The 120,003-nt window shown below is 34.3% G+C and overlaps 5 protein-coding genes and 1 pseudogene across 6 annotated transcripts; 4 read left to right on the top strand and 2 right to left on the bottom strand.

Moving 5' to 3' along the window:
- The first annotated feature begins 20,927 nt into the window (after positions 1 to 20,927).
- LOC140804705 (uncharacterized) lies at positions 20,928 to 22,686 on the top strand. 2 transcript variants are annotated; one of them, XM_073160799.1, is made up of 3 exons: positions 20,928 to 21,132; positions 21,568 to 21,862; positions 22,213 to 22,686. In XM_073160799.1, the coding sequence occupies exons 1-3, from the start codon at positions 21,006 to 21,008 to the stop codon at positions 22,535 to 22,537; spliced, it is 747 nt and encodes a 248-aa protein (XP_073016900.1). In that variant the 5' UTR covers positions 20,928 to 21,005; the 3' UTR covers positions 22,538 to 22,686. The 2 variants fall into 2 exon arrangements, with proteins under 2 accessions (XP_073016900.1, XP_073016899.1); XM_073160798.1 differs by having other exon boundaries at positions 21,550 to 21,862.
- Positions 22,687 to 28,008: 5,322 nt separating this feature from the next.
- LOC140805343 (HVA22-like protein f) lies at positions 28,009 to 29,937 on the top strand. Its single transcript, XM_073161620.1, has 5 exons — positions 28,009 to 28,070; positions 28,205 to 28,231; positions 28,362 to 28,487; positions 28,595 to 28,717; positions 29,820 to 29,937. The coding sequence occupies exons 1-5, from the start codon at positions 28,009 to 28,011 to the stop codon at positions 29,935 to 29,937; spliced, it is 456 nt and encodes a 151-aa protein (XP_073017721.1).
- Positions 29,938 to 55,653: 25,716 nt separating this feature from the next.
- On the top strand, positions 55,654 to 63,860 carry LOC140804347 (probable sugar phosphate/phosphate translocator At1g06470). Its single transcript, XM_073160302.1, is given in 14 exon segments — positions 55,654 to 55,855; positions 56,067 to 56,520; positions 56,523 to 56,883; positions 56,970 to 57,136; positions 58,791 to 58,876; positions 59,523 to 59,572; positions 60,160 to 60,227; positions 60,601 to 60,701; positions 60,860 to 60,872; positions 61,161 to 61,345; positions 61,975 to 62,061; positions 62,233 to 62,327; positions 62,937 to 63,071; positions 63,528 to 63,860. Coding segments are annotated over 12 exon segments (1,473 nt in total). The 5' UTR covers positions 55,654 to 55,855; positions 56,067 to 56,363; the 3' UTR covers positions 63,040 to 63,071; positions 63,528 to 63,860.
- Positions 63,861 to 79,949: 16,089 nt separating this feature from the next.
- Positions 79,950 to 83,440, top strand: LOC140805866 (cytochrome P450 CYP72A219-like; annotated as a pseudogene).
- Positions 83,441 to 86,399: 2,959 nt separating this feature from the next.
- On the bottom strand, positions 86,400 to 89,135 carry LOC140805682 (nifU-like protein 3, chloroplastic). Its single transcript, XM_073161939.1, has 4 exons — positions 88,859 to 89,135; positions 88,648 to 88,765; positions 87,162 to 87,460; positions 86,400 to 86,674 (listed from the first exon to the last, which is right to left on the bottom strand). The coding sequence occupies exons 1-4, from the start codon at positions 88,919 to 88,921 to the stop codon at positions 86,483 to 86,485; spliced, it is 672 nt and encodes a 223-aa protein (XP_073018040.1). The 5' UTR covers positions 88,922 to 89,135; the 3' UTR covers positions 86,400 to 86,482.
- Positions 89,136 to 94,953: 5,818 nt separating this feature from the next.
- On the bottom strand, positions 94,954 to 100,468 carry LOC140806046 (probable alpha,alpha-trehalose-phosphate synthase [UDP-forming] 7). The gene is made up of 4 exons (XM_073162486.1): positions 100,161 to 100,468; positions 97,794 to 99,887; positions 96,727 to 97,000; positions 94,954 to 96,083 (listed from the first exon to the last, which is right to left on the bottom strand). Exons 2-4 carry the CDS (start codon positions 99,779 to 99,781, stop codon positions 95,745 to 95,747), a joined length of 2,601 nt encoding a protein of 866 aa, XP_073018587.1. The 5' UTR covers positions 99,782 to 99,887; positions 100,161 to 100,468; the 3' UTR covers positions 94,954 to 95,744.
- Positions 100,469 to 120,003: the final 19,535 nt, after the last annotated feature.

Genomic DNA, 120,003 nt, shown 5'->3' with positions numbered 1-120,003 from the left:
TCAGGCTCAGGACAATTTCGAAACTTGCGTCTAGACTAGTGACACTTGTTGGAATCAAACCCTAAATTTCATGTGAGTATTACCAGGTTTTCCAAAGAATACTTTATAATGTATTGAAAAATGAATACCGATATTGTACCGAAATCTCGGTATACCGACCGTTGATATACCGAAATTTTAGGTCAGACACAAATTTTATACCGTTCTTACAAAAAAAAATCAGTCGGTACGATATCAGTATAATATCGTCTATAACAAAGTTTAAAACAATGGTATTATTCACATTGAAATATCTCGATATTGAAATTGATATTATATTATAATTTTTAAAATATATGCATTTTTTCAGTGTTTCGGTTTATACCGAAAGTTTGGAAATGTTACACCGATATCGAAAAGTTCGGTACGAAATCATACAGTATCAAAATTTACGATATACCGTCAAATTCGATATGTGCGATATTTTGTGATATGACCTTACACTGAAATATCGTTATTTTTTCCCACCCCTATTTATTACATATCAAGACAACATTTTGATGTTGTCAAAGAACAATTCTACATCATAAGTTGCCGTATAAAAACATAGCAATGTCAAGAAATGAGCACAATCTATCAACCATCACCACAGTGGGCTAGTATCTAATTTTTTATTTTTCGATTATTATCCTTACTAAAGATGGGCTTTGAATTCAGACATTTTATTTATTTCATTGGCACATATATTTACTTGGTCAAATTGGACCGATCTTATGGGAAAGACATCTTTGTTTGTTAAAATATATATATATATATATATATATATATATATATACTTCTATACTTCTATACTATTATATTAAGTTTGAGCACATGATAGTAACTACCTAAGAGGACACCAATTTTTCCTTCCTATTTTACCCTTATATAATACTAATATTATATTTTTGTTTTTTGTTGTTTTGTTTTGTTTTTTAAATTTCAACACACATTTTTATTTTATTTTTTTATTTTAAAAATTCAAATATCAATTTAGTCACTCCATAAATTGTCAAATTACACTTTAGTTCATCGATAATGATAAAAAAATTGTACACACGCATCGCGTGTGCATAGTAACTAGTATATATTATACTTAGAGGACATTATTTTTATTTCTAAAATTGTCCTTTCTTCGATATTTTTTTGCAAAATTGTCAATGCAACTTATTTTCAATATTATCCTTCTCAAATTACATTATGACTCCTCACTAATTTGTATAAATTATTATTATTATTATTATTATTATTATTATTATATATAACTATATTACTTGCCAGGTGTCATCCAGAAGAAATTTCAATTTTTTTAGTAACAAAGCTCTATATAAAATATAACTTTTCTAATTTCAAAAAATCTATTTTATATATAATATTCCCAAAATTTCTCTTATATTATATAGATATGTAAACCTGATTTTATGTATTTTAGTAATTCTAAGCATTTTTTATCAATAATTTTTGTATAATTTTTCAACTAACTATATAGACAAAATATAATAAATAACTTTTTAATTTATTTTTATATCATTTTATATGTAAAAATTTAATTAAATCAAAAATTTTAGAAAAAATTTATGTATATGTTAAAAAATTATAAATAAAATGATTATTTGGAAAAATAAAAAAAAAGTATATTATTATATATAACACACATAATGTATTATCTTATACACGCACCACATCGTATATGCGGTGATGCTATAATATATAAATTTTCTCCTGAACTCTTTATATTGAGTTGAATTGAAAGGAATTTGCAATTGGTCACTTCTTTTATATATAAAAGAAAACTTGCTCTCACAAAAAAGTTCATTCTAATCTAAAATTTGGTGAAAATGTTTTCAGAAGGAACATATTACAAATTAATAATTTGAAGTGTATTTTTTTTTTGACACTTGATTTATGCATAAAATTTAAATTTTATTTGAAGTGTAATTTTATTGGTAAATCTTTTTTTTAATAATATTTTGTTTTTGAGTAAATAAAAAATCAATTTACTTAAGCAATTGAGATCATTAGACCCGTACATTATCTGAACCATGTGGTGTGAGGGTACTACCCTTATGCTAGCATGAAATAATCCCATGTGAGGCCATCGCTTCATACACATTTCCAAAATCACAAATATTTATGCGATATTGTTTCATGAGTTAATTTTGTGAGATAGATATCTGACTCGACATAACACGTGAAAAAATATTACTTTTTGTGTCAAAAAAATTATTTTCCACTATAAATATAGATGCGTCAACTAATTTCACGTTTCGCATTGTTTATCAAGAGACTCGAGAATCGAGCCTGATATAAAATTCAAGGGGAAAATAAGGTTCAATATACGCATAAACTAACCCTTAGCTTCCCCTTTACATTTCGAACATTTTTCAATCATTATCTTACTTGAAACAATCTTAATTTTCTGCTTGTTGAATTTTAATCAATTTTATTTCCTTGTTAACTTGACAAGATAAAAGGTTTGTTTTCTTTTTCTCCAGCTTCATCGAAATTGCTAGTGCAGTGCAACTTTTGGTTGAATATACAGCACAAAATTAAAATTTAGGTTTTACAATAATATCTTACTTAAAGCGTGAATTTTAAGGAAGATGTCAAATTATCAATTAGAGGAAACTATGTGATGATTATCCGAGTGAATCGGTTGAGCTGGGTTGGGGCAATTCACCAGATGATAATATAAGTGTTGTGTTTATGAAAGTGAGCAAGGAAATACTTCTAACCAAGTTATTTTTTTGTAATATAGCTTCAACTGTAACCTGGAGACAATGAAATGAACTCGTAAATGAGCGTCGGAGGAGTGACCAACGTAGCCACTTCGATGCTTAAGTCACCAGGTGAAGAAGAGTAAAATGGCTGTATATGTGGTGATACACGTGAGTGCTCGAGAGTTCAAAATTCTGACAGTACCCACATGCTAAGTATGGTTAGGTGGCTGCCCATACCCTGCTTCTGATGACTTTTCTGACACGCCAAAGCCATGTAATTCTGACAGTATTGATTGTCAAGCACAAATTAGCTTTTACTGACACACTCGAGTATAGTGTGCTTCTCGAGGTAGCCCCGGTAGGAAGCTCCCGGAGCTTGCATGAGAGCCCGGGCTCCTGAATGTCCGAGGAGAATGTCCCGGACATATATCTCTCTGCCCGACTGCTGAAAAAAGCACTTTGCATATTGACTCTGATTTAAATGACTAATCCAATATCTGCAATTCCTGGTCTAAAAGCTAGTCTGATCCTCAAAATGTATGCTGCATGCAAACTTTGTACCTTACATCAAATTGAAATCCAATGATTTAACCTTAAAAATTAATAAGAATGGAGACAACAAGATTTTTTGAATTTTCACATGAAGTTCTGAACATAATCTCTTCAACTTTCTGACACATTGAATGTAATTTAATAATTTTACAGCTCACGAAAACGACTCACAGCTTGTATTATTTCAATTTGACAGCTCAATCCAATAAAAGGGATCAGAATTGTTTGACGAATCTTTAATTTTCATTCAAAAGCATATCAGTGAAGTTGATCTAAAATTAAATGAAATTAATGGATAAGAACGGATCTAAATAATCGTGCGAAATTAAATTAAATTAAATGCTTCCATATTTTTATATTTATTAAATGTCATTTGAGTATTATCAGTTAGTTATCTGGCCTAAATTTGATCTTAGGATAGAGAAATATTATAGCTTCAAATAGTATTTTAAATTTTCATTTTGTCTCTTCAACTATAATGGGATGCACACTTGGTAATTTTTGTATTAGGAGAAAAAAATAATTAGAAACAAAGGTCACCTATTAAAGTAATAAACTATAGAAGTTTTATTTTAAATGTAAACTCTCGAAATATCAAACAAAATATAATTTGAACACAAGTTCGACTAAAATGTTTTCCGACATGTTTAAACTCGAGTTCAACCATTAATGGTGGATGAAGATCGGCGACCCTCGAGTTCAACCATTAATGGTGGATGAAGATGGTGCGGTCGCCGAGACCTCTTGGCTAAAAACCTTCTTGTTACAGGTAGAACTCATGCCATTTACAATATGAAGTGGTTTAATTCGGCTTTTCATAAAATTTAAAATCTTTTAATATTTAATTCCACATATTTTTTTATGTTTCTTTTTTAATTTTAAATCATTTAATATCTAATTTTTTGCTTTCATTCTATTTTTTTATTCGCTATTATTAAGATTGAGACTTTGAAATAACTCAACCCCAAAAGTTAGCTCAAAGGGAGAGGATTGCTCAAATCCATATATCCAACTCTCAGAGATTTTGTTCAACCAATGTGAGGCAATGAACACACCCTCTCACGCCCATAAATGAACATCTAGATGGTGAAGTTTACAAATGACCTAACAATAGGCAGAACGAGTTATATAACTTTAGGCAGTCCAACACGTAACTGTAGAACTTGAGCTCTAATATTATGTTAAAATTAAAACTTGGACTTAACTCATCCCAAAAAACTAGCTCAAAGTGGGAAGATTGTCCAAGTCCATATACGTAACTTCCAGAAATTTTATTCAACCAGTGTGAACTATCCTACCATAATTATTTCATCTTCAAATCAATATTATTTAAGAAGATAAAAAAAAACCCTTCATCCCATTTAAATCGTTTGCATTAATTTCTATAAAATATTGCAAGTTTTAGTTAAAAGTTTTCACATTTATGAATGGTTTGGGTCCAACTGTAGTGGTGGCTAGCTAGCTGCCTGTCTCCTAATAGCACAAGAAAGTGCAAGTGTGAGCCGATAATAATTAAAGAGAGGGGAGAGATGAAAGATGAGAAATCCAAATTATAAAAAATAATTTTGGCCAATAATTATTTTCAGTTGCATGCATTCTCTCATTTACTGCTACATTTAATGTGCCCTTATAATTTGCGTGTGCTTTCAACTACTTCTCCGCCATGCCAACAAGTTAAAATTATGCCCATTTTATTTTTATTTTTGCTTTATATGCATCATAAAGACTAAACCCCAATTGTATTTTAAGAGGTGAAAAATGCTCTCAATTTTGTTAAAATTATGTATAAAAATCGCTGGCATTTAATTTGCAGTTGAGCGTGTACAATGCCAACTCTCGTGAACGTCTACGTCTACGTGCTCGAGTGGATGGAAATTGAAACTTTTGTTTATCATATACGTGTTTTTTTGATTTTGGTAATTTATGTTTCAGTTTTTATATTTTCCTAATTTTTAATCTATATTTTGACATGACATTGATGTGTGCACATATTAGTATTCCGAACGGAAAAAGGACTAAAAAATTTTCCAGAATTGAAAGACAAAAACTTGTGTGAGATGGTTTCACGGGTCGTATTTTGTGAGACAGATCTCTTATTTGGGTCATCTATGAAAAAATATTATTTTGTTATGTTAAGAGTATTACTTTTTAAACAAAAACTTGTGTGAGACGGTCTTACGGATCGTATTTATGAGACGGATATTTTATATGGGTCATCCGTGAAAAAATATTATTTTTTATGCTAAGAGTATTACATTTTAGTTTGGATATGGGTAAGATTGACCTGTCTCACAAATTAAGATCCGTGACACGGTCTCACATGAGACTCCCTCTACTTTTTATTGTGAATAACGGTATATAATAAAAATATAGAAGACTAAAACAGAAATTTAATAAAATATATAATAAAAATAATGAAGTAACAAACATATAACCCCAAATTTGCAATGTTCTTTTTATCCCTCGACACCCGAAACATTGCTGCATGAGATGCGCTAACGCTATTACAAACACGAATATTTTATTATTTATAATTTAATTTAATTAACTATTTAATAAATTAATTATTTAATAATTAATTAATTTTGAAATATTTAATAAAGTTATTAATAGGTATTTGATTGTGGTAAATAAGAAAGAACGTGACATTTTGAGAATATTCATTTTTAAAGTTGAAATTCGTGTTAGTACAAAAATTGCAATTTTTTGGGTACATTGGTGGACGGTCCCAAACCAAACTATGTTTGGTCCTAACTCACTGGAGAGAAAAAATCAATTTTAAAACCCAAAAATACCCTTATTACTATTTAAATTTTAATTTTATCCTCGCGCTTCACAAAATGGTATCAGAGCTTATAAAGAACCCTGAGCCTCTGTCGTGTGATCTGACACGAAGCACGAATCTCCGTAGGGGACAACCTTTGCTCTGATAAAGAGTTTGAGGTTAGCAAACTGATAGGTACCATTTGTGGTGTCACCATGTAATGATCACTTGATCCCTCATCTCCTTATCCGAAAACCGGAGCTCTGAGTTGGGGTACTGACACAAAATGGTATCAGAGCCTTAGGTTGATTTATTTCAAACATAAATTTTATTATTACTAGTAACTAATTGTATGAGAAGGAGAATTTTGAAAAAATTATGAATCCGAACTTCGTTTCGAGAAAACTAATTTACAAGGAATATTCTAATATTTTGGAATATAAACAAGTGCATCTAACTATTGTTAGATATCAGAAACAGAAAGGGAAGCTACTGCACCCTCATGTAAAATCTCAGGTAAACTTATGATTCAAAACAATAAGTTTCTGGAGATAGTTCCAGATTCCTCTAAGCTCTCTTTAGATCTTAGAGAATTTCAGAAGACAGTACAAAATTATGGCAATATTCTATATTTTGTACCGCAACGAGTTGAGAAAATCCTTGAAGCCCAAGAAGAAATTCTTAAAATGTTAAAGGATATTCAAACAAGAATTCAGAAACTGGAACAACAACCCAGTTCTAGTAGACGAAATTCAGGAGGTTGGTTACCACCATCCTTTGGTACTGAACCTTTGTTACATCAACAAGGGAAGGCCAGAGTAGTGTCAAATCCTTTGACTGAAGAAGAAAAGATGATTAATCTAATCAAGTCTGTCTCAGAAAATAAATTGATCTGATGACAACTTTAGAAAGGATTGGTTTAGAGGATCTACAAGAGCTTGCGGAATCTTTCGCAAATCTCAAAGTAGTAGATCTAAAGATAAACACAGCAGTAGGTGAAACACCACCTGCTATAACCTGGTCATCTTCTCAAGAACCACCAAGAGAAAGTGTGGGATCTCAGAATGTAAACATGAGAGAATCTCAATCTGATTTCCATACTGGTGGAGGATCAGACCCAGAAGGGATAAGGGCAAAGAGAAATCAAATTCCTTTGCACCAAACACCCTATGAGAAAACTGTGTTGGATCCTATACATCCTTACGGGGTTATGCTTAACCTCGATGTATTAGACTTCAAAACAGAGAAGATCTCATAGATGATTGGACATCTGCTATGAGAATTGCAGCAGGAACACTCGATCTCAACAAAGAAGGATTCATTAAACTTTTGGAAATGAATTTTATGGGATCAGTGAAAATTGCTTGGGACATGACTTCATTAGACATGAAGGAGTCAGTCCTAGCTGGTGAATCTCTTAGTGAGATCGCTGGAAAAATGGCTACCCTATTTAAAGCACATTTTATAGGGGTAGATTATTTCAACAGTCAAGATACAGAGAAGAAGAAGAAATACACTCAAGCTCTGCATAGTCTTGAATTACATGACATATGTTTGGTGGATGAATACATCATGTTATTCACTAAATATAGATGAAATTCACGAGTCGAAGAAGATATAACTATGCAGCTTTTCTTCACAAAAATGCCAAGCCCTTGGAGAGAAATGCTAATCAGGAAATACGTACCTGGTAATCCAGATACGTTGGCAAGAAGAGCCTCTTTCCTTAAAGGAAAATTGGCAGAATGGTGTCATATGGCAGCATTACAAAAGAATTACAAACGACTAAGGGGTATCAACAAAAGAACTCCTTTATGTTGTAAGGAAAATGATCTTCCAACAATTATCGGAAGTAAACCACATAAGCATAAGAGGAAAAGTTTTAGGACTCATCCTTATGTACGAAGTGGAAGAAGTTCTTGGAAACCAAGATCTGTATGGACTAGACAGAAAGCCAGATCTTATAAATCTGGACAAAGAAGCGGACCATCGAGGAGTAGGATATCATCCCAAGCATCGAGTACATCTCGAAGCACAGGAAGAACACCTACAAAGAAAACTTTCAGAAGAGCTCATACTCGAGCCAATGAAAGTTTCAAGGACTGTAATTGCTGGATATGTGGAGAAAGGGGTCATATCTCGACCAACTGTCCAGAAAATGAAAAACGAGGTATCAAACGCTTTGATCCTACCCCGGATATTGAAGAAGCAGTTTATTACCAAGATCTTATTCAAGTATACAGGTTTGAGGATATTGCCTCAGATGAAAGTATATATGAAGAAAAAGAAGAAGTCTTAAATCAGGAAGAATCTGATGGAACAGAATCGGAATCTGACTGAAGACGAGGTGTTTCGACACGAAACACATGAAGATCTGTCTGGATTTTTCAGCCAGACTACAATATCTCATAACATGTTTCAAAGAATTATGAGAGAAAATCCGAGTCTACAGAGATATCAAGGTTTCTCTGCAGGACAGGTAGAAAAATTCTTAGGAAGTCTTGGCCTAAGAAACAGAAAGCATCATCCAATCTATAAAGTTTCTAGAAGGGAAATGTCAATCCCGATGGAACTTACAGGAAATTGAATGGAGATGCAGTTAATTCCTTCCGAAGAAATTAAGGAGGAATTACAAAAACTCAAGATAGAAGTAGCAAGGACCATTTCTTGCATTCATATCGAAGCAATCCAGATTTTGATAAAGGCTACTTTCAAAGAAGGGATAGATTCGCCTATTGATATTGCTATTTGCGATAAAAGAATGGAGAATCTACAAAATTCAGTACTGGGAACAATATCAGGAAACCTCTGTGCGGGAAAGATTGTAGGGGTAATCTATCCAAGGATAGCCTACAACCTGACAGATCGAGATTTCAGCCGAGCCTTGACATTGCATCAGAACTTCAAGGAAAAAAGGTTGATGAAAGAAGGTAATAGACCATATTCTATTACCTATCAAATTTCATATTCTCTATCTAATACACATCATTCTAAACTGTTTATTAGAAATGAGTTTATTGAAATCCCTGAAATATTTGGAAAAGTTGCTCAGGCAATTTATCCAGAACGAGTAGAGTTTTCGTTAATACAGGAAACAGATATCCAAATACAAGACAAACCGATTATACAAAGGAATCAAAGTTTTATGTTGGAATCAAGAAGACTATCTTTTCAGGGAGATAGAATAACAAGTTACAGGTGGGAAAAAACGCCTGTCATAGAAACCCAACAGGAGCCAAAAAAGTTTTTCTATAATGGGAAAACTTAGATGCCCAGAAGGTTGGAAGGAAGTATAAATAGTATTTGATATTACAATACAAAGGAATCAATTTCCTTGTAATTCAATATACTATTTGGAAGAACTGATGATAGGAACTTACCAAGGACTGATTAATATTGGAGAATTGGAGGTTTACATTCAAGGAATTCCAGGGAAAGAATCAGATCGACTGATTCTTGGACTAGAGTTTCTCGAGGAACACAAACCTTGGAAACGTCTAAAGTATGGAATGAAGTTTATGGCAGAAGACAAAATGTGGAAAATCCAATGACCACAAGTCCATTCTCCATATATATTCCAGTAGGGATGTTATATGAACAATATAAGGCAGAATATTTTGCTGCCTATATTGATTCAGGAGCTGGAATCTGTACAGTAAAACGAGGAGTTTTTCCAAACAATTTGGAAGAAGAACTACCAAAGACTGCTGGAAGAGATTTTTCCAGAAGAATCTTAATTCTATGTAAAGAGATTAAGATGACTGAAATCATGATTGGCGGTGCGGGACAAACACCTTGGTATAAGGTAAAGACACCACCAATTTATTTTCATGATACATGAGCTGACATATTAGGAAATAATTTCCTACAAATGTTAAAGTCCTATACACAAGAAAATGAGAATAGAAGATTAGTGTTCACCACACCATGTGATCACGGAATCATAGTTCAGAGACTTAGAGAGGCATTTTATAGAAAATTGCCAATCCAGTTTCGCAGCAAGCGTGGTGATTCAGGACAACTTCTGAACCCAAAAATGAAGGATTCTAGACGGTTTGGAGAAATAATGCTCCAGTTAAGAGCAGATCAAATACTCCAACCAGAAGATATAGAATGCCTTAAGATAACTCTACAAACAAATGAAGTAGAGTTCAAATCTAAGGTATCATTGGAAGATGTCAAGAAGAGGATCAAAGAAAATTACAATGAAGATCCCTTGGCATGGTGATACAGAAATCAACTCAGAGCTTGTCTTAAGATCAAGGAAGGCAAAGAGTATGAATTTGTCCGTTGTAAACCCATCCCAATGAACATCATTGATCAAAGGGATATGCAGATTATAATCAAGGAACATTTAGACCTTGGTTTAATCAAAGCAGGTATATCACCATATAGCAGTCCAGGTTTTCTGGTAAGAAATCATGGTGAGATTAAACGAGGTAAACCCAGATTAGTTATTAATTATCAAGAAATTAATAAAATTCTGGAGTTTGATGGGTATCTTATAGCGAGTAGAGAACACTTGATAAGTTGTATACGCAATGCCAAGATATTCTCTAAATTCGATTGTAAGTCTGGATTTTACCAAATTCGGATGCAGGAAGAAAGCAAGAAATTCACAGCTTTCTCCACACCTCAAGGACATTATATCTGGGATGTATTATCAATGGGATTGACTAATTCACCACAGATATTTCAAAGAAAGATGGATAATCTTTTTAAAGATTATTTTAAGTTTATATTTGTTTAGATTGATGATGTTTTAATAGCATCTAAAGATATGAATGAACCTGTTAAACATTTGGAGATTTTCTCTAATGTTTGCAAGAAAGAAGGACTGGTTTTATCTGAAAAGAAAGCTGTCATTGCCACAAGGAAGATTGAATTCCTCGGAATTGAAATCGATGAGTCAGTAATAATTCTGCAAGAACACATAGTGGAAAAAGTGCATTGCTGGGATGTTTATCAAAAACCTAGCAAAACACAGGAAGGTGTTCAGTCCATTATTGAAAAAGATTGCAAGATTTATATGGACAAAAGAACACACAGAAGGACTTATCCATTTAAAGAAGATTTGTAAAAATCTTCCAAAAATGGCTATTCCTCAAGATGAAGATGATCTGGTATTATATACCGATGCCAGTGATCATTGGTGGGAAGCAGTTATTACTAAGCTCAGACCAGATGGACAACCATGTAGATATTTTAGTGGGTTATTCTCAGATGCAGAAGCCATCAGATGGCATATCAACGAAAAAGAATTTTATGCATTAAAAAGGGCTTTTGAAAAATGACCATTATTTTTACTTGCAAAGAAATTCACTTTGAAAGTTGATAACACACAGGTGAAAACTTTCTTAAGGAATAGAATTGAATCTAAACCCGAGAAAGCCAGATTATTAAGATGGCAAGCATTATGTCAGAATTATATTTTTGATATTGTGATAATAAAATCTCATGAAATTATTTTTGCAGATTTTTTGACAAGAGATGACATCATTGACATTGATGCTATTATCAAGATGCAGATGCATTTGAGAGAACACCTTGAAATGCTTCAAACCGAGTTCAACAAGCTGGATGTTAACGCAGAAGTTGCGGGAAGGCTACAACAAGCTGATGAGAGAATTGTCTCTAATCGAATTACAGGTTGTTTACAGACATATACTCAGTTATGGTCTGTAATGCAAAGACCTATCCTCCGAGGCATTGAGAAGCCATTGGTTTCCCAGATGGAGAGTTTTCGAGTACAGGACTCTATACCTATAGCGGGGGATTCAAATACCCCTTGCACAAGTGTTAAGTCGGGATTATCACCAGATGAGTCGACTGAAACAAAAATTGAGACTCCTGATCCTTATCTTGAGTCTTCAAGTCAACCCTTCACCTCGGGGATTGAAGAGGGAGAGATCAACCTTAGGCCTCGTATTGACAAAGGCAAATCTAAGGTTGGTACTAACGAAGCAACAATTTCTCCATTCAGGTTTATCAGCAGAATTGGGAGAAATTGAAAACAAGAATTGGAATTAACCCAGCTACTAACAGGGTTGATGTTTCAGAAAAATATCCAAGGGTATGGATGAAATCAAATTCATATCCAAAGGAGGTCAAAGCATGGTATGAATTTGGGGCTCTTGCCTCAGTTTATACTATATCACCCAGCTTTCCAGAAATCTCAGGTCTACCAAAGTGAATCCAGGAAGCTGTTCACGAGACTTGGGCAAATAATGATTATTTGTCCAGAGGATATGTTCTGGAGCTATACTTCTTTAGTGCAGCACCAGAACCAGCAGGAAAAGGCTCCCATGAAGCCTTTCATTTCATTAAGTTAAGGAGGCCGGATACAAATGTTCAAAAATTTATCAAGGATCCTCCAACAGAAGAAACACCCCTAGTTGCTTCAATTTCTGAAGATGACATGTCTACACGAAGAGCATGAGGTTTATGGGTCTGTCTCTCTGATATGGAAAAAGTCAAGTTCCCGTTCAAATTTTATAATCATTCAGTGAACGGATCATTCCTGTTAAACACCATGACAGGAAAAACCACAAGTTTCGCAGAAGATTTATTCGAGAAAAAGAGAAATCTTTTGTGGAACAGCAAGCTGCCGGCCAATAAAGAAACTCGCCGAAAATTCTGTAACATGGCACATATAGGAAGATGGTCAGAAAACATCTGCTTGGATTGCCAAAACCAGAAGGAACCTGAATTCGGTAAATGATTCAAACCGAGATCTGATCGGAAACACTTTACCGACACAAGCACAAGTGGGGATGGACCACATTCACGTTTTCCTCGAGGACACCGAAAGCCAAAAATTCCTCGACAAAGTTAAAAGGAACATGTGAGCATTCCATCAAGAAAAGAAGGACCACCATGTGAAAAAAAAAAAATCATATGAGTGGAATTCAAGGACCACCAATAATCGGTGGAAAAGGAAAAAAGACCACCAATAATAGGTGGAAAATGACAAAAGACATTGGATTTATTATCTTTAAATATAATGAAAATCTAATAAACAGACAAGAAACTGGACCCAAATAAATCTATAAATAAGACTAAATGGGAACCAGTAACCAGAATTAAACTAAAACTAGAAACAAAATTTATTTTTCATATCTCAGAGTTTCCAGGAAAAGGATTAAGACAACAAGAAAAGAGCTGAAAAATTTCAAAGAATTTCAAAAGAAGCTCGAAGAAACAGGAAGAGAAATACAAGCTGATCTGATTCAGGTGCATATAAACTATTTATGCCGACAGATAAAATTAAAAGAAATGATTGTTTCTAGATTAATAATCTAGAAGAAGACAAATCAAGAAAGATGGAGGGACCATCTTAAAAGGACCACTCAAACACTACATGGTCCATATGCAAGCTGTAAAGGCTTATCAAGATTTGAAGTCCGAGTTTCAAATCCGAAGAAGCCTTCTATAAATAAGGAAGCAGAAGGAAGATGAAGGCATCGATCAACCTCTTCATTTTTCTTAAAATATTTGTAATATTTTCTCTTTCAAGTTTATGTGTGTAGTAAGTTCAGCTACTGTGAGTAGCTAAACAAGTGTATCCTCCTCTACAGGAGGTTACTATGTATTAATAAATGTTTTGTGTTTGAATAAAAGAGATCTTTGCTCTAATCCCGCTCATGTATTATTTTCAAAATTTTATCTTTTACTGTACACTCTAAGGTAGGAAACTAATTAGAGTTGTGCCAAGTACTACTGAAGGAATCTGCGTCTGTAACCATCGGTTGCGATCGTGTGGTTGGACTGTGAGGAGCAGTTCGTAAAATACGGTGGATATAACCCGGCGGTACTCCTGGTCAAAGGGGTAAAAGATCTAATTTATTTTACGGAAGCATGATGGACCATTAATTTTGTAATGCCCGAGAATTTGATTATCGTAATTTGCTATGAGATTAGTGAATTTGAATAGATATAAGTATAAACGGGCCATTACGAGACCAGACTGGGCAAAGTATATAAATTACACAAGTTTTGGGCAGAACCATTGGCGCCCGAGCGGTAGAAAATGACCGCCCGAGCGCCAATGTAGCATGTTCGGGCAGAAGATGTGGCGCCCGGGCGGTAGATTGTGACCGCCCGAGCGCCAAGGTGCATTACGGAAATGCTGGGACAGAAAGTGCCGCGCTCGAGCGCTACTTTCTTACCGCTCGAGCGCCGACCGGAAGTCATGAAAAATAGACACGTTGCTCTTGCATGCATGAAGGATATATATAAACGAATAATGATTCATTCCTTCATAATTTAAGAAGAAAGAAACGAGAAAAGTTTCTGAAAATTTGTAAAAAAAATCCTTACGCCTTTATATTGCAATCTGTCCGTCAGATTTTGAATCCGACTTCAGTACTGTGTTCCTAGCGTTACAGGCTACGAGTGGACGTAAGTTTTACTATGTTTTGATATATCTTGAAATTATGATGTTGAAAGAATCAGATATGATTCATATATGGTGTTTCTGACATATTAGACATCGTATAATTGAAATCGGATTGAAGAACGGACACCGTATAGAATTGTTAGGAATTTCAGAGTTAAATTAACTGGGACGTGGTATCAGATTTGTACAGTTATTGATTAGGAATTGGGAGAATTGATATGTGTTGTTTAGTGTTGCTAGATATATTGAGATTAAGTCGTCGAATAATATTAAGATTGATTTCAGAATTAGATATAGGTTGATTGAGATTAGAGATTGATAGAATATGTATCAACATTTCCATTTCAGATTTGATATTGACAGATTCGTCTTAGAGACTTCGACTACGACACAGATTGGGCGACGAGAAAGGTATAATACATGTTTTTGTTTGGGGAGATACAACTCAAATGAGATCACATTTGAGTTTCCCAACCAAAATCACATACTAGATTTATTGTTTATTTTGAATCATTATTGTGATTTGTTTATAGAATTGTAGTCAAATCTTTTGAGATGTTTATGCATTGGTTACAGATTGTTATGCATTGCATTTAAGATAGGGAGTCTTGACAGAAACAGTCAAACTTCTAAATGTTCGGTGATATCACAGCTTAGGAGAAGACTCGTCTCCTATTGTAGATGTGGATACAGATTAGGCCGAAATCTAGGAATAAGACGTGCCGTCACCCCGATTGGGAGGGTAGGTGATAGATCGTCTTATTCACACCGAGATCCCTAGAGTTCTAGTCGAGTCGAGTTCAGACATGGTTTGATTCGCATTGCATTGCATGTTTATATGGATGACATTCATAATAGCATGTTGCATGTTTTAGATTGATTATATGCATGTATACATGTTTATACTGGGATTTGTTCTCACCGGAGTTTCCGGCTGTTGTTATGTCTGTATGTGTGCATAACAACAGGTGGGGCAGGATCTGTGTCGAGACAGAGACGAGATTGATATAGCGTGGAGACTACGGGCGCAGCAGAGGACTAGTGGTTTTTAGTAGACTTGGACTATTTGTATTTGGTATTGTATTAAACACTAGTTGGATTTATGTATTAGTACACGACATGTTTGTATGATTGTAAATTAAATAAAGACTTGACGTTTGTTTATATAACATTAGAATGAATGTTGAAAAGCGAAAATTTGACTCACTTTTTATATTAATGATCCATTTAATCCCAAAGAACAGAGTTAGAGCCCGGGCCCCCACAAATTTAAAAAAAAAATCAATTATTTAAATATAAGGAATGAGGGGTAATTTAGGTAATTGATATTTAGGAGGGAGTGGAAAGTAAGAAAAAGGTCAAAGGGGTACTGAACACCAACTTCCCCCAATTTTTTTGGTACAAAGCCTGTGTAAAATAAATTAAATTGTTGGTTGGAGCTTGTGTGTTGGTACATACATGCATGCAAGCATAAAGTAAAATCAAATTTGTCACCCATTATTTTGCTTTTGATTGAATTAAATAATACTTGGGTATATTGAGGCTGTAATTGAAATGTCTATAACTCGTTTTTTTTTTAAATATATTAGAATTTTTTTCTTCATTGTAAACCGTGAAACCAAATCTAAGACTAGTATTTTTTTCAAATATGCATAAACTATTAAATCCTCTCAAACCCTCTTAAAAGCATAAAAAGTCATAAAATCTTTAAAGTACTCTTAAATCATACTAATGCAGAAAAATAGCAATGGTCCTCGGGTTATATATATGCACCATCAGTCCAGCCTAGTTCAATCATCAAGTCCTCATATATAATCATAAACATCATCACTGCATCATTCACACTTAATGAGTCTAACAACTCAGCAAACCTTAACCATAAAAGCAACTAATATATATACATCCACCAACAATAGTGAAAAATACTTTTAATATAATAGTTTTAGTATTAACATGCATAAATTTAAACATTTTTCCTTTCATCATATACGTATATGTTTCCATTGTATTGAATTCAAATCATTAATTGTGACTTTTGTTTAAGTTGTTGGTCGATTGATCAATCTTACGTATAACCATGGTACCAGGCGGCAGGGACATCAGTGATACTCTCACCCATCAATTGAGTCTTGGCCTTACATATCATCATATCCTTTCATATTTGTATTTTTATTAGTCACAATCAAGTCACTTCCTTCAAATCTTTTTATCGTATCCATCACTTGTAAAAATTTGTTGGAACTTTTCAAGTTCGCAATCTTGATTTTGATGTTAACAAAACTTGTTACTTTTTGTTACTAATAATCTACCTTAGTGTGTAGAAGTTAGGATCAGTCACGAGCTGTTTACATCGCAAACTAAAGACTCAACTTATAACGGTCATGGGCCATGGCATAGCATGGGCCTCGGCCCATACCCACGCACCAATACGCATAGGACTTCTCCAGCCCAGGCACTGGAGTTTTTACCTTCCCAGGATTAGAACCCAAGACCTTCTGGACTTATATAGATATTGGCTGCAATCCTGGTACCAGTTGAGCTGTTTTAAATCAAACTCGATTTAATTCATCGGTGTTAACATTCTTAGAACACGAGCTATTGCAGCTCATTGAAAAATATAGTGTTCGAAATGCCTTCAAAAGCACTAGCACACTCAATCCTTCAAAATTCATGCATATAACATTTTTCTTTTAAACAAAACATGCAACACGTCTTTTAGCATTATCATTTTTCATCATAAAATCAAGTAATCTTTCAAAATAAACATTTTAACATTCATTACAGCATTCAGGGCACTGCCAAGACGTCTAACATTTTTCAGGTGTAAAATGCCCGTTTTGCCTCTGAAACCCTAGCTTTCTCAATTTAACTTTAAACCTTAAAACGACGACTTGAATCCATCCAAACTTACCATAACACTTTAAAATACACCCATAAACATTTTTTATATGTAAAATTAAGCTCATCGGCTAATTTCTCAATTCGTTTTAAAACTTGAACTTAAGTCCCGTTTTTAACCCGAATCGACTTGTAACTTAACGAAACTTGAACCATAGCTTATTAACACCCAACCATACCCTATGCAACCCAGATCAAGCCGTTTAAAACCCTCAGAATAGCCTAGAACTCTGTTGGAAATTCCTGCCCATATTTCGAAAACCCTAACCTAAACCAGATTCCTTCGACTCGAGCTGTTTACCAACCCATCCAGACCCTAGCTAACCCTACTAGACCCTAACCAAACCCTAAGACCCTTCCTAGACCATCTCTACAGCCCATACACGTGAACGTTCACCATCCGCTCCTAACTCTCACGTGCATGGCTAGATTGGATACTAGCCGAGCGCCTTCCCTTCCTGGATCATCCAGCCGTCCTTGGACCACCATGACTCATGGCTAGGACCCTCACGAGCCCAGCCCCTCGCTTGGCCAGCCCTTGAATGACCTCCTTCCTATTTTCTTACCAAAAAGTCGAGCCCTAGCCCTCATGCCCTCACTTTTCTTTCAGCCTTATTTCCCTCACGTCCAACCCTTATGCAACCTCCTCAAAGGCTCATAAACCCTCTGAAATTCATCTCTTCTAATGACCCTACCATGACAGCCCTTTTGTGGATAAAAAAACTTGAATTTAAAAGTATAAAAACTCAAGTTTTGATCATGTATTGCCATAAAAACGAAAATATAAGAAAGTGTGTCATGTTTTTCATGAAAACATGTATTAACACGAATATGGCATGAACGATGAGTGAAGGAAGATTAAGGCGTGCCTTTGCGTATTTCATGCACGAAAAACAATTTGAGATGCGAAGAATGTTGGCGGAGAGGGACGAGAATTTTTGGCGTTTATTTGCCCTGAATTTTCACGTGAATACGCTTCAAAACGTGAGGAGTGTGCATGTGATCGGCTGCCCTTGGAGTCCTAGTGTGGTGTGTGTGTGTGTTTTGAATTGTTTTAGGGTTTGAAACTCTAAATTTTTATATAAATAATGGTGTAGTAAGCTAGACCCAATAAACTTAGTACAATAGGCATTAGGCCCATTAGATAGTAGGTAAAATATTTCGTTTAGAATAATTTTCGAAAATATTAGGCGAGCCTCCAAAAAGTCCATATTTTCGTCAAAAATCGATTATCGGTTTAAAATACGACTCGGCGCGTAAAAACACCTCAAAAGTTATCCTTTTCGAAATTATCATTTAAAATATATCATATATTAAATAATTAAAAATAATATTTAATAAAAATATTTTACCTTGATGGCCCCCTGTTTCCGTTCCTTGATCGCGTCTCGAATAACCTTTAAAAATAGAGTTTTATGCATCATAGTAGAAAACTTATTTTAAACATATAAACATGTTTACCATATTCAATTCATGTAATTAAAATAGTTTAATTAGTTATTTTCTATTTTTCCTAGATTTGCATGCAGTTGGATTACGTTATTGTATTTTGGACCCTACAGTATTTGGATAGATGAATTTAAAATTATTGTAATTATAATTTTAGTGTTAATAATGAAACAATAAATCAAATCTTAAATATGTAACCATTACACATTAATTACACAAAGTAGAATGAATTTCAAATGATATCATTATTGGACGAATTTGAAATTCATCATAAAAAATATGAAATGCTGTATACATATGCAAGAAGTACATTTGAAGTTTTTTATTCTGATTCTCAAAAAAAATAAAAATACATTTGAATATATTTGAAATATATAAATATGAAATACAACAATCCAAATATAACTGAACTTTACATGTGAGGATTTAATGAATTAGGTCTACTACAGAAAATTTGTGGCGATGTCATTCACTCACACTCCCCTTCAATTTTGGGATATGTTGTCGACAAAATGCAGCCATAAGTTTGAATATAAAATCTTGTGAACTAGAAAAAGAGTACCATATAAATAAAATAAAATATTTGAAAATAGAAAGAAATCAACAAAAACTGATATTTTTTTTATTTTTGCAGCCATAAGTTTGAATTTAAAATCTCGTGAACTAGAAAAACAATACTATAAATAAAATAAAATAATTAAAAATAGAAATAAATCAACAAACACTGATTTTTTTTTTAAAAAAAAACATATTATTATCAGCAGACTGTTAGCCTAATATTTGTTTTTAGCCGGCAAATTAATTATATCTTTGATGTCAAATTAATTCGCAATTAAATTATTTTGATTATCTCGGCCTATATATCTACCTATGTGTGTGTGTGTGTCTATACACACACACACACACACACACACACACACACACACACACATACTTACTCTAAAATAATAATTATTGGCAGCCCATAAACATTGCATGTGACTTTGCCCCCACGAGAAAATTATTGTCATTCAAAGATGCATGCGATCGACATAATTTTGTACTAAATGTAGACATTAACTATAACTTAGATTGTAAGCTATAATTATTTTAAATACAAATCCCATATATCTAATTTTGTTTGTTAAGATTTCCGATTCGGAAGGTCCCGCAAAATTAAAATCATATTAAGTTCTACATCCATGTTTCACTAATACTATACGTTCTTAGTAACTTTGTGCACGTGTTACATTTCTGTGGATTGATTTTTTGTTTTTTTTATTTTTCGTTTTAAGTAATATTTATGTGAAGTTCAAAAATTATATTAAAGTAGAAAATATAGAGATAATTTGTAAATTTCTTTAAATAGTTAATTGTAATGATCATTTAAGTTATTTTTTCGTTTCTTTTAAAATTTAATAATGTCTCACGCAAATTTTTAAACGTGTAAATGGGGTGGTATGATTATTAATTCTCTAGCCATAATATATAGCAAAGTGCCACATTTGATTAATTAACGTGTTCAGTTTTAGGTTTCGGTGTACTAAATTTTCAAATTTTTGTTTCGGTGCTTTAATTTAAATTTTAGGCTATTTTGTTCAATTGCAAACATGTGGTAAGATACCTTAGCAGTTTTCGATGTCATATCAGCAATTTGAAATAAGAACGAAATCCAAAATTCAAAGTTAGTTCACAAAAACCAAAATTTAAAAACTTAGTGGACCAAAAACCAAAATTGGCAAAATCGGTGACCAGAAAAAGTTATTTTCTCTATATTTCTATATGTTAACAATAAAATTTTAATTTGACAGTAAGTTGAGTGGCCAGTATTTATATGCAATTTGAGATACTGATCTCTCACCTAGTTTGAAATCTTCTGATATATAGGCTTAATTAAATCCCAACATCAAGTAAGAACATTGCACAATATTGCCTAAAAAATTCGATTAATTGATGGGATTTTTAATTCTAACCATGCATATTTGATCATCATCTGTGAAATTAAAGAGAAATATACATACAGAAATTGGAGGGTTTACATTATTAATGCACCTGTAACACATACAACCAACTCACACTTTCTTCAACCGTATATATTTATGTCAATGTCTCATAAAATCTTTATATAAACATTCCTCATCAGCATTAAGTAATCTCACCTCTTTCTCCGTGTATCTCAAATTTCATTATTATTTTAGGGTTTTGATCTCTTAGGGAGACAAGAAGAATGGAGAAGAAAACAAGTGTGCAGGCATCTGTGCTGATTCTGATCAGTGTGATGCTTTCACAAAGCTTGGTCCTGTCTTCAGCCACCTTTGAGGAGCAGAAGAGCTTCTTCAATTTCCCTCCCTCAGGTCACTACATTATTTGAAATTTGCTTCCGCAATATATATGAAATTCCGAGACGGGTATAATCTATATATATCAGCTTGCAGCATGCATGCAAGGATGAACAGGAATTTTCTTAGCTAATTTATGATTATCATGCATGACAGACATTTTTTTCTATAATTTCTGTAAATATTCAATGGATTGAAGTTATAGTTTGAGGATATGTACGTACTTTTGGAGCCTTATGGACGTGAACATTAACTGCATAACCAAGAAGGATGTGAAATTAATGATGAAATAATTGAATTCAAGACTATAAACTTAGTGTGTTGATTTAAGGGTCCTAAATATAATTGACATAAAATTCGAATTAAAAATTATGATCTTGGGTTAAAAGAAAAATTAACATTGAAAGCTAAAGTCTTGTTAATTTTGTGCAGTTTACACTCTTCCTACAGTTTACACACCTCCATCACAAAGTTCAGGATCAGGCAGCTACCCATGCCCAACACCTTCGAAAGGCGGCAGCTACACATCCCCAACACCCTCAAAAGGCAGCAGCTACACCCCAACACCTTCGAAAGGCGGCAGCTACAAATCCCCGACACCCTCCAAAGGCGGCAGCTATGGCGGCAAACCTCCGAGCAAAGGGTCTTCGAGTAGCCCTGCGTACCAGTCTCCCTCAGTTTCCACTCCAACTCCAGTATACCACACTCCACCATCTTCTCCCCAGACTCCGCCTTACAGTTGCATGTAAGGACAATTTTTTTATAACTTATTATCCTATATATACAGCTAGTTGGATTTAATATTCTTTCCAAAAACATTTAAATAGAAGACGAAGGAATAATTGTTATATGTAAATATAATATATGAAAGTAGGCAAAAAAAAACTTTTTGAAAGCTTTTCATATAATTTCTAGATGTACGTTCACGTTTTTTCCTGCCCAAATTTCTAGATGTTCACTTTTTGTCTTGTTAATTTAATGTTTATCGATGCTCACGGCACACTTATTCTGTTCATTTTAATGTCACGTATAATGCTTGAGCAACCATTGATTTGACAACTTTTTACTCATTTAATTGTCGTAAACTGCATGCAGATACTGGAAGAGTAATCCAGGATTGATATTCGCCGTGTTTGGCTGGTGGGGCACTGTCTGCTCAGCATTCAACACACCCACCATACCTGGATTTTCCCCAAGAACCAGCTTGCTACAAGCTCTTTCCAACACGCGAACGGATGGCTATGGAGACCTTTACAGGGAAGGAACGGCGGCGCTGCTCAACTCCATGGCGCACTCAGCTTCTTACCCTTACTCGACTGCTCAAGTCAGAAATGGTTTCACGGCGGCGCTTAGCTCGAAAGGGGCCGCGGCAGCGCAGGCAAAGCTGTACAAGATGGCGAATGAGGGTAGAGTCAACTGATAGTGAATGATCAGCACTGAGATTTATTTCTTTCTGTCATTGAATATTTTAGTCTGTTTGGTTTGTGGTTTATTTTCTTTTTGATGATTAGGGGTCACCATTTTATGTTCATCTTGATTTCAGTGTAACTCTAAAAATATTATTTTAAATCGAATCCGCTTTTAAATTTTTTTCATACATACATACATATATATATATATATATATATATATATAAACTTTTACATTATATTATTAAGTTTAAGTAGTGATCCAGAATAACAAACTTTATTATCATGATAAATTTAAATTATAAAAAAAATTATCTCTTTGGATTTATTAGAAGTGCTACTGCTTCATTTTTATTTATATAACATAATTAAGTTGATATCTATATATCTCGAAAGAAAAATCTTATATGTACAATGAACGTTATAAATTGGATTATAAAATTTGTTTGAAATTACAAATTATCCCTAAACTATATATATTTGGAAAAACTATTTTAAAAGTGCAATTATGATAATTTTGTAACTTCATATGAATTTTGTAACCCAACGTGTAACCCTCGTTGTACATATAGCATAATTAATCTCGGAAATCATCTTTACTAGCGTCTCGTGACATTCAATGCGTTCATACACATTATAAACTTTTATGTTAAACAACATTTGTGTGAAATATTAGTCATGAAATATTTTTATAATAGTTTTTTTTTTTTAAATCTTAGAGGTGATATAATTATTTAAAAATTTAAAAGCATAGATGAAAAACAAATTGTTGACAAGATTAAGGGTGTTTTTGAAAATCTAAAACTATTCAGCGACTCTATACGATTAGTATATGGTGCTCTCGTATAATAATAATAAAAATAATAAGAATAATAATAACAACAACTAGTGTGCGGAGCGCATATAATACAAACATCATTTAAAATTAAAAGTTAATTTTGTAAATTTGAATCTAATTATAACTAGGGATGTAAATGAGCCGAGCCGAGCCGAACAGTAGCTGGCTCGGGCTCGGCTCGTTTAACTATATTTTCGGCTCGGGCTCGGCTCGAGCTCGTTACGAGCCTTAGGTTTGAAGCTCGGGCTAGGCTCGTTCGAAAATTATGACGCTCGGGCTCGGCTCGAGCTCGGCTCGTTAATGACGGTTCGCTAATAGCGACGGATTTTGAGTAAAAGCGTCGTTAATAGCGACGGGTATTGACAAAAACGTCGCCGATATAGATCGGCGACGTTTCACCGTCGCTATTTTAGCGACGGTATATTAAACCTGTCGCCATTAGCGACGGGTTTTATAAAACGTCGCTAATATCGCGACGGTTTGAACAAAAAACCGTCGCTAATTGTTTTTTTTTAAATGTTATAATTATTTAAATCTGAAATAAAAATATATTGTACTGTATAATCGAAAAAAAATTAACAAAATTTGAAAAATGTAATCATATTATTAATCTGCAAATAATAATACAAGTGTTTCATACAAAATGAATCAGCCATGTAGCGCTCCATCTCCTCATGTGATGTTGATTTAAAATGAATCAAATTGAATTTTCTTAATGTAACTGTTGAGGATCGAAGTTGAGTTTAGAGGGGGGGTGAATAAACTCTACTCGTTTTTCGTTCTGATGAGGTACTAAAATCCTGTTAAGGATAGTAGTTGATCTTGTGCGAATACTTTCACCTGATTACAATAAAACGTGCAGAAACAATCTGATGAAGTAGTTGAAAAACAATAAAACAGTAGGCAGCATTTGTTTATGGAAGTTCGGAGATAAACTCTTCTACGTCTCCCCTTCTTCTGTTTCCAGAAGGTATAACTAAAAGACTTTGGATATTACAGTACAACACTTGTACACACCCACTTCAGAAGGACTTACATCTCAGCCTACTGAAACACTTAGTTTCTCAACTCACAAAAATGCGAAACACAAAGTTCTGAAAAGACTCTTTTCAGATTACAGACTCTTCTGATAAAGTATAAGTGCAGTAAAGATCGTGAAGAGTGTAAGAATTAGTAGCACAAGATGATCTACAAAAGATCAGATATAAGCTATGAAGCGTGTGCTACTTTTCTTTGTGTTGAACTTTTAAAATGCTCAGGAATTCTGATATTCGTCTGATAAGAGAGTAGCTTTGTTTCTTGAAAATGATATTATGCGAAGTGTCGTGTCGAACAAGGATTTGATCCAAGTATATATAATCGACTGAGTTCAACGTTCACAATCAGAGAAGTCTTCAGATAACTGATACAATCAGCTTTATTACCGAAACAAGTTCCTGTAGAAAAGCTATAAAACAATCAGTCTTGTTTTATACTTAATTGGGTAATATGCATTAAATGACTCCGTATAGTATTTAATGCTGCAATTAATACTAGTACTAGGAACTCTTTAACGGTAACAATTAAGATAGCAACGTTAGAAAACGTTCTCTACTGGTTTTGAATTGTTATCCCTTTTCTACTGGTTTAGTTTTACTAGAACAGCAGCTACTGATAAGTTATTCTGTTGTTCTGGTCTGCTGGTCTACTTGTTTTAGTTATCATCGCCACAATAAAATTCAAGTCTAACAGTAACGTTGATGATAATAACGAAATTTAATAAACTTACGTGGAGCAGGAGGGATCGCGTGTCAACGAAAGATCCATCTGCATGTCGATGTGTGTGAACGTATAGCTCCCATGACGTTGGATCTCTGCCATGTCGTGCTCGCTAAAATAAATTCAATAATTGTAAAACATTAACATTTATAATTAATGAAATATATTTTTTTTCCAAAGTACAATTCAATAAATGTCACGAACATCGTCGCTCGAATATTGAATTTCTTCTGTTTCACTTTCAGTTCAAATCAATTTCGTTGTCGTACATAACATTAATATCGACTAGATTTTGAGACGATAAAAGAAATTGAGTTGAGATGTCATGAGGTCCACTTTCGTTGTTTTGAAATGCATCGTTCGCATCAATTTGATTATGCTCAGTATTTTGCTCGACATCAGTGACATAAGCTCGCCTACGTAGAGTACTCACATGCATCCAATCTGATTCTGCTCTCTTCGTTGTTGGATAAGTCAAATACACAACTTGCGAGGCTTGCGTAGGAAACACAAATGGTTCGTAGTATCCAAGACTCTTTTTTCGATTGACATCAACAATTTTGTACTTTTTATTAGGAAACACAAATGGTTTGTAATTTCGTCTAAATATGGTTTGTTCTGACATTTTTTTCGATTGTAAGGACAACAGATATATCTATTTAATAAACACTCAGGATGACTAAGTGCAAATGTTACAAACGACTCTAAACACGACAATTTATAGACAGTTTGCTAAAACCCTAAACCCTAAACCCCAAAACCGTTGCCATCAGCGACGGTTTGCTAAAACCGTCTCTTATATTAATCGACGACGGTTTATTCATAACAGTCGCTATTATAGCGACGGTTTGATGTAAACAGTCGCTATAATAGCGACGGGTTTTAATAAACCGTCGCTAAATTTAATATGCGACGGTTTTAATGCAGACCGTCGCTGATATTTCCGTTTTTTTCGCCCATCAACCACTTAAACGAGCCGAGCTCGAGCTCGAGCTCACGAGCCAGCTAAACGAGCCGAGCTCGAACTCGAGCTCACGAGCCAACTAAACGAGCAGAGCTCAATTTTGAGCTCACGAACCTATTATCGAACATGTTCACGAGCTAACGAGCCGAACATCATTAATCTCAAGCTCGGCTCAACAAAATTGTCGAGCCCAAAATAAGGCTCGGGCTCGGCTCGATAAGCTTAACGAACGAGCCCGAACGAGCTTTTTAACGAGCCGAGATCCGAAAAAATCGCGAACAGCTCGGCTCATTTACATCCCTAATTATAACATATTTGAGTTGGTCTCTTGGAGACGATCTCACGAATCTTTATCGATGAGACGAGTCAACCCTACTGATATTCACAATAAAAAATAATTCTTGGCATAAAAAATAATACTTTTTCATGGATGGCCTCAATAAGATATCTGTCTCACACAATACGACCCGTGAGACTATCTCATAAAATAAGACCCATGAGACCGTCTCACACAAGTTTTTACCAATATATTTTATTTAATCTTAAAATAATGATATAATGGTTAGGATAATGGGATAGTGAGAGAGAATTTGGGAAGTTTTTGAATGAGTTATTTACTTTTTGGCACTTTAATTATTAAATATTTTGGAAGAATGATAGGTATGAATTTGGACATCCCTTAAAATGACCAAATTATAGTTTCTCTAAGCGTTTAGATATTATAATATAGATAATATAAATGTAGAAATAAATTAAATAAATATTTATATTATTATAAAATATTTTCATATATACCCAAAAAGCAAATGTTCATATCTGAAAAAACTTTGCTATTTTCTAGTCACGCTCGCTAAATATTGCAAGTTCCTGTCAAAATTGCTCAATTTGAACCATTACAGGAGAAACAAATATGATAAATCAAAAAATAGCTACTACGTTAAAAATTGATATTCAATTCTTTATGTTATGAATTCACGATAAACCAACATCAATAAATTAATGATTAAAATCATGTAGTTAAAGAAATTTATATACAATCTCTTAATTTTATTTCACAATTAATGTATGAAAAACATCGATTTTATCAATCATTCTCATCCAATTATCGAAATAGAGAATTGATTGGTGGAACATAGGTACCATACTAATCACATTGATGATCGTACATATAAGAATAAAAAAAATTAATATTGTCCAAGTTTGAGAAAAACTACCCCATTAGAGTATCCAAGTTGATAAAATAGGTGAACGCTTGATCAATAGTCACGAGTTCGATTTTTCCTATCAATATTTTTTTGGGAGAGTCTCTTGCACATGGTTTGCCCCATGCAGTTTCCCTAGCTAGTTTCGTTTGCAGGAAACTGCGTTAGTCCTGGACTTTACTCAGTGCACACCCACCACAGCACTCATGGTCATAAAAAAAGAAAGTTAGAGAAAAGCTAAATAAAAAAATGAACCAACTTTGCAACATCCTCAAGTCAAATTCTCTCTTCCTTGCCATCCCACTTTCTTTCACACTTCTTTTACTTCTGTTAGAGGAAAGGAAGCCGTCGAATCTATCAAAAAGTTATGCTTAGCTTCTTCAATATGATCATATACAATGCCAATCAGTGATAGGCTATTAAAAGCATAGAATATATACCTGAAGATTTCAAATTCTAACCCCTCAGCAAAATTCTTTTACCAAAAAAAGTATGATATTAATAAGAACAACAAAAAGTAAAGACAAAAACTTGTGTGAGACGGTATCACGGATCGTATTTGTGAGACGAATCTCTTATTTGGGTCACCCATGAATAAGTATTATTTTTTATGCTAAGAGTATTACTTTTTATTGTGAATAGTAGGGTTGACCCGTCTCACAGATTATGATCCGTGAGACGGTCTCACATGAGACCAACTCAAAAGTAAAAGAGGCTAGCATGGGTATTCTTGGAGCCATTGCAAGGCATTTGGATGCAGTTGTGGGTATTTTTCTTACAATGTTTACCACATTATTCTTTAATTATGCCACCCTTTTTTAAAAATTTCGTTTATTAATTATTATTATTATTATTATTATTTCAATATGATTGCCTGAATATTATTTTTGTTTCTTTTGATTAATTTGTCTTGCAGACCTGGAGTGATGCTTCTATTTCCCCTGTATGATTAAATAAATTCTACTCCCTGCTGATCAAAGAAACTAAATAAAATGAAGCTATATGTATATATAACATTAACTTTCAATGATTTGTGTGTATTTTAAATTTGTTAATACTGAATTCAATAACAGGTATGGATCGATGAGAGCAATAGAGAGCCCTTCCATAGCAGACGATGACCAGAAATGGTTGACATATTGGGTTCTTTACTCCTTCGTAACTCTATTCGAGCTTTCTTTTTGGAAAATTCTTCAGTGGTATACACGTAATATATACACTCGATCATTCGATATTCTATCATACGTCGACACCAAAATACTCGAATTTAATTAATTCAATCATGTACAAATTAAATGCATTGCAGGCTTCCATTCTGGCCATATATGAAGCTTATGTTGTGTGTATGGCTGGTGTTGCCAATGTTCAATGGAGCAGCTTACATATATGAAAACTTTGTGAGGAAATATGTAAACATTAGCAATTATATGTGTTAGGATTATTTTGTCCGACAGATATTGAAAATAATGAAAATATCAGAATATGATGTAAAACAATAAATTAGTGTTTTATCAGAATTAAATGTTGTGCCAGATGTTACAACATCTCAGACAACATCTACACGCGGCGGAAAATTAACTTTTATAACACAAATTGACTTGAAATAAATAGATGGACAAGATTAAATATGCACAAGTATAAATACTTGTGCAGTGCCTTATGGCAAAAATTAATCACTAGAAAACCACAATGTTTACACAAAAACCTAACACTAGTGATTATGACAAAAATCAATTTCCTCAACAAGTTGAGAAAAAAAATGTTTTCTAAAAACAAACAACCAGAATAAAACTAAAACAAGAAAGCAAAAACGTGTTGCCAAACAGTAGATCCAAGAGAAGCAATCTTCGGCCAACTTCTTCCTAGATGTTGTCTGGAGATGTTCCCAACATTCACGGCAACACTCTATCACAACTCTTCAAACACAGCACGTCTCTTGAATAAGGTTTTCTCTGAAATTCTGAACGTGCAAAAGTGCATAAGTTATGCATTCATGAAAACCTCCGAGCGAAAAGTGAAAACGATATAAATCGAAAAAGCTCTCTCTTAAAAGTATGCGTGAATCCTCAATCCAAGAGCTCTCTCCAAAGTGCATGTATGAATAATCGAGAAGGCTTGTGCACAAGAGAGAGAGAAGAGAGAGAGAGAGAGAGCGCTTCAACAACGTCTTTTATCTCTTATTTATAGATGTAGACTTTTATTCTTCAAGGAAACCTATTTCACAAGGAAAGTGAGAGTCTAATTAGAAATAAACTCTTTTCAAATATTGATATCATATCTCATTAAATCATTATCATAAATATAATATCTAAAAGATATTTATCACAAAGATAATATCTAGAAAAGTAAAACAAAATATTCCACATGATATTATATCACAATAAAATCTTAACATAATTATCTAGAAAGACAAAACCACAATTAAATATTATACTCAATCAAATCAACAAAGAAAAGATAATATTAAGGAAATAAATTTAATATGGAAATTATATTTCCCTTCAATATGGATTCCAACAATCAATATCCTGATCAAGGCCAAAAAAAGTCCTTCAAATGATGAGTCTTGATGCAAGAAAATCAGTTGAAAGATACATTGATAGACATGGCCCTGAAGCTTTTGATAGAATAGTCGAAGTGGTAACCTAATTCCAATGTTCTACTCCATATTACACTGATTTTCCTGTTTTTTCGTATAAAATTATGTTTTACAGAACCTATATATCTCGTATTTCGGACTACGTATGTCTTTATGTAGCTTGTGTTGGTACTTTAAATTTCATAACCACAATAAGATCTTTAAACATTCATGTCATATTATCATAAATAAATACTTTATAACATACCGGAATCCATGATAAATAATTTGTCTTGGATTAAGCCTTCCACAGCCAAATCTCGTTAATTCTTCAATGGATCAACAAGTTTCTCACTTTTGATTCCTACTAGAAGTTCCTTAATCCTCTCTTGAATGGGGAAGGAAGAATAACAACATGTTTATATATAGATTTGGTTTGGGGACTACAACCATTCAACATGTCCCTTCAATGTGGACTTAGCAAAGCAATGTGTCCCTTGCCAAACACCACATTAAATGGCACCCTTTCATTAGAATCTCATCAATCCTAATACTATATGATTTCTACACATTAAATTCCATACTTTAAATATATAATTGAGTAGACTTTATAAATCACTTATTAGACTTAAAATTAATTAATGAAGACAAGACGCCCAGATTCGACGACTGTCCTCACTGTACCAAGACGGGTCTTTCCAGCGTTCTTATGTCCTCACTCACACGCACACGAAGAAACTTCCCAGGGGGTCACCCATCCCAGGAGATTCGACGACTGTCCTCATTGTACCAAGATGGGTCTTTCCAGCGTGCTTATGTCCTCACTCACACGTACCCTGAGAAACTTCCTAGGCGGTCACCCATCCCAGAATTACCCCAAGTCAAGCACGCTTAACTTTGGAGTTTTATGTGATGAACTATCGAAAAGAAGATGCACCTTCTTGATATTTTTGGGGACCCGGACGCTAGTTCAATTTTTAATCATTCTTGGGAATAAGTTAATCAATTAAGATAAACAGGGTCTAAATTTTTTTAAAATGTGGAACGTAATGGAATCTGTCTTATACAAATATCAACAAAAAGTACAATTCTTGTACAATGATAACATAACCAAACTAGGGTTCAACAACTATATCTCAAGTGATGAATCCTAATCTACTTCTGCTCCGGATCTCCACGCTGACTTGTCCTCTCTCATCCTCTTCCTGACCCTGATCATGTTCCACCTTTTGACAATAGCCGGATAACTCCGGTGAGAATATAATCTCAGTATAAACAATGAAGACATGCAATCATATAAAAACATATATAAAAGCATAAACAGTCATCAATAACATGTATCAAATCTGAAAACATGAATTGATATAAAACTGTAAATAAACTTGTAACTCGTCATCTCAGACTCGATTCATTTCTAATCTAGGGATCCCGGTTTCTCGACATTGTCTCATATATCGAATCTCAGCGGTAGGAGTCGATCGGCTCCTAAGCAAACATCGATATAAACCAAATATCCAGTGTCTTGGCATATTCGCCAATGACTTGGCATATTCTGCCAATGACTAGGCATCTCCGCCCATGACTCAATATTTGTTTTGCTATAACTCAATAGACTAAGCATATCAATATCATGAATTGCAAACATCAATGCAATAATTAAAGTATGTGGTTTTTGAGAAACTCGAGTCCAATCTGACTTAAGTCGATCTCCCGGTTAACATTGATTTATACCTTTCTTTCAGTCGATCTGCTGAAGTCACAGTCTCTAATTCAAGGCCTGTCAATACTCAATCTGGCAATGACAATACCGAGGAATACAATATCAGTACCCCACTCAATCAATACTTGATATAATCAGAACTAATTCAAATTATGTTTCAATGGCATAACTGCACAATCTCAATATACCCAGCAATACATATCGATTCCTGCAACTCATAATCGATAACAACACAAATCTAATACCAAATCTCAGTCAATTCTATTCTGAAAATCATAACAATTTCATATGGTATCCGTTCTTCAATCCGGTTTCAATTATACGCTATCTACTATATCAAGAACACCATATATGAATCATATCTGATTCTGGCAATACCATAATTTCAAATCATATAAAAAAACATAAGAAACTTACGTCCAGTTGAAGCTCTCATAAATAGAAACACGGTACTGAAGTCGAATTGAAAATATAATGGGCGGATCTTGCGCAAATCACAAATCTACAAGATAAAAGGCGTGAGGATTTCTACGGACTTTTCTCTAAAGCTTTCTATGTTTTCTCTTTGCTAATCTGAAGGAATGAAGTTTATATACATCCACTTGCATGCTAAAGATACGTGTCTTATTCTTCAACCATTTCAGGCGGCGCTCGGGCGGTGATAAATCACCGCTCGGGCGTGGAACGTTCTGTCCGAGAATTTTTTTTATTGCACACTGGCGCTCGGGCGGTCACAAACTACCGCTCGGGCGCCGAACCTTCTGTCCAAGTGTTCAGCTTGTTCAATATTAGCGCTCGGGCGGTCACAGACTACCGTTCGGGCGTCGAACTTTCTGCCCGAAACATAATCCTATTGAACACTAGAGCTCGGGCGGTCAAAAACTACCGCTCGGGCGCCAGACGTTTTGTCCAAAACTTACACAATTCACATGTTTCGCTCAATCTGGTCTCGAGTGATCCGTCTATAATCATATCAGTTCAAAATCAATAATCTCAGCTTAACATAATCAGAATCTCGGGCATTAAAATATGAGTAGTACATATAAAATCTTTTAAGCCCCCCTCAGCTATACAGTCTCATACCTGAACAGTTTTGGAATCCCTCTCCTTCCAGTGTAAGACCGGTTCATTAATGTTCCCTCCACTTAAAAGCCTGCCAGGAGCCGCTCATTGTCCATCCAACCTCATGGCACCGGCGACCACCCCCCGCCCTCTTCGACCCCGGGACTCACATGCCCACCAGCTTACGCTTGGTTCGTCTCCAAACCACACAGTACTAGGAGAGGTCGTCTCTGATACCAACTGTAACGCCCCAGATTCGACGACTGTCCTCACTGTACCAAAACGGGTCTTTCCAGCATGCTTAAGTCCTCACTCACACGCACCCTAAGAAACATTCCAAGGGGTCACTCATCCCAGAATTAACTCAAGTCAAGCACGCTTAACTTTGGAGTTCTTATGTGATGAGCTACCGAAAAGAAGATGCACTTTTTGATATGAGTAATACATATCAGATCTTTTAAGCCCCCTCAACTGCACAGTCTCATACCTGAACAGTTTTGGAATACATCTCCTTCTGGTGTAAGATCGGTTCATTCATATTCCCTCCGCTTAGAAGCCTGCCAGGAGCCGATCATTGTCCATGCAACCTAATGGCACTGACGATCACCCCTCGCCCTCTTCGGTCACTGGACTCACATAATTAGGGTAAACCTGAATAAGAATAAATGTTATTCTTAATCACATGGAGATCTGAACCCACGGTTAGCTATATCCCTGAACCATTGAGGTTCACATAAGCATCAGATTATGTGTTCTCGTTAAGAAAGTCAAAGTCCAAAAGTTGAATTTGACGACTATAATTTGATGGAGATCAAACAAGTTACTTATAAAGAAGTTTATAAGCTTTCAATATGATGTAAGAAATGAAAGTTAGCTTAATTGCTAATTGAGGAACGATAGTGGATCTGCTTATTTTGGTGAAGAAGTTCACTAAACTGGCAGCTGCCCAATATGATGAGCTAAAATGTCGATCTTCAAAATTTTCGATTTTCGTTATATGAACAAAACTTTTATCCCTGACGCACCGGCGGTTTCAGATCGTCAATTAGGGTTATAACGAGTTTGAAATCATTTATTTAGTGAATTTATAATTTATTGATTAAATGATCGAACTAATAGTTGTGATTATTAACATGTACAAATTCTCGTAAAATGTTCTAAAGAGATCTAAAATTAATTAACTAATGAATTAATTATATTATTTAAATAATAATTATTTAATTTAATTAATATGTCTATGAATGTATTAAATGTATATGCGTAGATATATTAGTGTTTGTATATAGATTTTACATGGAACTATTAAATATTTGTTATATAATATAATATATCATGTATTTTCAAGGAGGACTTGTGATTCAGTCCCTAAATTTCCCCAACTTTCTTTTCACTCCCTCACTACCCAAAATACCCTTCACTCTCCTTTTTTAAATAATTGATTTTCTTTTAAATTATGGTCCGTCATGCTTCCGTAAAATAAATTAAATCTTATACCTTTTTGACCGGAGTACCACCGGGTTATATCCACCGTATTTACAGACTGCTCCTCACAGCCCAACCACGCGATCGCAACTGATGGTTACTGAAGCAGATTCTTTCAGCAGCACTTGGCACAACTCTAATTCGTTTCCTACCTTAGAGTGTACAGTAAAAGATAAAATTTTGAAAATAATACATGAGAGGGGCTAGAGCAAAGATCTCCTTTATTCAAACACAGAACCTTTATTAATACATAGTAACCTCCTGTAGAGAAGGAGAAACTTGTTTAGCTACTAATAGTAGCTGAACTTACAACACACATAAACATGAAAGAGAAAATATTACAAATGGTTTGAAGAAAAATGAAGAGGTTGATCGATGTCTTCATCTTCCTTATGCTTCTTTATTTACAGAAGGCTTTCTTCGGATTTGAAACTCGGACTTCAAATCTTGATAAGCCTTTACAGCTTGCATATGGACCATGTAGTGGTTGAGTGGTCCTTTTAAGATGGTCCCTCCATCTTTCTTGATTTGTCTTCTTCTAGATTATTAATCTAGAAACAGTCATTTCTTGCAATTTTATCTGTCTGCATAAATAGTTTATATGCACCTGGATCAGATCAGCTTGTATTTCTTTTCCTGTTTCTTCGAGCTTCTTTTGAAATTCTTTGAAATTTTTCAGCTCTTTTCTTGTTCCCTTAATCCTTTTCCTGGAAACTCTGAGATATGCAAAATACTTTTTGTTTCCAAGTTTGGTTTAAGTCTGGTGTGAGTTACTGGTTCCCATTTGGTCTTATTTATAGATTTATTTGGGTCCAGTTTCTCGTCTTTCTTTATTGGATTCCTTTTTCAAATAAAGTATCCAAAGTTCTTTCGTCTTTTACCACTCATTAGTGGTTTTCTGTGTCATCTACCACCTATTATTGGTGGTCTTTTTCTTGGTGGGATGCTCACATGTTCCTTTTAACTTTGTCGAGGAATCTTTGGCTTTCGGTTTCCTCGAGGAAAACGTGAATGTGGTTCATCCCCGCTTGTACTTGTATCGGTAAAGTGTTTCCGATCAGATCTCGGTTTGAATCCTTTACCGAATTCCGGTTCCTTATGATTTTGGCATTCTGGACAGATGTTTTCAGACCATCTTCCCACATGTGCCATGTTACAGAATTTCCGACGAGTTTCTTTACTGGCCGGCAGCTTGCTGTTCCACAAAAGATTTCTCTTTTTCTCGAATAAATCTTCTGCAAAACTTGTTGTTTTTCCTGTCATGGTATTTAACATGAATGATCCGTTCACTGAATTATTATAAAATTTGAACGGAAATTTGACTTTGTCCATCTCAGTGAGACAGACCCAAAAACCCCAAGCTCTTCTGGTAGAAATATCATCTTCAGTAATTGAAGCGACCAGGGGTGTTTCTTCTGTTGGAGGATCCTTGATAAATTTTTGGACATTTGTATCAGGCCTCCTTCGCTTGATGAAATGAAAGGCTTCATGAGAACCTTTTCCTGCTGGTTCTGGTGCTGCACTGAAAAAGTATAGCTCCAAAACATCTCCTCTGAACAAATAATCATTGTTTGCCCAAGTCTCGTGAACAGCTTCCTGGATCCATTTTGGTAGACCTGATATTTCCGGAAAGCTGGGTGACGTAGTATAAACTGAGGCAAGAGCCCCGAATTCATACCATGCTTTAACCTCCTTTGGATATGAATTTTGTTTCATCCATACCCTTGGATATTTTCCTGAAACATCAACCTTGTTGGTAGCTGGGTTAATGCCAATTCTTGTTTTTAATTTCTCCCAATTCTGCTGATAGACCTGAAATGGAGAAATTTTTGATTCGTTAATACCAACCTTAGATTTGCCTTTGTCAATACGAGGCCTAAGGTTGATCTCTCCCTCTTCAATCCCCGAGGTGAAGGGTTGACTTGATGACTCAAGATAAGGATCGGGAGTCTCAATTTTTGTTTCAGCCGACTCATCTGGTGATGATCCCGACTTAACACTTGTGCAAGGGGTATTTGAATCCCCCGCTACAGGTATAGAGTCTTGTACTCGAAAACTCTCCATTTGGGAAACCAATAGCTTTTCAATGCCCTGGAGGATAGGCTTTTGTGTTACAGACCATAACTGAGTATATGCCTGTAAGCATCTTGTAATGCGATCAGAGACAACTCTCTTATATGCTTGTTGTAGTCTTCCCGCAACTTCTGCGTTTAAGACCAACCTGTTGAACTCGTTTTGAAGCATTTCAAGGTGTTCCCTCAAATGCCTTTGCATCTTGATAATAGCATCAATGTCAATGCTGTCCATCTCTTGTTAAAAAATCTGCAAGAATATTTTCATGAGATTTAATTATCACAATATCAAAAATATAATTCTGACATAGTGCTTGCCATCGTAATAATCTAGCCTTCTCAGGTTTAGACTCAATTCTATTCCTTAAAAAAGCTTTAACTTGTGTGTTATCAACTTTCAAAGTGAATTTCTTTGCAAGTAGAAATAATGGCCATTTTTCAAAAGCCCTCTTTACTGCATAAAATTCTTTTTCGTTGATATGCTATCCTATGGCTTCTGCATCTGAGAATAACCCACTACAATATCTGCATGGTTGTTCTCCATCTGGGGTGAGCTTAGTAAGAACTGCTGCCCACCAATGATCACTGGCATCAGTATATAATACCAGATCATCTTCATCTTGAGGAATGGCCATTTTCGGAAGATTCTTGCAAACCTCCTTTAAATGGATAAGTTCTTTTGTGTGTTCGTCTGTCCATATAAATCTAGCATCTTTTTTCAACAATGGACTGAACACCTTCCTGTGTTTTGCTAGGTTTTTGATAAACATCCCAGCAAAATTAACAACTCCTAAGAAACTTTGAAGTTGCTTTTTGTCCTTGAGATTTTTTGGAAAATTCTGCACTTTCTCCACTATGTGTTCTTGCAGAATTATTCCTGACTCATCGATTTCAATTCCGAGGAATTCAATCTTCCTTGTAGCAATGACTTCTTTCTTTTCAGATAAAACCAGTCCTTCTTTCTTGCAAACATTAGAGAAAATTTCCAAATGCTTAATGTGTTCATTTATATCTTTAGATGCTATCAAAACATCGTCGATGTAATCAAACATAAACTTAAAATAATCTTTAAAAAGATTATCCATTTTTCTTTGAAATATCTGGGGTGAATTAGCCAATCCCATTGGTAATACTTCCCAAATATAATGTCCTTGAGGTGTGGAGAAAGCTGTGAATTTCTTGTTTTCTTCCTGCATCCGAATCTGATAGAATCCGGACTTGCAATCGAATTTAGAGAATATCTTGGCATTGCGAATGCAACTTATCAAGTGTTCTCTACTAGGTATAAAATACCCATCAAACTCCAGAATTTTATTAATTTCTTGATAATTAATAACTAATCTGGGTTTACCTCGTTTAATCTCACCATGATTTCTTACCAGAAAACCTGGACTGCTATATGGTGATATACCTGCTTTGATTAAACCAAGGTCTAAATGTTCCTTGATTATAATCTGCATATCCTTTTGATCAATGATGTTCGTTGGGATGGGTTTACAACGGACAAATTCATACTCTTTGCCTTCCTTGATCTTAAGACAAGCTCTGAGTTGATTTCTGTCCCACCATGCCAAGGGATCTTCATTGTAATTTTCTTTGATCCTCTTCTTGACATCTTCCAATGATACCTTAGATTCGAACTCTACTTCATTTGTTTGTAGAGTTATCTTAAGGCATTCTATATCTTCTGGTTGGAGTATTTGATCTGCTCTTAACTGGAGCATTATTTCTCCAAACCGTCTAGAATCCTTCATTTTTGGGTTCAGAAGTTGTCCTGAATCACCACGCTTGCTGCGAAACTGGATCGGCAATTTTCTGTAAAATGCCTCTCGTAGTCGCTGGACTATGATTTTGTGATCACAGGGTGTTGTGAACACTAATCTTCTAGTCTTATTTTCTTGTGTATAGGACTTGAACATTTGTAGGAAACTATTTCCTAACAATATATCAGCTCCTGTATCATGAAAATAAATTGGTGGTGTCTTTACCTTATACCAAGGTGTTTGTCCCGCACCTCCAATCATAATTTCAGTCATCTTAATCCCTTTACATAAGATTAAGATTCTTCTGGAAAAATCTCTGCCAGCAATCTTTGGTAACTCTTCTTCCAAATTATTTGGAAAGATTCCTCTTTTTGATGTGCAGATTCCAGCCCCTGAATCAATATAAGCGGCAAAATATTCTGCCTTATATTGTTCATATAACATTCCTATCGGAATGTATATAGAGAATGGACTTGTGGTCATTGGATTTTCCACATTTTATCATCTGCCATAAACTTCATTCCATGCTCTAGACGTTTCCAAGGTTTGTGTTCCTCGAGAAACTCTAATCCAAGAATCAGTCGATCTGATTCTTTACCTGGAATCCCTTGGATATGGACTTCCAATTCTCCGATATTAATCAGTCCTTGGTAAGTTCCTATCATAGGTTGTTCCAAATAGTATATTGAATTACAAGGAAATTGATTCCTTTGTTTTGTAATATCAAATACTATTTCTACCTCCTTCCAACCTTCTGGGCATCTGAGCTTTCCTATTGTCGAAAAACTTTTCAACTCCTGTTGGGTTTCTATGATAGGCTTTTTATCCCATCTATAGCTTGTAATTCTATCTCCTTGGAAAGATAGTCTTCTTGATTCCAATCTAAGACTTTGATTTCTTTGTAGAATTGGTTTGTCTTGGATCTGGATATCTGTTTCCTGTATTAAGGGAAACTCGACTCTTTCTGGATAAATTGTCTGAGCAACTTTTCCGAATATCTCAGGGATTTCAATAAACTCATTTCTAATAAACAATTCAGAATGATGTGTATTAGATAGAGCATATGAAATTTGATAAGTAATAGAATATGGTCTATTACCTTCTTTCATCAGCCTTTTTTCCTTGAAGTTCTGATGCAATGTCAAGGCTCGGCTGAAATCTCGATCTGCCAGGTTATAGGCTATCCTTGGATAGATTACTCCTACAATCTTTCCCGCACAGAGATTCCCTGAGATTGTTCCCAGTACTGAATCTTGTAGATTCCCCATTCTTTTATCGCAAATAGCAATATCAATAGGTGAATCTGTCCCTTCTTTGAAAGTAGCTTTTATCATAATTTGGATTGCTCCAATATGAATCCAGGACATAGTCCTTGCTACTTCTATCTTGAGTTTTTGTAATTCCTCCTTGATTTCTTCGGAAGGAATTAACTGCATCTCCATTCTATTTCCTATAAGTTCCATCGGGATTGCCATTTCCCTTCTAGAAAATTTATAGATTAGATGATGCTTTCTGTTTCTTAGGCCAAGACTTCCTAAGAAATTTTCTACCTGTCCTGCAGAGAAACCTAGATATCTCTGTAGACTTGGATTTTCTCTCATAATTCTTTGAACCATGTTATGAGATATTGTTGTCTGGCTGAAAAACCCAGACAGATCTTCATGTGTTTCGTGTCGAAACACCTCTTCTTCAGTCAGATTTCGATTCTGTTCCATCAGATTCTTCCTGACTTAATACTTCTTCTTCTTCATATATACTTTCATCTGAGGCCATGTCCTCAAATCGGTATACTTGAATAAGATCTTGGTAATAAACTGCTTCTTCAATATCCGGAGTAGGATCGAAACGTTTAATACCTCTTTTTTCATTTTCTGGGCAGTTGGTCGAGATATGACCTCTTGCTCCACATGTCCAGCAATTACAATCTTTGAAACTTTCATTAGCTCGAGTATAAGCTCTTCTGAAAGTTTTCTTCGTAGGTGTTCTTCCTGTGCTTCGAGATGTACTCGATGCTTGGGATGATATCCTACTTCTTGATGGTCCGCTTCTTTGTCCAGATTTATAAGATCTGGCTTTCTATCTAGACCATACAGTTCTTGGTTTCCAAGAACTTCTTCCACTTCGTGCATAAGGATGAGTTCTAAAACTATTCCTTTTATGCTTCTGTGGTTTACTTCCAATAATTGTTGGAAGATCATTTTCTTTACAACACAAAGGAGTTCTTTTGTTGATACCCCTTAAGCGTTTGTAATTCTTTTGTAATGCTGCCATATGACACCATTCTGCCAATTTTCCTTTAAGGAAAGAGGCTCTTCGTGCCAGTGTATCTGGATTTCCAGGTACATATTCCCTTATGAGCATTTCTCTCCAAGGGCTTGGCATTTTTGCGAAGAAAAGCTGCATATTTATATCTTCTTCGACTCCTGAATTCCATCTATATTTAGTGAATAACATAATGTATTCATCCACCAAACATATGTCATGTAATTCAAGACTATACAGAGCTTGAGTATATTTCTTCTTCTTCTCTGTATCTTGACTGTTGAAATATTCTACCCTTATAAAATGTGCTTTAAATAGGGTAGCCATTTTTCCGGCGATCTCACTAAGAGATTCACCAGCTAGGACTGACTCTTTCATGTCCAATGAAGTCATGTCCCAAGCAATTTTTACTGATCCCATAAGACTCATTTCCAAAGTTTAATAAATCCTTCTTTGTTGAGATCGAGTGTTCCTGCTGCAATTCTCATAGCAGATGTCCAATCATCTATGAGATCTTCTCTGTTTTGAAGTCTAATACATCAAGGTTAAGCATAACCCCGTAAGGACGTATATGATCTAAAACAGTTTTCCCATAGGGTGTTTGGTGCAGAGGGATTTGATTTCTGCTTGCCCTTGTCCCGGCTGGGTGTGATCCTCCACCAGTATGGAAATCAGATTGAGCTTCTCTCATGTTTACATTCTGAGAACCCACACTTTCCCTAGGTGGCTCTTGAGAAGATGACTAGGTTATAGCAGGTGGTGTTTCACCTACTGCTGTATTCATCTTTAGATCTACTACTTTGAGATTTGCAAAAGATTCTGCAAGCTCTTGTAGATCCTCTAAACCAATCCTTTCTAAGGTTGTCATCAGATGAATTTCTTTTCTGAGACCGACTTGATTAGATTGATCATCTTTTCTTCTTCAGTCAAGGGTTTTGATACCACTATGGCCTTCCCTTGTTGATGTAACAAAGGTTCAGTACCAAAGGATGGTGGTAACCAACCTCCTGAAGTTCGTCTACTGGAACTAGGTTGTTGTTCCAGTTTCTGAATTCTTGTTTGAATATCCTTTAATATTCCAAGAATTTCTTCTTGGGTTTCAAAGATTTTCTTAATTCGTTGCGGTACAAAATATAGCATATTGCCATAATTTTGTACTGTCTTCTGAATTTCCCTAAGATCTGAAGAGAGCTTAGAAGAATCTGGAACTATCTCCAGAAACTTATTATTTTGAATCATAAGTTTACCTGAGATTTTACCTGAGGATACAGTAGCTTCCCTTTCTGTTTCTGATATCTAACAATAGTTAGATGTACTTGTTTATATTCCAAAATATTGGAATATTCCTTGTAAATTATTTTTCTCGAACCGAAGTTCGGATTCATAATTTTTCAAAATTCTCCTTCTCATACAGTTATTTACTTGTAATAATAAATTTGTGTTTGAAATGAATTAACCTTTAGCTCTGATACCATTTTCGGAAAGCGCGGGATCAATTAAAATTCAAATAGGAATGAAGGTAGTATAAGGGCAAATTTGGTATATATTAACCATTCTTCTCTCTCCAGGGAGTTGAAGGAAAAATAGGTTTGGTTTAGGTACTGATTCCCAATTTTCCCTATTTTCAAATGTTGATAAATAAATGATATAAAAATAATATGAGAATTTATTTAATGAAAATTAAGAGTACAGGTGAGAGAAGGATTACAAATCCTGATGGCAGAGGGAATCCTCATGAGATGAGGAATCGCAATCTATAAATATATGATTATGGGACATATAATACGATAGAGTTTTTGTGCTCAAAAGTTCACCGAAATTCCATCCTTCCCCAAAGCACCTATCGCCCATCTCCAAGAATTTGGTGAAATATTTTGGCCACTATTGTCTTCCACGACCGCGTCCTGCGATGCTGCATGGAGTCCAGATTTTGAAAATTCGGAAAATCCAGTCTCAACGCACAAATCATTTGACTTCTCTAGTGCGATCCAAGTGAAAAACACAGTCTCTGATCGTAGACCGGATTTGACGATAAAAAAGAGATCAAGATTTGAAGATGGTAGGTCTATATCCTCAAAAGGAGTTTTGAAGATCAAAGACATGTAAAATATTGGGAGCTTATGTAGTATTGTATTTGTATCCTTGGATTTACCTAGGTTCTGGACGTGGATCTGTATATGACTCATATGGATCAATTAATTCTCGGTTATCGATCATCCTTTATTATTTATGATGTATGTTATATATTGTAAATAATCAGTATATGCGTTATTATTAATTTAAAAACAAGAGTTGCATAAATCCGACAAGCATACAAACAAACATGACACAAATTTTAAAAATTAATGACGAGAAAAATTTTAAAAATGAAATCTCTCATTTTTCATAAGATCCAAAATTTAAATCAAGCTCATTAAAAGAAAGATTAATATTTCATTTTCTTCCATCAACGGTGGTAACATGATCAATTAGCTCTTGATGTCATGTTTTACTCATATAAATCATGCTACACATATTAATCACTGTTATAAAAATTTCATGTGAGTTAAATTTTTAATTCAATTAGATTCATACAACTTAGTGTTGTAATTATTGAATTATGTATATTCTTAATCCCATGGGTAAATTAAGAAAATAATCCAATATCATATCATAGTTAATTGTATTTAACATGATTAAATTTCATATGGGATAAATTTCACTATTCGAATATAATTAATTATAATTTATATACATCATGACAAAATGTGATTTTGAATCATTTGTGTATAATTTTAATTCAATCGAAAATATTGTTGTTATTCTTCGATTAATTAGAATAATATGAATCATTGAGATATTGAATTATTTATGCATAAAATATTTATTCTCCATAATTATTCATCTCCAAATCTTACCAAAACGACAAATGATTTTATATATTTATGTCTGTTACAACTAAGTGTGATTCAAAAATTAATTTATAATATTAATTTAATTAAATAATGTTGCGACTATTCTTTAATATATTAAAATCATTTGAATCAGTAAGACATTAAATCACAAATGTATAATATTTATGCTCTTAATAATTTACCATAATAAATGTCATTCATGTTATCATCAACTCACTTAATGTATAATTTCAAATAACTAAAGCTAACATGACTAAACATTAATTATTTAAAATTATATGTGTCCACTGGACAATTTTTAGTTTTACTTAATATTCCTTATAATAATTATTTGATAACACAATCAACATTTTTCAAGAGTGGTCACATGAAAAATAAATAGGGATATGCCTATTTAAAAACCTAACTCCTTAGAAGAGCAACGTTCCTCAATAAGATCAGCACCAAATCAATGCAATTTAAATTGGTCTATGAAGAACTCTCTTAAATCATGTTTTCATACATGAACTCATAATTATTATCCAAATAAAATAATTATCCATGATGTGTATCTTTATAAGTCATTTTTTTATTAATTAATAATTCACATTTTAACTTTATTTTTTCATATAAAATTATAGAAAATAAAATTAATAATTAAATATGACAAGATGTGAATCTCAATATGACAATTTTTAAATTTTATTTGCTGTATGATTATGAAAATAAATATAATCTTAATATTAAAAATTATATAATAACAAAAAATTAATAATTTTGGGGTAATATATTTCATGCAAATAAATTAAAGGTGTCAATTCGGGTGGGTCGGGTCGGGTTGAGCAATAGTACTATTCAAAATTTGCTCAACCCGAACCCAACCCGAACACTCTCAACCCGAATCCGAACCCGATCAACCCGATTTTGAATTTTTTAAAATTTTTTAAATAAATTAAATAAAATTCAAAATAATAATAATAATATTTTAAATTTAAACACATACTAACAAAATCTCTTCATATATATGATTTAAATTTGAAAGTCTAATTGTAGAAAAATAAAATATATTTACTGAATCAAATAAATAATTGTTTAAAAACAAAAAAATGTTCAATAAATATTAAAATATGAAAATTTATTATATAAATATACAATTAATATTTTTTCAGACATACAATATATAAAAATGTAGGAAACATTTATTAATTATATTTTTGTGAAAAAAATTTAAAATTTTCGGGTCAGCCCGGACCCAATCCAAATCAACTCAACTCAACCCAATCATTTTTTTTGGGTCAGCTATCGGGTCCAACCCGATCTGACCGAACCTGAAAACCTCAAACCTGATTTTTTTGGGTTGAACTGTGTCGGGTTGGTGGGTCGTGTCTGATTTTGACATCCCTAAAATAAATTTTAAATAGGTTTATAATCATAATTTCGAAGTGCCATTATTTCTAAAATCAACTTTTAAAATTTTCATAATTTCCATAAATTATCAATGCAAACATGTTTATAAATCAAAATTTCAAAAATTTGAAAATTCTTAATTTGGAAATAGCATAGAGTGAAAATTGAGAATTAAATTCTCAAATTAATAATTTTGACTATCAAAATTAATTTTCAAAGGGAAATCAAAATCCCAAAACTGAAGTCAATATTTTGAAATTATTAAATTTATTAATCAAATCTTGAAAGTCAAACAAGCCTTAAATTGAAAAAAAGCTCAAATTTTTAAAATAACCCTAGTCTCAAATTAAATTGTTCACGCTGCCACCAACTCCGCCCATCACGCATCCGACCAACGTCGTCCCATTGTCCCAAGACCTCGACCAACCCTGCCTCACCATCGTCGATCATAATTCGGCCATCTATTGTTTTTTTTTTGTTTAAAAACTCGTCGCACAACTTCACTTATAAATCCGATGAAACAATGTCCTAATGTTTTTGGTTAACACCACCCACACGACAGTCCATACTTTAATCGACGATAAATGTCCAGAGCTACATCAAATGGTCAGAAAATAAGCAAAATCGAGCAAAATATTTTGGCCAAATTTTTTATTTTATATTCCAGCCAGTGGCATACCATGGTCGCCCTGACATGGACTTTGACCAGTAAATTTAGTCGTCGGATTTAGGTTTCGTACAATGACAAATTTAACCAAATACAAAACTAAGGTTTCTTGTCCGATTTCAAAATTTATGAGAATTTTTTAATTATGGAGATTTTTTAATTTTAAAAATGAACTAACATGGTGATCCAAATTAGAAAATTATACCCATTTAATTTTTCATAATTTTTCTAGGATCGAAAATCTCAAATAATGAAGGAGGAGACATAAGTCGTCTTGATATCAAATGTCACGCCCCGGGCCGGGGGTTGGTTGACAACGGCATTCCTTGTTCTTATCTGAGATGGGTTTGGTGGGTGAGTGATATGATTGTCACTCAGTAAGCATGGGCGGGAATAACTCCTAGTTTTCGAAATCGGTTTCAACAGAAACAGTAATACAATAATATATAGAAAACTCATATTTTCATAACAGAAATCGGAATTCAGAAATCACTGGTTTCAGGACAGAAATCAGAATTAGTAAGCACTGAGCACGTTAGTGAATTTCATGGCTAAATTGATATCAGTCCCGTCTATGTTCTCTCTCTAAAGGGTGAGGCCCGAATCAGAAATCAGAATTCAGGTTCAGAATATATATTCCTACCATTAGTTCACTAGGGAGTTTTAGTGCTTCAAAAATCAGATATCAGAAATCAAATATACAGAAACTTTGCTTTAAAACAGAATTATCAAACTGATTTCAAGATATTTATATATAAGCTCATTTACCGTAATTTGCTAAAAAGTGTTTCGGTTGAAGTCTGGAAATCTACTTGTCTCGCTACTGGATTTTACAGCTCAAAAATAGGCACTCTCTTAGCTCTAATTTCAAGTGATAACTCAAGACTTGTGTAACCAAAATTTCATATATCTGAGGGTGATATTTATAAGCCAAATTCCGACTGTTAGACTCCCTATTAATTGCCATAATTTACCATGATGTGACATTAACAGCCTTTACTCCATGTTAAATGTTTCAGTTACAAGTCATAAGCAGAATCAGTAGTTATCTGTTGAAATCTCGCTACTGAATTCTTTTGCTGCTGGATTCTGTTTGCTGGAAACTATCATCTTCTGAAATATTAGCTGTTGCTGGAATTGTTAGCTTCTGCTGAAATTTTCCTTTGCTACTGAATATTGCTAGCTGCTGAAAAACGCTAGCTGCTGCTGGAAATTCATGTTCTCAGATCCCTCCCTCCTTATGAAAAGTTTCGTCCTCGAAACTTGGCTATGCATGATCCTCAAAGAGATAAGGGTATTGTGTTCGCATCTTTTCTTCCAACTCCCAAGTAGCTTCTCTTTCGGTGTGGTTGGACCATTGTACTTTGACATATGGAATAGTTCGTCGCCTCCGTACTTGGTCTTTGCTATCCACAATCCGAATCGGAATTTCTTCGTACTTCAGTTCTTCATTTAAATTGTTCTCAACCAACAGTGGTCCAGCTTCAAGAATATGACCAGGATCGGAAATATATCTCTTTAGCTGCGAAACGTGGAATACATTGTGAATTCTTGACATGTCGGGTGATAGTGCTAATCTATAAGCAAGTGTTCCCACTTTATCAAGAATTTCAAATGGTCCGACGTATCTGGGATTCAGTTTCCCAGCCTTATTGAATCGGATTACACCCTTCATGGGTGACACTTTCACATATGCCTTCTCTCCAACTTCAAATTCAACGGGTCTTCTTTTCATGTCAGCCAAGCTTTTCTGTCGATCTTGTGCAGCTTTTAGTCGCTCTTTGATCATAGCAACATTATCCAATGTTTCTTGGATCAGTTCGGGTCCAACGATGGCTTTTTCCCCTACTTCATCCCAATATAGTGATGATCGACATTTTCGTCCATACAGAGCTTCGTATGGTGTCATTCCAATACAATTGTGGTAACTATTATTGTATGCGAACTCGATTAAGGGTAGATGTTCATTCCAATTACCACTGAAGTCTAGAGCACATGCTCTCAGCATATTTTCTAGAGTTTGAATTGTCCTCTCAGTTTGGCCATCAGTTTGAGGGTGATATGATGTACTAAGAGTAACTTTTGTACCCATAGCTTGTTGAAAGCTCTTCCAAAATCGAGATGTAAACCTAGGATTTCTGTCTAATAGTATGCTAGCTGGAACTCCATGCAATCGTACGATCTCATTCATGTACAATGTGGCTAGCTTGTCAAAATTATAGTTCATGCGGACAAGTAAGAAATGTGCAGATTTTGTGAGTCTATCTACGATTACCCAGATGTCGTCATGACTTTGTCTAGACTTTGGTAACCCGATAACAAAGTCCATGGAGATATGTTCTGTAGTGACCCGTTCCAGAATCACCTACTAGGCAAGAACTAAGCATGCAATTAACCTAATTAACAATAATCAGAGATAACAGCGGAAAAGTCAACAAAAATAATGGTTATACAACCCAATCGAAGTCTAGAATAACTCAAAATAAAATATCCAATACAACCATATCGAATCAAAACAATACCGATAAACTAAACCAACCAGCTACTCAACGTCCTCCTCCTGCTCCTCCTGAGCTGTCCAACCTGAGGCCTGCCCCGTGGGAATGGGGTGTCCAAGAATAAACAAAACCGAGGACGTGAGCGATAAGAACGCCCAGTACAAAAGTATGAGTATACAAACCTATATGAAATGCACATGCTATGATATGATACCAGGGTAGTCAAGAAACAGGAATCACAAAGGATCTCAAAATGCTCAGTCTAGAGGCGCCAAGTGGATAGTGCCGCGCGGTACACCTCTGGGTCACTGCATCCACTACAAGACAGACGTGGACCTAAAATGTCCCGGACCACCGAAGCCCTCCCGACCCGTCGGCCACTGTGTACTCTCGGTGTCCATGCGTCCACAAGACAGGGCTGAGCGGCCCCAAGATATAGCTTATCTCGAAAGAGATACAGCTCAACAGTAAAGGCTATCTCAAAGGAGATACGGCTCAACATGATATGCAATATGCATCATAACTCGTGACATAATAGCATGCATCATATGACATATAACAATGCAGCAAATACTCATGCAACACATATATGAATGTATACTCAACCAGGATATCTCGGATAGTACTTTCGTACCTCTATCACAGCAAGCCTAGCCTTACGCAACACCGCTAATCAGGTCTAGCACAAGCCTACGCATCAAAAGCATACTCAATCAATACTACCATTCTCGACTAGCAAAACCAGTACTCCCTAGTACTACCAAAGGTTTAGGGTTTACCTTCGTCCGTCGACAGCCCTTTGATGTCGATTGCCTTGAAACTCAGGCGCCGCTACGCTACTACTCCTGGCAGCTCTTGGCTATCGCTCGACCAACAACTAACCCTAGAAACCTTCCCAAATCCTCTCAACTATGAGGCAAAATCATGAATTGGCAAGTCACAAATGAGAAATCCGAGCACTATTTATAGGCCATGTTCGGATCCTCCGAACAACACTTCGGAACGTCCGAACGCTACGTGTCCATTGGCTCTTGACAGCTCATGATCGGATCCTCCGATCATACACTTCGGACCGTCCGAACATGCACGTGTCCAGCTGCTCTTGACACCTCATGATCGGATCCACCGAACCCACTTCGGACCTTCCGAACTCTTCGGTGCTTCCGAACCCTCTTCGGTCCGTCCGATCATGACTCGGTCAAAATTACACATTAAACCTTCTTAATCACCATTAATCCGTTAATTACCCAATTTGGAATTCGGGCTACTACATGTTCCCATTTCCATTCTGGAATTTCTAGAGATTGCAGAAGTCCTCCAGGTCTTTGGTGCTCTGCTTTGACTTGCTGGCACACGTGACACTTGGAAACAAACATTGCCACGTCTCTCTTCATTCCACTCCACCAAAAATTTTTCTTCAAATCTCTGTACATCTTTGTACTACCAGGATGGACTGAGAATCTTGATTTATGTGATTGAGACATTACTTCTTGTCGAAGGCTATTGATGTCTGGGATGCACAATCGTCCTTTCATCCACAAGATTCCTTTGTTATCCATTTCGAAATATGGTGATTTTCTTTTTTTGGCTTGCTCTTTCAGTTTCACCAAAGAGGAATCTTTATCTTGACTTATCTTGATTGTCTCTCGAAGACAAGATTGTGCTGAAAGTGATGCCAGGATTACCTTACTTGTATTCTTTCGACTTAAAGCATCTGCTACCTTGTTGGCTTTGCATGGATGGTAGCTTATCGTCAAGTCGTAATCTTTCATGAGTTCAATCCACCGCCTTTGTCTCATATTTAGTTCTTTTTGAGTGAACAAATATTTGAGACTTTGGTGAACAGTGAAAATCTCGCACTTGGCTCCATAAAGATAATGTCTCCAAATTTTTAGTGCGAATACCACTGCAGCTAGTTCGAGGTCTTGTGTTGGGTAATTCTGTTCATACGGCTTCAACTGCCTTGACGCGTATGCAATCACCCTTCCCTCTTGCATGAGTATACATCCTAAACCTCCTTTAAATGCATCACTGTACACGGTGTAGTCCTTAACTTCCATAGGTAATACCAGCACTGGTGTGGATGTAAGCTTCTTCTTCAAAGTGTCAAAGCTTTGCTCACATTCTTCACTCCATTGAAACTTACAGTTTTTCTGTGTGAGCTTGGTGAGGGGTATGGCTATTGAAGAGAATCCTTCAACAAATTTTCGATAATAGCCTGATAGTCGCAAGAAGCTTCGAATTTCTGTCAAATTCTTTGGTCTAGGCCAATCTGAGATTGCCTCTACCTTCTTAGGGTTCACAGATACTCCTGCTGATGATATTATGTGTCCCAAGAATGTGACGCTCTCTAGCCAGAATTCACATTTCTTGAACTTGGCGTACAGTTCTTTTTCTTTCAGTGTCTCGAGCCTGAGACGAAGGTGTTCTTTGTTGTCTTCCCCACTTGACGAATTTACTAGAATATCTTCGATGAATACCACAACAAACTTGTCAAGAAATGGCTTGAACACTCTGTTCATGAGATCCATGAATACTGCCGGAGCGTTTATTAACCCGAACGACATCACCATGAACTCATAGTGTCCATACCTTGTTCTGAAGGCTGTCTTAGAAATATCGTCTGTTTTGACCTTAAGTTGGTGGTAGCCTGACCTTAAATCGAGCTTGGAAAAGACTGTAGCTCCCTTGAGTTGGTCAAACAATTCATCTATCCTTGGAAGTGGGTATTTATTCTTGATAGTGATCTTATTCAGTTCTCTGTAGTCGATACACAATCTCATGCTTCTGTCCTTCTTTTTAACAAATAGGACATGAGCTCCCCATAGAGATGTGTTTGGTCGGATCTGCTTCTTATCCAACAACTCTTGAAGTTGCTCTTTGAGTTATTTCAACTCTGCTAGAGCCACTCGGTACGGTGCTTTTGAGATTGGTGTAGCATTTAATCTCAAATTCCACTTTGAGATCGGGAAGTTCGCAGGGAGTTCTTCAGGAAAAACATCCGGAAATTCTTGTACTACCGGAATCTCTTCTAGTGTAAGTGTGGTTTCTTTCTTTACCTCGCTTAACATAGTTAGGTAAACTTCTTCTCCAATTTTTATGGATTTCTAAGTTTGAGAAGTAGAAAGAAGAGTCTTTCGTTCTTTTGTCTTACCATGAAATAAAAGTTTCTCTTGATGTGGAGCTTGGATGGTTACCGTCTTTCCATGACAGCCTACTAATTCATGATTCTTGGCTAACCAATCCATTCCAAGAATTATATCGAATTCCACCATATTTAGTTGAATCAGGTTTGCCTTGAAATTCTTATCTTCTATGAGAACACTAATATCCCGATATAGAGTGTGAGTTTCTAAAATTCGATTTGCAGGAGTTGCTACTCTAAATGGTTGTTCTAAGTTATCAGGTTTAGCTCCTAACTTCTTGGCAAATCTCTTAGACATGAATGAATGCGTAGCACCACAATCAAATAACACATAAGCAGGTATATTATTGATTAGCATGGTACCAGCTACGACATCATTTGAGTTGTCGGCCTCTTCTTGAGTGATAGCATAAACTAGAGCATTTGGCTTGTTTTCCTTAGGCTTGTATGGAGTTGTTCCTCCTACTGGTCCATTCCTTGGATCTGGAAGAGGACATTGAGCAATGCGATGGTCCATCTTTCCACAGGAAACAAGCTCCAGAATTCCTACGACATTCACCTAGTGTGTGTGAATCCGCAAGTTTGGCACTTGATTCCTTCTTTGCTTGATTGAGAAGAAGTGGTTCCTTTGGATGGAGCACTGGTAAATTGGTTGCTTGAAAACCTAGGCCTCTTGCATTGCTGGCCCAGTTGGTACTGGCTTGACTGAGGATGTTTGAGTTTGTTCTTACCTTCACGCCTCTTAATGTCATTCTCAGCCCTGATGGCGGCTCTCATCAATTCATCAAAACTGTTGGGCTCGATAACTGCAAGGGCAGATTGAATGCAACTATTCAATCCCTTCTTGAAGTGATGTATCTTCAAGGCTTCGTCTCCCATAATAGTTGGGAAGTAAGTTCCCTATGAGTGGAACTTGAATGAATACTCCTGTCATGTTTGGTTCTTGAATCAAGCTTTCAAATTCTGACAGCTTTTGCACTCGAACTGCTGCCGGGAAGTACTGCTTCAGAAATGTCTCTCGGAACCTTTGCCAAGTGATAGGTCCCGCCCTTACCATAGCTGTTGAGACTCATTCCCACCATTTGGCTGCTTTATCCACAAGAAAAGGTGTAATCACATCTACCTTGATCTCTTGTGAAACCTCAAGTAGTCGAAGATGGTTCTCCACCTCCTTCATCCAATTCTATCTGACCTCAGGATCGGAGCTTCGTCGAAATTTGGGACTCTTGCTCTTCGGAGAGCCTCATAGTGCTGCTTAGTCCCATTCTGAGCAGGAGGCGGTGGTGGTGGTTGATTAGCATTAGGGTTGACAAACCCTTGCAGCGTGGTTTCCACAATCGTGGCTATAGCCATCAAGTCCACCTGACTGAGACCAACTGCTGGTGGTTGTTGTGGGGGTTGTTGTGCATCTTCATCATTGCGGTTGTTATTGTGGTTTCCATATCGAGGATTGCGATTGTTTCTAACTGATCGTCTTATGAAAGTTCTAAGGTTGATGGCAGAATAGAGACTAAACAAAGGAAGCAAAATGATTAAGTAATTGCTCAAAATTAAATATGAAACCAAGTGATAGAAATAAATTTTTATTGATTTCTCAAGAAATTTCAATTACAAATAACCTTTGAAAATGCTAACAAAATGCAAATAGAACAAATGCTATTACAAAAAGCTACTACTGAATGTTTAATCTATCACTTCTCCTAATCCCAAATCCATAGGATCCTCTTCGACTTCTTTATCTTCTTCGGGATCCTCCTCGGGTTCGTCTTGAGGGTTGGCTATCACTGTTTCCAGATGTTCAATATGACCATGCAGAACTACATTCTGGTCGCTAAGAACTTCAACAGTGTCCTGCAGCTCTTGAATCTGAGCATCGTTCTGTTCACTATACTGACTATGCTGGTGCACGAGTTGGTGATTTAGATCCTTAAGTACTTGGATCTTCTCTACCAAGGTATCACGTAACCCGATGAACTCTGCAACAGTCTCTTGGGAGATCTCAAAATATTCTTGCGTCTTCATATTCCTCTCTTCTGCTTCATGCAAATAGTGAGCATAACGTTGAACATCACTTCTCAAGTGTTCTGCTCTACGTTGTAGCTCATCTTTGTCTAACTCCAAGCAGTAGTTATGCTCATTAAGTTTCTCTAGCTTCTTCTCTAAGCTCTTAAGTAGCTACTCTGGTCAGCTATATCGTACATCCAAAACATGAGGGTAAAGGTTCAGAAATGATCTTCAAGAATAAAAATCGAGTTATAGACAATTACTGGAATGAACAGAATCAGTAAGCCTATAACAATTAGTAGAAGAAAATAGTTCAAAAATTTTCGGTCTTAGAATTGCGTTAAAATTTTAATAAAAATCATTCACATCATGAACATGAAGCGTACCAAATTTGGTGCAAAAATACTGAGCCGTTTGGAAATGAAAATTATTCAAAATTTTGAAAAATTTTACGGAAATGATGATATCACTAATGAAACGAAAGATTTTGGGATTTGTCGGTGGTTCTAAAACTAGAGATAGGTTGTAGGTTAGGTTCTCTCCGTCGAGGGCTTTCCAACGCATACTTTTAATAGTAAAAATTCTTCCTGGATCAAAAGTTATGGCCATTTGAAGTTTGCGCGAAAAACACCTCAACTTCCATGTCATTTGCAAGGTCTACTGCATGCGCTTGCTATAATTCGCGGTCTACTGCAATTCTGATGCTACTGCAATCAGTCTGCTGCTTTTCCAGCACTGTCTGCTGCTTTCCAGCACTGTTAGAACCAGTCTGCTGCATTCCGAATCTACTGACCTATTTTTCTTCATTCAAATCTACTGGTTCTGGTTTCAGACTACTGATCTAATACTACTGTTTTTTGGTCTACTGGTTATGGTTACTGGTTTTTTTTGTCTACTGTTTTCAGACATGTGTACTGACTTCCATTTGTACGTCTATCGTTTCAGTAGTATATTACAGTAGTTTATTTTCAGTAGTCTATTTCAGTAATTTTCAGAACTTATTTTTAGAAGTCTATTAGAACTTATTATTTCTAGTTCCTCCTCTCTAGATTATGAAACATGGTTTGCTCTGATACCACTTCAATGTCACGCCCCAGGATTGGGGTTGATTGACACCGGCGTTGCTCTCAAATTTACATTCGAAACAACAAGCCTCAGAAGTACAGAATTCAGAAACCAATTTTTTAATTCATAAATACTGGATATTTCAATGTCTGATACAAAATCAATGCCAAATTTTTTACAGCGGAAATGTAAAACCAAATATAACGTCTTAACAAATGCAGCGGAATAAACATAAACTAGAACTGATAAACAACGGTCTTCTTCACCAGCCCCAGAATTGAATCTGCTCTTCTTCTTCTAACTTTTCTTCCTCGTTCTTATCTGAGACGGGTTTGGTGGGTGACTTATATGATTGTCACTCAGTAAGCAGGGGCGAGAATAACTCCTAGTTTTCGAAATCGTTTTCAACAGAAACAGTAATACAATAATATACAGAAAACTCTTATTTTCAGAACAAAAATCGGAATTCAGAAATCAGAATTAGTAAGCACTGAGCACGTTAGTGAATTTCATGGCTAAACTGATATCAGTCCCTTCTATGTTCTCACCTCTAAGGGGTGAGGCCAGAATCAGAAATCAGAATTCAGAGATGTTCAGAGTATATATTCCTACTATTATTTCACTAGGGAGTTTCAGTGCTTCAAAAATCAGATATCAGAAATCAAATATACAGAAACTGTGCTTTAAAACAGAATTATCAAACTGATTTCAAGATATTTATATATAAGCTCACTTACCGTAATTTGCTAAAAAGTGTTTCGGTCGAAGTCTGGAAATCTGCTTGTCTCGCTACTGGATTTTACAGCTCGAAAATAGGCACTCTCTTAGCTTTAATTTCAAGTGATAACTCAAGACTTGTGTAACCACAATTTCATATATCTGAGGGTGATATTTATAAGCCAAATCCGCCTGTTAGACTCACTATTAATGGCCATAATCTGCCATGATGTGTCATTAACAGCCTTTACTCCATGTTAAATGTTTCAATTGCATGTCATAAGCAGAATCAGTAGCTATCTGTTGAAATCTCGCTACTGAATTCTTCTGCTGCTGGATTCTGTCTGTTGGATTCCGTATGCTGGAAAATATCATCTTCTGAAATATTAGTTGTTGCTGAAATTATTAGCTTCTGCTGAAATTTTCTTTTGCTATTGAATATTGCTAGCTGCTGCTGGAAATTCATGTTCTCACATCAAATGTTAAAAATATAACATAATACTGAATTAAATCCGATCTACATACGTATAAACACAACATGTAAAGATCAATATGTGGAAAATTAAAGCATAAACGAAATCTAACCTCTAGTCATTGATATTGAATTTAAGATAAAATCTAGCGAGATCTCACGAACACTGAAAGTCTTTACCATATTAATCCTGAAAATTTGATTTATCTTCTATTAAATATAAGATGTCTCTCATCTTTATCATAATAAAATATGTTGACCATAATTATTTTACGAACTTAATAAAATAATCTAACAGTCCTCGCCTTTAGTTTTACATTTGTATTATTGGGTTAGGTGGATGGTAAAATTTATTATTACATCTTTTTAATATATGCAACTTTGAATTTTTTAGATTTTGGTTTTTACTTTTAGTATTAAAACCCAAACTTCTTTTTCTTTTTATATACAAAATATAATATTTTTTAGAGGATCAAAATATAATATTTTCGAATCAAAAAGAGAGAATTTTTATTTTATTTTCTTAAAAAGAAGAAGTAAATTCTACATTTGAGCTCTTTGGTTTCGTAGATTGTAGTCAAAAGTCGCAACAGAAAAACAATCGACAGTTTAACTTACCGATGGGAATCCACCCCAATACCAAACGCTACCTCCACTTTGAATATAAATATAAAATAGGAAGGAAAAAGAATACAGATCCAGTTAACATAGGAAAATACACATGTTTTTCCTCTTGATGAGATTCATAAGTGACATAAAGGAAAGACAAATTAAAACGTGGTGAGTTTTGATTTCCATTTCTCTATTATAAATCTTTGTTAATTATTCTTTTCCAATCCCTTTATATGCTCTGCATTCTTGATCTCATTTCTATTGTGTCACCGGTCTGAATATCTTTCTTGTTTTTTTTTTTTTTGTTTTTATTTGTCTTGGATTTGATTTGTTTTTTTGTTCCATAGCAAGTACGTTAACTATTTTTTGTGTTGTACAGGTGTTGACTGATGATTAAAGGTGGGATTTTTTATCATATTTTTTCGAAAGATATCTGATTTTTTGGTCGGTTGCTTCATGTTGGCAAAATTTTCGGCGGCGGCACTGTAGATTCTGGGATAAGGGGTTTTTCAGCTAATTCAGAATAAGATTATTTTTTCCTTTGTTTCTTTTTTTCCTTTCTTATCTTGCTTGATTCTTGATTTGAGGCTCTATATTACAATTCTAGCTAACTCGGATGTAAGAATATTTTATTACCCTGGTTGTTATGTGATTTTAATGGTTGGTAGTGAAAGAAATGGTAGAGAGTGATGAAAGAACTCGAAGGGTTGAGGAATGTGGAAATGACAGTTTAAGGAGTGAAGAAAAGGGATTGGGATTTGGAAGGGATCCTTCGTTTTCGGGCTGGTGCGATGAGGATGATGTCACACATACTTCTCAGTTAGAAAATAATAATTTAATGAGCTAGCGTTGGATTTTGATCTGCCTTTAGTTCAGAAGAATATGCCAGAAAATGGTTTTTTAAATGGGAAGAGTTCCCATTTCAGTAACATTCAACGAAGGATGGAGCATGGTAGTGACATTGATGATAACTCCACTAATGGTGTGGAGAATAAGAATGAGAGTTATTTGTCTTTTGACGTTGAAAATGGTGATGCAATTGATAGAAGATATGAAAATGGTACAAGCGACAGTACTCGGATGGATTACAATAGCACATCTAGGCCGAGTACAAAGAACCCTATTTCTGTTGTTGATGTGCTGAAAACATTGTTTTTCATACTGGTTTGGTACACATTCAGTACAATCCTAACGCTGTGAGTCCTTCCTTTTTTTATCATTAGTAATTTGGGATGTTGCTTCTTTAAGAGTATGTTTCTCACTTATCATTTACTTCAAACAGGTATAATAAAACTTTATTAGGGGATAACATGGGGAAATTCCCTGCCCCACTGTTGATGAACACTGTCCACTTTGTCATGCAAGCTGTTTTGTCAAATGCCATTACTTGGTTTTGGTCGGACAGATTTCATTCCTCTGGCATGTCATGGAGGGATTACTTTGTGAGAGGTAGTAAAAAGATCGTTTACTGTTATATTTATTATTTATTTTAAGTGTTGCAGCTTTCATGCAGGTCTCGTCCAGTGTTAGCTTGATTATTTGTTATTTAATGTCCATCGTTTTCATCTCTGAACACGTGGACAAAGTTAATGACACACTTATGCATTGTTTCGTTTTTACTTTTTCTTCTTTTTCTAATTATGGAAATTTAACTTGCAACTAGGTTGGTATTGAATATTTAGCAACTGCGCGTGAAAATGCGAAAGTTACTTTTGGATAATGGTAACGAGATTACTTGGTCCTTAGTCCTTACTTCAATCGATGTAGCATGGACGCAATAATTTTTGGGCTACTTTTGTTTGAGAGAAGCTACACGATTCTTTTACTTTCGCTCTTTGTGGGGGTGGGATCATGCATAGTTGTCAAGGGTACACCGAGGCACACAAGGGCCATTAAGCCTGAGGCGCGAGGCGAGGTGTGCGCCTTGCCGAAGCAAGACACACATTTTTAAATTTTTTAAAAATATATTTATCTTAGATAAATATATTAAATATGAAATAATTTAAGAATGATTAATAATTTCATGGTAATCAGTAACATGATTAAAATTCCCCAATCATCAAAATCAAGTTCATCTTCTTCCATCGAAACATCAGAGTCCCCAGAACTTTCAGACTTGTATTCTTCTTGGTTTTCATCATTTTCTTAATCAACATCAATTTTACTTCCTTTCTTAATCCAAAAGACGTGAAATTGGTCTTTCGAGTTGTTTTAGATGTAGATGTCCTCACCTCGCTCTTCTGTTCAGGGCTCTCTTCTTCTAATTTCGGCATTGGGCGTTGGATTGCTAGGGTTTGAGTTTGAGCTTTTTGTTTTAAACAAGTAATTAAAAAAATTCCACTCAGGCGCACTTGTTTCCAAGGCTAGTCCAGGCAAGCGCCTGGGCTCTCCTTAATGAATCGATGCGCCTAGGACTTCAAGCGCAGGGTCCTTGCCTGGTGGCGCCTCTCGCGTTGTCACTTTCGCATTTGACAACGCGAGAGGTGCTTGACTACGCAAGAGGCGCTCACCTTTGACAACTATGGGATCATGGGAATTTAATTTGCACGACATTGTTTATCAAAATACGTTCTCATTTATTTTGGGGATGTAGTTTCAGAATTTTTGTCCCGTGGATGGTCATGTGAAACTTTGTCTGTAATAAGTATGTAGGATGATGTCCTGACAGAATTGTTTCTACCCATTTCTGTCGATAGTATTTGTTTGTGTACTGGGATACCAACTTATGATATTTATCTTGTTTCTTTCGGGGTCAACCATACTACTTCACAATATTCGTGCTAGTACAATGTCGCGATCAAACGATATTAAACATAATTAAACAATGTGGTTTAGTTCAAAGGTTTGACCATAAGCATAATACAAGTATTAATATTTATAGAATTATCGGAGTCCTAAAACTACAAAACCTCATGATTCATCGAGTTATCTTTTACTACACCGTGCTCTTGACTTTTGGCCCTTTGCTATGAACTAAAGCTACTCGCTAATTAACATATTACTGTTTGTTTTTACTCCTTTCTTAAAGAAACTTGCTTCTGGCTGCAAGTATCATTAACTTCTCTAACAAACTAATGCTACAGAGGGCCTTTGCCTTTCTCAGTTGTACCAACGGCTCTCAGCACTGCATTGGATGTTAATCTAAGCAATGAATCCCTGGTGTTCATCTCAGTCACATTTGCCACAATGGTTGGTCTTTTCTCTTCCATCATATTGTATGAAGATTGATTTAAGAGTTGGATACTTCAATTAAAATTTTCAAAACTTCAGTTTCTTGGATTTTGTGTAAGATAGTTGAGAAATGCCACTGGCCTCTCTTGGAAATTATATCCAATGGATAAATCTATTAGTGGCTGTTGACGTGTTGTGGCTGACTGTAGTAATCCACACCTTTAAGTTATGAATAGACCGCTGAATCCTTAGATAATACAGAATTGACATGCTTCACGATGAGGCATAAAAATAAACAAAAATTGAAAAATACTACACAAGAAAATTGAAGTGCTAAAAAAAACTTATGATTGTGATCTTGATGAGGCCTTCCAGACTTACATACCTTTTTAGATGGGGCGGGAGTGTCATCTTGTTTCCTCGTGTTTATTACTTGGTTTATGCACTTGGCTGATGCATACACTTGCTTCACTAAGACTTTCCTGGTTATTTATTTCTAATTTAGTTTGGTTTTCCTGTAATTTGATGATGCATTCAGGAATTTCAAATAGAATCATCAGGCTTGATCCATACCTTTTATTTTTTAAATCAACTCTTGATCAGTTAGTTAATCCTTCAGTTAGACGACACAAAGTCCTTAGCTAAATCCATTACTTTTTTGCAGTGTAAATCGGCGGCGCCTATATTTCTCCTTCTGTTTGCCTTTGCTTTCAGGTATTTTCCATGAACTGCCCCCGTTTTTAACACAAAAACAATTTAGCATTATTTCGAAACATATATTGGAAACTCAATTTGTTCTCGCATTAAACAATGAAAAAGGCAATCCAAACTATTTTAAACCTGAAATGAAACTGCAAGTAGGTTGTATATTCGATATCATTAGGATGAAGGGAGTCAGACAAACATACGCATGGATTGGTGAGGACCTTTGATTACGATTGGATGGAGGGAATTGATTTGGGTGGATCAATTTGATTTGGCAAAAGGATTTTAAGCTTGAATTTCGAATGACATCAATTTGGATGTATTATTAATAAATAAGTTTAAAATGTGATGAGATGGATTTTAAATTTGCTGAAATTCAAGATTATGATTCAAAGAGCTAAAATGGATTTAAAATCCTTAATTTCAAGGATGCTAGAATTTAAGTTTTTTTGGGCAAGTTTGTTTAAATGAAGTACCATAATTGATCAATATATTTGATACAATTCTTCGTGTGAAGGCTGTAATCATATGCTGCACTCTGTTGAAATTTAGTCATTCATCATTTTAACCTGTCTTTTGTCGCAAAATTTATGAAGATTGGAGTCACCAAGTGTGCAGCTGCTAGGCATCATTTTTATCATCTCTGTCGGCGTATTATTAACTGGTAAGAATATTCTTTAATTATACACTTCTAGTTCATTTATGTCTTCTAGTTCATTTATGTCGGTATATTAATGTGACTATTGTTTTGTGATATGTTGAAGCAAAGTATACTTTTTTGCAACATTCTTCCTCCATTCTGGGTAAAGGCTGACCTTCACTTGATCGGAGGGCTTTTTGACAAATAAATTATCAGAACTGCACTTTCAAATAATGACTAATGCAGCACCTCTTGAACTCTGGAGCACTGTCAAAGCAGTAGTTATTAACTGAAACAAAATATAATGTTCGTAGGATCAGAAAATCAGGATAAATTTTGCATGCATCAGTTTTTGTATTACTTTGTTTCACCACCGACATTTTTGTTATTAATGCAGTTGCAAAGGAAACTGAATTTGAGTTTTGGGGCTTTATATTTGTTATGCTTGCTGCTGTTATGTCTGGATTTCGATGGACGATGACACAGATTCTCCTCCAAGTATGAGTAATATTTATTTGCTAGTTTAATTGTTAAATTTCTGGTTTTGATCTGATCTCGTTTCCTTGTTTCCATTTTGTTTCTATTGTTCTCACATGTCTTCTTCTCTGCTTTTCTGTTATATTACTCGGTTTGTGCTGATCAAATCTGACGTGAAGAAAGAAGTCTACGGTAAGTGCATTTAATCCCTCAGTCTGGCCTTAAATTTTTTCTCGCCTTGTAACTATGAGACTAAGCGATGAGTAGATATTATTGTGAATCAATTACCATGTTTTGGTCCCAAATCACTTGGCGGTTTTCATGTTGATCATGATAAAATAGTTGCTTTCCACCACAAAACCAGACAAAATATGTCATTTATACAATTCACAGTTGCCACAATTAGATGAATTAGATCAAATTCCACAACATTCGTTTGGCTTTCCAACTAATTGGTTGTTTTCCTTCCTATGTGTCAAGGCCTTAAAAATCCACTCACTTTGATGAGCTATCTGACTCCAATTATGGCAATTGCAACTGCTCTACTTTCTTTGATGTTGGATCCGTGGCGCGAATTCAAAATGACTAGCTATTTTGACAGCTCGTGGCACACTACTAGAAGTTGTTTTCTATTGTTGTTTGGTGGAACACTTGCTTTCTTCATGGTAAATATTTTTTGTATCATTCTTTTACTCTACTTTTTCTAAAGATGGAGTACTATTTATCTGAGCAGTCTCAATAACTCGATAAAGCACAGGCAGTCTTTGTTTTATGTTTTTTAAAAATATTTTCAGTTGTCGAAAAAACCAAACATATCCGGAAAATGTATTTTTCATCTCATTTTATATCTCCTGATATAATTATAGTTTTTAATACAACTTTTTATCATTTCCTCTAAGTACCATATTGATATGTTATATTTTAACCCAATAATTTCAAATTTTAAAACACCTCACACCATGAAAATAACTAAAACTATGCGATTTGGCATCACTAGTCCAACAAAATTGTTGCATGACATGACATTTTCAATTAAAGAAAATAAAAAAAATGTGGATATATCGAAATTCCAAGAAGATATCCCAAAACAGTTTCATAAAATAGCCAAGAACAGTATCAAGAGTCGCCACTGTGTCTTATATGTATTTTGTGTCCACCACTTATGGTTTTCCTTGATTTTCGATAACGTCATTAAAGTCAAATTGATTATTGCTTTCAACAGTTTATGTTTTGTTTGTCTTCAAAATATGAATTCCTTGTTCTATGAAAAGCTAGAGTTAATGTCTTATTGCAGGTATTGACGGAGTTTATTCTCGTGTCAGTTACTAGTGCTGTAACTGTGACAATAGCAGGAGTGGTGAAGGAGGCTGTGACTATATTGGTATAAATTTGCATGCTCCATTTTGCCGTAAATCTTAGTTTTTACTTTTGTTTTCCCACTACAATTTTGGATTTGTGAGGAAGATTAATGTTTAGTTAGTTTAATTTTATTCAGTTTCGTGTAGAAACAATATATTAAAGCCATTCTGTGAATCTTCGAAATTTTGATCAGGTCGCAGTCTTCTATTTCCATGACCAGTTCACATGGTTAAAAGGTCTTGGCCTCATAACAATAATGGCTGGTGTTGGTTTGTTTAACTGGTACAAGTAAGTGATCAAACTCCATCTAGATACTATGTGTTAAATTACGAGAGTGTGTGTGAATAAAAAAAGTAAGACAGTAATCAAAACACATACCATTGACCTATTGTTTACTTGTGATGAACCATATTAATCTAGCAGCGAAGATTTTGGTGTTCAATGATTTTAGTATTGGGTTCTTTGTTCACATTCAGTGTGTAATGTTAATGTTCTACTTTTGAAAAAAAAAAAAAAAAAAAATTTGTTTGCCTTGTGAGGTAGTATGTTCCATATGTTCACCCTGAAAATGTAAAAGAAGGAAAATCTAAAGTGTGCCTTAGTGAATCGCTATTTTCTATATTTTCAAGCTGAATTTGTAAAAGATTAGCCGTGTAATTTGACAATCAATATCTATGGTCTGACTTCTCCTGTCAATTAACATCTAACTGGGAAGCATGATATTTTTCATGATTTTAATGTTATATTGAATGCTTTTATTGCAAATATACAATAAAATCATAAATGACCGCAGTTTCACCACTCTTTAAAAATGTGGACGACTTCACGTCTTGATGGAAATCTTCAGCGCTGCTGCAAAATTCTACATTGTTGATTTTGGTCTCTTTTGTATATCAGGTATCATAAATTGCAGAATGGAGCGAAAAACAATCACTCAACAACAGAGGATGGTCCTTCGAAGTACGTTATCCTTGATGAACAGGATGAGGACACTCCTTAAGAACAACTTTGTGTAAATGCTACTAAATTTGGGTAAGTTTCTTACTAATTTTCCAGCCATGAACCTTGGTTTTGGTATAATCTTACTTAAAGCAGCAAAAATTCTCCCGGTTTTTTTTCTCTCATGTTATCTCTTGGATTTGAACTAATGAATTGTGTCACAATTAGATGTTACTTTGTCGGACTTCTCTGGGAACCATCCATCTGTTGGAGGGGTTGATATGGACTTGTACTAGATTTTAAGTAGTCTAAACCATCGTATTGAGTTTGTTCACTTGGCGGTACGATCCGATCCTGTGAGCAGTATCGTGTGACGCCAGCTTTTTTTATTTTATTAACGGGTATAAACACAAGGATTGGTTTACCAAACCAATGCAAGATTATCTTTCTCATGCATTGGCGTATCTCTTGTTTTACACTTTAAGCCATTTTGAGCTACAAGGATAGTGTTGAGTCTGATTAATTGATTTAGCCTCTTGGTTGTTGCAGGCGCTACTTGAGCTTCCCCCAGCTGTGTGACGTACTCACGACGAACCTGGACTCGTCGAGGGCATGGTTCTTTTTCGTATGGTGTTTGAGGTTTCACAACATACTGAAGGAGAAAATTGTATGGATGGAGCCTTCAGCTTATTTTTTAGTTCTCTACTGGACAGTTTCATTATCTCTCTCTCCTGTTTCTCCACACGCGTCTTTGATATCTAAGATTTGTTGTGATTTTCAATTATTTCATTCATTAATTTTTTTTTGTAATATATTCGATTATCAAATGTCTGAATATTCGTTCCAGGATTATAATAATTATGCATTATATTTTTTTTGGTTGGTTTGTTTATGAAGTGGAATATATACTTTTTCTTTTAGATCGATGGATAGGTTTAGAAATAAATGCATTTCATAATTTATTTAACAATAAAGGGAGGAGGCCATTATTTCGAAGTCCATAATTCCTCCATTGAATCAATAAATAAATCGTGGCACTAAGTCAAATCCTCCTTTCATTCTTATCAAAATATTTTGATGTAAAAACCACATAAAATATTATTATTAATTTAAATAAGTAAATGAAATACCAATGGAGCTTCTGGAACATTAATCATCCGTAATAGTTTTTTTTTTTTAGCTTACTAGGCATTCAATTCTTGGTAATAATTTAAGTATCTTGTGAGACGTTCTCACGAATCTTTATCTGTAAAACAGGTCAACACCACCGATATTCACAATTAAAATTAATACTCTTAGCATAAAAAGTAATATTTTTTCATGGATGACTCAAATAAGAGATCTGTCTCACAAAACGATCCGTGAGAACATCTCACACAAGTTTTTGTCTTCGTCAATTATATATATAAGATTTAGCAGAAGACCATCAATAAAGGATTATTTTCTTAAAAAAAATCCTCAGCAAGTGATATTACATCATTAAAGCTATGAATATCGAGATGTTAGACAAGAAAATTTATTGGATGGTAACTGAAAAGGTAGTGTGCACTAATATAATCCTTCTTCCAGTTCAGACATATAAACTTATTTGTTTTTTACAAAGATTGAAAAAATTATTCAGCTGGAAAAAGTCGAGACCAGATTACAGAAAGTGGAAATGGAGGCAGATGAGTTCAGGGAAAAGCAATGTTTATAAAACAAATTTCATAATTTGTCCTTGTTTAATTCATTTAAAACATAATTGCATTTTTTTTTTCTATTAATTAGTTAATAATAAAGATATATTAGTAAAAACTGAAAAAACAAGAATGCTAACTTGACTTTATATTTGAGACAGGAAACAAGCATAGATAGTCGGGGAAAGTTGAAAAAAAATGCAAGCCTGTATAACGAAGAAAGAAAATCTTGTACAGACTGTAATATTTATGTATATCACGATGGAAAATTTGAGAGAGAGTGTATGGTTTCTAGAAACTCTGGTGCGACGAGCATTTTGTTATTGTTGGCTTCACGTCAACAGTAACACCACTTGGCCAGTCATCACACCACTGCCTCGATTTGATGATCGACACTCGGCGTTCACTTGCTTGCCAAAATTTTTGGATATTTCTGTTGGCCCTTTATTGTATTTTGAAAAGAAACGTGTGATGTTTTGTGATACACAAATTTATCTTTTAAATTTATTTATATTTGGATAAGAATTTTGTTTTTCTAAAATATTAAGTTTCTTAAACTCTATATTTGATCTTTAATATTTAAAAAAAACTAGTATTAAACCCGTGCGATGTACAGGATGATATTATTAAAAAATAGTGAAAAATGAATAGACATTTAAATTGAAAAAATAATATAATTATAAAAATTATTTTTTCGCTATTTTTAAAAAAATTTCTTAAATACAACACACGTCGATTAATTTTTTTAGCTAATAATCACTATCATATATCAAAATTTTAGATTATGTTAGCTTATAACAATGACATGATGATTATCGTGTTTAGTGTATTGATGTCGACCACCAACCGTAATACATATTTAATTCTTTAATTTTTTGAGAAACTATATATTATTATTTATAACATGTGCTAAAAAAAGTTTTAAATCAAATTCAATAAATTTAATGAGAAAAACTTTTTTAAAATTCAATAACTTCATCTAAATCCACATTCACAAAAAAATTTGTGACATGGCACGTGTTTGACTCATTTGAAATGAGGTCCAGTCTACGAACCCGCGCGAAGAGTAGTGATTTAACTCTAAGAGAAGGGTCTAATGATCTCGATGCAACTCAAAAATACAGGCATTTGTGGGTTCAATGCGAAAATTGTTATGGATTAAATTATAAAAAACAATAATTGTTTCATCAATATCTTTATCCAAATGAGTTGTGATTTTATTTACAAAATATCTTCATAATATACACAGCCTATTATTCCTAAAAAAAATGAAATAAGCGATTATAAATAAATTATGTATAAACCAGAAAAGTTATTTTATTAACATTTACTATGTGTATTCCAAAACAATGCCAATAAATTTTACAATGTGTCTCCTAATAAGATGCGTACTGTGGGGACCCGGACGCTAATCAATTCTTAATCATCATTGGGACTAATTAATCAATTATAAACAGGGTCTAAAAATTTTTCTTTTAAAATGCGGAACGTAGTGGCATACAAACCTATATACATCTCAGTATATAAAATACAATACAAGTCCTGTACTGCATACATTCAAACTAACTAAGGTTTGACAACTAATGTCAAGTGTCCAACCCTATCTCTAATCCAAGTCCGGAGCCTCCACTCTAATCACGATCTCTCCTCATCTCCTGGACCCTGATCATGTCCCACCTGTTGTCAAGTACACATACAAACAAGACAACAGCCGGATAACTCCGGTGAGAATATAATCCCAGTATAAATCAACGAAACATGCAATCATATAAACAAATATAAAGTATGTAATCAGGTAACAAATATATGTATCAAAATCTGAAACATAAGCAATATCAAACTGTCGACAATACTCGTAGCTACGTCATTTAAGACTAGATTCAATCCTAGTCTAGGGATCCCGATTCCAGAAGTTGGCATTCCTATATCGACTAACAGTAATAGAAAAGACTCCCGTTCTATCCACGCCGATATAATATCAATTAACAGTAATAGAGGAAGCTATTATTCTATCCACATCGGTATAGTAACGACAAACAGTAATAGAAGCAACTCCAATTCTATCCACATCAACATGACATCGATTAACAGTAATAGAAGGGTCACGATTCTATCCACATCGATACAGTACCGACTAACAGTAATAGAAAAGAAGCCTTCCATCTATCCACACCGATAGCCAACCCTCCGATGACAGACTATCTTGTGACATCGTGCAATGTGCCCGTGGCGATACCACCACTATCAGGCACGGTTGTCACAAGATCACTCGACTGATACCTGTTGTCTATCTATCAAGAGAACAAGTAATCCAATACCTGCTACCTATATATCAAGAGAACAAGTATATCAATTAAAACATGCAAAATCAATGGAATAAAGTAAAGTATGTGATTTAGGGAAACCCAAGTCTAAACCGACTCAAGTCCATCTCCCAATACCACATTGACTTATACCTTTCCTTCGTCGGTTTCTGGCTCAGTCGAAGTCCTGAACTCACAGCCTGTCTGGAAATGACAATATCAATAATCTCATATCAATATACCTTTCAAATCAATAACAATCTGATCAATTTGGATTTAATTCAAAATCAACGGCATGACGGTACAATCTCAATATCCCCGTCAATACAACATCCCCAGATAACAGTTACAATCCATAACCCATATCCAATACAATCCGTAATCCAATCACAATTCAAATCTGTCCGGTATAAATCAATATACCCTACAAATTCATAACAATTCCATAATCAGTCCGTTTCTAAATCTGACTTCGATTCTATGATGTCTAACATATCAAGAACATCATATATGAATTCTATTCAATTCTGACAATAGCATAATTTCAAAGCATGTTAAAACGTAGCAAAACTTACGTCCAGTTGTAGCCTACGCTGATAGGATTACAGTACTGAAGTCGGATTACAATTCAGACGGACGGATTTCTCAGAAAAGGCGTAAGGATTTTCAACACCTATACAGGAACCCTTTTCTCGAGCTTCTCTCTTTCCTTATCAAAATTCTGAAGGATTTCATATATATATAATCCTATTGCTCGGTTAATGATACGTGTTCACTTTTCATGAATTTCGGTCGGTGCTCGGGCGGTAATAAACTACCGCTCGAGCGCGGCATCCTCTATCCAAATCCTTCCGGATTGCACATTGGCGCTCGGGCGGTCACAAACTACCGCCCGGGCGCCACTTCCTCTGCCCGACACATGAGCTTATTGAACATTGGCGCTCGAGCGGTCATTTTCTACCGCTCGGGCGCCACTAATTCTGTCCAAGAATTGCACCCGTCGTGTAAAAACTCATTTCGTGTCCCGATTAATCCTTTCGTAATCATATCAGATTATAAATCAATAATTACCGATTACTAAGATTAGATTCTCGGGCATTACACGTACTTTCTTTAGAATTAGTTTAATCATTTCCATTACGGGACATTTTATACTATCATGTATCCGTGAACTTTGTAATATAGAAGAAAATTATAACATTAGTAAATACGTAATAATTAAAATTTTGTACAAATAGAAGATAATATTTTTAATTTTCGATTATTAAAGTCATATTTCAAACTTAATGTCTCATTGTTTCCATATGTAGGTAGTTCATAACATATAACAAATCTAAATTTAAATGAACATTACATCTTGGAAGGATTCAACTCAAATATGATGCTGAAAAAATGATTCATTTCAGAGTTAAATTTTGGAGTAGATAAATTTAGTAAGATAAATATAATAAAATTGGTTTTTAATATAATATGCAATATTGCATTATTTATAATTTAAAATTCAAATAAGACATCTCAAGGGACAAAAATTATACATTGGATGATTTTGGCAGAATTATATCATACATTAACTTTTTGAAATTATGGAAATCTCGTTGCATGTTTTGGATGTCAACATTTATGATTATTGAGGGTAATATACTTGTTAATTGAGGGTAATTTAATGTTCATTTGAAACTCTTTTGAATCTATCTCTTTTAATTTTCTTGGGCTCTCTTATTTGAATTTTTAAGAAGACAATTCAAGATATATAATATGCATATGGTTTTGGAAGAAAACTACAATACTTTAATTCATTCAAATTGAGGTAATTTCGAGATAATATGCATTTGGGATAAAAAAAAAAATTTATGATTATTAAATGGTAATCTAATGTCCATTGAAAAATCTTGTTGTAGTGATAACTTTTAATACTCAAACAATTTTATTTTTAGAAAAATTAAATTAAATAAATAAATATTGTATTTCTTTTTTAGTAAGTAATTTGAACATGAAATTATTTAAAATAGCAAATTGTATTTTTGAATGATTTACCTCATGAATGATACTGAACATTTACCTCATCTATATATATGTATATAGATGAGTAATGCTGAACATTGCAATAATTTGTATTTAAAATTTATTTATATATTTTTTAATAAAAATTAAATATATCATAGTAACACAAAATCACATCACAAATTAAATTGATTGATATAATCAATGCAAAATTGTTAATGTAGTTTACGTTTTCAATAGAGATTAGTTTCAATATAAATAAAAAATAAAAAACATATAATACATAAATTATATTTGAATTAATATAAAAATAAATTAAATTCAAATTTGAATTAAATGAATTGATATAATCAATGAAAACAATCATTGAAGTTATCATTTATTGCAGTACACATATTTCAATATTTATGATATATCTTTCCTTTTTTAGAAATGACATTTTGGCGGGAAACTACTATTTTTGGCAAAAACTCTGCTTTTATATATATATAGATTTGTTTCATAGTGAAATACTACTTTTCATATTTTGTAGGAACATATTCAAGGAATTATATTAAGATCAACACAAGCCTATATATATTGAAGAATAATTGACGCACAAGAGATGCGAGAGTACAGAAGAACGATATACGAGAGAATTTTCCGAAGAACTCGCAAATACAAAATCTCGAAATTTACTGTATTGTCGTGACGTGTTGGAGACATTTGAAGACAACACCTTTACAAATGTTTATTGAAGAATTGTTTTGTTATTCCGAATTCGGGCTACACAGATTTGCATTATTGTGTTTTTTTAATATCTTTATTGAAATTTTATGATGCAATTTACTTTTTTGACTTAATAAGGAATATAGTTTGTCACTCTTTCATTGGTATTATTTTTGTAAACTCTATTTCTTTTCTAATGATTATTTTGTCGTGAAGTATCATACATCACACAAGTGTCTTCACTTGTGCATAATTATCTTTGTGTTATTTTTAATCACTTGTGTGTTATATTATTACGCCGCATATTGTCACAATGTATAACAACATCTGAGACAACATTTATCTGATACACACAATTTTTACCATCATGTTAAACAAAATACTTTAACTTGGTATCAGATCCAACTCTTGATGTTATTAAATGTGTTTTTGGTTATTTTTGTTTAGCAAGTAAAATTCAATAGATGTGTCACTTGCCAACACCGCACTACGACCATTTGTCTTTGATGGATCCAACTACGCTATTTAAAAATTCAAAACAGGATTTTATATCGAATTCATAGATGAAAGAACATGTCAACGATTGGACTCTACCGAAAAGAGCTGATGAAGATGGTGATAGTTTGATCAAACCAGAAAGTGATTGGACAACTGATGAGTCCAACATTGAATGTCATCTTCATATCAGTTGATATAAACATGTGTACAACATGATCACCAGCTATGTTTCTGCTAAGAATACATGGAAAATCCTTCAAAAACATTGTGAAGGATCTGAAAGTGTACGAAGAACAAAGTTAATAATGTTAATATATAAATTTGAAAGTTCGAAGATGGAAGAAACTAAGACAATCATCGAGTATGATCGCCGCTTGAGAGATAGGCAATGAAGCGTTCAGCTTGGAGATCCGATTTCAAATGAAAGATTGGTCAGTAAAGTATTACGATATTTTTGGAGTGTTTCAATATCAAGATCTGTGCAATTGATGAAGCATGAGATAAAATTCAGCTCACACTAGATGACTGGATGAGTTCCCTTCATACCTCGAGATGAACATGAACTTTTAAAAGAAGGACAAATGTAAAATTATTGCTTTCTAAGTTTCTAATGACTCCTACAACGATCTTATTCAATTGTCAAAATTTCAAAAAACGGGTTGAACTTGATTCTGAAAAAAAAAATCAAGTGTTTGAGAACTGACAATAGAGGAGAATATATCATTGAAGAATTTGATGCATATTGTCAATACGAGGGCATCAAAAAGAAAATTCACGGTGGCTTACACACTTCAACAGAATGAAATGGTAGAGTAGATGAACAAAACTTTGTTGGACAGAACAAGAGCTATGTTGAGGACTGCGGGTCTAGACAAGTCATTTTGGGCGGAAACAGTCAAAACCTCTTGTTATATTATCAATTGTTCCCCTTCAGTGGCAATTCATCTAAAGACTCCGATAGAGATGTGGACTAGGATGCCAGCTGATTATTCTTATTTGCATATATTTGAAAGTTTTGTGTACATTCCATACAATGATCAAGAACGATCGAAGTTACATTCGAAATATATAAAATGTATCTTTTTGGGTTATGCTAATGGAGTAAGGGGTTTCGCTTGTGGGATCCTACTGTCCACAAGCTTTTCATCAGCTGAGATGTTAATATCGAGGAAGATAAAGTAAAGAGAGACAAAGGAAAACTGAATTCAGAAACTACTATATTTCAAGTTGAAAATAATGCAGACAAATGTCAAATTTCTTGTGAAGAAGCACAGAGCACGAAAAACAAGAACATATTGAGCCTGTTGTATCCAATGTGAGGCAGTCAACTCGAGACAGAAGACCATCATATTGGCTTTTAGATTATATCACTGAAAACAATATTGCATATTGTTTATTATCAGAGGATGGTGAACCATCGAGTTTCCACGAGGCTACTCAAGGCTCGGATGTATCCGTGTGGATGAGAGCAATTCAGGAAGAATTGGAAGCATTAGACAAGAATAAAACTTGGGATCTTGTTAACTATCATGAATGAGGAAAACCATTATAAAAAAATGAGTCTATAATATCAAGCGTGATGACAATAACAAAGTGGATCAGTATCGTGCTAGATTGGTGGTAAAAGTGCATGCTCAGAAATAAGACATTGACTTCAATGAGACATTTTCTCTTGTGATTCGGCATTTTGTGTGGCGTTTTGTGTTGGCATTGTGTGTGGCGTTTTACCTATATATAGAACAGCTAGATGTGAAAACGGTGTTTCTTCATTGATATCTTGAAGAAGAAATTTATATGCTCTTAAAAGAAAGTTTTGCGGAAAAAGGCAAAGAGAACTTGGTTTGCAGGTCGAACAAATCTCTGTATGGTCTCAAACAGACGTCAAGGTGATGGTACAAGAGATTTGATTCTGATATCATGGGCTTTGGATACAACTGACAGAGTGCAGACCCTTGTACATATTTCAAAAGGTCTGGTGATGATTATATCATTTTGTTGTTGTATGTGGACGACATGTTGGTAGCAGGACCCAACGAAGAACAGGTCCAAGGATTGAAAGCATAATTAGCTAGAGAATTTGATATGAAGAACTTGATACCAGCAAACAAGATTCTAGGCATGCAAGTTCACTGAGACAGAAGTAACATAAAGATTTGGCTTGTATAGAAAAATTATTTTAAGATAGTCTTTGAATGCTTCAACATGCAAGATAGTAAGCCAATTTTGACCCTTGTTCTTGTTAACTTCAAGTTATCCTCCGAGATATGTCCTAGCAGTGAAGCAGAGAGGATGGAGATGTCTCGAGTACTATATGCATCAGCAGTGAAAAGTTTGATGTTCGCCATGATCTGTACAAGACCGGACATTGCTCAAGAATTGGGAGCAGTTACTCAATATATGACGAATCCTAGACGAGAGCATTGGAGTACTGTTAAGAGGATCTTTAGATACATTAATGGTACCTCAAATGTTGTTTTATGTTATGGAGGTTCAGATTTTATACCCAGGGGCTATGTCGATTCAGATTATGCAAGAGATCCTGATAAGAGAAAATTTACTATTGTATATATGTTTACACTTGCAGGGGGAGCAGTAAGCTGGGTTCAAAACTGCAAACAGTTGTGACGTTATCTATAACAGAAGCAGAATATATGACAGCTACTCAAGCCTAAAAGAAACAATATGAATTAAAAGGTTATTGGTGGAGATCGGGCACAAACCAGAAAAATTTCATTTGTTTTGTGAAGGTCAAAGTGTCTTGTACATCGCAAGGAATCCAGTCTTTCATTACAGGACTAAACAATTGGAGTCCAATTTCACTTTGTGTGAGAAGTAGTAGAAGAATAAAGTGTGGATATACAAAAGATTCATACAAAGGATAACATAGCTGATTTTCTGACCAAACCAGTGAACATTGATAAGTTTGAGTGGTGTAGATCCTCAAATTGCCTAGCGGAAACGTAAGTAGGGAATGGAAAAATTGAAAAGACGTATTTGATTGTCAATCAAATTTTCAACTGGGAGAAATGTACAATTAATTCAATTAATATTGAGGGAGGTTGGCAGATAGTGGGTTGTGATTGTCTTATTTATGACATAAAATATTATAGTGGAATTCTTTTCATCTTACTTGTGGTTTTACCCTAATAATTTTTAGGGGTTTTCCGCATAAATCTAGGTGTCCGATTTATTCTTTATTTTTCGTATGTATTATCTCAAGTTGCCGCACGTGAGATCAACAGCCTCTAGTTTGTTGGGTATTTCAAACTCGTATGATATTCAAAAGATTCACCAGAAGAACACCCAGTGCTTGTTGTGAAATATATATATATTGTTTGATGACAATGTTATGGTCCAAGTTCTTAAAAGTATAAACCAGGACTTTCCTTGTGTAAACTTGGACTATATATCAACTTCTCATAGAACTTTGAATAATTTTAAGAATAAAGAACTTGCAGAAACAAGAATACTACACAAACAAAACTTGATGTGTTGAATCACCTGAAAGTCGTGTGTAGTTCTCATCTCAACATTTTCATCTACCTTATGATACAAGTCCAATGTTTGATACATGTCTGTCGTAGTATCTCTTGTTTGTAATTCTTGCGAATTTTTGCCCAGGTCACCATGATTTTGTACGAGGTCTTGAGGCTTTATCCACCTGTAGCTGATCTTGCTCGAAGGGCAACCACTAGTTTCATTTCTATACGTCTCCGGAAGGATGCTGTTTTCCATCCCAACAATGTTATTGCATCATGATTCCAAGATTTTGGGGGACGATGCATTGGAGTTCGATCCTGAAAGATTCGGCCAAGGGGTGTCTAAGGCACAAAAAGTCCAAGGCATATTCTTCCCATTCTGTCCGAATTTGCATTTGACAGAATTTCGAAATGTTAGAGGCAAAAATGGCAATGTCAGCGCATATATTTTAAATTGTTGAAATTTTGTAATTTATTATTATGGTATTTCATGGTAATATTCAGACGATGGGGACTCACGTAAGATTCATGCAGTTTCTGTTTTCAATATCTAATACTAAATTAATTAGGAATATCAAGGAGAGATCAAATTTTTTTTATTAACTGTACGAACCGCTCAAACCGAATTGCACCTCACCGTTTTTCATGATATTTTATGAAAACTGCGATTAAAAATATTAATCATAAACAGCACCGCATACGCAGTTCGGTTATTATTTTTGTCAAAAACCGCATCAAACCGCATCGCACAAACCACTTGCTATAATATTAGGCCTAGAATTATAATAATTTGTAAACAGCATATTCAAATAAAAAAGTCATCATTCATTATATCTCAACTCTCTTCAAAATTATTATTCTTACAAATAAAACTTATCTTTTTCTTAATTATTCTTCATATCAGTCTTTTATTGAAGTATTTATTTCTTTTACTACAATATTTTGTTTGAAATTTGAAAGTAAAAAAAAAAGGAATAAAATAGTGTAAATGTAATTTTGTTGTGAATGTATTCTGTTGTTAAATTATTAACTTAGTTTTGAATCTTGATTATTGTTTTATCTATTTTGATCTTTATATGCTTTGAACTATATTTTATATTTGAAGACAACATATTCTCGTTGTTTTCAAATAAATTAAAATATATGTTCTAATAATTTTCATTAAAAAAACTTTAAACCGACCACAATTACTGTATGAAAACCGCTCAAAACTGTAAGGCAAATTTTTCATGTAAAATCTCTATTAATTTTCAAAATACTAATCGATCGCATATGACAATTCAGTTTGAATTTAAAAAAAAAACCGTAAAACCGCATCGTGATCAGCCATAGGAATATGGATGGCCCTTCCATAAAATTAGGGACATGTTAACGCTCAAAAATGGCACCGTCTTTTATTTTATCAGAATATTTAACATTTTGTGATTTTGATTAAAAAAATTTATTCACGATAAATCACTAAAAACCGCATAAATTTATAATAATATTATTATTAATATTAATTTAAATAAATAAACTACCAATGGAGCTTCTAGAACAATAATCATCCGTCATGGCTTAAGTCACTATTCTTGGACTATTAGTATGATATTATTATAGCTAGAGTAAATGATAGATGTTATTAATACATTTATATATATATTATATCATATTATATTTTGTTTTATGTAAAGATATAACAGAAGGGCCAGAAACATAGAACTACTTTAAATTTTTTTTTTTTCAATTTTCTCATGCATGAATAAAGCTATGAAATTATATATAACAAAAACTTGTATTAGACGTTTTCATGGTCGTATTTTGTAAGCATGGGCGGATCTAGGATTTCGACACTTACAAAATCGTTTAAGAACTACCTGATATGGACGAAATCGTTTAAGAAAATGTTCGGCAAGAGCGGTATATATAGAAAAATAGCGACGATTTTATTAAGAACCGTCTCTATATAGCGACGGTAAAGCATGTTACCGTCGCAATATAGCGACGGTTTTGACAAGAACCGTCGCCGATCTGGATCGACGACGGTTTTTGAAAACCCGTCGCTAATTTATACTAAAAAAAATTTAAATTTTTTGGGGGGGCCGTGGCCCCCGTTCGCCCTACACTAAATCCGCCCCTGTTTGTAAGACGAATCTCTTATTTAGGTCATCCATAAAAAAGTATTATTTTTTATGTTAAGAGTATTACTTTTTATTGTGAAAACATGTAATATTAACATGTCTCACAAATAAAAATTCGTAAGACCATCTCATTAAATCCTACTCATTACATGTTTATTGAAGTGGTAAATGAAAACTTTAATGCTTTGTCGCTCTTGTACGACAAGGAAATAGTAGGCTTCGCCGCCTCGATTTGTGTGCTTTGGAAAATTTTGAATGTTTATTTTATTTTATTTATATATTTTCTGGAATGTTTTTGTTTTGAAATTATATTTCAAGACTCGGGACCTCACAGCCAAATAATTATTGGTCCAATTGGTCACCAAATAAATATGGGTCCAATTGACCAATTGTGCACGTTCACACACATGTTGCATGTATGTGTGTGTGTGTGTATATATATATATATATATATATATATATTATTCAACGACAAAAAAATAAGCAATTAAGATAAAACTTTTAGAGGAATTTGTTGGTTCAATCGAGTCAAACCCAAAGAAAATTACATTTGTGAATAATAAATATTGCCGCCAATTTACAACCATGAAATACCATTATAATTTTTTACTTAAAAAAATAAAATAAAAAAAAGATTTAACTTTGAAACTATTAATAGAAAAACTCGTTGTACGTGGATAACGAACTTGAGTATACTATGAATATTGGGTTAAATTTGTAAATCAATGTAGACACATAATTTTTCAAAAATTATTAAATAACAAATATTATATCACAGTTTATTTCAAACAACCATTGTTTAATTTCTCAAATTTTTCCTTCTTTGGTTTTTGAATCATTCAATATCTTTTCATTTATTTTTTAAAAAAATATTTTTCTCACTACTTCGTTCGATTAAATTCAGCAATCCATCATCATATCTGATTTACATGTTTCTTTTTGAGTGGGGTCAACCATACCCATATTTACTATTAAAAGTAATATTTTTAGCATAAAAAGTAATATTTTTTCATGGGTGACCCAAATAAGATATTCGTCTCACAAATACGACCCGTGAGACCGTCTCACACAAGTTTTTGCCTTCTTTTTTATCACCGGAGTTGATGTTGATTAGTCTCTTTAATACCTTCTTATTTTGTTTATTTGAGTCGTTTATATTTCGGATCTTACTCCATTTTATTTGCTCTTGTTTTTTTTTTTTTAAGTTTCACTTGGTTTCTCCACAACTTTCACCACAATTGACAAAACATCATTGTTCTTAGTAACTAATTTGTCTGATTTGAAATGAAATTTGTGATGTTTCTTGTTTGATTATCTAAGGTTCTCTTTAAGTTTAGACATATTTTTTCTTTGTAAATAAATTAACTAATACTTAAATAAGTTTCAATTTTGTTTTGTGGACACGTTCAAATAATTTACAATCATAAAAAAAAATCCATCCAATATTATTATCACATAACTCTCATTTATTTCATTTGCAACGTATTTATATATTCAACTAAAAAATTTGTTAATTCCAGATTATTATTCTTTCATGAGACAAATGACAAATACTACAACTTCAAAACTGGTATATGTTGCCTTATATTTTAGATTATGCATCACTCCAAATCAAATAATGATAATTTAAGTTTCCTTCAAATGTGTTGGATAACTATGTCGCAAAATAATAACAATTCCAATGAATAAATAAAAATCATTAACTTACGAATCAATTATTTAAAATCAGAGGATAAAAATCCATTTTATAATGTCTAATTATTTTTCACTTGTATAATTTATATTTTTAAGAATGATATTCACTTCGACGTAATAATCTAATTATTTATGGGTACGAACTTTGATTTACAATAATTTTACGAAATGAGAGGAAAAAGAAAGAAATCAAGAAATAACTATATTTTATTTTTTGAAATATATCACATTTTCTCAACATTTTTATCGAATCAATGATATTAAAAAATCTATCAATTGACAAATTAATATTCCACTCCAACGTATAATTTATTAATAATATATATATATATATATATATATATATATATATATATATTTTTCTATTTGAATGAAAAAAATTCTGATTTGAAATATTACAAAACAGAACATAAATAAATCATAAAGATCATATATAGTTTCTTTAAATAATATCAACTTAGCATAATAATAATAACAAATAAATTAAACAATTTTACATATCCAATATCGGGAGAAAAAAATTTGAACACGGTTATATAAAATTTGATTGTTTGAAAAAAAAAACAATGCAATATTCCGTCGAGGAATTGGCATTGGTTAACAAAATAATTTATTCAAATTACCTGAATCATCATATGAAATTATCATAAAATGAAAAAAATAAAACATGATCGAATATATCTAAGTTATAAAAATAATAAGAAGAAAAACATGTATTATAGTTGCATAAAAAAACCAAGTACATTTTATCGATAAAATATAACAAATCAAAATGAAAATAAAATATTTTTTAAAAAAATTCATTGCTAATTAATGTGTTATTTAAACATATGTGAAATGAAATCATATAAATTATTATAATCAGATAAATAGGCAAAATTGAAAATTTTGTGATAAATAATTTACCTTGAATAGTTTTAATTTAAATAAAATTAAATTTCAATTTAATCGAATTTAAAGGATAATAATAGAGATTGAATTGCTGAATATTTTAACAATTATTTTGTCATTTGATTTTTTAACTTTGATTTTTCTTCGTTCTTTGTTTTTGGTTAGGCGGTTTAATTCCAAAGTTATATCTCGATGTTCAATCTTTGCACCACTCTTTTTGGCAGTATCCACTAATTCAAACTTAATTTAAAAGTCATATTTTGACCCAGTCGTTTTCGAAATACCGCTAATAACTAACGAATGACAAGTGTTTTTCCTGGTAGAGATCATATTTCAATAGAAATTTGATAAGTCGATGCACTTACATGTATTGTTTTTACAGATATATCTTATTTTTGTCATTTTTCGAATATTTAACTTTGAATTTTTTTCTTTCTTTGTTTATTGTTGGACGCTTTAATTCTGTAATTACATCTCGAGTCTCGATGTTCAAATTTTTTTATTATATATGTTGCTTTGGAAACTTGGAAGTTTTCCGATTTCAGTTATATTAAAAAAAACAGCCACATCTAAATAATGTGTAATTTCAATTTACAACTTTAAATTAAATACATTTTTGTGATCGTTGATCAATATTTTCATTATCATATGAAGATGTTGAGCTTTTTTGAGTTGAATGAATTAATGTACTTACTTCAATTTCACAAAACATTCAAAATAGACGAAATTATATTAGTGTTGATTTCGTCCATAAATCAATCAACACAATACATAGATTAATCTCTTATTTTCAAATTGAGTGGGCCTAATGTGAGACCGTCTCACGGATCTTAACATATGAGACGGGTCAACCCTATCCATATTCACAATAAAAAGTAATAATCCCAAATAAAATATCCGTCTCACAAATATGACCAGTAAAACCGGCTTACACAAATTTTTATCTTTCAAATTTCCATGGTCATATTCCTGACATAACTATCAATGTTTTTTAATTTAATCCTAACTATTTCTTAAAATAATTATATTTTCGAACTCAAGACCTCACTTTTGCCGCTAGACACGTCCACGCACATGTTTCATATATACTAGTACAACGACGCACGCGTTGCGTGCTTGTACGATATGTTTTTATAATTTATTTGATTTATATTTAAATGAGGATCAAAATATATTTATAAAAAATAATGAATGGCTACATTATAATTTTGATATATGAACTAAAAAATAAATTAAAAAATAAAAATAAAAAAGACCCAAGCAAAAATAGAACCTACAACCTCATGATTAAGAAACATAAGCTTTATCCACTAAACTACATGTGAGTTGCTTTTATTTTTAACACTTTATTAATATATAATTAGTAATGTAGAGAGTGGGGGTGAAGGGTATTTTAGGTATTTTAAAAAACAGACCAAGAAAGTTACTCTAACCTACTCAGCCTTAATAAATAGTAAGAGATGTATATTATTTAACCAAAAAAGAATTAAGATAAAGCTTTAGAGGAATTTGCTGGCTCAATCGAGTCAAACCCAAAGAAGAGATCACCTCAAGTCGCAATCGTGAATAAATAATAAAGAAGAGTATCAAAATACTCTTCTTCTTGTATATATGATACTCTTCTTCTTGTATATATCTATATATCTATCTGCTATCTCAATCTGCCCATCTATCCATTCCATATCCCAAGAAAAAAAAAAGTTAAGCAAGAGCAACACGTAATCAACATAGTAATGGAAATGGGAGTTCAAGAACTAACGAGGTACGCCACAAATACAATCTCAGCTTTTGGTGTCTTGGCGCTGCTCATTTTCGTATGGAGAGTGGCGAATTGGGTGTGGTTCAGGCCGAAGAAGATGGAGAAACTGTTGAGGAAGCAGGGTTTCAATGGGAATCCCTATAGATTTATCCATGGGGACTTGAAAGAATTGTGGAAGATAATGGAAGAAGCCAAATCAAAGCCCATAAGTCTCGATGATGATATCAGACCAAGGGTCATTCCATTTCCCTTCAAAACCATCAAAAAATATGGTATGGCCAGCTTCTGATTTTACTCCGTTTTCTTGAATTTGTTGTCTTCTGAATATTTCAAATGTAATTTTACACTATGTTTTTGGAATCTAAAACAAAACATGCAAGAGTTTAATCCCTCTTCTCAATGATACTTTCCTCTCCTTTGTTCACACTTGCTTCCAACATCGAGAGAACTGTCCGAGTTCTTAACCTCCAGAAAAGATCCAAAAGAAAAGTCTCTGTTTCTCTTTTCCTGAAACCATCTATATATGTGTGTATACCAACGCTTCCGGTCACTTTCTTGAACTAGCACAACAACTCTTCCCAACTGTCACAACCGCCAGTGGCTTCTTTCAAAAGAGCAATTATCAGAATACTCATTTTTCTTGGTTGCTGCACATTCTTAGGATCAACCTATTGATGACACTCATTTAACAGCATATCAAAGAAGTTAGAATTATAGGAGGATCGAAAGTTGGTTGCTTCGAGTTAGCACCGGCTGAGTGAAACAATTTTAAGCATGAGTTGGGTAATGAGTGTGAAGATTTGGTTAGCGGTCACCTGATTGACTTTATAACAGAAGAGCCAAAAATTAATACATGCTGTAAAAACAATGTTGTAGAGCAGACGAGGAGTGATCGAGATGTGATGTTTGATTCGTTGTATAATTTTAAAGATTTGAGTTGCATTGTGATAATTAACTTTGTAAGGTATAGTTGTTTGACAGATGTAAGTAAAAATATATAATCAGCAGTGTAACTTGTAAATTTGTGTTATTTTTCCCTTCAAACTTTAACTATTCATAAAGCGACAAACATTCAGTGTAACGATTACAAGGTGGTATGATTGTTGGGAGGGAGTTCTTGGGGAATAATAGTTTGCTTTGTAGAACAATAAAAACTTGATGATCGTACTGCGTTAGGGTAAAGCATTTAAGAAAGTTTAAGTAAAGATGTTATATCAACTGTAGTTTATGGCCTAAATGGATAGTTTTCACAGAACATATGTAACGATCATAATGCATAAGAAAAAACATCAGTTGGTATGAACATAAATATTTTTCTGTAAGCAGGCTAAGTAGTTCAAGTATGTCTGATTTTAGTATTCATGCCTTGCAGGAAATGCATCGTTTTTTTGGCTTGGGCCAAGGCCTATAGTTATTATCACAGATCCTGTACTTGTAAAAGAGGTGATGTTGAAGAGTAATCTATACCAGAAGCCCAAAAATGATAATCCTCTGACCAAGCTACTTGCGCAAGGATTAGTGAGCTACGAGACAGATAAATGGGCAAAACACAGAAAAATCATCAATCCCTGCTTTCCATCTCGAAAAGTTGAAGGTTTTCTTTATTGAATCATACCCTTTATGTGCTGATTCCATTCCCAGATTATGATAGGAAAACCTAGGCAAATTATCTGTGAATGTAATCAAAATGAGAATTGGGAAGCCTTATTATAGGCTGGTCGAGAAATATTGTTTTAACTAGTTAGGACTGTATATGTTGATGCTTCTTTTGCTTTTGAGCAGCTAATGATTCCAGCCTTCAATTTGAGTTGTGAGGACGTTTTGAGCAAGTGGGATAAAAGCATGTTCTCCGAAGGATCTTGCGAGGTGGACGTGTGGCCACATCTACAAAACTTAACGAGTGATGCAATATCAAGAACGGCATTTGGTAGTAGCTATCAAGAAGGAAGAAGAATATTCGAACTTCAAAAAGAACAGATGCAGCACTTTGCTAAGGTTGTCCGATCAGTTTACATACCTGGGTGGAGGTAACGAAAATGAGATAATGGTTTGTAAACTCTACATCTCCGTATAATCTTTTCTAGAGACTTCATACTATCGAAGTTGATGCAGCATGTAGATTTTAAGTAAAGTATAAGTGAAATTTGGCAAGAAACTGTTCTCAAGAATTGAACCATCTTCTTAGTTCGATAAGTTGTGAGAGCTTCTCATTTCTGATCATGTTACTTTCATTTTTTTTCTCAGATTTGTGCCTACTAAAAGGCACAGAAGAATGAAAGAGATTGAAAAACAAGTTCAGTCTTCAATAAGGAGTATTATAAGTAAAAGGGTTAAGGCAACGAAAGCGGGGAAGCACGACATGACGACTTATTAAGCATATTGTTGGAATCAAATTTCAAAGAAATCGAACAAAGTGGTGACAAGAGTGATGGAATGACCATTGACGAAGTAGTAGAAGAGTGCAAACTGTTTTATTTTGCTGGACAGGAGACTACTTCTATTTTACTCGTGTGGACAATGATCTTATTGAGTAAACATCCCGAGTGGCAAACGAGAGCTCGAGAAGAGGTTTTGCAAGTCTTTGGGAACCAAAATCCGGAATTCGATGGCTTGAATCAACTGAAAATTGTTTGTAGTTCTCAATTCAACATTTGCATTTACATAATCATACAAGTCTAATGTTTGATACATGTTCAACCTAGCATCTTTTGTTTGTAATTCTCTCTCTGTTTTTTTTTTCCAGGTTACCATGATTTTGTACGAGGTCTTGAGGCTTTACCCACCTGTAGTTGCTCTTACTCGAAGGGCAACTGAAGAAATGAAACTAGGGGAATTTACGTTTGCGGAAGGCGTGCATTTGTCCATGCCGATAATGTTATTGCATTACGAGCCCGAGATTTGGGGGGACGATGTATTGGAGTTCAATCCTGAAAGATTCAATAATGGAGTGTCCAAGGCACAAAAAGGCCAAGGCATATTCTTCCCATTCGGTTGGGGACCCCGAATTTGCGTCGGACAAACTTTCGCAATGGTAGAGGCAAAAATGGCAATGGTTATGATTCTGCAACGATTCTCTTTCGAGCTTTCAGCTTCCTATACGCACGCTCCTCAGGGATTTGTGCTTCTTCAGCCTCAACATGGTGCACACTTGGTCCTGAAAAAGTGTATCATCGAGCAAAATAATTAGGTAGAATAGTAGTATATCATGTGTTGATAAAACCCCATACCACATAGCTAATGTGATGCAATAAGGGCGTGATATAGCATTTGGATAATGATATATGGAAAATTGGTATGATATTATTATAAAATATATCTTGCTTTGTGCTCGATATCGATGCCACTTTTCGTTACAAGTGATGCATCATGTCAAGAACACTATTTTATCATGCGATTGGATTACAATTTTGGAAGAAAAAAAAAGTTTGGAAGAATTTTATTTTATTTTTTTTAAAAATAAAACTCATTCAGTCATATTCTTGACTGCTTGGGTTGTTAAACCAGTCATTCTTGCGTCTATGGCAGCTAAATAATTTAACGACACAAAATATGATGGAGTAGCCATCTAAGGTAAACCAGGAATTAAGCAATATGGAAACTGAATCCAAATATAGATGCTAATTTGTGGCATAACTTGGAATTCCATGGCTTCTCTCCTTGCCATCAAAGGATTTCCAGTTATCGTGCAACACCATTTTGCATGCGTAGAGCACCCTGCTCAAGAAGCTTCACGGCTCGAATACGTTTCAGGATTTCAGATATTCCATATACAAATCTTGGTTGATGCTCAACAGAACATGATCAAATATGCAGACCGGATTTGCTAAATAGAACCTGTTTGAATTTTTAAGGTAATTTTTTTTAAAAAATTAAATATCCCTAAATCAAATTCAGTCATCTTTCTACACAAATCGCAAAACAAAACAAGTAAGCCTAATGCACAGCACACGTTCTAATTGAGTTGTTAAATACCACGATTTGATGATTTTAGGTAATCTCTTCCAAACATTCAAGAAATAAAGATGACAAATTAAAGAACCTGAAACTTCAAGGAAAACCACACCCTATCCCCCAGGGGTCCTCCTAATCTCACCGTACCCATTGTAGTAAGCAAGCCTTCGGACGAGTCTACTCTGAGATAGATACTTTTTAACTCCCAAGCGTGTTTCATATACGACAAGAAAACACTTACGGGTAAAATAGAGTTCGGATTCAACTCGAGACAAATGCTAACCAAATTCCAGAATTATTCCCACGCTGAAAGTAGTGGCCAAGTCTAACAAATGCAATGAAGGAGAGAATACATCTACATCTCACCAAGTCCATTGTACCATATATGCAAGTTCTATGACAAGGTCACACTTGCGGGTAAACTAGAGTTTGGATTCTACTCGAGACAAATGCTAACCAAATTCCAGAATTATTCCCACACTGAAAGCAGTGGCCAAGTCTGACAAATGCAATGAAGTAGAGAATACATTTTACATCTCACCGAGTCCATTATACCATACGTGCAAGTTCTATTACAAGGTCGAAGTAGATGATTAGAATTCAGTGGTGGTTGAGGGCCAGTTATCCTCAAGAAAACAAAATATCAAACTTTAAAACAGCATTTGGATGCATAGGTTTGAGCTTCTTGGATTTATATTCAGTCTCCCTAATGTATCATGCAAAATTGGCTTTACAAAAATTAAATTCACTTTTCAAATTCAAATAATTGTTAGGGTCATTGAAATTTACCATCAGAAGCAGTTAAGTGAAACCCATTAATCTCAAAGTTCAAATCATGGACCCAAACTTAATAATATATCACAGAAGCAAATGGAAATTAGCTGCAAATTGAAATATGCAAGTAATACCGGACAAAACACAATTCCATAACATAAAGTGATACATATCAATACAGATCCTTATACAGTATGTATTTGCTTATTCTTAAAAACAATTATACGAAGATGATTCTACAAAGGATCAAACCACTTCATTGGCAGGCGGCGCGGCCTTCTTGACGGCATCACCACCATCAATCACCTTAGATTCTGCAGGAATCTTAACGTACCCGAATTTCTTGGCGGCGCTGATGTCATCGTCTTCGCTGTCAGAACCATCGGAAAAGTCAAAATGGCGGGGGGAGAAGAGTGCCCAAACAAAGAATATCGCGGCGCCGGTGAGGACCCCAAAACCAACACCAACAAGAAGTGCCCCAACAACTCCCATGATATCTTTGCTGCGATCGCGAATAGAGCTGGAGACGGAGGAGTAGAATCTCACAGGAGCTTCGGATGACGCCATCGATGACGAGTGGGCTTCGTCGTCGAAAGAGTTTGAGCCGAAGCTGAGGGAAGGCTGGCTGTGGGGGAATCGAGCGGTGGCGGTGGTGAATATGAGAGAGAGATACCGGGGGTTCTGAAGATGGGGATCTGGATTAGGGTTACGGGGGTAATATGTGGTGGTGGTGGTGGTGATAAAGAATATGGTTTTGCAGGGGCGGGCGGAGACCGAGACGGCGGCTGCGATGAGGCAGAGGAGGAGGATAGAGGGTACGCACTTCGCCATTTTCAGAGCAGAGCTACCAGAGAAGAAAATGGCAGAGCTGGGACAAAGTCAATTTGGTACACAATCAAGAAACTGCAACTGCCTATATTGGGTACGTAATAAAATGTAAATCAAAAATTTGTACGAGACAAATAAAATCATGGTATTTTATTTTTATTGTGAATATTATTAAAGTTGATGGTTTCACAAATAACTCAGAACATATATACTCAAATCTAAATTGTATAAAAAAAACTCAATCAATATTAATCAGCTAATATTTTTTTATTTTTTAAAAATAAAGTATATTTAATGTTTTTGTTAAATTTTTGTAAACTTATTTACTTTATTTTTAAGATATTTTATATCTGATTTTTATAAATATAAGTTTTTAAATATAATTAATTTGTCACATCCAACCATTGTGATACATGTTAATGTAGATATTGCGTTGTAGCAGGATTTAGATGGTTCAGATTTAGCCACATTTGTGATTTTAAAAAATAAATAGTGAACCTCATATACTTGTGACTAAATCTGGACCCTTGATCTACACATGAGGCGCCACGAAATATTCCGTAGCATTATGTATTGCCCAATTCAGGGATAATATGATAAAGAGTGTCTTGAGTAGGTCATATCTGTATATTTGACAAATATTGACGTCGGTCTATGTTATAACAATCTAGATGTATTTGTATTAGATGCTCATACGAACTCTACTTTTTTTATAGAAAAAATTCAGATGTTCACCTCTAAAGTTGGAACTTTTCTCCATAAAAAATGTTCTGTAAATGAAAATCAACTTTAATTTGGATTCTTACAAAAAAATATATATTTCATTCCATCAACTGGACAGCAGCAATAACTGGTATTTTTTCTCTCAACTTTTGCGTTAGAGCTACACGAACTGTCATCACTCCAGCCGCAGGTCCGCTCAGTCGAACTTTTACAACATAGTCGTTTATTTGGATGAGTTCGAGTATACCACCGCCCGTTCCAGACAAGTACGGTCTGATCTCTGATAGAACCTGGAAAAGAATCAAAGCTCAAATATTGGTCATTCTCCATTTATATTTTACATCTAGAGCTTGTGTTTTACTCAAACTGATTCCGAGCTCCAAAAAGAAACTTTTTATTACTTAAGCTCAAGCTGGAGTTGGAGTTTCAAGACTTCAGTTCACCATAAACATTCGTTTAGCGTCGGGCTCCATGAAGCTAATGTTTGAATCATGGCTATAATTTGCAAGCTCGATTAACTTCCAAGTATTGATAAATTTAATAAGAAACATGATTGCAGAGTTGTATTTCCCCATCAAAACTCAGACCCGTGAAACAAAGTAAATGTAACATACCAACTCCCTCTAACTCTGTTTGAAAGTATCATTTTCAAATTATGACATAGTTTTAGATCAACGTTTATTACTCTGAAAGTAGTAGCACTGAGCAGCTCCAGGGCATCTTGATGGAACGTTGAAATTCTTAAAATATAGTCTGAAAGAAAAATGCCTGTGTTACCTTCTCCACATTTTCCTCATTCAACTCGAGGCCGGTTTCCATGTCAAGTATCTGCTCAACTGATTCGATCTCGGGGATCTTGTCCCTTAGGCGAGTCTCAATCCCCATTTTGAGTGTCATGGTTGAACTCGGGCACGATCCACAAGCACCTTGGAGCTTAAGTACCACAACAAGACCATCAATTTCATGTAGTACAACATTTCCTCCATCTGCCATAAGACCTGGCCTCACTTCATCCAACACCTTCTCAACATTATACTCAGTTAATGGCAACACGCAAATAGGTGAAACCACAAGTCCTTCATTCATCAAACAACTCAAGTCACAATTTATAACACAAAATTTCAAGAATCGTGAACTTGGATCGAATTCACAGTAAAAAGGGAGAGAGACTCCTATCTTCCTATTAAAAAAAAAGGAGTGATTCTTGTGGAAACGAATCAAATATAGAATTTAATAAATTTAAAAAACAAAAAAAAAATGAAAATGAAATTCCATGATCATGGAAGACCAAATGCCATGTCCCACTTCCACTTGTGAGACCAATGTGAAGTATTATATGATTGCACAATAGACTTTTCTAACAACAGAAGTTAACCAATTTTGCCAAGTACCAAGAGTCTATTATTCAGATTCTCACAATAGCCCGAAATATTCAACTTTAGATGTCAGTTCCCCTATAAAAGAGTTTATTTTCTAATAAAACTCTTGTTTCCAAATCTTATAGGATATTTTTTATCGAATAAATTCGAAGACAAAAGAAGCATATAAATATAAAAAATAGCTGCTATGAAAGGTGCACGCAAGAGAGAGGAGAGACGCCACAGAAACAAGCACGAGAATTGAAGATTTACATCGAAAGATAAGTGCTCAAGTCAAGGCATATTGTTGTGTTGCCGTGAAGTGTAGAAGACACGCAAACACAACAACTAATCAAAGTGCATATTAATGTGTTGTTCATCAAAAGGAGTTTCGACTTCACAAAAGCTGCATCTATAGTTTTGGTTATTTAGTTTGACAAGTGTTTGGATATACTTTACTCTCTCACTCTGTTAGTGGAGTTAGATTTTCTTTAACTCACTAGTATTGTTTTTCGTGTAAATTAAAAATATTTTTTAATGAATCTTTTGCCCTATGACATCGCACAAGTGAACACACTTGTACATAATTCTTTGTATGTTGTTTTATTTGCGTAAATTTTTGCGTATCGAAATATTCCGATGTACGTTGTGTCAGGTCACACACAACACTTAACTTTGAAACACACCGTCACTTTATTACAAAATACTTTAATATCATACAACCATCATTTACAAAGTTTATAAAGTTGAATTGCAGAAAATACCAAATTATTCAATCTCAGTAACCAATTCTAAAGGATAACAAAACCTTGTTGCTGCAACAAGATATCCAATTTATAAACATCTAAAAAAACAACATTCTGACAAAACAAACATAGAAAAAATAAACGTCTCGCGTCAATTACCGGCATTATGTTTCCTTGTGCGACCGAATGTAAATCCAATAAAGTGTTTGCCATGAAATCTACCTGCATAAAAAGAACTCCATTTCGATGAAAATGTACTCCACTCCAAAATGGGATTCTGCCAAGAAAAGAAAAAGGGAAATAAAAAGATTAATCGCACTTCAAAACATGGGAAATTTCCTAAAACAAAAAGGAAATCTTAGCTCAGTACCTTCCGAAAAGAAGGAACAAATTGCTGAAAAGAATGATTCATATGAGCGGAGAGCGCACACATCGTGCACCTTGTCGTTTGCTTTCAAGGAATCATGAGAGAACCCAGAATCAGATTAAAGATTACTTGAATAATAGTTCATACGAAGAAATGAAGAAAAACATACAAGAATTCCAGGAGGTATTGAAACGAATAAAAAATTGTGGTTGAAAGATGCCATTTTTTTTAAGGAATAAGACAAATAGGATTGAATTCGTGGATAGAATAGGAGTTCTTGCAGGTGAGCTGAGATGAGGCCACGTCTTTCATCTCTTGGCCGATAATAATATCAACCGTAGGGTAAATTTTGTAAATCTATAATAAAATACTAGTCACCCATGTACATAAGTTATGTGTGTCGTGAATATATGAGATTGATATATTAAATATTTATGATATCACAACATTATAACACCAAAATATTGTGTACTTGAATCATGAAAGACAACAAATCAATCGCACAGATATTACAAACACACAAGTGAAAAAAGATGGTTAATATTAATCGTAAATAAAAAGATAGATCGAGAAGAAATAACCGCAAAAATACTCCAAACACACAAATGGAAGAGGATGGTTAATATTAATCTATATATTTTACCTATAAAAGTGTGGATAGTAGAAAAGTTTTCTCATTGTGAACGGACATTATTACCTTTCACATGTTTATTTATTTTCATTATTAGGTAACATATGTGGTAATTTCACATTTAGTCCATTAATTAATAATTAATACTAATTAACCATATTTTATGGTTATTATTTTGTACTTTTGACTTTCTTCTTCATGTTCTTAAATGTTTGTGCTAATTTTAAATAAACATATTTATTTTCATTATTAGGTAACATATGTGGTAATTTCACATGTAGTCCATTAATTAATAATTAATACTAATTAACCATATTTTATGGTTATTATTTTGTACTTTTGACTTTCTTCTCCATGTTCTTAAATGCTTGTGCTAATTTTAAATAAACATACTATCAAAAAATTTACTTAATATTAATATCAATTATTTTTTCATTTTAATTATATTCATATTTTAATTTATATGTAGCAAATAAGTCATCTCCACGTTTTTAAATGTTTGAGCTATTTTTAAAAAAATACTATTAAATTTACTTAATATTAATATCAATTATTTTTTTCATTTTAATAACTTTCTTGGACTTTCATTTAAATTCTAAATTAAATTAATTATGTTAGTTATTATTCTATTTCACTATCATTTGAATTCATTCAATGAATTATTAAAAATAAATTTTAATATAATTAGATTTAAAAAAACTTCAAAAAATTATATATATGAAGGACTCATGATAAAGTATGTGAGTATTTTGAACGAAGAGTCATTCAAATAAATTCTAAATTAAATATTGACAATTGTAAAATTAAAATAATTAAAATGATCATTATTAATTTTAAATTAAATAAAACAATTTGAATTGAAAATAAAATTATATTTAATCAAAATTTTAAATTTATTTTGTCAACTATTAATTTTTAAATGCATGAACAAATATAATATATTGTAAATCTAAATTTAATTGTGAATTTGAATAATAGTAATAAAAATTAATAAATTTGAATAAGAAGTACCTATAAAAGTGTGGACAAATGAATCGTTCATCCACATATATTAGATGATATGATGCTAGAAAAATATTGTTGTACAATTGCTAAAATGAGAAAGAAATATGTAGAAAATCAATCAATTTTTTCTTTAGTTTTTTCCCACTAATTTTGATAATAAATAAAATTAATTGAATGATTAATTGTTTTAATTACTCTCATAGATTCTATTTTATTTAAGTCTCCTCATATTTATATATTATCAAATAGTATTCAATCATAACAATAATGCCATGATATTTTATTTGCATTTGTAGAGTTATTTACATACAAGTATATAATGACAATTATATTGACAAAAAGGTAAGCACACATTAAATAAAAAAATCAGTAAACACTTAATTTGAAAAAAATAATAAAAATTGAGCTTATTCACGAATGTTATCACAATTAATACTTTTTCAGCTTATTTTTCTAAAAAAAAAAAATCAATGACGACATCTATTATATGTATAAAAAAAATAGAGTCAAATGGTACATAGATAAAATTATTATGAAATTGTTTTAAAAAATGACACAAATAAGTCAAAAAAAAGTAAGAGCAAGATATTCCTACAAATAATTATTAGTATAATGTTAACATAACTAAATTGGAAGTTATGTTGGTGTATAGTAAGTCTCTTGTGATCAGAAGGTCTCGCGAATTTTTATATGTGAGACGAGTGGACCTTACCGATATTCACAATAAAAAGTAATACTCTTAGAATATAACTTAAAATTAAAAATTGTTGTCACATGTTCTTAATTATTCCAAATTATAAGTAAGTATTATTTTAGATTTTCAATATGTAATTTTTACATTTTATGAACATATTTATCAATTAATTGATGTAATAAGTAGATAAATATCAACATCATATACTCAAATATTTTCTTTCACTCTTATATTGCTTAATTAATTAAAATATATTCATATAATTCTATTTACATTTTTATATTGCTTAATCAATTCAAATCATTGTATTTGTATTGTTATTTTAGTTCAATTTAGTCCTTAATCTGATATATCAATATTCCAAATTCTTATAATTTGTTTTGATCTATCTTTTTCCGAACGAAATGTTATTTGATGGATTTGATCACGTTATGCAAAGATTAAAAATATTTTTACTATTAATTTATTTTTTAGTTATTTAGAATATGGGTTCACGTGCGGATGCACGTGCTTTTTTGCTAGTACCTATAAAAGTGTGGATTCTTCACATTGTTTTTCGATTGTGCATTGACAAGAATACCCTTCATGCAAACTTGAATTGACATTGTTCTCCAATTGTTCATTGACAATAAAAGTGTAAATAAAGGGTCAAAATTTCATAATTGCCATTTACCATCTTCACCTAATAGGACATAAATTACTGACCGTTTCCTAATCATTACTACTGTTTACTTGTCATTTAGAGCCTGTTACTTTCAATTACAATTCGTTGTGTAGCAGGCCTCTTGCGTCTGACCAAAGTTTTACTATGAATACTTTCTGAAAGGAATAATTTATTCCTTTATTATTTTGCTAAATTGATAATATCAATTTAAGATTTTGCCTTTCTAGACTATAAGATATTTCTTGATTTATTTCTAGATTATAAATTTGTTTGATTTATTTTTAGATGATAAGAACTTAATTGATTTGCATCTAGATATTATATGATTTGTTTTTATCTCTAATATATTTTGTTCTTGTTTAAAAGAGTTTTATATCTAATAAAAATCATGTTTCCATATTTTGTAGGACTCTTCTATGGAATATCTTTTAGGCCAAGCCTTTGATATAAAAGGGGATAGACTCACAGCCTGTAGAGTGCTTTTTGGAGAAGAGAGAGAAAAAGCTTTTGAGAGACAAGTGGGTTTTTAGAGAGAGTTGGACTATGGTGCTTTTCACATAGAAGAAAATTACAAGTCCAACGAATATTTGCTCCGTAGTTTTTCTGTGATCGGTTATCACTTTTGTAGGAGCTTTTCGTGTGAGACTTGTGGTGTGACTATTTCGTGAGGTCGGTAGAGGATTTCTTTCATAGAAGAAAAATACAAGAGCCGAGCCTATTTTGACGAGATGTTTTGGTGTGATCGGGAGATCACTTTACAGCGTATGAGAGCTGCTGGATTTTTCTGAACACACACAGAGTTCAGATAATTGAAGATTTTCGTGTTGAAGATTTTGTGTGATTGATTCACATATACCGTGTTGTCGATTGGTGTTGCCAACACTCGAAGAACAACACTGACGCAGAGTGTTGGACGAAGAGTGATTTCGTTTGGTTTTAAGCAACACGTTTTTGTTTCATGCATCTAGTATTTACTTTGAGTATTTTGATGCATGTTTAGTTTTGTTATTTTCACTAGTATTGTTTTTGGTGTAACGACTTATATATTTTTCTAGTGAAATTTTTGCCATTAGGCATCGCACAAGTATTCGTACTTGTGCATAATTTAAATCTGGTGTTAATTTATTAAAATTATATTTGTGTGTTAAATACTTAATTTCCGCTGCCTGTGTTGTGTGATGTGTTGACAACACCGGACACAACACTAACTTCTGATACATACATTATAATATTTTTAATTAATTTCCTGTACAACACAATTCCTTACACTTTCTTTTAGCAATTCATACATCGAGCATTATTTTCTTGCACGTGCAATTCCCTTCCTCATTCAGAACTATGGAGCTTTATTTGATTTCTCGGGAGCATGAATTACAGATCCAGTTTAGTTGAAAGGTTTAGGCAACGGTTCAACCATTGACCTCTCGTCAGAATATTGGGCATACCAGGTAATTGGTCCGAACTTTGTAACACACCATACATATACTGTGATGGAACATGTTCCTTGATGAACTCTACAAGTACGGAGAGACAACTTTTGTGAGAGTTTAATAAATTTACAGCTTCTCACCATTATAAAGTTTCTCACTATAAATTTTTGGGAAAAAACTGCATCTTAACATTAGCAAATGAAGAAGTAGAGCCTGTCGTTGTCCATGTCAATTCACGAAAATTCTTTGAAGTCAATTTATATAACATAAATTTTGGGCTATGATCCATCCATGACTGCATAAATACATGTGAAAAAAAATTTAAAATATTTTTTTAGCAAAATATTAATGAAGAGTCCCACAATTTTGGATCTTGAATATGACAAATTTTCAATTTCAGGATCATATTTATCAGTTTGTTGATGCAATGGGTAGAAAAACATCAACATCTTATTCCAAGAGGTATTTCTTATCTCTTGATTGCTTAGTTCACATCCTTTTATGTCATTTGTATGTATTATTCAGTTTAATTCATTTATACTTAATATGATAGAGTATATTATTGAAAGATCTTACCATGAATCTTCATCCATCTTTTTCCAAACAGTATGTTGTTTGGCGAGACGGCTGAATTAGAAACACAACAACTTCTTCACCATAAAGTGCGATATGAAGGTGAAACGTCTTTAAAAAGTTTATTTGATTTTTATGTTATTATGATTTATACGTGGTGTTTGAATATATAATTTTTTTAAAAATTTGTTTCAGTTCATTTTGTTCTATATATTATGTTCATTACAATTTATTATATAACATAAAATCAACTGCTTGAATTTTAATTGGGAAACAATTTTGAAATTAAGTTATATAAGTTCTTATAAATCGTCTAATATGATAAGAAATTAAGCTCAGATAAATAACAAAATGATTCAAATTATTTTTTAAAATATCAATTTTTTTTAATTTTTATAATATAATTGATATTACGTGCAACGCACGTGCATCATTCTAGTCTTAAATAAAAAATAGATTGAGAAGAAATAACCACACAAATATTCCAAACACACAAATGGGATGGGATGGTTAAATACTAATTATAAATAAAAGGGTAGATTGGAAAGAAAAGATAACATCCTCGTCAAAACAGTTTTTATCGGTCTCTTTACTATTATAAAGAACCGAATTAAATTAAAAATATATAAAACTCCGTATTACTAAAATAGGACAACCACTCATATAATTTTGTGCATTAATTGGAATCTGTATTTTAAATCTTGGAATCTGTACTTTCTTATTTTTTTTCAAGCAAGAAATTTACATTTTTATTTTATTTTATTTTAAAAAAAATATTGTTCGAATACATGACAGCAAGTGTTAACATAACATTAACAGCCATTCTCCAGGTTTTAAGGACATAACACTGAAAGCTAAGGAATTCTCCAACAATTTTTCATGCAAGAATTTTGATGGAATGGAATGACTATTTTGAGCAGACGAAACTTGGCAATTTTAGCCCAACTATACCAACTTCGATAATTTTTCTCACGCTACCAATACCATTGAGCATCCTGTTTATGCTCGTTCCTCGAGGCCTATACAAAACTAAATGTCACTCTGAAGCCACAAAAAAACAGCGCACCAAACACCACCTACCAACTTCTTAATACACGAGAATGAGAGCAACAATGCCAACACTCATATTGCTAAAAGAAACAATGCAACAATCGAAGCATCCAAGAATTCATAAAAAGAAAAAAGACAAAAACAAAAAAGAATGATGAATATTTATCAGTTGTCACTTAAACATTCTGCAAGACTTTATTGCAATTATCCAACCCATATGCACATATTATCTGTCTGGACCCCCTTCACGGAACAGAAAACAGGTTTGACCTGTATATATAGCACTTTGCTGAAGTCAATAGAGCCAATCGACATGGATAGGCTGCCACCATAGCAACTTTACAAGAATTTATCAGTTCGAGTACACCATTGGTCATGTAACATTGAGTTTGCTTTAATCGACGAACGAGACTTCTCAGAACTTGAAATTTCACCTTGAGATAGATTACAATGAAACAGAGGTGAAACCAATCTCAATACATCTCTCTCGGTGGACTTCATGCTAGTTTGAAGAAGATATTCTGCTACTCTTTCATTGTAGCAAGAATCATTATGATGCCAAAAGATCAGTCAAAGTTTGCTTACTATCTAAAAGAGCATTATAAGAATAGCCTAGTCTCGACTAGTTCCAGACTTCTACCTAGAATCACCCAAAGTATCCCATGCGACAAAATCATAAGTAATTGCACCTTTAGACTCGGCTAAAAGTAAAAAATAGCAAGGAGATGAAAAGTGATAAACGAGAAGATAGCAACATATACATTCTTAAAAACCTAAAATCTAACATGAGGACTAACAGCATGAACTGATTCTAGGAAGTCCGATTGGAGAACTAAACAGATTCAAATAAATGATACGTGACTGCCTTTTCTCGGGGAGCTATCAGATTCCTCATCAGATGAAGCTGGAGAACCAGAAGCTTCGGCTAGAGATTCTAGCATTTCTATCACTTCAGATGAGTCATCCAGATAATATTTGGCTTTGCTTGGTTTTTGCCCCACTGTGCAAGCAAAAACTTCAGTGTTGTGAGAAAGAAGTCGCCTCGACACTGCATTACCAATTATTTCAAACATGTCTTCATCAGATCTATCATCACCCACGCAGAGCACAAAATCAAACTTTTTCTCATTCTCGGTCATTGATGCAAAAACCTTTTCTGCAACTAAGCCTTTGGTTACACCCTGAATCGAAGAGGCATTCACATTGTTATTACTCAACTTCAAATTATATTATAGAAACACAAGCACAAAATTTTCAAGTAGATAAACATCTGCCTGTGCATGAAAGAAGGGTAAAAGAAATAAGAGTGTGAGTTAAGATGCAGGTCACGTAATGTGGGAGCGGGATGCAGATAGTGGATGTATGTGATTGCCAGCCTCTGTTAAAAATATTTTAAAAGAAAAGTAAGGGAACTAAAAACAATACTCAAGGTTATTTTGGTCAGAACTTCCACAAAATTTTCATTTCTGGCTATACGAAGAGGAATTCATCTGTTTGTTTTCCTTTTTTTTAACGAGGAATTTACCCATTTCAGATGTTTAAAGTTGTACACTACCAGTATGAGATTAAATATCTGAAACAAGTCGCATTTGCCACAAAGCTTCATACATCAACTAGAATGGAATTTTAATGAAAGAGAGATGATTGTGAAAAGTTTAAGCTTGAGAGATTGGACCCCGTAAAAGGCTAGGAAAACAAAGGTTGGACATGCTGGACAATATTAAATGAGACTACACATTGGACAAATATCAAAAGATATAGAACTAGTGGAAAAAAAAGCTGAAAAGAAAATGTAAGGGCAGAAAGACAGTTATTAATTCATGCCTGAGGCTTGACTTCTACAATAAATTGCCCACTCTTGACAGCAACTGGTTCATTAGCTAAAACACTCTCTAGATGATCCAACATTTCCTTTGCCTGTGAAAAACCAAATACAGGATCCGCATCCTGATAATGCCAGACCAACGCACTTTCTTTTCTTTCTATTCCAGAACCATCAGTAGCTTCAGTGTATGATTTCATAACTGGTTCTGCGAGGTGCATCCAACCAAAATCAGAACTCTGGGCAGATGTTTCCCATTCTTCTAGTTGTGGCCATCTGCAAAATTTAAGATCCATATGCCATTATGTAGCAAAACAATACAATAAAAATAAAAAGGACATAGAAAAGATCAAAGGGCCATTTAGAATTTATTGAAATTACTGATGGTATTTGTGTACCCTTTCTCACCCACAACTCCCCAAGAATGAAAACAACAAGAAAGGGGAAACAACTAAGGGAAAAAAAGATCATCTCTGAGGACAACATCGAGTTGAAACTTACTTGTAAGACAGACACAAGAAAAAGAATCATCCAGCACAAAAAAAAATAAAGTTCATCCATGATCATATGAAATGAGGCCCAGAACACTGAACATATCCTTCACACAAAATTGCACACTGTAGTTCCACATGTGCATTTGACCTATTTTCATCTACTCCTCATAAACACTAATCATACAAAAATGAGATGTGCATACAACAGATGGAGTAATGCAAGGAAAAAGTAAGATAACCGGTCAAGAAATATTGAAAGAAGGGAAAATATTAGTTATTCTCAAGAATTCTCAGGCAAACATTTCCTCCGTAGTAAGATGAAAATAAAATTAACCATGCACAATATTTTTCTATTTTTAATAGGTATACCACGAGGAAGGTATGTTTAGGGCACAATAGTTTCATGTAGTTTCCATGGATACTTCATACCTAAAGTACTATCCAGGCAGAAACCCCACTCAATAGCAAAAAGCTATCTAAATTTTTCACTGATAATCCTTACAGTAATAGTTAACTCGTACTAATGGAAGAACGAGAGATAATAAATATGACAAGGCAGAAAAATTGGGATATACCTTACAAAGTAGCCATGTTCTGCAGCAAGTCCCAACTTCTTGCATGGAAGAAACCACCTGCTTAAGCTGTCCCTCCCTCTTCCGCTTACCATAAAAACTATATTCCTGGGATCAGCAGAGAGTCTATTCAACAGAGAGATAACTTGTGCACTTGGAGTCTTAACAATTGAATTCTGAGGCATTAATGTGCCATCATAGTCCAACAATATAGCCCTGCTTTTAGCCCGACAGTAAGCATCTACAATATCATCCATAGAAAGCTTTCTAAAATTAGGATCCAGGGCCACTACTCGGAAACCAAAACCAAGTCCAATGCTCCAGCATCTTTTCCTGAAGTGTTCAGCACAAGTTCTCTCCATGTCTTGCAAGAAGCTTCTTGACCAAAAAGCTACATCATGGGTGCTAACATAACGATAGTGTTTCTCGTGTCGCAACTCCTTCTCTGGATCAGCCATTGATATAGCCTCATTCATTGCCTCGGCAGTTGATTCAACATTCCATGGATTGACACGAATCGCACCACTCAAGGAAGGAGAACAGCCGATGAATTCAGAAACCACTAGCATGCTCTTCTTAGGCCCACTCAAATCAGACCCTGGTTCTGCACCAGATACTCCTTGTCTGCAGACAATATATTCATAAGGAGTCAGGTTCATCCCATCCCTCACGGCTGTCACTACAACACATTCAGCAATGCTATAATAAGCCATTCTCTCGCTGATTGATGATGGACTGTGAAGTAAAACTATGGGTTCATATCCAGGCTTCCCTAGTTCCCTGTTAATTCTCTTGCAACTCTCCTCTATTTCAGATCGAATTTCATCCACATCTATTCCTTTCCCTCTGCTAGGATTTGCAATCTGGACCAGAACAGCCCGTCCTTGCCAATTTGGATGTAGCTTGAGCATCTGCTCCATTGCTAAAAGTTTCAAATTGATACCTTTGAATATATCCATATCATCTACTCCAAGCAACACTGTTTTACCTTCAAACTGCTGCTTTAGCTCCTCGAATTTCATTTTTTTATCTGCATGTCTCATTACAGATTCGATATGGCCCATGTGTATTCCAACTGGCATGATCTTTATCCCAACAGTCCTTCCATAGTAATCCAATCCAATATAACCCCGTTTGGACTGATATTCCAAACCCAACATCCGGCTGCAACAGGAGAGGAAATGACGAGCATAGTCAAAGGTGTGGAAACCAATGAGGTCAGAGTTGAGAAGAGCCTTGAGTATTTCTTCTCTAACTGGAAGTGACCGGTATATTTCAGAAGAAGGAAATGGACTGTGGAGGAAAAATCCCATTCTTAATCTGAGAAAGCGCCTCCTCAAAAATGTGGGTAGAGCCATCAAATGATAATCGTGAATCCACACAAAATCATCCTCCGGATTTAGCACCTCGATAACTTTCTGCGAGAACATTTTATTTGCAAACACATATGCTTCCCACATAGATCGATCAAAACGATTCCCGTGATCGGCCGAATAAGGCAACATGTAGTGAAAAAGAGGCCACAATTGCTTCTTGCAAAAGCCATCATAATACTTTGTCAAAATATTAGGAGGTAAAAAGGCAGCAACACATTTAAATTTCTCAAGAAGATAGTTGGAAACATCATCCTGTTCAATTGGATCAACATCAACAGGTAATGACCCAACATATAGCACCTCCATCTCATCCGGAAAGCCGTCCTTGACTCGCAAAAGCACAGAGTCCTCGTTCCAACTGAAACTCCACCCTTTATTGTCCGGCCTTCTCTTTGCCTTCAGCGGTAAAAGATTAGCCACAATAATCATCCTATCACCCGCAATAGAAGACTGATTTTCAGATGCGACACTAACGGCAGAATCATCATCCAGCTCGGCTATATTCCCGGGGAGGGTCATTACCCTTGGGAATCGCTTCCGCTCCTTCTCCTTACCCATAACCGGGAAATTTCCGGATGCTAAATCCAAAAGATTAGTATACGATCTTGACATCATCTTGGCAAAATTTCCTTTAACAACCTCCAAAAATATACAAACTTTTTCTTCAAATCCCGCAAACTGCTAAAAATCACAATCCCCTCTCTGTTCAAAATCAAATAACCTAAACGAGAAATGGGGAAAGATACTTATTCATATCAACATACCGTAATGAACACCAATACATTCCAAATCAATTCAAGAACATGGTCAATCAAATGTAAACCAGACGAACCAATAATTAATAATCGATAAAGACATTCGACATAATAAGTACACTCCAACCAATAACTCGTCAGAGCTTCCACCATAAAGTAAATCGTCAACACATCTGTGAAAGAACCCAATTCTTAAAACCCTAATTTCCAAAAACATCTAAAGCAACCCAAAAAAGTACCTGAAATTGAGAATCAAAGATCGCCTCCGGGATGAAACAGGGTTGAAATCTTGGTTTCTTCAGGTGTTCCAAGGCTCAAATCTTCAGCGAAATGGGAGTCAGGGTTTCACGTCAAAAGGGAAAACAAATATGCAGGCTACGGAAGTAGAATAATTCGCGCATATGGATATATAAAATGAATCAACGCGATCCCCTCTTGCAGAAAATAATGTGAAAGAAAAGCAATGGATATGAATATTCAAGAGAATAATTTCATTTTATTATTATATATTATTTTATTAGGTAAAGTGAACAGAATATCATTTGGCTGCAATACAAAACGTGTCTGCAAATTAAAGAATACAATTTGAACACAAACCCATTCATTCACCTCCTTATTTGCATATTTGGTATTCGAGTTCGATTCGATTCGAGTTCGAGTTCGAGTTCGAGTTGATAAAATATGAAAACGAAAGTATCAAATTAGTTTATTTATTACATATCCAATTGAGTTTTGATTGTATATTAAATATTTATTTTATTTGAAAAGTGCATGTAGGTCCTGCACTGGAAATTACACAAACAAGAACACCAAAAACGATTTCAACATTTGATTTTTGATAAAAATGAAGTAGCCGGTGCATGAGACTTTTCTTATTTTGATAATAGAATAATACACGATGTATTTATTAATTGTGGGAATGTTTGTTTTTATTTTTATTTTATTTAAAAAAAAAAGATATTTTTATTCTTTCATGATATATCATGCTCTGTAATATATAAAAAAAATTCGTGTCTCCAGGTAAACATCAATATTACAGATTAAATTTTTTATTCTTTCATAGAAATATTATATTAAGATTGAGAAGATGTTTAGAGGAGATGAATAAATATCTCACAAAAACTTCATATTTTAAAACTTGAGGCTCTCAAGTCGTGTCAGCAGTCAATAACAAATCTCGATCTTCGATGAAGACATCGGGTAATCTTTGTAGATAGACAAATGCGGACATACAGGCTAACTTAATGCAAAGAGTCGTTCAGTGGGGGTGTTTAGACCGGTTGGGCTTGACAAATGAACTATCTGGTGTATGCCTAATACCAAGTTTCTGCCTTTGTTCTTTAGTTTGACATGTTTCTCAGCTTGATTAGTTAGATTTTGATGATCAAGACTTTACAAAGTGAATGTATTTCTCTTTGCACAAGTTTTGTGGGGCCTTTAACTCCTAATCGTTATTACAATACAATCAGATTAGGGTTAATTTATTACAGCGGAAAACGAGTTTAAATTTTCTTTACAATGAGCTCAAAATATCTCTTCTATAATTTGAATACTAAAAATAGTATCTAATTTCAAATCATAAAACACGCCCACACATAATCATAAATTTTCGCATACAAACAACTCATATCCTCGGGACATACCCCGGTATATAGATACATATACATATATACTGGGAACAAAACATAAACCTCAACTCAAACTGTGACTCCCTCCAGAAGTACCCTCTCCGGTCTCCTGATATCCTGGAGTACCTGCCATTGTCCACACACAAAGACAACAACAGCCCCCTTTGGGGTGAGCAAAGCTCCGTATGGAACAACCAATCATATATATCACATATATCTAAACAATGATATATGATATGCAATGCATGTATGTCGTGGAGGTATCAAGGTCAAATGCCCATCCACTGAGCACATGTCAGAATCAAACGAATTGCTATCAAATCAATTCTCGAGCTGGCACACCGGTCTCAATAAAGGATACTCGTATGATAGCGTCGACAAAGCGCCATCAAATCCCAAAATTCATATCCAATCATCGGGGCCACAATTGTCTATGCTTTACGGGTCATATAATACCAACATAGCAACTGTGTTCACAAACCCCAGAATCCAATCAAATCATATCAGGGTATCCAAGGATCATAGCTCAACGTATATGTCATGTATCGACGTATGCATTAAACGATGTGTGTTATCAAAACATTTATTTTATACATCGATATCTCAATCTCAATGTCATGTATGCCACATCAATCAACAAATAAGACATATAGACACATAATCTCATTCAAATCAATCTAATCAATCCGACATATATCATATAATACAGATACATGTCGTATGTTACCTGGTCGCAACATACCTCAATTCTTCGTTTCCAGTTGATGTAGCCTGAAGATATCAGGTATAATACTTTATCTACATCAATAACATACTCATTCCAGTCAATAACATACTCCAAAATTATTAATATGAGTTTCAAATATCATTTGAAACTTCAAAAATTCATATCAAATCATAATCTATCATAATTCAATTCCGACTTCGAATATAGGTTTATTGTCGGTTATTCAACTACATATAAAAAATTCAACTTCGAATACATTCTATTCCAGCACTTTGATATTTAGACCTACTGGAACCAGAAGAAAATTACCTCAGTCAGAAGCCCTTGACGCGACGATCACAAATATATAATTTGTTTCGCGTTTAGACAGTGTTTCGAAGTCGATTCGGATGAAAGAAAATCGAAATTCTCTCAATTCTCTCGAGACTATCGAATAAGAAATGACAAAAAGGAAGAAAAGAACTTAATCTTATCCTCACCGCTCTCGCGCTCGGGCGGTAGAATTCTCGCGCCCGAGAGCGAGACATTCTGCCCTCGGCTAACAATTGCACCGCGCTCGGGCGGTCGCAAATTACCGCTCGGGCGCGGCACATTCTGCCCTAACATACATTTTATAAATCCTGGCGCTCGGGCGGTCATTTTCTACCGCCCGGGCGCCACATCTTCTGTACAAATATTGACTTTTGTACTATATTGGCGTCCGGCTTCTCCACTCGAGCTCTTACAACGTCAATTCATATTCAATATTCATTTCTCAATTTCATTGTCATAATATACATCAAATGCATAATCACATATCAAATTCATGAATTATCGATAATCATATAAGATTTACGATAATTCAATACACGATCCTTACATTTCTCCCCCTCTTAAAAGATTTCGTCCTCGAAATCTCAAACATCTCTATATACATAACATTGGCAAGCATATATATGTTACCAGTTATAGTACATATCAAAACTAAAATCAGTAAAAGGATCAGTATATATTGAATACAATGGAACGGATGGACTAGTATCAAATAAATGCGGATATGAATCTCGCATTTTGCTTTCCAACTCCCACGTCGACTCTTCCACAGCATGCCGTGTCCATTGCACTCGTACTAGAGGAATCGATTTATTTCGCAATATATTTTCCTTTCGATCCATAATGCGAACAGGTTGTTCAACATAGGAAAGAGAAGGATCCAATTCAACCTCGTCAGGTGCAAGCACATGTGAGGGATCAGGTTCATATTTCCTCAACATAGAAACATGAAACACATCATGAATAGCAGATAGAGCTGGTGGCAATGCCAATCGATACGCAAGATCACCAACTCGATCCAAAATCTCGTATGGACCAACATAACGAGGAGATAATTTCCCTCGCATGCCAAATCGACAGTGCCTCTAAAGGGAGATATTTTTAAAAACACTCTGCCACCTTTCTGGAATTCCAAGGTCGTCTTCGTTTATTCACATAACTCGTTTGATGATCCTGAGCAGCTTTCATCCACTGCCGAATTAACTGAACCTTATCATTCATTTCTTGTATCATTTCAGGTCCAGTCAATTGTCTCTCACCAATTTCATCTCAGAATAACGTTGATCTACATCGTCTCCCATATAGAGCTTCAAACGGTGTCATACCAATACTCGTCTGAAAGCTATTATATAAGAAAATTCAACCAATGGTAATGCATCTTGCCATCCCATCCTGAAATCCATCACAATCGCACACAATATATCCTCTAAAATCTGAATCGTACGCTCTGTTTGGCCATCAGTTTGAGGGTGATAAGTAGTACTCATAGCCAAAGCCCTCATCGCTTCCTGAAAACTACCCCAGAATTTAGAAACAAACCTGGGATCACGATCAGATACAATCGAGACTGGCACACCATGCAGTCTCACAACATTCTCAATGTATAAACGAGTCATTCTCTTATAAGGATAAATTCATTCATACGGAATAAAATGTGCAGATTTCGAAAGCCGATCAATAATAACCCAAATAGCATCACAGCCCTTGGGTGAACGAGGTAAATGAGTCACAAAATCCATAGCAATATGTTCCCAATTCCATTTCGGGATTTCAAGACTATGGAGCAATCCTCCCGGTTTCATTCTCTCATCTTTCACTTGCTGGCAAACAAAACATTTAGAAATAAACTCAGCAATGTCCTTCTTCATACGTTTCCACCAGAATTGAGGTCTCAATGTCAAATACATCTTTCGACCTCCAGGGTGGATATTGTATTTGCTACAATGTGCTTCTCGAAGAAGGACAGATCTCAAATCAGAGTCAATAGGAACTACCAGCCGACCGTTAAGTCGTAAAGAACCATCAGAAGAAATCTGGAATCCAGACTGATGTCCAGCAGATACAAGTTCTTTCGACTTTTGGATCTGAGCATCGATTCGTTGGGCCTTTCGTATTTTCGATATCAAATTTGGCTCAATTTGCAATGCTGAGACAGTGACAGAATTCCAATTCGAGTGAAAAGTCCAGCCAGAAGTATATATATATCTTCATGTACCTTGGCGACACAAACAGAAGCTAGAACAGAATCATAAACTTTCGGCTCAGGGCATCCGCAGTAACATTCACCGATCCAGGGTGATATTGAATCTCACAATCAAAATCCTTCAAGAGATCCATCCACCTGCGTTGCCTCATATTCAGATCAGATTGAGAAAAGAGATATTTCAGACTCTTATGGTCCGAATAAATAACAAACTTTTTTCCGTACAAGTAATGGCGCCAAATCTTCAATGTAAACACAATGGCAGCCAATTCAAGATCATGAACAAGATAACGTGTTTCATGAGATTTCAATTGACGAGACGCATAAGCAACCACTTTGTCATGCTGCATTAGCACACAACCCAAACCTCTACCAGACGCATCTGTACATACCACAAATCCTCCGTTACCTGAGGGAATATTAAGTACAGGTGTTGTGGTCAATCTCGTCTTCAATTCAAGAAAACTAGCTTCACATTCATTTGATCAAATGAATCGTTGATTCTTCTGTGTCAGTTGAGTAATAGGCTTAGCTATCTTCGAAAATCCTTCAATAAAGCGACGATAATATCCAGCCAAACCCATGAAGCTACGGATCTCAAGAACATTCGTAGGTCTTGGCCAATTCAATACAGCTTCGACCTTCGCAGGATCAACAGATATGCCATGTCTCGAAATGAAGTGGCCTAAAAATATCACTTTGTCCATCCAGAACTCGCATTTGGACAATTTAGCATATAAGTGACTAGTACGAAGAGTTTGAAGTACCAGTCTCAGATGTTCAGCATGCTCCTTCTTCGATTTCGAATAGACAAGAATATCATCAATAAACACAATAACGAATCGATCAAGATAATCTCGGAAGACACGATTCATTAAGTCCATAAAAATAGCAGGATCATTCGTAAGACCAAAAGGCATAACCAAGAATTCATAATGGCCATACCTCGTACGAAAAGCAGTTTTAGGCACATCTTCCTCTCTAACACGTACTTGATGATACCCAGATCGAAGATCAATCTTCGAATATACAGAAGTACCCTGAAGCTGATCAAACATATCATCAATACGAGGAAGTGGGTACTTGTTCTTCACAGTAGCCCGATTCAGTTGCCTATAGTCAATACACATTCGCATAGTATCATCTTTCTTTCGAACAAATAAAACTGGAGCTCCCCATGGTGATACACTCGGTCGAATATATCCCTTGTCGAGAAGATCCTGCAATTGTTATTTCAGTTCTTTCAATTCCAATGGTGCCATGCGATAGGGAGCTTTCGAAATAGGTGCATGTCCCCGGCACAAGATCAATACTAAACTCAACTTCTCGATGAGGAGGAAAATCAAGAATCTCATCGGGAAATACATCTGGAAACTCTTTCGCAACATGAATCTCAGATAAAGAAGACTCTTTCTTAGAGACATCAATAGCGTAGATAAGATAACCCTCATCTCCGCTAGTCAAAAGTCGAGACATTTCCAAGGAAGATACCAATGGAATTTTGGCTTGAGAACCCTTGCCATAAAAATTCTACTTGGGTCCATCAATCGGTCGGAATCGAACCATTCCATGACAACAATCAACATTAGCTCGATTTGTCATCAAGATATCCATGCCAACAATACAATCAAAGTCGTGCATTGGGTGGACAATCAAATTCAGAAATACCACATTATCCTCATATATCAATACACAATTATGCACAACTTTCTCAGACATAATAATCGTCCCTGCTGGCATGGCTATCGACAAAGTATCATACAACGGGGTACACTCAATATCGTGAGATGCAACAAATGCATGAGATATGAATGAATGAGATGCTCCTGTATCAAATAAAACACGTGCAGGATAATCGCAAAGAGTGCAAATACCTGCAATCACGCCCCAGGAGCTTCTTTCGCCTGATCCTCAGTCATGGCATACACTCTCACTTGAGGAGGGACTTGGGCACTCTGACCACCCGATCCTCGATATCGTGGGACACTCGACTGCTGAAAAGAAGGAACAGGAACAGCAGGTCTCGTCATAGTACTAGGGCCACCTCTAAATCCCGGCAGGGGTTGAGCAGAAGTCGTACCCCTGTTCGGATTCCTGCCCACACTGATAACAAGTACCAAACATACCTTGACACTGCTCGATAGTATGTTTGCCTCCACAATGACTACAATAGGGAGCAATCACAGGACTCCCTCTCTGTGATCCACTAGAACTCGAAGAAGACGAAGAAACAAAACCAATCTTCTTAAACTTTTTACCTCTCGGTCGCAAAGTAGGCTGCTGAGCTGACACTGGAGGTGGAGGAGTATACTGTGGACCTCCTTTCCTAAGTCCAGTCTCGGCTGTCTTGGCTCGTTCAACTGCCTCTGTGTAGCTGGTAGGCAATCCAGAAACAATATACGTATATAAAGCAAGATGTAAACCATTTACAAACCTGTTATATTTTGCCCTCGCATTCCCAGCTACGTGAGGTGCATACTTCAATAAAGTAGAAAACTTCGAAGCATACTCTGCAACAGACATCGTTCCCTGCTGCAGATTATTGAATTCATTCTCCTGGGCAATATAATAGGAAGGAGGGGAATACTGCTCCAAAAACTGGGCCTTGAAGACATCCCAAGTGACTTCAATCCCGGCCTCTTTCAATCCAATCTCAGCGGCTTACCACCAAGATTTTGCTCGGTCTTTCAACTGATAAAGTGCAAGTTTCAGTCTCCGAGCTTTGGAATACTCCACAATATTAAACAAGTGCTCGATATCCTTTAACCAGGCTTCAGCTCTTTCAGCACTCTCAGTGCCAAAGAACCTCGGTGGTTTCAGATCCTGGAATCAAGCCATTACCACATCCATGGACAATCGTTCAAATTGCCCAGCTATCCTCTCAGTACTGATACTCGCAGTTTCATTTGTGTGATCCATCTACAAATCAAAAGATGAATATCACAATTTCATATCAATTTCACATCATCATCATCATCGTCTCATATCATCAATTTCATCAGATACTTACTCAAATCAAATCAAGTAGGAGCAAGTAATACAAATAAATCAAACACATACGCATAATTCATTTGTACCTATTCATGTGCACACAAGACTCAATCGAGCATTCCCAGCTATGCTCTGATACCATCTAGTGTGGGGCCCTTAGCTCCTAATTGTTATTACAATACAATCAGATTAGGGTTAATTTATTACAGCGGAAAAATGAGTTTAAATTTTCTTTACAATGAGCCCAAAATATCTCTTCTATAATTTGAATACTAAAAATAGTATCTAATTTCAAATCATAAAACACGCCCATACCTAATCATAAACTTTCACATACAAACAACTCATATCCTCGGGACATGCCCCGGTATATAGATATATATACATATATACTGGGATCAAAACATAAACCTCAACTCAAACTGTGACTCCCTCCAGAAGTACCCTCTCCGGTCTCCTGATATCCTGGAGTACCTGCCATTGTCCACACACAAAGACAACAACAGCCCCCTTTGGGGGTGAGCAAAGCTCCGTATGGAACAACCAATCATATATACCACAGATATCTAAAAAATGTTATATGATATGCAATGCATGTATGTCGTGGAGGTATCAGGTCAAATGCACATCCACTGAGCACATGTCAGAATCAAACGAATCGCTATCAAATCAATGCTCGAGCTGGCACACCGACCTCAATAAGGGATACTCGTATGATAGCGTCGACAAAGCTCCATCAAATCCCAAATCTCATATCCAATCATCGGGGCCACAATTGTCTATGCTTTACGGGTCATATAATACCAACATAGCAGTTGTGTTCACAAACCCCAGAATCCAATCAAATCATATCAGGGTATCCAAGGATCATAGCTCAACATACATGTCATGTATCGATGTATGCACTAAACGATGTGTGTTAACAAAACATTTATTTTATACATCGATATCTCAATCTCAATGTCATGTATGCCACATCAATCAACAATAAGGCATGTAGACACATAATCTCATTCCAATCAATCCAATCAATCCGACATATATCATATAATACAGATACCTGTACGTATGTTACCCGGTCACAACATACCTCAATTCTTCGTTTCCAGTTGATGTAGCCTGCAGATATCGGTATAATACTTTATCTACATCTATAACATACTCATTCCAATCAATAAAATATTCCAAAATCATTAATATGAGTTTCAAATATCATTTGAAACTTCAAAAATTCATATCAAATCATAATCTTATCATAATTCAATTACGACTTCGAATATAGGTTTATTGTCGGTTATTCTACTATATATAAGAAATTCCACTTCAAATACATGCTATTCCAGAACTTTTATATTTAGAGCTGTTGGAACCAGAAAAAAATTACCTCAGTCAAAAGCCATTGACGCGACGATCACAAATATATAATTTGTTTCGCGTTTAGACAACATTTCGAAGTCGATTCGGATGAAAGAAAATCGAAATTCTCTCAATTCTCTCGAGACTATCGAATAAGAAATGACAAAAAAGGAGAAAAGAACTTAATCTTATCCTAACCGCTCTCGCGCTCGAGCGGTATAATTCTCGCGCCCGAGCACGAGACCTTCTGCCCCCGGCTAACAATTGCACCGCGCTTGGGCGGTCGCATATTATCGCTCGGGCGCGGCACATTCTGCCCGAACATACATTTCATAAATCCTGGCGCTTGGGCGGTCATTTTCTACCGTCCGGGCGCCACATCTTCTGTACAAATATTGACTTTTGTACTATATTGGCGTCCGGCTTCTCCACTCGAGCTCTTACAACGTCAATTCATATTCAATATTCATTTTCTCAATTTCGTTGTCATAATATACATCAAATGCATAAGCACATATCAAATTCATGAATTATCGATAATCACATAAGATTTACGATAATTCGATACACGGTCCTTACATGTTTAGTTTTGATTGAGTACTACAGTCAGTAGGATTGCTATCATTACCGCTGAAGTCGATACCGGTTTTATTTCCCGAGTGCTTCTACAGCTCTTGCATTTTCTCAAGACTTACCTACGACTTATTTTAAATGTTGATCAATTCAGCCAGTTTCTTATTCTTAGAATTAAGTTTGTGATACTCATTCATTACTCTTTTATTCTCAATTTTCAACTTAGTAATTTCTTCCTTAAGACCTAATAATTTTCCCTACTGTGCCCAATTACGTTAAAAATCATTGTCAGCTAGGCTTGCTTGCTTTGCTTTCACGTCCTCGAATGATCGAGAAAATATCTTGTACTTTATTACCATTGCATTAAGTGCAGGGACGAGATCTTCTCGTGTTAAATCATTTGAGCTAAAGTCAAATACATCGTCATTAATAGATTCCAGCTCAACATCAGTCACGACGCACTATACCACATCTTCATCACTTTCACAGGTGGAGTAGTATGACTCTGATGAGTCATTCTCAGAGTCAGCTCACTTAGCTTTGATGTCTTCAGCTGCAAGCACTTTGATATCTTTTATTTTAGAATGACTTCTTGTCATCCTTATTTGTCTTGGGACAGTCTGCTATGAAATGTTCAACTTTCTCACAGTTAAAATATGCATTATCCTCATTGGTGGACTGTTTCTTGTGATGATTGTGTGTGTTTGGGCTTTGAAAGTTACCCTAATTCTTTCTTTAAGAGATTCCCAAATTTTGTTACAAATTGTGACATTGCATCACTATTCAATTGTTCAACTGACTTTTCTTTTGAGTTTCTTTGTTCAATAGTTGCAGAAGCTAGAGCCCATATCAGTTTGGTTGAAGATTCATATCAGTTCTTGTTTCTAATTTGAATGCATATGCCTTGATATATGCAAATAGATCGTAGAGTTCAAGCTTGTTATGGTTCTTTGATTCTCGCATAGACATTGTTTTGACATCTCATTTTTTTGGGAATGTCCTCATAATTTTCAGTTTTATTTCTCTATTTCCATATTCATTTCCAAGAGCAACCATTTCAATAATTCAGTTTTCCTTCTTGAATTCAGTTAGGTTAGGATCTGTAATTATCCGCTGGATTAGCAGTCTTGTTAATGCATCAAAATTTAAAATGTTCCTACATTGCACTGATGAGATATAACAAAGTATATTTCGTCAAAGTTTTTCTACACACATGAACTCGAAAATAAATGTGATATTGATGTCCAACAAATTCACCCTCAAGAAAATTCATCTAATTTATTCATAAAGAATCGAGGACTCAACACTGAAGAAATTAGAGCAAAAGATATAGATGTATCGATTAAAAAATTTTGGTTATTGAAATAAGAGGGAGCATATTTTGTTGCACTCTTTTTTCCTTCATCTTGGATTTTACCGACAAAGGTTTAACGAATCTGACAAAGTTTTAACGAACCAACATCAAATTCTTCATCAATCATCTAAGAAGGAGTGTTATAATAGTTATTCATTTGATTGTATTGTTGATTGACAAATCATTGAATTCTTCCATGTTTATACCACTTCACCTATCCTGCAAACATGAATGCTCATATTGAAGTACTAATATTGCTGATTTGGTAACATTCATTGTTCACATATTCAAAGTCACGTCAGCATTTCTGTTAAAAAATATTAAAATTGAAAAAATAATCGCCGATGAAATGACTTTGAATTGATCAATAACATTATAAAAAATTAAAAATAGTACAAAAAATATAATTTTCCCTACAAACATGTATTTTCAAAAAAAAAAAACAGTTTATATACCATGACCTAAAACAATTTTATATTAAAAAATAGTAGCTGATAATATATATTGTTATTTTATCAAAATTAAAAATATTACAAAAACCAACCGAAATATCAAAGAATTACATGAAAACTTTTTGCAAAATTTTTTTATTCTTCCTAAAACAATTTTCTGCCTATATGCAATCTATAGTCCATCGTAAATTAATTTGTCACTTAATTCTTTGCTTTTGTTATTTTGATTTTTGGAATTGAAATTTTGTGCAATAACAAGTTAAATTCTACAAATTGTTATAAATTTGATTATATTTTATTTAGTTGAAAAATGAAAGATTTTTTCATATATTTAAACAATTTAAAATAATAATATTTAATTTTTTTGAGAAACATAATATTGATTTTATAAATAATATTATAAAAAGATTTTTTTTTTAATTTTTCTGTTGGATGAATAAAAGTTTTACATCCCAATATCACATATTTTTGTAAAAATAAATAAAATAAAATCGACTCCTACATAAACTTGAGAAAAACTATGAATAATATTAAATTTGAAAAATAAAATAGAATTTTTTGTTATTATATATTAAATTTGTATAAACTATTAAAAGTTTTTAAAATATTACATTTTTCAGTTTTTGACATATAAAAGTTTTATATTTGAGGAAAGAAATGAATATAAATCCTTTGCTTTTTCAATAAAGAAAAAATCATTAATCAAAACAACAATAAAGGCTGTTGTGAAAAATTAAAAATTTATCGTAAAAAGTAAAAATCTCAAACTTTCAAAATTTATCAAACTACACACTTTATAATATTTTTCTCTCTACTTAATTGTGAATTTCTTCACAAATGGTGAGCCTATTTATAGAATTTATTTACAAATAATCCAAAAATAAAATACAGCATTACCTACATCATCACACACTAATTTTGTAAAGACCGTGTATCGTATTATCGTAAATCCTGTGTTGATTATCGATAATTTATGAAATTGTCATGTGATTATGTATTTGATGTATATCGTGACAATGAATTGAGAAATGAATATTGTATATGAATCGACGTTGTAAGAACTTGATTGGAAAGGCCGGACGTCAAAAAAGTACGAACATAAACATTTGTACAGAAGAGTTGGCGCCCGGGCGGTAGAAAATGACCGCCCGAGCGCCAGGGTATATGAAGTCTGTGTTCGGGCAGAACACTTCGCGCCCGAGCGGTAGTTTGTGACCGCCCGAGCGCGAAGCGAGTGGCATGGGACAGAACATGCTGCGCCCGAGCGGTAAATTGTGACCGCTCGAGCGCGGTACAAGCAACACTCGGGGACAGAATGTCTCGCGCTGGGGCGCGAGAATTCTACCGCCCGAGCGCGAGAGCGGTGGTGATAAGAACGAGATTCTTCTCTTTCTTTCTTCATTTCTTATACGATAGTTCGAGAGGAAAGTTCGAGAATTCGATTTTCTTTCTTCCAAATCGACTTCGAAACGCTGTCTAAACACGAAACAAATTATATATTTGTGATCGTCGTGTCGAGGGCTTCTGATTGAGGTGAATTTCTTTTAGTTCCAACAGCTCTAAATATCAAAGTGCTAGAATAACATGTATTTGAAGTTGAATTTCTGATATGTAGTAGAATAACCGACAAGAAACTCATATTCGAAGTCGGAATGGAATTATGATATAATTGTGATTTGATATGAATTTTTGAAGTTTCAAATGATATTTGAAACTCATATTAATGATTTTGGAGTATGTTATTGATTGGAATGTGTATGTTATTGATGTATATAAAGTATTATACTGATATCTTCAAGCTACATCAATTGGAACGAAGAATTGAGGTATGTTGCGACAGGGTAACATACGACAGGTATCTGTATTATATGATATATGTCGTTTTGATTGGATTGATCGGAATGAGATTATGTGTCTATATGCCCTATGTGTTGATTTATGTGGCATAATGACATTGAGATTTGAATATCGATGTATGAAATGAACTTTTTGTTAACACACATCATTTTATGCATACATCGATACATGACATGCACGTTGAGCTATGATCCTTGGATACCTTGATATGATTGGATTGGATTCCGGGGTTTGTGAACACAATTGCTATGTTGGTATTATATGACCCGTAAAACATAGACATTTGTGGCCCCATATATGATTGGATATAAGATGTGGGATTTGATGGCGCTTTGCCGACGCTATCATACGTGTATTCCCATATTGGCCGGTGTGCCAGCTCGAGCATTGATTTGATAGCGATTCGTTTGATTCTGACATGTGCTCAGTGGATGGGCATTTGACCTGATACCTCCACGACATACATGCATTGCATACCATATATCATTGTTTAGATATCTGTGGTATATATGATTGGTTGTTCCATACGGAGCTTTGCTCACCCCCAAGGGGGGCTGTTGTTGTCTTTGTGTGTGGACAATGGCAGGTACTCCAGGATATCAGGAGACCGGAGAGGGTGCTTCTGGAGGGAGTCACAGTTTGAGTTGAGGTTTATATTTTGTTCCCAGTATATATCTATGTATATGTATCTATATACCGGGGCATGTCCCGAGGATATGCGTTGTTTGTATGTGATTGGTTTTGATTACGTGTGGGCGTGTTTATGACGTGAGATTAAATACTATTTTTAGTATTCAAATGAAATGATTCGGGCTCACTGTAAAGAAATTTTAAACTCGTTTTCCGCTGTGATTAATTAACCCTAATCAGATTGCATTGTAATAACGATTAGGAGCTAAGGGCCCCACAAATTTTCAATATTTACAACTCTAATTTTCAACATTCAAATATTCAATACACACATTTTAAATATTATTTTTCAACACTCCCTTTGTGATGATGATCATAATGATTGTCTTCATTACGTGTTTTTATACTGCCTCGTTTAAAAACCTTACTAGGAAAAACCCATTGGGATAAAAACCATAGTAAGGGAAAAAGAGTGCAGTCACGTAAACTCCCCCTCATGTTGACATGAACAATTCTTCAAAAATTTCGTAGATTGCGCATCCCAATATTATATATGTGCTTTCTGAATATTGACGTATGAAGTGCCTTTATGAAGAGATCTGATGAGTTTTCACTTGATTGAATGTGACGAACATCAATACATTTATTCTTCTCAAGCTCCTTGGTGAATGCAAAGAACTTAGGAGGAATATGTTTTGTTCTGTCGCTTTTTATGTATCCTTCTTTCATTTGAGCAATGCATGCAGCATTATCTTTATATAGTATCACATGCTTCTCGTCAAATGATAATCCGCATGAGATTTGGATATATTGGGTCATTGATTTTAACCACACACATTCACGACTTGCTTCATGTAGTGCAATAATCTCGGCATGATTTGATGAAGTTGTTACGAGCGTTTGTTTCTGTTACACCAAGAAATTGTAGTGCCTCCACGAGTAAATACATATCCAGTTTGGGAACGTGCCTTGTATGGATCAGATAAGTATCCAGCATCGGCATACCAATTATACTTGGATTAGCATCTTTTGAATACAAAAGTGCCAAGTCTGTCGTTCATCGCAGATAACGGAATATATGTTTAATTCCATTCCAGTGTCTCTTTGTTGGATGTGTGCTAAATCTTGCCAATAAATTTACAGAAAAAGATATATCAGGCCTTGTACAATTTGCAAGATACATAAGGGCACCGATATCACTTAGATATGGTACTTCTGGACCAAGAATATCTTCATCTTCTTCACATGGACAGAATGGATCCTTCTCTATGTTTAATGATCTAACAATCATTGGAGCACTTAAAGGATTTGATTTATCCATATTAAAACGTTTAAGGATCTTTTCTGTATAATTTGTCTGGTAAACAAACATTCCACATTCTTTTTGTTCAATTTGTAAGACCAGACAATACTTGGTTTTTCCAAGATCCTTCATTTCAAATCCTTCTTTCAAGTATGACACAACTTCTTGAATTTCCTTATTCGTTCCAGTGATGTTTAAATCATCAACATATACAGCAATAATTACGCATCCAGATGTTGTTTTCTTAATGAAAACACAAGGGCAAATTGAATTATTTACATATCCCTTTTTCATCAAGTGATCACTTAGTCGATTATACCACATTTGACCGGATTGCTTTAACCCATATAATGATATTTGTAATTTCACAGAATAACATTCTCTGGGTTTTGAACTTTGTGCTTCGGACATCTTAAATCCTTCAGGGATTTTCAGATATATATATATTACTATCAAGTGATCCATATAAGTAAGCTGTAACAACATCCATAAGACGCATTTCTAAATTTTCAGATACCGCCAAGCTAATCAAATACCGAAACGTAATTGCATCCATCACGGGAGAATACGTTTCTTCATAATCAATTCCAGGCCTTTGAGAAAAATCTTGTGCAACAAGTCGAGCTTTATATCTTACTATTTCATTTTTCTCATTTCGCTTTCGAATAAAAACTCATTTGTATCCAACAGGTTTTACACTTTCAGGTGTAAGGACTATAGGTCCAAAAACATTACGTTTATTTAGCGAATCCAATTCAACCTGGATGGCTTCTTTCCATTTTATCCAATCCTGCCGATTTTACATTCACCAAAAGATTTTGGTTCATGATCTTCATTATCATTTATGATGTCGATTGCCACATTATAAAAAAATATATCATCGATTTCTTCTATATCTTTTCGGTTCCATATTTTTCCAGTATTAATATAATTGATATAGATTTAATGATTCTCGTTAGTTTGTCGTTCTGACAGAACATTTTCATCATCATGTGTTTCTTCAGGAACACCATTCTCTATTTTGTGATCATCATGTGTTTCTTCAGGAACATCATTCTCTATTTTGTGATCATTGTGTTTCTCTATGAATTTTCTTTTTCGAGGATTTTTATCCTTGGAACCGACTGGCCTTCCACGTTTCAGGCGTTTTACGACATCATGACTTTGTTCAATTTGTATCTTTGGAATTTCAATTCGAGCAGGAGCATTTACAGCATGTATATATGATTTAGTTACCCCTTTTGCATATGTAAATGTATCTGGTATTTGATTTGCTATTATTTGCAAGTGCACAATTTGTTGTACATCTTTTTCACATTGTTTTGTTCTTGGATCCAGATGTAACAATGATTATACATACCATGTAATTTCTTTTTCGGTATGTTTCTGTTCTCCCTCTAACATTGAGAAGATTTCCTCATTAAAATGACAATCAGCAAAACGTGCTGTGAACACGTTGCCTGTCTGAGGTTCAAGATATCGAATGATTGATGGACTATCATAACCGATATAAATTCCAACCTTTCTTTGAGGTCCCATTTTCTTTCGTTGTGGTGGTGCAATAGGCACATACACCATACATTCAAAAATTCTCAAATGAGAAATGTCTAGTTCTTTACCAAATGCAAGCTACAATGGGGAGTATTTATGATATGCACTTGGTCTGATGTGAATTAATGAAGCAGCATGTAAAATTGCATGCCCCCATATAGAAATAGGGAGCTTTGTTTTCATAATCATTGGTCTAGCAATCATTTGCAAACGTTATTCAATGATTCAGCCAATCCATTCTGTGTATGTACATGAGCAACATGATGCTCAACAATGATTCCCATAGACATACAATAATCATTGAAAATCTGGGAAGTAAATTCACCAGCATTATCAAGTCTAATTTTCTTGATTGTATAATCGGGAAATTTATTCCTTCATTTTATTATTTGAGCAATTAATCTTGCAAATGCAACATTTCAAGTTGACAATAAACATACATGTGACCATCTGCTGGAGACATCAATCAATACCATAAAGTATTTGAATGGTCTACATGGTGGATGGATTGGTCCACAAATATCACCCTGAATACGTTCAAAAAACATTGGTGATTCAGTTTGGATTTTGGCTGGTGATGGTCTTATAATAAGTTTTCCAAGAGAACATGCTTTACATTGAAACTTATTATTCTGAAAGATCTTCTGGTCTTTCAACGGATGACCATATGTATTTTCTATAATTCTTCGCATCATTGTTGAACAAGGATGTCCTAATCGATCATGCCAACTGGTTAATATTGAAGAATTATCAACTACTATGTTTGATTCAATCAGACTTATATGTGTATAATGCAATTCAGTAGGAAGCATTGGTAGTTTTTCAATCTCATATTTCTTTCCTGATTTATATGTGGTAAGACACATATATTTCTCACTCCCTTCATTCATTGTTTGAGTATCATACCCATGGGAATATATATCATTAAAACTTAACAAATTTCTTTTCGATTGTGGTGAATATAAAGCATCATTGATAAAAAAATTTGTACCATTAGGTAACAAAAATTGTGCTTTACTACATCCTTTAATCAAGTCTACAGGACCTGATATTGTATTCACTGTTGTTTTTGTTGGTTTTAGTTCAAAGAAATATCTTTTATCTCGGAGGATAGTGTGCGTTGTACCACTATCGGGTATGCAAACTTCAGCTTTGCTCATAGCATTTTCCATATTTGAACTTAAAAAAAAATGTGCAATGAAATAAAATTACTGACAATACATTTATAAAAATACAATACATATGTAAAAAAATATAGTACACGATAAAACATTATCATACGAGTACATGGAAAAATAAAATGTTTTACATATTTATTCCACCAGCAAATTGATCATTGTCTGAAAAATCAATCAGAAAATCTCCGGCATCAAAATGAGTTGAATGACTCAAAGGTTCACTCTGTTCAGTGAAGTTGGTCTCCTTTTCTTTCCCCTTTATTGATTCTTTATATAGTTTACAAAGGTGCTCGACAAATACGGGACCAATGTCCTGGAGTACCACATCTGAAAAAAGAACTTTCAAATCTTTTTGAGTGATTCTCATTAACACTCATATTCTCATGATGCCTTTTCGGTGGATGGTTTAGGACGTTCTTTTGAGATGAGTTATAAAAATAAATATCTCGATTATTTTCAAAGCCACGACCGCGTCCACGACAATGACCACTTCCACGTCCACGTCTACGTCCACGACCTCGATTTCGTCCTCGACCAAAATCTTGTCTATAACTTTGATTTTGGTTTCCAGATTTAAATTCATTTTTGTTTACGACATTTACTTCAGGAAATGCCGTTGAACCAGTGGGTCGTGCCTGATGATTTCTCATTAGCAGCTCGTTGTTCTTTTCTGCCACAAGAAGAGATGCTATGAGTTCAGAATATCTCGCAAATCCACGCACTCTATATTGTTATTGTAGAGTTATATTTGATACGTGAAACGTGGAAAATGTTTTTTCAAGCATTTCCGATTCTGTAACCTCATGTCCACAAAATTTTAGCTGCGAGATTATTCGATACATCGCTGAATAGTAATCACTTACTTTCTTAAAATCTTGGAATCTCAACGTATTCCATTCATCACGGGCGGTCGAAAGTATAACTTCCCTTATATGTTCGAATCTTTCTTTTAATCCCTTCCACATAGCCATGAGATCTTTTTCAATTAAATATTCACATTTCAATCCCTCGTCGAGATGTCGACGCAAAAATATAATGGCTTTTGCCTTTTCTTGTGATGTCGATATGCCATTTTCTTTTATGATCTCACTTAGACCCAATGACTCAAGATGCATTTCTACATCGAGAGTCCATGGCATATAATTTTTCCCCGTAATATCAAGAGCAATGAATTCGAGCTTTGCCAAGTTTGACATGGTGGTACTAAAAACAATTACGATGCATTTTATTAGTTAATGAATATTGCAATACAAAGTAATGAATAAACAATAAGTACAAACATTTGTAAAAATAAAAAAACACACGAGGAGGATATTCTCCGATATATACAAGACTCGTGAGTATGACAACCAAAATAATTAAAAATAACATTGAGAAAGTCATCTTCTTTTTTCTTCGAAAAATTTGATGAAGAATAATTTTTAGAGAAGAAGAGAAAGTTATAATGATTGAATGTGTTTGTGTAATCATATTTATAGGGCAAAAACTAGTCGTTTTGTTACCGTTTATGATCGTTGGTATACAAAAAATAAATGTATGTATTTGTATAATTTTATGGTAATAATATGATGTATATAATATTAGACATGTTTAAATAATTATGTATATCATATCACACTGTTATAATGAGGTGTCATAATTTATTCTGTTGAAAACCTTATAGGCTTTTATACTTGTCGTATCCCTCACCGGGAGTGTGGGATGTCGTCTTAACATCCTCCCAGGATTTATAACAAGTTTTTGAAAAATTTATTTTATTATATAATAACATTATATTATATATTAAATATGTACACATTAAATAAAAAGTGAAATAAATATTAGTACTTTTATTACCTTTTTCTTCTGGTTTGGAGCTTGGAAAAATATAGAGGACTTTTAGAGTTTCGTGCTGATAACGTGTTGTGAAAAAGTAAAAATTTATGGTAAAAAATAAAAATCTCAAACTCTCAAAATTTACCAAACTA

The sequence above is a fragment of the Primulina eburnea genome, chromosome 11 (assembly GCF_022965805.1).
Source record: "Primulina eburnea isolate SZY01 chromosome 11, ASM2296580v1, whole genome shotgun sequence".
In the NCBI taxonomy this organism is placed as follows: Eukaryota; Viridiplantae; Streptophyta; class Magnoliopsida; order Lamiales; family Gesneriaceae; genus Primulina; species Primulina eburnea.
The sequence above is the reverse complement of the archived record's forward strand: the minus strand, read 5'-3'. Positions and strand labels throughout refer to the sequence as shown.

Excerpts from the sequence above, each read along its gene's own strand:
- LOC140804705 (XM_073160798.1), top strand. The coding sequence starts at position 21,006 with ATGGAGAAGAAAACAAGTGTGCAGGCATCTGTGCTGATTCTGATCAGT. Across the intron at positions 21,133-21,549 it reads CTTCAATTTCCCTCCCTCAG|TTTACACTCTTCCTACAGTT; the intron begins GTCACTACATTA and ends AATTTTGTGCAG. Across the intron at positions 21,863-22,212 it reads ACTCCGCCTTACAGTTGCAT|ATACTGGAAGAGTAATCCAG; the intron begins GTAAGGACAATT and ends AACTGCATGCAG.
- LOC140805343 (XM_073161620.1), top strand. The coding sequence starts at position 28,009 with ATGGGTATTCTTGGAGCCATTGCAAGGCATTTGGATGCAGTTGTGGGT. Across the intron at positions 28,071-28,204 it reads GTGGGTATTTTTCTTACAAT|ACCTGGAGTGATGCTTCTAT; the intron begins GTTTACCACATT and ends TTTGTCTTGCAG. Across the intron at positions 28,488-28,594 it reads TTTTGGAAAATTCTTCAGTG|GCTTCCATTCTGGCCATATA; the intron begins GTATACACGTAA and ends AATGCATTGCAG.
- LOC140805682 (XM_073161939.1), bottom strand. The coding sequence starts at position 88,921 with ATGTGTGCGCTCTCCGCTCATATGAATCATTCTTTTCAGCAATTTGTT. Across the intron at positions 88,766-88,858 it reads TTGTTCCTTCTTTTCGGAAG|AATCCCATTTTGGAGTGGAG; the intron begins GTACTGAGCTAA and ends TTTTCTTGGCAG. Across the intron at positions 87,461-88,647 it reads CACAAGGAAACATAATGCCG|GACTTGTGGTTTCACCTATT; the intron begins GTAATTGACGCG and ends TGATGAATGAAG.
- LOC140806046 (XM_073162486.1), bottom strand. The coding sequence starts at position 99,781 with ATGATGTCAAGATCGTATACTAATCTTTTGGATTTAGCATCCGGAAAT. Across the intron at positions 97,001-97,793 it reads GAACATGGCTACTTTGTAAG|ATGGCCACAACTAGAAGAAT; the intron begins GTATATCCCAAT and ends TAAATTTTGCAG. Across the intron at positions 96,084-96,726 it reads TTGTAGAAGTCAAGCCTCAG|GGTGTAACCAAAGGCTTAGT; the intron begins GCATGAATTAAT and ends TCTTCGATTCAG.